At 40.6% G+C, this 129162-nt stretch overlaps 1 protein-coding gene across 5 annotated transcripts; it reads left to right on the forward strand.

Moving 5' to 3' along the window:
- The first annotated feature begins 3561 nt into the window (after positions 1–3561).
- On the forward strand, positions 3562–119958 carry mid2 (midline 2). 5 transcript variants are annotated; one of them, XM_026358317.1, is made up of 12 exons: positions 3562–3760; positions 30470–30530; positions 60327–61204; positions 80523–80588; positions 82282–82377; positions 92153–92260; positions 96401–96549; positions 97852–97979; positions 98102–98245; positions 103627–103788; positions 116313–116520; positions 116866–119958. In XM_026358317.1, exons 3-12 carry the CDS (start codon positions 60383–60385, stop codon positions 117287–117289), a joined length of 2307 nt encoding a protein of 768 aa, XP_026214102.1. In that variant the 5' UTR covers positions 3562–3760; positions 30470–30530; positions 60327–60382; the 3' UTR covers positions 117290–119958. The 5 variants fall into 5 exon arrangements, with proteins under 5 accessions (XP_026214102.1, XP_026214103.1, XP_026214099.1 ...); XM_026358318.1 differs by lacking the exon at positions 30470–30530; XM_026358314.1 differs by lacking the exons at positions 3562–3760; positions 30470–30530 and adding an exon at positions 42916–43174.
- Positions 119959–129162: the final 9204 nt, after the last annotated feature.

Consider the following 129162-nt stretch of genomic DNA (forward strand, 5'->3'; position numbering starts at 1 on the left):
TTCTCAAGGGAATGTGCTCCAGTTTTGCAGTCTTCACACGCCAGCACATAGATCCACCTGCCACTTTTAATATTCAGTCCTTTGGACACACCAAACCCCGGGTATCCAGTTTATCAGCTTCCTGCATAGGTGAGTCACAGTGCAGTCATCTGCTCCACCACAGCTAGTGGTCCCATTTGAAAACTCTAATTCACATGAACTAGTAGTTTCCTGGCAAGCAGTAAGGGAGCTTGCTGGGTTTCCCTTTAGCCCCTTTTCAAGGAACTCCAGTGGGGATTTTCTTCAGATACCACCTTCCTCCTAGGGTCAAATCAAAACTGATCTCTAAGTAGGCCAAAAATCAAAAAGGCAGGTTGGAGCATTCACAATCAAACAAAACAATAATAACGAGTGGCAATATGTGTAGGAGTAGAGGTAGATGTGACAGAGAGAGACAAAGAGCACCTATCAGTTTCTCCTCCATCATTTAGCTGTCCTTCTTATTCTCATTGTGTAAGCTGTTTGTCACAGAGGAACTAATTAACCAGCAACTTGTACGAACATTCAGCTCTGCAGCTTTTCAACATCTGTCCCATTTGTTTTTGCAGGCTGTTTGAAGGCAGTAATTCAGCAGACAAATTCTTGTTTCTCAGCAGCACACCCACGTTAGCTCACCTCCAGGCCTGGAAAAGACAGATCCTCTCATCTTCATCTTCACGCCCATAACCTCGTTTTTAAAGTGCTTTCACGGGAACTGAGTCAAGTGACAGAAAAAAATTAAATGCATACATTTTCCAGACTTCGTTTTTATTCCCCATGACACCTTGAGCATGATTTATGTCCCATCTGAAACTGATCACCCAAGCCATATGCAAATATCATGCTGTTCTGGAAAGAAATGCTAAAATGTTGTATTTATTCCTGATTATTCGTCTACCAACAAGATTTGTTTGGCCTTGCAATCTTATTAAACCACAAATCCAAGGTTTCCATTGCAACAGCAAGTTGTTTCCATTGTGCAGGCAGTACAGACAGACTGCAATGATATGACACTCTTCTGGCTGTATGTGCACAGCAGGCTAATGATTGCAGAAGCCATATTATTTCCATCCGCCCCCTCTTTAAACTATGACCACAGGGAGCTGTGAAGGTGGGATTTGTCTGACAGAGCTCAAGCTCCTGCTCTGCTTGGAATAACATAGGTTTTGTTCTATTTCTTAGTGTGAAAACCTGGTGTCTGTCACAGGGTCAAGCAAAGAAATAATCCAAAGCTGAGACTGAAATTACCAACACAAGTGAATATCCAGTAATCTGACAGAAACTTGTGTTTGATTGAGTCTGCTTTGTTTGTTAGTGAGATTAAACCAGTATGACAAAACCTTTTTTTATAGATCTATGGCTTTACCATCCTTGAAAACATTTTTGGGTCATTACATTTTACATGTACTTAATTTGCTTGTGTTGTTCCATGAATTAGATCTTATTTTTGTTTGGTTCTATGTTTATTGTGGTCAGTTTATAATAGCAGCAGATAATACATAGCGGTGATATCCTGCAGTTTAGCACGAATAAATACTAAAGCCTGGATAATCCTTCAGCATATGAGTTTGTGAATATGCTGTGCATATGGTGTATGCATATGGTGTTTATCCATTTGCAGCACAACTGGTGTCTTTTCCTGCTCACAAACAATCAGCTTTGGTTTATGCACAGGGCCTCGTGCATTTTGTGCATATTAGTTTACTGAGAAATCTAAACTGTATTTAGCTGCTTCTGAATGCCAACTAAGTGTTTCTCTAAAAATGTTACCTCAAATGCTAACATTATGTGGAACTAGTAAATGACCACAGCAGCTCCATGTGATAAAACCTTCATGTTGTGGTCCAGTGCTATGTTTAGAAACACAAATGGAAGAGAGAGAGAAATGTGTGTATCTCACTGGCGGCTGCAGCAGTTGGCATTTTGCTGTAAACTCTGTGTGAGATCAGAATGTGGACAATTAGAGTCAATCCCAACTGCAACAGACCCAGTATTTGTTCTCTTTACTATACAGCAGCTTCCAGGTTTAAAGCTAAACTGTTACTAAAAAAACAAAATAACACTAAATGAAGAGAATAACAACAACCATCCTGCTCCCTAGAGTATAGGGCAATTATAAAAATGTTCTTGAAATGCTGGAAAACTGTTGTTTAACATTTGACCTCTTATGTTAAGAGAGTATTGCATTATGGGCTGTTTGTTCCCTTAAGGTGGTAAGTTTCTGTATGCCCGGTGGCCTGCAATGTGTCTGTAAGAGTTAGTCAGCCACAAATACATACGTCTGGTAAGCCCAGTGTAATTTACAAAACTATTTGTTGGTTTGCTGTAAAAGGGGGAAAATAAGATGGAAACAGGGAATCAGAGCTCATGTTTTTACACTGAAAAAAACAACAGGTAACACTTAAATTAGTTAAAAATATTCAAGTTTATCTAACTAGTGAATTAGATAAACCTAACAATCATTCAATTCATTTTTTCTGTACTGCATCACCATTAACCACAAGATCCTCCTTTCTACACTTTTTTGATTTTGACAGGGGCAGATTTCTTACTCTCACTGCCTCTTCACTGGTGTGCCGCAGGGCTCAGTTCTCGGTCCTCTACTCTTTTCCATCTATACTACATCCCTAGATTCCATTATCCAGTTGCATGTTTTTTTCCTATCATTGCTATGCTGATAACACACAGCTCTTCCTGTCCTGTCCACATGATGACTCCACTGTCTCACTATGCATCCCTATATGCCTCGCCAACATCGCTGCCTGGATGAGAGAGAGGCATCTTCAACTCACTCTTTCCATGACAGAAGTTCTTGTCTTCCCAGTCGGGCCACCAATACAACACAGCAAAAATGCAGCAGCATGTCTCATTTTTACACTTTTCAGAACTCTGCACTGGCTTCCTGTAGCTGCCAGCATCAGGTTCAAAGCCCTGACTGTTGCCTACAAAGTGGTCAACTCAACAGCACCAACACTTTTCAGCTCAGTGGTTCCATGATGATGGAACGACCTACCCACCTCAGCACGCTCAGCAGCATCACTCCTAATTTTCCAAAAAAAAAATAAATAAAACAAAGATCCTGGACTCATTCCCCATAACACTCTGCCTAGATCACTTAACTTTAAAGTTCTTCTCCTTAGCTTAGATATTTTTGCTTACTTTGTACCTCACTTGTGTGTTGTCTTGAGTCTGCCGTCTGCCAAGTATCTAAACGTGAATGTAAATCATAAAGTATAGACAAATGACAGCGACACCGTATGGCCACAGGGGATGGGCGCACGGTAGTAAGGAGAGTGTGGATGCGCAAGGGGGTTCGTTGCATGGGTAGGCTACTCAAGCAGCGGTGTAACCGATCCCAGTTGCTTCCGTGGGGGCATGAGAGCTATTCCCGTCCCCTGTGGGTTGGTCACGTGCCCTTGAGGGAGCGTTTAGTACGGGGATAACGTCGGGAGGGAGCGGGAGCGCACCACCGCGCACAGCCGAGTACCGCCGAGTTGACCAGTAACATCTTCGTTTTGTTTTGGGGCGTTGTCATGTGCACTCCATAGTGGTGTGTGACACACTGATCCGTCAGGCGCCGACACTGTGTGTGTGTGTGTGTGTGTGTGTGTGTGTGTGTGATCCTTCAGCGGCGGACTCGTCCAAACTTCTTTGCCCACCAGCTGTGATCTCTCCACTGCGAGCGTCACATTGTTTCCAACCACTGCTACAAGTCGGCACGGAGCTGTCACGGCGAGTCGAGGTAGGCTGCTCTTCCTTTTATTATTAGTATTTTTTTTTTTAGAGGGGACACAGACAGAGAGCAACGTGCAAACTGATCCAGCAGGCACGCAGTTAGTTTTGTGCAATGTGCACAGCGAAGCGTGGCCGCAGTGCACGCGTTATTGGGAAGCAGTGGTACAATAATCCATACGAGCTGGAGAAGAGTGGAGTGAAAACGCTGAGTGTGATGGAGCTTTTTATTTATTTTTTGGATGGAAAACACGGCGGTAGTGTAAAGGTGCCCTCGCACATCTCTGATGTGGTGCGTCAACATGACATCATTGACCTAATGCGTGCGCTTTTATCACTGTTTCCTCTGTGAGACACTTTCACGTTACAATCGTGAACGATGATGTCTCAGAGGTTGACCTTACTGTATTTGGTTTGTGAGCGGTACTGGATGATTTTGAGGCTTGGTAAAAAAAAAAAAAAAAAGTATTTCTGGTTCCCTTGCCCTCATCATCACTGTGTACCACTGTGGGAACCTATGGATTCACCTGAGCCACGCCCCTGATACCGCTCAGAAATCCAATAGCTGATGGGAATGTTCTTCATCCTTGAAGGCTGGAAATGTGATATATCATTGTGAACAGTCATCGTACAGAGCTTTGTTTTATATGTGAGGTGAGAAATGAATAGAATAATGTTAGAATACTATTTCAGGAGACAGGAGAGCCTCTCTACCCCATAACAGTTATCAGTATGGCTACTATACAGTAAACTGTGTATTGGGCTTCAGAAAAGCAGGGTGTAAAATATCAGCTCCACATCAATAATGCAGAATGCCAAACCAACAGAGTGGGCTAGAAAGCGGGGTCCGGTGTTGGAAAGTTTTGTTTTCTTGCTCTCAATGTGTGTTTTGACACTATTAAGTCACAAATAGTTTGTTTTAAGTAACTTAGATTTTACAAACTACTAATTCTTATATAGCCCCTATAAGTGGACTGTGATGTCTGTGCTTTATGCGCTCAGGCAGCTGTTACACTTTCAAATTCACCATCTTATAGATGGAGTGATTTATTTTCTAACTCTCACTCCCTCTCTTGGTAATGTATGCTCGCTGTGGTTAATGAGACAGGTCTCACGCATGGGGCACAGCCCTCTCACAGACAGTGCTGCTATCTGGGAGAACACCACTGACACCCTCATTCATCATGCATCTACAGGGTGCTGCCTGCTCTCGTAGTCTAGCTGTGTCTCTCTCTCGCTCTCTCTCCCTAGTCGTACCCTTAGATGATAATTATTAAGACATTATAGTAGTGACAAGAGCAGTGTCTTGTTTTAAGGGAAAGACAAAGCGTCAGCCTCTACTGTACAGGTTGGGATGATTATAGCTGTAATAGTGGGTCTGTGTTCTTCGTTGATGATGCAGCTGCAACAATTTCCAAAAATAGATGCAAACACCTACAGTTGTGTACAGGGGTGTTTCTGATTGACTCCTGATTGACTCCGTAAGGCTTCATGTCTCTCACGGTATCACGATGTAAGGCTGCCTGCTCCAGCAATACAAAAACGGCCCAACCTAATGTTTTTCTAAAGGAGCAGAGGAGTTCACTGTGAAGCCATATGAAGAAAATTGAGCTGCTGGGATGCTATCGTTGTAGCAGAGCTGCCATGCAGTACTAAAATGTTTGAGATGTAAATGAGCCACATATAGTGCGACTTAACTGCCATGGTTAATTAGTGCTCTTCTGATTCAGATGCGGTGATGCTATTACACTATTTCCTCCTCTTAGATTTGCTCTGTTAAACACTGATGAGTAGACGGGATTCTGAACATTGCAGGAATCACTTAATGTTTGATGAAAACAGGAAACATCTTAATCACAGTTATGTCACAGTTAGTCTTTAACAGCTATTGGTCACGTTCTTTGTTTGTTCAGAGAGTTTCCCCACACATTTTAATCACTTTATCCTCACAGAACAGTTAACCGAAGGGACACACATCCAGAGGATGTTCTCATTCAAGCTGTCTGTCAACGGCTGATGCCAGTTTGAGTCTGAATGAGGCATTTCTCAAAGAGGCAGCCTCTTGGCTGTGCTTTCACAGGGAACCTCTTGAGACAACAGGGTGGCTGGCATGTTGTTTTGGTTAGAGTTGGCTGAAGTCAAGAACTCCATCTTACTGCGACGAGAAAAAAAGTTTGTTGTGAAACTAAAATATGATAGTTTCCATGGTTATGTTTACACTTTCCATCATTAAGAGCAATAGTGATGCACCGTACTGCGTCTTTAAAAATGGTTTAAAGATTTGGTCAATTATCAGGGATATTGTGCAATTATTGCTCAAACCTAGTTTTCTTCTCCAGAAAGGCGGTGGTTGCACTGCCGCTCTCACTCAAAGTGTTTTTAGTTTTGATGCCTCAACATTTATAATGAGACAAAAAGCATCATGTGAACTTCTCATAAGAACCTCTTCTCATCGAATTCCACTTCAACATCCTTTTCATACATCTGATTATGAAGGCAAGACACCAGAAAAATACAATTTCCTTGTGACTTAGCACCTTAAAGCTCTCCTCATCGTTTCGCTTTCAGACCTGTGTGAAATATAATCAGATTTGTACTGCGGAGTCACGGCCTGCTCCTTAATCTTTAGTGTGATCTGGTGCTGTCTACAGATTCCTCCCCCTCTGTTTTCCATCAGCATGTTGGATTATATGGAGACCAAAATAAAAACATCAAAAGCGAAATTCTTGACTTAACTGAACAAAAGGCGATTTCAGCATCCTTCTTCTAGTGGCACAATTCATTTAACGCCTGCTGTGTTTATGCATGTGGGTGCCAAGTGCATTCATGCCCGCGTGCTTCTGCGGACCCCACAGTGTGTGTGTGTGTGTGTCTGTAGATACATTTCATATCCAAAAGATTGAAATTATGACAGTGTGACAGAAAAACCTCGGGGTAGGCAGGGTGCGACTGACACTGGCATTGAACAGCACCACACGTATTTCTTTGCCAGCACAAAGGCAGCCACACATTACAGCCTCCACTCTGCATCACAGTAGTTCGCCTTGCCACTCATCAGGGGTTTAATATTCAATTATGAGGGTCCTCTAGTTCAAGCTGAGTTGGATGGCAATGTGGAAAAACCCTACTGACTGATGAGTGGATGTCTTAGCTAAATAGGCTTCCCTGAAGGAGGAACAAACGAGGCAGATGGCTTGTGGGGGTGTTAACTGATGTGGCAGGGCTTTCTTGTAGTTTTACCTTATCAGTGGTAACAGGACAACAGTGAATCAATGTTCAACCAGATCAAGCTTTAAGTAAAAGTGTGAACTTGCTTCCTCTTAAAACATATGTGTTGGTTTTCTTACTTGAAACGAAGCAACACATGAAGCGGAACACAGCAGGGATGCAAATGATATATGCATTTAAATATGTGTCAACAAAACGAAGCATGAACGGCTCACAGATACAGAAATACAGAAGGCTACTATGACTGTGTCATCCCACTGCCTATTAGGCTGTTACTGTGAAAGTCTGTCAAACTGTCACATCCAGCTGAGTCCGAAGAAGTGTACTGTGTACGTCCCACAGTGTTGTGCTGACAAACATCAAACGCACAGTTAAAGAGGCGGAGCGTGAGACGGGCAGTTCAGCATTTGCTTGGCCTCAGTGCGGGGTGGGCAACATCTCCTCTGTCAGCTCCGAGCAGATAATATTCATAGGCAGTCAGGTATTTGGACCTTGCTGGTGGGCTGATTCTTGGCTGAAAGCTGAACCAAGCTGTCAGTCAGACCAACGCTATGAGCCACTGGTGGGAGTGCAGTCCTGTCCTCGAGGGGACAGCGGTTAGAAAGATGTGCAAATCCCCAACACTGAGCTCAGACACACACACACACACACACACACACACATGCACCACCCCCACTGAAGGATTGAAGGGAAAAGATCAAGCCAGGTCATGGGAGGCTCTTTTCAAATAAATTCCTCCTTTGGGAGACTGTTGCCCCCTACATGCCCTTCATAGACAAGCAGAGATTTACCCTTGCACACACACACACACACACACACACACACACACACACACACACATGCACACACAAACATCCTGCCCTTCCCTTTGGGGAAGGATAGCAAAAACACTAACATGTGGTTGTCTATTTCATGTTTATGGGTCAGTTATCACACCTGCAGCTCCTGTGTACTGTACAGGCCTGTATGGTTTTGCCTCTGTATAAAGAAATACATCTAGTGTAAGTGTAATATGAGCCATTCAATATTTTGATATTCTTTTTATTAAAACAAAGTCTATTATCAAAATATGCTAAACACAGCACAGAGCCATACTTGGACTACAACAAGTTATTATTTTCATAACTTATGAATGAAGATAATTTTCTTATTTTGCCACAATATGAATTTAATTTATTCGAAAGTTAAAAGTGGAGGTGGAATCCATGGCAGAGCTGCTGTATTAGAGGTTGTAGCTAACATACCTACCTAACATAGTGGTCATTTAGTGTAAAGTCATTATTTTCAATATGTAATATGCCAGTATGTGAAATTTAATAAAGATACGTCTTGTACTGTCAGAACTAGTTCAGTGCCACTGGCTCAGGATCTTATCACCGGACTTCCCCGGTGTAATTATCTTAAGGCAGACTGCGTGGCTGAAGCAACATGTCCTGCATGTAGAACGGCTGAGTGATCCAACTCGGGGAGCAGAGATGCTCACGGGTACAGCGGGTACAAGTGGGGACCTACTTGAAATAATCCTAGACCTTGTCTATCCAAATTGTGTTTACTCACAGGAGGAAAACAGCTGCCACCCATTCGTACTATACGTAAATACTCAGCTATATGTAAGGAAATGAAAAGGGTTCACTCTCTAGTGCATCTGTAGCTGATGATTGCATGTCTTAATTCTAAATGAATGTGACTTACCACTTCATGAGACAAGTGTTCTTTCCTAGTTTTTGACTGAATTGCTCTATAATGAGTTTAGACTTTATTTTTGCACGAAGCACAGATTTGGAACAAACCTCCAATACTGCCAGGCTGGATTAAGCTTAATCCAATTTTTACACGCTTCCTTTTCTCAAACATGTCTCCAATTCAAGATGAAATAATCACCTATGTAGGATATGATGACAAGACACCTGAAAGTGTGTTAGATTTATTCTGCAGCCTGTATTGGTGCCACAGTGATGATCATTGTATATAAAAGCTGTTTACTTAAAACTGTCCTTGATGAGCGACGTCCTCTCCTCCCTTTGCTATGCAGCACTGTGCTAGCACTCAATGATTATTCTGTAGAGGGTGTAGAGGTTATAGTAATTTGAGTGGAACCTGAATTGAAGATGACATCCACCTCTGCTTGTCCTCTGTCACCACTTGTTCTACATACTGTCATGGCAGGGGAGGAGGCAGTGCAACAGTGACATCTTTACTTAATTCAGTGTGATAAATTGTCCTGACCTCTCTCTGTCTCGCTGACCTCTGCTGCCAAATTGCAATGTAAGGATTTCCACATACATGCATGCATGAGCGTGCTCACTTCCCCTCCTGCTCCTCTCTCTTTCTGCCTCTTCCCACACTCTGCTTTTCCTGCCATTGTTTTCAATTGAAATTATCTCAAGTCATACACACATACGTAGACCCTGCCTACTTACATGATCTAAATCTTTCCTTTGTAGTTTCTAATCATCTCCCTAGCAGTCCCTATCTGTTCTCCACGCATTGCTGCCAGTTTCCAGACAGATCTATTGATAGGAATGTTAATTATTAGGTTTAAAGAGGGACGAAACAGTTTGTCACAAGCATACGGTGCTAAATTAGAAGGTTATACGTGCGCTTTTTTCAGTGACCCCTGCTAATTGCTTAACTTCATATTTATCCAGTTCAGCTTCCAGCACGACAAACCAGCCAATCATCGTTATTTAACCAATACCTCTGTGTATCTCAGAACGCAAATGTCTTGTAAACTGACATTAATGAATAACAGTGTTTTGTAGTTGCACAGCCTACCGAGCCATAAGTATAGTGATAAATTGAACTATTACGTGCCATATAATTGTAATCTGCTATCTTAGTTCCCTTTATGGTTTGCATTCCATGTTGATTATACTTGCATAATTATAGCTGCATAAATGTACTGGCAGGGACTAATTTCACATTCCATGTTCACCACTTTGTAATTTTCCTCCTCAGTTTGAGATATAATCATGATTGGTTAGTGAATTTGGGTCATGAACATCATAAATCAGTGCAGTATATTCGAACATGTATTACACTGTATTCATGGACTTTAAGGACATTTTTTGTGCCTGTGTTAGTTGAGTATTACCTGACATAAACAGTGTGGGGAGTGATATGCCATGGCCTTGGCCTTTAAAATAAAGGCCAAGGTAGTCTCTTCCTGTGCTTAAGGAACATCTTTTCACAGCGGTTGCCAGGCTATATCTGAGAGTGCTGAAAGGTTTAAGCTGCAATATCACATGATCAAGCCAGATATGTTAATGCCATAAAACCCAATAGGATTCAAGGGCTGTACTACATTATCACTTTTATTTTAGGAAACCTTTGACCCTTAAACCTTTTCCTCAAACCTAAGTTACAACAAGGCAGGTATTAAAAAGTATTCATTCTCGTGTCTTGCAGGATATGAAACTTTGATACAGGTTTAAAACTTTAAAACGGCAATTGAATCTTATAAATCAAACATGACAGTGGTGGAGGCCCCGGAGGATCTAGTGCACTCGCCCTTCCATCCCCTATGACTGGTCAAATCTGCTCTGATCACACAAAGCAGGCTTGAACAGTGATCTTGAATGAGTCCTGCAGTTCTGACAAGCTGGGCATGTTCCAGCACTCTGGCCCTCATTCCTCTCCACCACCTCTGGGGTTTTACACCGAAAATAAAGAGTCTTCCTATTGCATCATGGCTTTTTTTTTTTTAGATTCCATGGTTAAATTCCTCAACCGACGAGAGAGGAAACTTATCCTTAGAAAACCCTAACAAAAGTAAACTCACATAACCCGCACAGCCTAAGCATCCTGGGAAAACGCTGGCAGCCCATTCTCCCCAAACCAGCACCAACACCCCCCCCCAGCAATTCTGCAGCTGTGTTGAGGATGTGATCTAAGACTTAAAAAAAGCTTTCATTCGAGCAGTACGTTTGTGTGTGAGGTTATCTGAAAAATGCCATAGAGCGCTCTGAATGTGGCTGGGTGTTGTCTTATTTTCATATGTGCTGAGATATGAAACTATGGTGATGATGACTGTGTTTGAACGGGCTGAGATAATGAAGTTATGTTGCTGCTGCCTGTGTGACTGCAAAATCTCAACCTTTGCACATTCACGTTAGAGTTGAAGGCCATTTTCCTTGTGATATCTTTTGATACCCGGTAGATTTTACACATACACGTTCATCTCATCTCCTGCCGTCAAAAGGATGAAAATGGTTCTTTTGTTTTTTTAACAACATCGCTCGACTAAATCTGAGCTATGTTTCATTCTGTTGACAAAGACAGGTGTTGACATATTTATTATTCTGATACTTGAAGTTGGCTTGTCCATATAATCCAGTTTGAGTAATAAAATCATTGTATAATTGTCTGTATACTGTATTGTATACTGCATTGTATATTGTCTCTAACAGTCACAAAAATTGTGTGGATCAGTCAGAGGCAACACTGCTAACCACTCAATTCACAAAATTGTTAGTCAATAAAAAAGTACAAAGTAATGTCATTTGACCATCACAATTCCACTGAAAAAAAGAAATTATGTATTGTTTGTGTTGGCCAACCAACAGTCAGTTTACAGTGATATAAATGCAGCATATTCTAACATTTGTGAGGGTGAAACTAGCATATGTTTGTCTTGATAAATATTTCAGCACAGGGGCGACAGGACTTATTATACTTTGCATAGTAGAATGACAGCGCTTGAACGAGGACAGCTCTCTTGTCATTCCCAGGGGGTCTGGACCCGCTCTGGCTTGTAATTAGATCCTTATTGCTTTGCATGTAAACGGTGATGCAGAGACAGTATCGTCCCTCTGCCCCTTAAATTTCTGATGGTGGTACATTTCTCAATAATGAGCCTTCACTTGTGAGCCTTTGGCTTCAAAGATGTGATCCAATCTTTTCCCACTGGACATTATGAGCACTCGCTCTCTGGTAGCCATTAAAAACTTCTTGATCCAATATGTCTTACAGTAATGCTGCTATCCCATCACCAAATAACGTGACTGTATTGTTACTTGAAGCTGCACTTTGCATTTTAGTGTCCATAAATGACAACTGTAACCTGATGTTAGTAAATTACACTTGCTGGAGGTGTAATTCTCCACTACAGCTCTTTGGATTGGAGGTGATAGAAAGAATATCTCAATGTTTTAGGAACTGTCTGTACAGTAAATATGAAGTTACAGCATGGTTTGTGTAGCTTGGCACAAAGGCTGGAAACAGGGAGCAACAGCTAACTTGTCCGTATCCAAAAGTAACACAATTATCTTAAATAGTATGCTGTTTGTTTAAATGGCACAAAAGCCTATGAGTAAATGAAAGGGGAGTCCATAATATCCAAAACAGTTGAATCTTATCCATATAGGATTGACCATTGTATTAAAGCAAGCTTTTTCTCAGCAGATGAGAATTTCTTTAAATTCAGGTCCTAACAGTGACTTTGTACCGCTGGTCCTTTCTGGCTCAGTTATTTGCCTAAATAAAATAATTATGTAAAAAGACACTAGACAGCAGGTTTATGGTGTGTTAATACCTTTTGCTAGGCAATTATCCAAAGTCTTCAGCTTGCCATTCTCACTGTAGGTACTGTAACTCAATTAACTCTGTGGTAAAACAGCTCATTCCAAGTGAGCAATATACTGTATGACCCACATTAAAATGGCTCTACATTTTCAGTGTGACTTTCTTGGGAACAAAATAGTGAAATGAATTTCTAGTTACTAGACTTATCAGAGTTTGAAACTTCAACACTTATCAGGGGGAGTCAATCGGAGTGGATCATAACAGACCTCTCCCCCAGCTTGGCCCTTTTGCTATAAGGAAGGTAGATTTTAGTATTGAGATAATGTTATTACACTTTTACATTACCTCATTGTCCTCATTTTGGAGCATTGTTTGCCTCAGTTACTTGCAGTAACAGTCTGAAATATCCCCCAGTGCACCGAGTTACTTTTATTGCTGAATTAGGATAGCAGTTTTATGTTTACCAGTCACTGCCAACCCACAGGAGATGCAGGCCTATTCTTTATCTCGCACGCTGAACTCTGCTGACAAGGGGGATGCTAATAATTAATGACATTTTTGAAATCTCTTTCAAGATGCTCTAGGAAACTGCACAAGGGGGAAAAAGGGAAAAACATAAAATGGTTTGGAGCTCGCAGCAAAAACAAAAATTCAGCCAGAGAATCAAATGGGATTTTTTTTAATTAGATTTATTTTTTCTTATTTAGGCCAGCCATCTTTATGTTCCACTTTATGTCCGGACTCATAATTAAAGAGACATCAGTTGAAGGATGAGTTTTGTCTGATGAAAATCTGTTTGAAAGGATTTCAACATCTTAATCAAAATCAAAACAGATTTACCCTGTACACTGAACAGCGTGAGGCTCATATTATAGATACCAGTAGTAATAATGTCTAAAAGCCTAATTTTTAGGCTAATCTGATATCTTTAGATGCCCATTGGTTATATACCCACTTCCTTTAAAATACAGTTCTTAATCAAGTCAAAGTTGCAACTTCATTGTGCACAGTATACTGTAATAAGAAGTACACGACTTTATACCAGAAAAGATCAGCAATGAGGTCAAACAGGTGCTCAGGTGTTCAGTATTTAATTTCACTGAAAGTATTCCAGCTATTACAATCATTTACATGCTGAAAGGACTGATGAAGTAGGGTGGAGTAGACACTGGAGAGTGATGCAGCCTGGAGGAACAGTGGAGAGATGAAACAGATGGAGAGAGAGAAGCAGACGAAGAGGGATGACACTGGTGGGAGACAGAGGGGGGAGGGCTGGGGACTAAGGGACAGTTTGGTGCTCAGTAGGTGCTCCCATAAGCCTCAGTGTCCTCAGCAGCAATTACAGTGTATACACACACACAGACATGCAAAGCTGTGGCCTTTGTACTTTTAAGAAGAGGCCTGTTTCATAATGGATTTTGCAGTACAAGGCTAGAGTATATTGAATTTCAGCAGCAACAGCAACTGAAGCTTCAGTAGCACTGTTATTCAATACTGTGCAGAGAGACAGCAGAGTGCGGCCCCTTTTTTTATTTTTATTTTTTCTGCTGTATTCACACTACATATTTCCTTTTACAGCCGTAGGTGACGTGTGTGTTAAGCTTCTGTTTAACGCATGCTATAGTTGGTAACATGCCCTCAAACCTGTCTGGGTCCCACGTATGCATGTTTATGTACGTACGAGTGAAGCATTAGAGGAAATGTTCTATTTTGATGCGTGGCTGTAAAATGTTAGTCGACGGGAACATTCCAGTCATGGTGAGAAAAATATTTAAAGGATTAGAAAGATCTGTGCCATGTTCAAATGTTTAAAGAGGTAGCGTGTTTAAATGTAACTGGAAATCTTCTGTGGGCTGTAGAACATAGTCAGAAACCTTCTTCACCATCGCTCGTATGTTTTAATTAATGTGAAACAGTGATGTGAAAAATCTTTCATCTGTGTTTCATGGAATATGATTTCTATTGATTGAAACAGAGACAACTGGACAAAATGTTTACACAATAATTAAATGATGATGAATGATCAGTGTAATGATCGTGTTCACACACAGATCAAATGACAAGATATAATTACAGATTTAATCAGTCTGTTTATAATTAATTTATTTAACATATTATATGAGTCATTGTACTAATGTTGTTGTTAATTATTCATGTTAATATGTAGTTAATCTCTTATGAGAACTGCCTATGGCTCTTCCTGTTGTAAATCATTATACTGTAGCCTCCATTCTTCCATTCTCCTGCCCCCTTTTACTTTGAAACTCAACCTTTTAATTTGTGTGTATACATTTTCAAGACAAGTTCTAGCATATTTACTGTGATCAGCTGTCATAAAGCCTTACGAGAAGTTTTGTGTAGGAATAGGGAAAAATAAAAAACAACCTCTGATGACTTTTAAAGCTAATAGATAACAAATTGATTTTGAGTAATCTTCTGTAATCACCTGTATGAGTTTTGCACAACACTTTGGGAGCAGTTTACTTGTGTATTTGTGTGTACTTTCAAGGAAACACTAGATGGCACTATGGGTACATAATCCCCTGAAATCTCATTGCTTTGCTTCCCTTACCTCCCTCACTCACTCAGACAGAATCTCAAACAGGATTTTGTTGTGTCATGTAAAGGGAATAATTAGGAAGCATTTTAACATGTTTTTATATTGGAAAAGCAGAATCTTAAAGCACCTGTCTGTGTTGTACATCTACTCAGATGTGTGCATGCCCATGCGCTTGTTTCCTATTCCTGTATTTGCTTTATTATTGTGTTGCTGGCTTCTATTAATAAATGCTATCATTTTGTAAATCCACGTTTTCCTGGATATGATGTTGCCAGTGGAAAGGTTGTGCGTCTGTGTGCATAGTAGGTGTTCATAACATCGCGGGGACACAAAGTCTGTGGGTATGTTTGTGTCTGCTCTTGATCTCTTTAAGCAGATTGTTCCTCAGCTAAGGGATCTGCCTCATAAACGTGTGTTTTGTGTCATGCACTTAATCTGCTCCATGTTTGGGATTAGCCTTTCTGTCCACAGAGTGGATGCTCTATATTCTGTCCTCCGCTCTCTTCTTCTCCTCTCCTCTCTTCTTTTGCATATAAATCGCACTTTCATCCCTAGTGCTCTCCTCCTCCATTGCCCCTCTCTTACTCTAGTTCCTCTTTTTCCCTCACACACTCCCATATGGACCTCCAAATAATTACCAATGCAATCTAGACTTTGCCTTGGTGCATCAATAAGCAATCTGATCATTGATTAAAAAAAAATCTGATTCTGCTGGAATATTTTTCAGATACTATTGAACATTAGTTTGTTTCTACTGTTGGGAATTAGCATACTTATACTGCAGCACATTTCAGTCAAACATCATTACATTAATATCACTGTAGAGTAATGAGGGTTTGGCTTCAGACGGCAAAAGCTAAAGTAAGCAAGTGAGAAACACTGATCAAGCCCAGGACAAGGAGGAAAGCACTGTATCCTTTTGCTAATGACCAAATAGCTTATCCTCTTGTATTGTGTGCAGGGGGTCATGGGTCTGTTGCTCACTGTACAGAAAAGCCCACAGCTTAGTGTAGTTGATCAGCTGTCTAGGTAGTGTAGTACAGCCTCAGACAACGGATTACAATATGTGTAGATACTGATGATGAGTAACTGCACAAATATGGACAGTCAAATATGCAAAATGAAAATTTGTAGAAATATTATTATGTTGATGATTCTGATTTGTTATGGGTCATGAACCCTTTTCCATCATTGATAATGTGTTGACTCATCACTGAAGAGAGGACATCTGTACATCCTACTCAGTGAATAACCTTTTCTTTTGGACAATGTTAAAGTAAGTAAGTACTTAAGTTAATTAAACGGATGCTGTTTGTGACAGCACAGTTTGTGACTGACCTCTTCCTGCTTCGTATAGATGATGCTGTTTGATACTTTTCTCAAAGCTGTTGGGTTTTTGCCTTTCAGTGACCTTTTCCTGAACAAAACTAACAGATCAATCATCGAACGAGCTGTATTAGTCTTTAACGAGCAGCATGTTATCAACTCCAATGTTTACGCATGCTAATTAAGGCACTCCAGAGTCAAGAGAGTTGCCTGGCAGTGTGTGTGTATGTGTGTGATGACGCTCAGAGAGCACACAACAAGGCCCCTAGACACAACAACACAAGGACAGCTTATCCACTCTACGCAGAAAGAAGAAAAATGTAATTGATTTTATTTCCGTCTATGATGACCCACAATGAGGAAGTTTACACTGAGATTAGTAAGAGAGAGAAAGTAGCTGGTTAAGTGATTTATAAATTCTCATACAGATGGCTGTTAGAGGAGTGCTCGAGGCAGCTGTGCTCTTCAAGGTGTCTTGGAGTAAAGTTGCCAGCCTAGCGATATTTTAAAGATGAGAGTATTGGGAACAGGCCTTGGAGAAAAACTATGACATGGCAATTTCTCCACTTCTAACAAGGAATGAAAATAGCAGCTAATGAAAGGCTGCGCCAGGCGTGATTTTTAATGCAAACACAGAATTCAATCCACCCCCAACGAAAAAGAGATGGATTAAGATGGGGTTAATGGAAACGTAAGAGTCAAATTTAGAAGCAGGGTGTCTTTAGCACTAACAGTGACTAAATCTAGTGTTAGGGGTCATGATGGAATTTTCTTGTGTTCATAATAGGAACTATTATTTTATTCATCATTTTAAGTAAAGATGTTTCTTACCTTTTTTTACCTCCAACTGAAAATACGTGTAGCCTAGTTAGTGCCTGTGGGATTCACTGAAGTAGCCTTGATTACAGTAGTTTAATCATAGTCTCAAGGCTTCACAAAAGGTTTCACAGACATTTCATCGTAAGATGAGTGTAACTTGAAGTAAGCCATTGTGTAATGTGGATGTCTGGTAGCACTCTATGAGGCAGAGACACATCATTATAACTGGGGAATTAATAATACTGATGTGCTAGTCAGTGGCACTGGCATATTAAGATTAACAGCCCACTTTTAGTCTCTACTGTCAGGAAAAAAAAAAGCAGGCCTTCTGGGATAATGAACGAGAACATGTTTCTTAAAGTCTTTGATACATTTTGTAGACTACACAAAACTCAGTCTTTCGCTTCAAGCATTTAACTCCGAGTTGGCAGATGGTTCTAGTGACATATTCATTTCCAGGCGTACAAGACAGCAGCGTCTAAAAAGGATCAGCCTTAGAATCAAATATTAATTTCCTGTTCCGAAAGACCCCTTTTCAGTATTTCACCATGGCCTGGGCCTTTGGTACTGTCCATTTGGTTTGCTGTAATTTGGATGGACGAAAGAGACTCTTTGTTGGATCTGACACATACAGGGATGGATCGCTCACTGTGTATGGTACGGTGCATTCACAAAACGCTTGTGGAAACACACATGGACTTAGACGTGCATGTATGCATGTAACTACCACTTCAAATGTGTCTTACTTGTAGCTGTAGTCTTTTCAAAAGGTCCTTTGATAGTGGCTGTAAGATCTCCTGCTTGGTGTGTTTGGCGGCGCTCCTCATGCTGCTATGAAAGACAGTCCATTTATTTATGCCCGTTCCCAGAGCCCCAGCAGCTTGGCTCCCCAACACTTCCTCAAAGAAAATGAACAAAGGGCATATTCTGTCACAAGTGTGTGGAGGGAAGAGAAAATGTGCATGTGCGAATGCATGTGAGTGAGAATATTAAACTTAAAGTGTAGAGAATCTACACTGTGTGCATCCAGTTGAAAGATCCTTGTGTGGTAGCATTTTTTTTTTTGTCCATTTGTGCATTTGTGTGGGTGTCGTGAGCCTTCTGTATGTGACAAGCACCGACTCGAGGGAAATACCCACCAGATGCACAAAGGGTCTGTTTCAAGCCCCGCTCTTTAGAAGGTCATACACCAAAAATGCAGCAGGGTGGGTAATGGGTTACACTGGGATAGATTAGCTTGAGGGTTTTCGGCTTTGATTTGAACCATGGGAACCAGGTATGACTTCTCGTGTTGCTGGTTTCATTCATATGATGGTGTTAATTCCCACAATATGAACAGACAGCGTATATGTGAGGCCATTTCAGGTCATTTTAGCATCGGTTTTTATTGTTGACTGTCCCAAAGGGCTGATTCCTTTTGCACCCTAGTGCTGACTCTAGTGAAACTCGAGTCAATCTCTCCCCTTTCATTGATACTCACATACTCCCAGGGCACTTTAATGCCTTTGTTCACTATGTTTTTTATTCAGTAATTGTCTGTTATATCTGTCTCTCTCTCGTTGAGCAGCTTCGTAGTTTTCTACAGTTTCATTTGAACAAAGACAAAAATGATTTTGCAATATATTAGATATAAGATATTCTCCTTGTGGCCATAACGCCGGGTGCAGTTTTCCATTCTGAAGCACGATTATTGTATTAAACCAAGACTGAAAAAGCTCAGATCAAATCATGTGCTGATTAATTATTGGTCAGTTGAGTAACTACTTACCGACTGAACCTTTCAGTTCTAACTGTGACTTTCAACTGTGATTGGCCGAGCTTCCATCTCTGCAAACCTGCAAACTTTAATTACATAGTGTAACAAAAGAATGTAGTTATAATTAGTTTGGGGTGTGATAATTTGATTAATTAAATCCTGTGCTGAACTACAGCTTAAACCAGTTCTGGAGGCTTCTTTAGTCAGACCTCTATATACCTTGATACAAAGGCATCAACCACAGCTCTGTCATTGTGTCCTTAGTTGCTCTCCATCTATTGTAAACTCTGAGATTCACCACTTGAGGATATCACAGAAAAAAAATCTAAGAATCAAGACTGCATGTGGCCTCTTGAAAAATGTATTCATGTTCTGAAATGTAGACTGAACTTCCAAGCTACAGTGAAAACATGACATGTGTTTAAAAGTGTGTGTGTGTCGGGGGGTTATCCCTATGCTTGTATCAAACTTTCTTCCACCCTGCTGGGATTCCAACTCTGCTGGGCCAATTTCAACTCGACGTCTGTTAACACATTTAAAGAAATGGGGCGCTAGTTAAAAATAGCTTGTCCCTACAATTTATGTCCATTTTGAAGGCAACATTACACAGTCCATTTACTGCCTCCTCCTTTTTTAAAAAATGTTTTTTTGTATATTTGGCAGAATCCTCTTTATCTGTACCATGGGAGAAGAGAAATTTAAGCTTGTTCTGAATTGATGTAATGAATCCTCAAACGGTGACTCATTACAGCTAATTTGAAAGTACGATACTTTTCAGTCTGGGAGAGAAAATGCAGGTTGCATTCACAATTTAGATCACCTTATTCAAAGCATTGTGACATTCATCACTTTCTGTGTATTGGTGCATGCTTCAGCAATCGCACTCTCTCTCTCTCTCTCTCTCTCTTTGTGCCAGGGATCGGCACTAGCCTTTCCAGGCCCCGGTCACGTCTCCTTTCTGCTTACATGTCCACACTGCTCGGCCTTCCTCTCTCTATCCACCACAAGGCTCCATGCCTCATTCTGACCCTTCACAGGCTGCGTGCCCATGGATAAAGGGAGAAAATTACACTGAAATGAGCCTGAAAACATGTTCAAGCAGCAGCCCTCCATAAAGCCAGCCATCTGTAATCTTCTTCTTGGCATTATCAGGCACTGTAGCGCCCTCTCTTATTCATCTCTCTTTTTTTGTTTCCCTTGTTCCCGTGTTTTCACACCACACCACCCCACACTTGGTAAAATTAAATGCGTGCCACTTGTGCCTCCCTTTCACACTAGTTGTGCTGGAGGTTGGAGTAAGTTGTTTGAATAGCTGTCATGTTCCAGAAGAGGTGCAGAAAATGTTCACATCAGTCTCTCTACCCCAGCGACTCACTGCAAGTTGGGGGATTTTTCAAGGACATGCAGAACTACATTCATATTCATGCATGGTGATCAAATGTAAACGATTACCCATAGGATTATAGCAGCAGCAACATTTCCTCTCACTCCCAGATTTTAGGGCCTCGTTTTTAGAACACTTTTATTCTTGGCAGTGCAAGACCACAGTTTGAACATCAAAGTCAGAGCGACAGTGGGTTTTGGCTCAGAAATGCAACAAGAGCTAATATGATTTTGTAGAATACAGCTCATCATCCTTAAGTCAGAAAATTGTCCTTCTATAATTACTGCTGCAGCTGCTTTTTAGCATTTCCAAAGAGCACGTTGACAAAGTACTGTATAAAAGCAAAAATGTGGTGTTTATATATTTTGCTTTACAGGAAATATGCATTAGTACCTTTCCTGCAAGAAGGGTTAGCAGTAAAGAAGCTATTTAGACCTTTGAGACTGGAACACTGGTTACAAAAGCATGTATGCATAAATTGGAGCAACATTTGTTTTACTAGTGCCAACAATATGTGATGATGGAACTGCACTGTATTGGGCCTTTAATGACTGATTAAACAGCTGAAGACGAGTAAATTGTGCATTTTTCATTGATTGTCTTTGTTCTGCGAGCCTGTCTTGATTGCTCCTTCCTCTGTGAAGACACAAGCCTTACTCTGCCTTATTCTGTTCCAGCAACAAATCAATGACAATGTCTCTGATCAAAGAGTGGGATACATCCCTAAAACAACATCAGGCTGCATATAAAATATTTAGGTGGCGCAGAGGAAGACAGTAGAGCAAGAACAGAGTTAAATGGAAGCTGCAGGAAGCACTGCAGGGAGAGGAACGAGATTACTCCCACTCAGCAACCTTCTTCTCTTGGTGGAGTGTTTGATGTGGGCTTGTATATGCTTTTTAAATAGGTTTCCTTTACTATCTGTAATGCTCTACATTTTCTTTCTCCACTGTTCCTTCTGAGCATTTCTGTCCTCTTTTGCTTTTCTCCATCTCTCTCACTAATGTTAGACATCTGTCCATCCCATAAGTCATCTTGGCCCAAATATGACTCTCACGCTCAGTGTCTGTTGTGATGGCTCACTAATCCAAGTTTTGTTTTTGTTTTTTTTGCCTTTTAAAATATTTTTCAGATTCTTGTCCTGTGCTGTTTTTAAATAGCACACTCAAATTAGAGTATTCATATGATGAGAAACTAGTAATTTATTTGGTTGCACATAGTCTGGTTTGCACATCAAAAAGGAAGACTATTAGATGTTCTTTACAAATAAGGAGCTTATTAATAATGTAGCAGAACTGAGCCACTGTTAGCATGTTGCATTTGGGCTATGCTTTCATCTGTGAGGAGGTTCTGTTCACCAGAGCTGTTTGCTCCCCTACTACATAACAATGAATCATTTCTAACTCACACCTACAGTCATTTACATGAAATACATATTACTTTTACATCAAAAAACACAATAATAATAATAATAATGATAATGATAATTTGCTGGCTTCCACACTAAATTAAACATCAGCTGACCCAGCAGGACTATCTGGCAGTTTAACTGTACTGGTCAGTGTCTCTCAGAACATGTGCCCAGAATACCACTGACCCAGTTAATAAAGTTTAGTTTGGTAAATGAATCTGAAGATTTTCTGAGTCTGTATTTTTTCAACATAGCAGTGCTGACATTATCCTGTTTATGTGGAGACCACATTTATTGCAACTTCCTCCTGCAATTTGAAACTGCAAAACAATACAAAAAAGTACAGGTTTGAAAAATGGACGGAGATGAGATGTTGAAATGACCAAACAAACCTTAGCCTATAGATCCACACAAACAGATACTGATAAATACTAAATACTGCTGACGATGTCTAATAATAGAACAAAGAAGCATCAATCGATTTAAACAATATATATGTACTAGAAGTAGTAGGCTGTATAAGTTGAAAAGCTGATTAAAGACAATGTGTTCTGCAATAACGATGCCCCGGTGTGAGTTTTAGAAGGGTGGTAGAGAGGAACAGCTGCTTGGTGGAAAGCTATTGTTGCTTTCTGTTTGGTTGAGCTGCAGAAATAGGCGAAATATGCTCATTCTGTACAGGGGGTAAACACAAGACTCTGTTTGTGCAGCCTGATTAGGCTTCAGTTTGTTCCAAATAAGACTGCTGCGCATGGCTGCCACATCAGATTCAAATAGGATCTGTCACATGTATATTTCAATGTCAAAAGGAGTGAAACAGGACAGAGGAATTCTGTGAAGTAGAACTTCTGACTTTACTCTCATTACTGTAACAAAGTAGACTTGTTGTGTACTGAATAAAACCAAGTTTAACAAATCCATTGTTAAAGTTTGTTTGTCACTTAGCATTCTTTGTTAAGCAGGTGCAAAAAAGGGACCATACACTTCAAAATAGGGACTTCCTCAAGAACTAAATAATTACTCAAAATAAATTTAAAATTACTTGCTTTTACTATATTTTAAGTAATTTCACTTTTATTTGAGTACAATTTCATCATAGTTATAATATTACACTCTTTACACCTCTAGATGTAGGTCAAGTGTGTCTGAGAGCCTGATGCTGTAATGATTTATTTGTAGAGCTAATTTAGCATTAAAGAAAACTCCCCACTGAATCCTCAAGGTCATACTGCTCTGAAAAAGTATGTTTGTGAGTTTGTTAGGTGATTTTCTCATTAGTATTAAACATGTGATCTGTATACCAAAACTAAACTGGGAATAACTCTCCACATATTAAGATCAAGGCTGTTATTACCTGTCTTCCTAGTCAGGTTTCATAGTCATTTGTCAGGACTCTCTCCTGTCCATTAAATCAATCAAACCAGCTCAGCAGCAGTGTGGGTTATAAGTGTAGCAGCCACGATAAAGATGACACTACCATTAAAGGGTTAATTTAGTTTTGCTGCTGCATGGCTGAATTCAGCAATGCTAACAGATTTTGAGCCTGACTTTGAGCCAACTCCGTAAAGTTGGAGGCTCTTAGTTAAAAGGCGAGCCCTGTCCTCTGAGTACAGATGCTACAGAGAGCCTTGAAGCTGATAATTAAAAGTGCACCCGACTGAGGAAAAAAGTCGACAGTCATTAAGGTGAGAAGTTTGGCCGCCCTGAACAGTCTACATAGTGACTGAGACCTGGCTATAACTAGCGATGCATTACAGAAAGGCTTGGTTATGAGCTACAAGTGCACACCACAGTCCAAGTTCATTAAAGTACGAAGTATATCTCATTATTTTTACAATGCCAAACTTGTAATGTAATTTAGCAGAAATTTGTGCCACGTGCAACTAAAGCTCATATGGTGACATTCAGACCACAAACGACATGGTTATGTTACTACTGCTCTAATTCTAATAGCTCTATTTCTCTTTCTTCTCTGTTCTATTTCCCATTTCCTTTATGTAATTTTGAGAATATCCTCATAAGCATGCTCATCTTTAAACTTTTTCAAACCCTCTCATGAATGTCTTTTCAGTTCCACTGAAAATGAGGCTTAATTTAATCTCTAAACACCGAGTCTCTAAAGGCCATTCATTTTGAGCAATTTCATTGCATTGCATCATGCAAATATAGGCCCTTAAATTTAGTCACAGTTGCTCATGTTAACATGATTTGGAGTGCATTGTTAGTGTCAAGACAGGACCAGAGAGGCTATCATACACAGTATCTGCACTTTGTTCTTCTTGGATTACAGCATTTTCTCACCTTAATAGAAGTTTGGACCGTTTTTGTTGTTTTGTTTTTGTTTTTTTGGTGATTTAATTGCGACCCACTTAATGTCAGTCTCCTGTCAAGCTACCTGAACAGCATGGGATGATTCTACCTGCTAATTGCATTCTGCTAGTATTAAATCCTAGACTTAATTTCAAACACAGATAAAATTGTTGTGAAGGGAAATGCAGAAAATTAGTATACAATCCAGTCAAGCTGAAATTCCCCTCCAACAATGAATGGAAACTTAATAATCCTCAAATATAGAGTAGTAGTAATTACCTTTAAAAACAATGCCAAGTTGTGTCATAGCCATGTTGAGCTGCACAAACAAACCTGGTGTTTTCGAAAAGAGCTGTTACTGCTTGCCCCATGCTGGGAAAAAAGGTTGATGGTTTGCGTACAGCGTTTGTATTCTGTCGTGAGTGAGGTCATTGCAGGAAGCCGAGTGAGGATGTGTGAAAGTTTCCCTGGTGATACAAAGTGGCCCCTGTGTGTTGTGGTGTAGCTGATAATAAGCATAGATGTGTGCGCCGAGCTAATTCTGGAAGAGGCAACCAACGCCCTTTCCCATAAAATGGTCGCCCCAAGACTTTTGAGTTTCCCTGAGAGGTTCCCACCAAAACAAATTTGAGCGCTGCTCTTTTGACATTGTGTCACCCGGAACAAAGATACAGCAAACTTGTGATTTGTGTAACTCCAGCATTTTTATCTGATATCAATATTGTATAGCGGTGAACTAAAGGAAATAATTCACTCCGCTCTCATCTTGAGTAATATTGATAATGTTTGTAGCTTTCAGTCTGTTCTGTTCCATCAAACCCTTGACGGTTAATTTACTCTCATGATTTGAAAAATGCAAGATGCCCAACCAGAGGTGGAGTGGTCCAAGCACGACGACAGTTTCTGTTCAGGCAGGATAATTGAATATAGGGAACTAGTCATCACTCTTGTCCTTTGTGTTTTATTCAAACTAACCAATGTCAGCGGAGTTCAAAACTCATTAGCCCATGTGCATTGCACCACTGACATTTATCTGTGCATGATACTCCATTTTTGCATATTAATAGTTGATTTGTGATGGCCTTGAAAAGGGAGACATGTTAATTTGATCAAGACAGATAGGGTGTTGGTGAAATATTAAATTGTTTTTGTCAGGTATTGAGTGGGTTTGTCACTAAAAAGTGGCCACCTCCAGTCCCTAGGCTGGCTAGAAGAATGTGGTCAGGCAAAGTGAAGGTTTGAACTGGTGTCAAGGTTCAATCTGCAATTTCTGCTCTGGCTCAGTACTGCACTGGGTGGATCTCAGTGGCTACGAGTTGGAAACTGTGGTTCTGAGTCTTGGAAAACAACAAACTACTCAGCCAATTTTTTTTCTTCAAGGAGTTAAGCCAAAAAAAAAAAAAAAAAGAGAAGAACTAACACGATCAGGGCTAAAAATGCTGACATGTCAGTAATCCACTAAGATATTAGTAAAATTTTATTTCACAAATTAATTTTATCTTTTTGCCAAACCAGTCAGTGGTCTGATAGGTTTATGATCTATCCCTGAAAGGTTTGTTACTGCCGAACACATGTGGCTCAAACAAGGTCAGCTCTGTTTTCTTACAGCCATCAACAGATAATGAGAAAAAACACACACTTTTTACTTTTGAATACTGCCACGCTGCGAGTGACATTGGAGAATATACACTTTGCCCTGTGGTCTAATGACAGAAGACAGCTCAGTCAGTTAATCAATCATCAGCTCAATTATTTTGTTCACCCTTTTTTTTCTTACTCTGCACTTCTAACCATAACAATTTGTGTCATTTGTGACAGAAGCCATAGGTCAGGAAGCTTAGCTGGGACGTTGATTCTAGTAGGTTGGTCTCATCAAAGCAATATCTCTTATATATTTAAAAGCGAACAGGGAGGGAATTCATGATAATTCAAGAGTTATTTTATGGGTTGGACGTTTTCCTCTGGGTATCTCCCTGATTGTCTCCCTTTTCTGGCTACAGGAAGAGAATGGTGGGCTGATACCATCATTGTTGTCAGCAGTAGTTGAGAACCAAAGTGAAAGGGGAAGAGAAAAGACACAGGAAAAGGGAGAGGTGAGCAAGCCATGTTGCTATTCTGTTCACAGGTTGATGACAAACCTGTTTCCAAGCGACACACAGTATTTTCCTATTACATTAAAGGGACGTGTTTGGCATCACCTACCCTATTAATGCATGAATGTGCTGACCTCTGCTTTTTACAGCCACACCTGTTTCTATTCAGAGGAACCAAATGTTCCACTCATACTAAATAGTTTCCTCTTGTGAGAGGTTGTGGGTGTTAAACAACTGCACCCAGCGTTTAAGATGTTACTTGGATGTAAGCAGTCCATACAGTGGGGGGGACAGTGTTATATAACTAAAGAGGGAGATGGAGTGTCTGTACTCTCAGCAGGACATCAAGAATGGTTTCAAAGGGTATAGGTCTTTGCCAGAGGAGCATGTCTTTCAAAAGGTTTTGGGGGCTCTGAATCACTTCTCTGCTCTCTGTAAATGATGTGGTTCTGTTGGCCTTTATCACACCTCTAACCTCTAGCAGGTCAGCTTTGCAGCCGAGTGTGAAGCAGTCGAAATGAGTCAGCTTTAAGCCTCACGGTCTGTTTGAAAACAATGGATTGAGTGACCCGAGTGAAAGAGCTCAAGCGTTTTGTTCACAAGTGACAGTAAAATTTAGTGTGCAGTTGTCGGGCAAATTGATGCAGCTTCAGCAGTAGGTGTATGGGTTGATATGTTTCAGTCCTCATGAGCAGAATGCAGGAAAACAAGCTGACAAAATGAGTTTACACTGTAGACTGTAAGGCTTCAGTTGATGTGGTTTGATAAGGTTGCCTCCTGCTTCCTGGCACATTCAAGTTGAAGCCGACAGTTGGATGTGCCAGAAATATCCTGGTGGGATTATAGATTTGATCTGGCTTGGTATGCCTCAGAATTCCCAGGAGAAGCTGGAAGACTTTGCTGGAGAGAGTTGTGTCTGGACTACATCGCCTAGCCTGCTGCCACCACCAACCAGCCATGAATAAGTGCCAAAAAATAGATGGATGGATGGATTTAGTTGATGAGTAATAAATTACAGGATTTTAGAAATAGGTTTTTTATCCTGTCACTGAGCCATACCATTTACCTGAGTCTAACTATGTAGAGTATCTGTATTAAAACCAGTATGTGTAGATGTAAACATGCTTATATCCTTTTTCAACTTACTTTTAATAAGCATAAATGCCTCTCTACAGCTTCCTAGAGGATGTCTAACAACCTCTTCACGCCCAGAGACTATGGTTTGTTTTCCCCCTTGTTATGGTTTGTTTTGTCTAGAATTAATTTTGTCATTTGGTCTCGTAATCGCACTTGGGTGTGGACCAAAACAACCGCACTGAAACCCCTAAAAAGAGGTGGTCTTGATCCAAATCATCTAACGAACTCTGGTGTGGTCCTCGTGGTAAGAGAGTATAGCGAACCGAAACAGGACCAAAAGCTTTGACTCGCATAATTTGAAGGCACTGGATTATATTTAGATGTTACTTTAATATACTGCAGGATGACTCACGCACAAATGCCTCACAGACGTCTGGTTTGATGATTGTGCCAATGATGTAACTTCATAAACAGTCACCTGGTGTATGACCAACATGCAATAACTTTACTTCAATAACTTAATTTTACTATTTCCATAGAAAAATGCAGTAGTGCTCAGCACAGGACCTTCTTCCTGTATTTACGTTTTTGTTACCAAGGCAGACACATCTGAAGCCACACATATTATAAAACTGCAAATATTCAGCTGTGTGTTATAATTGAATGTTAATCCGGTGTTAGTTTAAAGCTCTGAAGTCCACTCTGCACAGGCCCTGAAACTGTTTTACTGTTGAGATTTAGCTGCTAATTATTCTACTAACAAATATGTTGTAGGAAAGCATCATCACATTTTCTGTGAAAAGTGAAACATATATATATACATGTACTTTTTCCTTTTTTACAGTGTAATATGTATTATTTATTGCGCATTACAGAGTGGCCACATTTTCTGTTAATTCTTGTAATTGTTACAGCAGCTTAAATACTATATTCTCTCTTGTCATAATAAAACAGTAGCAGATGGTTAATATGTGCTGCACAGACACAAATCTCATGTTTCCATTTAGAAATTAGAAGATTACTGACAAACATTCGGGGTGAGATGTGAAACCTATATCTCTACAGACAAGCTAAAGTGAATAATTAAAAAAAAAAACATCAACTGTGTATATATACTTACAGTTGCAAGAAAAAGTTATGGCACTGTTTGCAGTTTCCTGGTTTTCTGCATAAATTGGTCATGCAATGTGATCTGATATTCATCATTCTGCTTTTTGCAAAGCAAGGCTCACGTCAGCTGAAGCTGCTCGTGAATAGCGCACTTCAGTGTTTTTTCATTGATTAAAATGAGAATGGAGGTGTGGTCACTAACTGAATGTTAGTGGGTGTGTCTGATAAAGAAATAAAAGATAATCACTGTGTTCAACCAGCCTAGAAATATTGTATTTGTTTATATTTGTAGCCTTAGTGAAGATCAAATCACATTACGTGACTGATTTATGCAGTGCCATAAATACAGGGCCATTGCGTTTTCTTGCTACTGTTTCTATTTTTATAGTTTTCGGTGCCCTGAAAGAGCTTAAATAGATTTGAATTAATAGGATGCATTCTCTTTCTGTTTCTCTCTTTTGTATGTAAAAAGGTGCTTGCTTATTCGGCATTCAGAGGAGATGAAAACATGTTGTACTTCACTGATGAGCCTGCTCTACTCTGTCTTTTCTTAGTCAATCATTATGCTGCATGGCATATTGATGTGCATCTGTGATTAGGAGACAATGATGGTGGACGACTGAGAGAAGAGAGATTGGCAGCAAGTAGCCACTTTGTTCATAATTAGCCATGCTTTTGTTAGCCCACCTCATGTTAATTAGTTAATATATTAAATAATGAGATGTATTGAAAATAATAAATGCTTTCAAAATGATTTATAGCCAACATCATTATTCAGTTTTTTAGCAAATAAACCTAAATAAAAAAGGTGCATCAAGTGATCATACCAGTGTACGCAGTTTATTGTCTGAAAAGCCTGTAACTCTGCATTATGTTAGTGCCACACAGACCGTGAAATCAGTTCAACTCGGCATAAAATTCAAATCATGTAGTCACAATAAATCATTTATTTTACCAAACCTGACTTTGATATACTTTAAAAGACATGAGCATCAAAAAGCTCAAGCATACCAAGCATTTTGGTTTTAGTGAATACTATAAAACCCCACTATCCCGGTATTATGCTTTGAAATCAGGAGGTATTTCCAATACAGCTGCTCAGCACAGTCTTTCTCGCCAAGTCTTTCTCTATCTGTTGGTCATGGGTGATTCACTGGAATCCCTCCTGAACCAGATGGGAACAATAGCTTATTAGCAACCAAATGCTTGGCCATGCGTTGTGTTTTCTCAGATTATTTCACACTGACAAAAAAGTAACACTGCACCTGGCTGGCCCTCAAATTACCAAAACACTAATTGTCCATGATGAGACTTCTGCTGTTGACGGCCTCCTGCTGCCTCTCTTTGGCTGCTCATTGCTGTCAGTGTTTACCTGTAGCCTCACTGTTGTTGCTCGTTGCTTAACATCCATCTGATTAGTGAAATAAATGATAGCTGAACTATTAGATTGATGCTGAATGAATTTTTTTTCTAACAGGCAGTTGAATCCAGAGTTATAAACTACTACTATCATGCCTAAAGATACTTAAACAGGGTTTACTAATTTAAAGAATCTAAATATCAGTCAGATAGATAACAGGATTTACTAACTAACTAACTAATAACTTTGACTAAAAATCCTGAAAACATAAAATATAAAAAGACAGGGCCAATGAGCGAAGTATTAAACACTTTCAAATAGTCATAGAATGGAATAGGCAGTGCACAACATCAAATGGTTTAACATGGTACTATCTCTATGTACAGTTGGCTTACCTGTTGGAATACCTACCTCTAGCACCTATTGGGTATACCCAGTGTGTGTGTGTGTCTGTGTGTGTGTGTGTGTGTGTGTGTGTGAGCATCATTTGTATGTTCAGCATGTGCATCTGTCATGGACTATTACTAGTCATTGCTGCAATCTGCAGCCTACTGTGAAATTATTGCCTGTTTTGACTCAAATATAGAGTTTCATGCTAATCTGACTTGTTTTCTCATTATCCCCCCCCCCTCCCCCCACCCCAACCCCTCCCTGCACTCTCATCTTTTTGCTCATTATCTCTCGTCTGGTTTTCACCTTACTTCAACCTCATCTTTCTTGGTCTCCTCCTCTCCCTGTCTCTCTCTATGTCCTCTTCTCCAGCCCATCGTGGTCCACACAGTAGTGCTGCTCATTGCTAACTAGGCTCCCTCCAAGCCCACAGGTAAGTCCCCTCCCCCCACTTCACGCTCTATTTTTAACTCTGTGCCGGATCCTTCTCCTAGATTCTCTCTCTCCATCCCCAACTCTCATCTCTATGCCATTCTTGTCAAGTGGCAGTTACTGTAAACCAATGCTGGTATAAATTTATATAATTTATATTTTTGGGGGGGAAAATCTCTCCCTTACATTTGATTTGTCCATCTGTGAGAAGTTTCACTTTTTGTTACAGCAACAACACTAGACAGTCTTTTCAGATCTTTATAAACTTGAAAAAAGTATATTAGACAAGATGTATGTTATGTGGGAAGAGGATGAGGAGACCAACATTATGATTAAGACTGAATTCTCAATGGAATCATAATGTACTTGTTGGCTTGTAAAGCTAAAGTGCCTCCCTCAGCCTCTTGTCTTTTAAGACAAGCTCGGCTGGCTTTTTCCAGTGCATATCCTCCTGTCAAGAGTTTACAGCACATACCATCCTCCAGGGGATGAGTACCACACTCTCAAAGCTGTCTGTGTTTGTGTGGAAGAAGCGTGCAGACTTTATTATATACAGGATGAGCGGGTGCACAGTTTTCTAATGTAAACAGTTGTAGGGGTTATTTATGCTGCTATGCTGGTAAAGAATAGTTTTAATGGAATTAAATGTTACTATTACCCTGCTAGCTAGGCTTTCCATAGCTACTGTTCTGTAGTACCTTCATGTAATTTCCTATTAATGAGATTTTTGCCCAGTATTTTTATTATAGCCATAGTGAACCCTCTTGTTTCCATTATTAACAGACAAGCTATTTATTAGTTGCCAACCAAATCCTACAGACAAAATATTTAGAATTTGTGTTCCCTGGTTACACCGTTTCTTTGATATGAATTAAGGTACATTTGAATTTAATAAGCTCTTTGTCCAGGTTTTCTTTGATTCAAAATGGAGTACAGACAGAAAAGGAAAAGGTGTATAAAAAGGCAACACTTATTTTCATTTAAATGTCTATTGGCAAGCAATATTTGCCTTTAATAGTGGCCTTTCAAGAACTGATTACACCCTAAATACCTGCTGACTTAAAAGATGAATTTCCATTTTCTGTTGTGTTGGACAGACAATTGAGAGGGCTGACCATGTCTGAGGTAAATAACATTATGTCAGCCTTAACCACACGGTCTGACTCGGTAATGATCCTTGTCTGTGTTCCTAGACGTGGCATTTAGGATGAAGGACAGACCAGCCTTGCAGCATTCCTGGGTGATTTTTCCCAAGCAGAACTTACATAGGTAGACAGGTGTGTAAGAATCCATTTGTCAAACTCACAGTCCTTCACAGCTATAGACAGCCGCTGTCAATGGGAGGCTTTTGAGTCATTATGTTCCTTACTAAAAGAAGCACACAACCTGTTTTAGAGAGGTTCCAGAGGGATTTAGCATGCATAAGCACTCAAAAATACACACATACACATTAACATCTCCTTCTCCCTGCCTGTTTTCCTGTCGAAGCACATCACACACACACACTCTCCCAGTGCTCAGTCTTTGCCTGTCGAGGAGGCACACTCCGCTGCGGATGCAATAGGCCAAGCAGTGGCATGTTGAGATAATGAAGAAGCCTTTTAAACCTTTCAAAAGGGAAAAGACTGATCTTTATGTAAGGAGCATATGACTGTTCCCTTTATCTATTGCTCTAATGTACAATGTCTGTAGTGTGTTGGCTCCGCTTTCTCCCCTACGCTGCTTCTCTAAATTTATTTATCAATAGGACAAAAATGCCACTCCTAAGTAGTAGTATTAGCAAGAGTATTGTAAATTGGCTCTCATCTATGAACAAGGGTCTCTCTGTGTCTCATCGTGCTGCTCCACTTTTGCTTTCCCCTTCCCTGTTCTCCCTCCTTTTCCTCTGAGGTCTGTGTCTAACTCATCTTTATTGACTCCCTCTTTTTTTGGCAAAAGCATAAATAGATTATTAATACTAAAAAGGCAACTTCCCCCCCTCCTTTTTTTCCCTCTCTTTCACGCTCATTAAATTTCACATAACCTCTTCCCCTCTTGTCTCATCCCCCAGCCCCTAACCCCCTCCAGTGTGTGCCTTCTGACAGCCAAGGTACCCTGCAGCCTGTCTTGGCCAGGTATAGCACTACATGAAAGATTTGCAGTCAGAGTTCTCTCTCAAAGATTCCTTCTGCTCCATTCCTGCTCTCCATGGGCATTCAGTTGTCCCTGCCAGGCAGATGGAGAAAAGAGGGCAGAGGATGGAGAGGAAATAAGGGGAAAGACTGAGGGAAGGATTTTCCAGAGAACAGCAACAGAAAGTAGGGCTCTTCAGACTCGCCCTTTCTCCAGATGCGTGAGTTGCACCTGGAGTCTGTAGATGATCAGAGAAACTTGTCGCCCAGGTCAGTGCAACTGCAACTGCCTCTTCCTTCACTTTGCCTCCAGTTTTGAAGCACCTCTTGCATATCCTTTCTCAATCTGGAGGTTGCCACGGGACACGAAGGAGCTTTTCAAAGTGTTCCTGACAGGTTTTCATCATTCGACGTGCTGGAGTCACATCAAGGCCTGAGTGCGGATGCAGAAATAACATCTTGTGCCTTTCACAAACTCTATTGAAATGTATCCTTCAAGGTGAAATTTAAATGTCATGTTTAGCCTCAGTGCGCAATCAAGTCGGGATTGATGTGCTGGCATGTTTAGTCAGGATTTGTTTTATCCATTTCCCATGTAACCAAGTCCCCTCTTTCACATCGCAACATGTGGATCAAAGAAGAGAACAAGGACCATTTTTGGCTCCTTAAAAGAAGTTTGATCTTGAGAAAAACGTGTCTTTTACTAAATAACTTGGTAATGACATTCACTTGTTATAGCACCTTGCTTTGGCACCTATTCTGCATTTCCTTTCAAACTAATCAATACAGGCATGCTGAGTCTCCAGTTTAAAAGAGATTGGCTTGCTAAATGGGGATATCTCTTGTCAGTACTTCACTAGGTGGCAGAGCTCCTCAGATGCCATTTCATTCTACTCAAGATCAGGCCTCAGCTTCCAAACTGTTTTACAAGCCATTACTATACCAAATCAAAGCACAGCATATTGCCTGCAAGTCCAAACAGACATTTATTAGTTCGTGTCAGAAAACTCATTGCTTTGGAATAATTGAAAAGCATAAAAGAAATACTGTCTTTGCTTTAAATGCAAATTATTTGCTTCTTTAAAATAACCATCCTTGAAAACATTCTTCTTCCTGATTGGCGAGAGGGCAGGCTATATGGTGTACCTACATAAATCTTATCTGAAGACAAGCGAGATAATGCACTGTATGTCTGAGGGGAGAGATTTACCCTCTGGATGCTGTAGTGACAGAGGGGAGGCAGTACGGGCAGTAAAACAACTGACAGTTGGTCATTACGAACGACACAGGTGGGCCAAAAATCAATCACGCCAAGACTTGATGTTGGCTTGATGAAGAGCTCTGCTGTTCTTGAGTGAAAAGGAGAAGGAGGGGGATGAAAGGGAGAAAGAGGAGCTGGGGGAATGAGGGTGAGTTGGATGATTAGAGGTGTGGAGGAAGACCTGCAGGTGAAGAGAGAAGAGGTTAAGAAAACCCGAGCAAACTATAAAAAACTTGTCACCAATTTGACGCATGCACAGCACTTAGGAAAAAGATGGTGCAAACTTAGAGCAGCGCAGATGCAAAAAGGTTGACGTAATGTATACGTTAATGTATATATCGTGGGAGGGGGAGAGTTGAGAAGGTTAGTTCTACAGAAAGTAGAAGAAGCAAAGAGATCAAGACAGAAAAAAAAAATAATGAAGGCAAAGCTTGAGACATGTTTGCCAACACCTAAACTCAAGCTGTCATTCAATGTGGCTACAGTTAGTGGAACAGCACTTTAACAACACTGCGTACAGATTTCAGAGCAGGCCGGGGTCCCTGTTTTGACAACACCTATATAGGCTATTTCATGGTGTCTGCTTTAACAGTATGAGAAAATATTTCAAGTGTGAAATGCTTCTGCATTATTGGCCCACACTCACTAACTGGCAGTATTTGATTTAATTTTCTCCTCATTTAAAAATAATGTATATATGAAGGGATATTTTCTTCTCTAGCATATCATCGGGTTTGCAAATGCAGTTTAAAGGTCAGTCAGAGTCCAATGAGATTCATTTCAAACAAGCTCTTCTCCTGTTACAGTTTCCAGTGGGATTTCCTGAGAAAGAACAGGAATTATAAAGCATTTCTTTTATCATACAGCTTTGTCTGCTCCCATTTATGTGTGAAGTGAAGGGTCAGCAATTGGCAGTGTACACCTGCATTTGTGGGCTTTTTGTCATTTTAACTAGCACGTCTGTGAGTCTAGGTAGCACAATGCAACCATGTCCGCGGCCGTGCTAATATCCTGCTGTAGTCTATCTCAGCAGATTCCGAATCTTTGTAATCTATGCGAATGCATTGTTGAGTCCGTGTCTGTGTGGAACTTTATTCTTTTCTGCAGTACAATGAAATAAAATTGCATCCAGAGACAGGGACGGAGGATAGTGAATGTCACCTCAAGCAACAATCCTGAGGGAAATAGGTAAACATGTTTGCAGAGCATTAACAGTACTTATCAACTGCGGCAATGTCAGCCTAAAGATTGCACAGCGAGGCCGCCAGACAACATGTGAGCAAACAGGTTTTAGATTAGTGTTTGGACTGTCAGCGTAGACCAGAATAGGACTTACCTAAGTCTTGTTACTCCTGCATGGCGATGTTGCTGGTAGCCTGAAAAAGCAACGCAAACATGCCCAACAGCTTCTGCTTCGGAGTTTTCAAAGTTGTACAGTGCTTGCTCAGCCACTCTGAATACACACAGCGTCCCTTCAAACATTCGAAAGCTCATGTGATTAGGTAAGAACACCACAAATACAGTGTGATTTGCAGTGCTGAAGAGAGAATGTGTCAAACTCAAGTCTCCAGTCTTTAGAAGATGGTTACAATGATCATCTTTTACTGGACAGTCTAGTTGAAAGAAAGTCAGGAAAGGCAGAAATGAGGGGGATGGATGAAGTGTTCTGTAGGCTCCACTCTGGACAAGCAATAACTACTCCTGGCAGATATTGTGCTGTGCCAATACAGTTGGATATGGGTTATTTGAAAGTAAAATATATTTTTGTAAAGGACTAATAATTACAATAAAGCATATTTTACTAAAATATCACTTTTGCATGTTCACATTCACACATTGCAAATTTGCGGTAGTCTGCTTTAAACAGTTTCATGTGATGGAACTGTTGAATGTAGGCTCCTACATGAAAATACATTTTTTACAGTTCTAAGCAAAAATAAGCATTACACCAACCTCCATCGTAATGCCAACGTAAGTGGCACCTGCTAATACCTGTATGTGTATGAAGGCATGATTTTATCTACAATACTTCATTACTTGCTGAAGTGACGGTTTTCAAGCTGCTTGGGTTTTTTTACAAATGCCAGAAATGTATTTATGATACAGAATAATTGGTTAAATTAAAAAAAGGTGGATTCTTTGTATCAAAACCTTTTGTAGTCTTAGACATGAATATACTGTAATCGCTCAATCTCTGTTTCTTTTCTATAGGACACTCAGTCTATCTTCTGGGGCATCCTGTATCTCCTACGCCCCTCTTCTGCCTCCATCTCTGTCCTCCACCTCTCTTCTTTCATCTACTGCTTTAATCAAGCATCTCATCACAGGACCATAGAGGACGAGGGATAATGAGATTAGGCCTGTACATGTTTACACACTCTGATTTACATTGAACCTTCCCTGTCTTTCTCTGTCTGACCCATATTTCACCACATCCCTCCTCCGTGTTTTTGCTTTTTATGGTTCCTGTCTCCTTCGCAGGCTCTCTACCTTCCTGCTGCCTGCTTTCTGCTGCAGTAGCAGCGCGGAGGCACAAGCTTTGAATAATCAGTAATGTTATCCACTCTACACCAGTGAGATTTTAATTCCAACACTGCAGTGTCAGATCTGATTATTTCTGTGCAGCTGATGGTCTCACATGTGATCTGTCATTGTCCTTGCTTGTTTTGCTAGTGTTGCTGTGGTGTTTTGGGTTAGGTAATAAAGCTTCATTGTTGGACTTATAGTGAAACCAGCACTGTGAGTGTGTATGTGTGTACGTGCAAATACACGATATACATCAAACTATTATCATTTTGAGCCAGTAATTTGTCATGGAAGCAACTTTGAGAATCAGAGAACCAGTCATTTTAACATACACAAAAAAACTGAGTCTGCAACCAATGCAATGTGCAGAATACCTGGTTTTAACAGCCAACCCCTGTGGGGAATAAGGCTGTTTTTGCCATGGGGTAAATGAAATTATAGGTGCTTAGCAGGAGGGCCATATTGATCCACTTTGTCAGAGATAAGCTGAGTGAGCCACTAAATGTCTCAAATCCCAAATTACATCCGTGTTACCCAAGGGATTCCAGATACTCATTTTACATAATTGACCAAATCAGTGTAATTGACCAATACTAAACACCACTATAATTTAGAATATATTTTAAAATCCATAATCTAAATGTAATCAGAATTGTAGCGTCAACACTACCAATCAAAACACTGAAACCTGCTGTCTGTATCAAATTGACTGCATTTTAATACAATTTCATAAATACAGTTTTCTATTTAGTTTTATATTTGTGAGCATACTGTAGAGGTGAAGCTAAGACTATAGCATGTTAAAAAACAAAAAATACAGAAAAAAGAAAGAAAAAAATCAGATCACAAATCAGTCTTGTGATTTTTTATCAACAAACAATAACAAATAATGAAGTACAATGTGAATAAAAGTCCACATCTTATCCTGTCTGCTAGTCAGTCTGATTCAGACACACAAATAGATTGCTTTTTGTACACATCATGCATCACACTACTTCACAAACTTCAGTAATTTTAAATCCACATTTGCAGTTCACTTGGTAACTATAAATTAAAAACACAATGTTAATGGCTTTGTGACAAACATCCGCACTGGAGTAATATGGCAGCAGCATGGGACCCACTAACTGTTAAGAACTAATATATATCTGCGTCCCAGTCGGGCTGTAATTGAAACTCACTCACAAGGCAACCTGGAGCTTGCGGAAGGCTGCTCTGCTAACTGTGAAACAGTCTGGTGCCGCCAGGCCACCAGTGTTATGGTAAATCAAACCTCAACTTGTTGCTGCATTACATGAAAACAGCTGCTCGGGTGATCCTACAGATTGTGACAGCTGACAACGAGCTGTGCCTTCCCAAGCCGGGCGGCTACTCGAGCAGAAAACATAAACGTGACATTATGGGGAGAAGTTTTTCAAGCTGGATTTGACTCCAGATTCCTTTTAAAGGCTTCGGATGGCTACGTGGGTAGGAAAGCTTGACAGATGAAATTACATAAGTGTTAACAGTGCCGTCATGAAACATTGGGTCGAGGATGCTTTTTGTATAAGGCTCTCTGTCTGCTCTTCACGTTGTTGCATCTGTAATATATTAGAGCATGGTTGCAGTCTAGTTTGTAGTCCAGTGAAGTGATGCTGCAAAGGTCAAATGCAGTGAGGATGATGATTTTGTTTTTGTCATTACAGTTGAAATTCTTCTCATGCTGTACAGTATGTGGTGTATCTAGCTCCTACGTGGGTTTTGTGATGTATGGCAATTTTGTACTAGATTACTGCTTTGTCCATCCAAATCACCTAAGAATTGTGTGATCGCAATGAAAGGGAACATTTGTTTCTATTGTGTTTGTCATATTTTGGTTATTTTCTCTCTCTCTCTCTCTTTTCGGGCACAAGCAAATACAGTTGTAGTCACTCCTAGTCTCCTAGGATTTGGCTCTGTGTCCATGGACAGCCTGTGTTCGGCTCCAGCATGTCTTGGTGCAGAGCCAGAGGGTGAAGAAGGCAAATGTGACTATGATAAGAAAGTCTGGGCTTTCCCTCTGCTGAACACATATACACACATACACGCAAAGCCCCTGCCATTCAAAGGACACAGCGTTATTTCATCAGACAGGGGTCAGCATGTCCTCAGTTCGGTTTACACTGCCAAATCCGATCAAATTTTCTCACACCGACCATAAATCGGATCCTGTCAGTAAAATTACACTGATCTGACCTGTTCACTGTCTAAATATGAGCACCACTACACAGTTCCACATCCCTATCTATGTCTAACAAAGATAGGGATGTGGAACATTCAACAGCCCACAGTGGCTGCAATACTCCAGAGTTTTTCTTAATCCTAAATGAATGAGTGAATGAATGAATTATAAATACAAAGATTAGAATTATTCATAAAAGAAAATAAAAACTGAATCTACAGCCCGACGCTATTGGCAAAACATATCAGATTTAAGCTGGTGAGACTAATAGAAAGCCATTGGAGCGATACCACACCCATCAAGTCGATTGTTAATTCCCTGTCAGTGTTTTATTGATGCGTTGATAGGGGTTATCAACTTTAAACTGGAAAAAAAAAAGGGGTTGGCCAGGGGTTGCCACCTTTAACTGAAGTAAAGTGTTTGTCATACATAACTTACAGAGCTATTATTGTTCTGCTCTGTGAAGCGTTGTTATTTGTACATTTGTTGCCAAATGAAAGTGAGTCGGCTCAAAACGTTCGCAGCACCGCATTACATCTCCCAGCTATCTCGCTAGGCTAACAATGGCTGATTGTAATCACATAAATAATGATTACAGTTCAGTGAAATTGCAGTGAAATAAAATGGCCACGGCTACTGAGCAGTGTATTTATTAGCGCACTACAATAGAAAAGAGTGCATGCAGACAAAGAATACTAAAGAAGACCTGATCGCTCTCATGAGATTTTGTACACTTAGTCAGAAATTCCTGTGTTCTGAAGGGAACACATTTTTTTTATGTGTCTGCAGCCTTTTTCTTTTTTTTTTTTTTTCCCCAATCACTCAATGTTACTGCAGAACATAGATAGACTGTGCTGTACAATAAGTCCTTGATGAGCTGTGGGCTGAAGGGTGGGAGAGGAAAGAGGAAAAGAGGAGCTGATGCATTTCCTCTGGACACACACTGTTTGGTGGTGTCGGTGATTTGCCCTGCGACTGTGCACTTCTACGCGCCTGAGTATGTCTGTGTGTGTGTGTGTGTGTGTGTGTGTTTGTTAGCAGCGCACACACTCACATGCACATACCAAAGTTGTTAAGTACTGGAGCTGATGGTAATTTGATATAGAATATGCCCCATGCCTGGGCCTCGGTAGCACAATAGAGAGGCCAAGTCTCCAGTGGTCAGCGTGTTTACTGTCTTCAGCAGCCTCAGTACTCCAGCCTGTCCTCATTCTGTCACTTGCCCCATGGTCTTTCATAAGTATTCATCACACTTTTCACTGTGAGTTATTTTCTAAGGCAACCCTTTATATTTAATACATTATGTTGTAGTACCGTTTACAGGTACAGTAATATCAGTGACAGTTATTTCAGATGATAATTGAAGCTGTTGCGTGAGGATACTAACGTCCACCACTGAGTTAATTCAAATAGTAAGAGTAGATCTTTACCTCGTCACTCCCCACAAAAGAACCATCAAACTCAGGCAATGGAAAGTGTCAATTACCACTTTCCCCAAAGGGGACATGGATTCAAAGCCTTCTTTTGCTGTGAAGCCTGTGGGGCTTCAAAATGCTACAGTATAAGAGAAGGAACAGAGGCAGTGGCAGCATGTGACAGAAAGTACCATAGCGTTCAGCCTTAAGCAGCCTTAAGCACACATCCATCTGTGATCAAATGGATCTGTTGAATATAGTCATGTGAGTATAATGACAGACGCCAGTTTATATCTCGAGACTTTGCTTTATCAGAGAAATTCAGGGACTATAATCCATTTTATCAGCTGGATATTTGCTGTTGTCGTTGCTTTAATCACATGTGAGGTGCAATATACAGTGACACTTGAGTCTCAGTGGCTCAAGCAAGACTGAGATTAGAGTATCTGAAGAAAACAAAATGGGCTTGTATGAAAATGTCAATTACTATCCCCTGACCACAGCACAGCAGCAAAGAGCTGCTTTGCACACACTCTGAGTAAATACTGTATACATTAGTACTGTTGAGTCCACAAATGGCTGAGCTTGCTTCAAGCTCTGGACACTGAAACTGACTTCAGAGGAAACTACTGCCAGTCACAAAATTCAGATGTCCACGTGGTCAGTTAGGGTATCTGAGTGAAGACAGCACTGATGGATGCCTGGGGCTGGATCCAGGCTAAGTCTGTGCAGTCAATCATTCAACCGTTCCGTCAGGCTCAATGGGTAAAAGACCTATTAAAATCCAAAATACCCCCGCTGGGAATTAAAGTTTAATATTCGCTTTCTCTAACCATGCAGCAAAGAAAAAGCGTTCTATAATGAATTCTAATCACATACAGAAAATATGTAGACAATCACCGTAGAGAGTTTGGATAAGATCAGCATGTGCAATGCTGTATATATGTGCTGTGTTTATCCCAATAATCCAAATCTCAGTAATAATTTAGACTGATAGTCTTCTGAGAGCTTCAATTAAAAAGCACGGCGTTAGAGTTGGGATACAGTTTGGATTGTGGGTGATTCCACTCACTTTGTCTGGTAACTCCACCTTGACTTCACAGCGATGAGATTTTCCAGTGTCTTGGTGGAAAAAGAAGCACAGCAGATAGGCATTGATGACAGATAGACTCGACTGTACAGCACAGAACAGATCAGCAGAACAATCTGCACGCTGGGAGGCCGACACTGCTGCCGGCAGGAAGACAGGGTTTGGTGGTGGGGAGGGGGCCGTTATCAAGACAAGAAAAGGCATGACATCCGTGTATGTAGACAGATTCAATATAGACAAACAGGTAAATATAGTAAGCGGTAAGCTTGAAGAATCAGACAGGCTCTCAGACGATTTGTGGTGGCTCTTGTTGACAGTTGTCGAGCACACCTGCTCTTCAGGCCACACCTTGTCTGCCACTGTTTACCCACTGCAGCTTACTGTGATACACCTTCATGCGACTGATTCCTTCTAAGCGCTAGCTTCATTTTGGCTAAGTGGTAAACCATTATATACATGCTTTTCATTTTTTAGAAGTCTGACTGCAGGACCTTGTTGTTAGCCAATAATCCTGTCTACTTTTGATCGCTTGATCTTAAAACTATCAATGGTGCCAAGGTTGGTTTATTGGATTTATGTACAGTATACTGTCACACCACTGTCTTTCATAACAGAGGAAAGGTTTTTTACATTTGGTAGGTAGAAATAACATTTCAGACCGTCTGAACTTGGCATTCAAACACTTACTTATTAAGGCAGTTTGTTAAAATGTCTAATGCACTCTGTAGCAGCCTAATATGTAATCAATGCTGAGTGACATTTACATCAATATAACATTATTCTGTGTTTTTCATGTCTGAGATACCATGCAGTGCAGAGCATGGTGCACTGGGGAAAAAAAAAAACATTACAAGCTGTGTTTTTGTCAAACAGGTGCAGGACAGGCTGGCAGAGAGCGGCATGCCAGAGCAGTCTACTGGAAATGTCTGCAAAACCTCTTAACCTGTGCTGTTTTCCTGCACACACAGTCGGCACACCCACCTCCTCAGAACTGAGTCATGTTAATTCTCGGACATGTTTTTTTGCAGTACACGTCTCCGTCTATGTGTCATTTGTGCAACATGTTAACTACCAATAAATAACAATAGGAATCCCTTTACATAGACAGTGAAGACACGGGCACAATCTTGTAATTAATCCAGAAGATTAAAGCCTGATATCGCTATTATAATAAACCACTTCTCCCCATGTTTAAATCTATTAATATTCTAACTGCTGCCTTTGGGCCTTTATGCAGTTGAACATGATATTACCTCCCTGTTTTACTTATTGATAGTAGGACTTTTAATATCAACTGCTTTATTACCCAGAGTTGCATCAGTTCCCAAAATAAGAAAATGAAGAGCTATTGTGGTCATTAATTCACTCATCATCCCGGCTGAAAAGCTGCCATCATCTCTGTTAATGGGAATTAAACAGTTTTGTGACCTGAGCGGACAGTAGCGCCGGTTGCCACGGCAACCAATTAACCTCATTATATTTAAAGTCGATGGTTGCTGCGCCCCAGTTTGCCCTCAGATTGAAATCTGATTATCCAATAAACCCTATGAATTAGTGTGACGTCTGAACACTGTTGGGAGTTATTCAGCTCCAGTGGCCGTTCGGCGTAACGTGTCCAGCTCTCTTCAGTCCAACGTGTTGAAGCCTCTTTGCTTTTTGTATGGTAGGAGGAGCCGCTTTCCTGTCATTGTCTGGCTCTTCTCTCCCCACCACCACCACCACCACCTCTCTCTCTCTCTCTCTCTCTCTCAGTGTGTCTCTTTCCCTCCCTCATTTTCCTAAAGTTGAATATTCCTCTTGCCTGGGAGCTGTCGCCGGCGGAGCAGCGCAGCGCAGCGCACTCACTCAGCGCACCTCGGCTGGTCTTTTTGCGCCGCGCCGCGCCGTGTGGAACACACTTGGGGAGTCCCAACTCGGTTCAGCCTCCTCTCCCTCTCTCTCTCTCTCTCTCTGTCTCTCCACCCCTCTTGTGTTTCTCTCAACTTCATTCCTGGCTACTTTTCAAGATGACTGAAGAAAAGAGCGTTCGGCATTTAAAGCTGGTAGGTGTCTGAAACCCCTCCCCTGCGCACTGAGAGGTGTCTGCCTCGGTCTGGCTGTGCGCGGTTCAGGTTTGTGGCGGCCGCGCAGAGCGCAGACACGCCGGGGGTGAGGGAAGCGGCGGTTCTCTTCCTCCACCATCCATCTGGGATTTTCTTGATGCGTTTGCTTTAAGCTGCTTTCTTTTGAATGGACCCGAGTCAAACGCGAGCGAACATGTTTGAGGTAGGCTGCTGGTATAATGTTCAAACTTAGACACTTTGTGCTTTGTGGACAGTGTGTTGTCATGTGTGTGAGAAAAATAATGAAGACGCACGGAAACCATCAGATGTTCTGCCATATATGGATAGATTTCTGTTGCTGATGGACAGCCTCTTATGGAAACCCTGGTTTGGAGGGAAAACATTACATTTTTTTTTATCCAGGATCGTGTCCAGCGAATAAATAAAACCTTCCCTGGGAGTCCCGTGAGACCATAGAATGGCCACGGACCATAGTTTGGGTATCCCTGCTGCGCACAGGATCGCAGATTGTTATTATAGTGACTGAGCACAGAGACTCATGTGTTGCTCATGTGGAATATTTTTTCACGAACTCGTGTAACCCTCTGCTTATTTTAAGTTTTACAGGCTTAGATGGGGACCTGAAGGCTTCCTGGGCTTTTTGCTTATTTGCATTTTATGAGGAATACTTCAGGCTCCTTATGTCTTTTTCAGACTGTCCAGTTTCTTCAAAGTATTGCAGTACTACTACTATGACTGGTATTATACTGTTATACTATATATTGTTGTTGTTGTTTAACATTTATTGTTAAACTATTTGTTTTAAGGGTTCCTTAAGATATGAAACTGATGAATGATTAGACTTTGACACAAATACAAATGTCATTTCTATGTAGATGAATCCACAGTCCATCTATTTACGATTTAAGCTGATCCGCAGCAGTGAACACAGACTTCAAAATCAAACACAAATCTGCCACTGGGTGATGCTGGAGTAAGCCACTGCCCCGGAATTAATACCCTGTCAAACTGTGATGAAGTGCATAAAGTTGTCACGAGCGTGCTGAAGTGTCACCACGCATAATTCATGTCATGCAGTGCTGAATGCCAAACATTGAACTCATCCGAGTTCTGATGACCACGCTGAGCTCAGCTGACAGGAAGAGGAGACGTGCTTGTTGGTAGGCTGCTGTGCATACCTCTGAATTGGAGTGTTGGAGAGTTTAACAGGAAAGGTGACCACTGTTGTTGTGAGATGAACGTCTGCCAGGCTTAAGTACATCTTAAGTGCTTCGCTGCTGTTATTTGGTTTTTACTGAATGTTAAGACCTGCTTCCAGATTGATACACTCTACCTGCCTCTTTCACCGTAAGACCCTGCCAGCTGTTCGAGTGATGTAAAACCACGACGAGGTGAAGTAAAAGCACCAAGCCAATCAGCCCTGTGCGTGTCCTGTAAGTGCACTGTAGCAGTAGTTTACCCGGAGCTGCCCTGTCTTGTACCATTACCCAACATGGTTCATCAGGCCGATTACACATCAGCACACTCATGTACGCTTCCATCTCAAATAGACAAGAACAGATTCAGTGCTTTAGGCTGCCACTTATACTGTACCTTGAAAAAAACACATTCTCATTCCTGACTGCCTGTCTTTAGGGCTGTTTTCCCGGGCTCTCTCTCTTTCTCTGTCCTCCCTCTCATTTTCAGTAACTCAGATTTTGTCTTGTCCTCTCCTTCGATCCAACACAGAGTCCCTCTTCCTGCTGGCAAATGGTGGGCGCTATTCTCTGTTAGTACTTCAGGGTACATTGCAAAACTCACTTTTTTGTGTTTACTGTACCTGCCATTCACCTATTTTGGGGCTTTTTGTTAATAGTTGTCTTATAAAGTCGCATCAGAGAGGATTAAGAGAAAGTACTAGCTTGAAAGAAACATCGTTTACCAGTGATATATGAGGTCAGGTCATACTCAAGGTACAATGATGTGTGATGTTTTGACAGTTTGGTTTGAATTGCTAAAGGCTTGACATTGATGTTGTCACACAATTGAGTTTAGGTCAAAAGTTTGTAAAAAGAAAAAAGAAAAAGAATATTGCAAATATCAGTTTGAATGGTTTCTTTTGTGCAGTAAGTGCAACAGTCTGACCGTAAGAGGGTGTTAATAATACAGCGCATTAGTTCTCGGAGTAGAAGAAAACAGCAGCAGACATGTAATTGACCTCGTTTTGTCCTTAACTTCCCGCAGTCAGTCTAAAAAATATGTCTGATTGGCCCCCTGGCCATTTTTTTGACTAAGTGACGAGTGGCATTCAGCTGATTTATCAAGGTGCAGGTACTTAACATATCATAAATTATATTGCTTTTCTCACCTTTATTATGCTCCTGAAAAGTCCTTGAAGACATTTAAATAAAGTCTAGAGTTCAGCAGCTTAGAAATAAGCCTAGTTAAGCAGAAAACTCTTTTTTATCTTTATTTCATAGGTGACATAAGTCATATATTTAATTCCGAGGGGAACTGAAAGGTCTTATAAGTCTTCCATTTGCCTTGATGAAACTTTAAAACAGACAACTTGATCTAAAGTTGGTACTGACATGATGGCGGAACCACCACAGAACATAGAGTAGGTGTTACGTGTATACTAAGGTGGTCTGTTTCATGCAACTGAGGCACATACCAACAGAAGCCATGAATGCACCCCTGATGTTTTTAAATCCCTGCCCTGTACTCCACCGCTTTCCATTCGTCACAGTGTTCCAGCTTTCTGCAAAAAATCCCGACTGCATTAAGTCCACTAATTCTTCTCAACGGTTCAAATAAATCATTTCAGCTGGCAGAAATGGTCCCTTTAATAAACCTCCTGAGGTTTTACCCTCGACCTTGTTGTTTGTGCACATACGGGTAGTAAATGAGCTGAGAAGATCCTTCAGTATTAACAAATGCTGGGCCTAAATAAATAGAAGCCAGATTAGTTTGGATATGCTATTAGGCAATTAGGCTTCAGTGTTTGTGTTATTGTGGAAGGATGAAATGCCATTCTTTTTGTTGGAATAAGAATGTTGTTGTTTGTTGTTTAAGAATAATAATACCTAAGAGGGGATGGTTTATGGTGGGTACAAAGGTGTTGGTAACTTTAAGGTGTAATCACAACACTAAATCCTGTTAAGGTGACTTGTGTGGAGCAGTTTTTAGTACATCTTTTAATGTATGTCTGTAGATTGTATGCTGCAACAAAACCACAGGGGTCTGTAACAAGCCTCATATTAACCACAAGAGTTGGCACAACAAAGAAGAAAGCATGACTTTCTATATATAAAAGAAAACAGGTGGAACTGCTGTTACGTCCCTTGGCTCTAACCAGCTATTGTTCAAAATGAGAATAATCCTGTTGACAGCCATGTATTAAGAATAAAATGACTTTCTGTGGAGTATTTGTTAATAGAGGCTTTCTGTAGGTGATATAGAATTCATCAAAGGGTTCAATAGGGAGTTGAGGCAGACATAGCATAGACGGATGTGTGGTTGACAGATGGCCTCCTCTGTTTTTGTCTCCAGACTCCTTTGATCTTCTCATTTCGCTGAGTGCAATGGAGGTTTCTGCCAAGAGAGGCATAGCCTGTGCTTCTGCATTGCACGTACATCAGTAAAGAGTAGTGTTGCCTGGCACCAACTTACAGTTTCATCTATCTGGTCAAATGACGCGCATCATTTTTCGATCAGAAATGAGGCACAGACAATTCAAATTAGGGAAACTGAAGGAAAAACATATATTATGAGATCTTAAACCTGAGATTAATGTATGTTTTTATAATTGTTAAACTTTTATAGAAGCTCAACACTGTACAGGCTTGCATACTCAGCTATCAGTCTGCTGAAGCCGCCAAGGAAGAACATGCAGCACTTTTTATTACATGACAAAGTGTAATGAGCCTACTCAGCCTACTGCCTGTGCAGTGCATCAGTGGCTTTGCCTTCAGGTAACGTTGAGTGCACTGTGCCTGCAGAATATCAGCAGTTAATAAATTTAATTGCTATTCACTGAATGAGCTTTCACTTAGTTGATATCACTTGAGCTTGTACGGTTTCTGCAGCTGCAACACAGCCGAAAGGACTCCTACTTGGATGTGCAGCTAGATTCAGGCCTTTGCCTGTGCTATTGCTCTGAACTGTGCAAAAAAACATTTGGGTCTAAATCCTACGAATCCAACCAGACGGTAGGTAGACCGAGCTTCTCCACTTCAGCCTCACAGCAGCAGCTGAGCTGAGGAGGGAGGCAGATCTCCCACCACGCTAGTTAACAGCCAGCTGCCTGTGTATAAAGCTCCTACAGCGACACACGTGTTTCCCATGATCTCACCTGCTGGCACTGGGAGCTTGGATCAGGCCCAGCTCTGCAGTCATGCTGCCCATCCCTGAAGCCTCCCTGTTGGGAGGAGTCATGGAGACATTTAGAGTTCTACCCAGGTAGTGATGTGACCCAGGGATAAATATTGTGCCTTTGTATTTAAATATCATGGTGTGCGATCTAAAAATGTCATGGAAGATTCTGCAAAGTGCACAATGTTCCTTGGCACAGTGCACCAAAATGAACTTTCCAGTGTGCCTCAATTGTCACTGAATTAGAAGATTTCCAACCATAGTAAAAACCTGTTACCAACTAGTACGATCTTTATTTCCAATCCATTCAACAGAGCCATGTAGCTTGCTATGATAGACACCTCCACTCAACAAACTAATGCCAGCACAGGCCAGGAAGCAGTTACGATAAAAAAAAAATACAGGGATCAGGCACAGAAACACGGGCAGAGAGAAAGATGTGAGTATAAAGACACAGGTCGAGAGGTAGGTGTGAACAGAAGGAGGCGTGAAAAAAAGATTCTCGAGCTACAAGGATGTTTGTAGGATTCTGTGGAGGGTTAATAGCTACACGGCGTAGAAAGCAAAGACAAAAAGAGGAAAGGGTAGAGGAGGAAAAAAGACAGTTGATTCCTCAACTGACTCTCTCACACACACACACACAAATACAGACACATAACATACTGTCATCCGCCCACCAGGCTTTTTAAAGATACACCTTTTATCTAAAAGCAGCTGTTTTCCTCTTGTGCTGGTTTATAGCTTAGATGCAGTGGTCTCTAGGAACACCGGATTTTCACACATCGTATCGTAACGCTCTCAGTTCCTTAAAATATGAAATTGCTCCACTGAAGTTGACCACTTTCTTCAGACTGGTCATTAACATGAGTAGGAGTTCTTATAATCCTGCCTCCAGACAAATTGCTCTTTTTTTTTTTTTTAGTCTCCGGGCCATCGGTTCAGCTCAATACTCATACAGCAGTAGGCATTGTTAACCTTCACAATTATTCTCTTTACTTTTGCAGCGCCCCGGGGATTGGCTATTTTTAAAATGCTGGCAATGTTGGGCAGCTATTGTTTAACTAACAACCTATTGATTTGTGTCGGCTTCAGCGTCAGGGCTACAGTAAGAGGAGGAGGGGGGGGTTGTTTTTGTTTCTCTGTCCACAAACGCATAATTCAGAATGTGGTAAATATGTGAAAGCTTTCTCTATGCATTAGAATTTTTCCATCCGCGTATTAACATATTTGATTTATATACTTGCATTATACATTTGTTAATAAGACCATTTCATTTATTGCTGTTGCTTCATGCACCATCATGAACAACACTTGTGTGTGTCTGGCATTACCATCACTGTGGAGTAACAGCACTACAAAGTCATTTACGGGAAGACTAAAAATAAGATAAGTGTGGCTGTTAAGAAGCCTCAGACTGGCTGAAATCATAGCCCATTGAGTGATTTTAGGAATCCCATTGTTACATTGCATTGCCTGTGTTTACTGCTTTGTCGGTGAAGTTATCTACTCCTGAGAATTAGAGTGACTGTTTGGCCCCCGAAAATGACTGTTCTCAATGATTATGTGTTGCATATCATTGCAACATCATTGTTGTTGCTGCAGCTGCAATCAGCAAGCTCAGATCTGCTTTTGGACAAATCGTTTTGTGAAGCAGTTAAATCTCCCAGGTTATACACACTGGCACTACTACTAAAGGTCTCATAGTAATAATAATAATAAAAAAAAAACATCAATCCATCAAACAACTGTCTGAGCATGTCGACTATGTAATGAAACAATATGTCTTTTCATCACTGGCAATATTAAGATTCTTGATCTCAAGAAGGAACAAGTGAATGTTTATCAGTAATAAATAAAGCTTATTGAGCAAACTGCTGACATTTCAGTGCGTTGAGCCTGCTGAGCCAATCGAACAGCGGCCAAGAAAAACAAAGGCTCATACTCTCCCCCCTCGAAGGAAATGCCAAACATTACAGTGCTGTATAAATAGAAAGGTCTGACTTTGAGCGAGAAGGAGGACAGGAACCCCCTCCCTGGGGTCACACTGATGGCAAGGTCTCCTGTCTCTCATCCACTCTCTGCTCTCTTGCTCTCCGACTTTATTGCTCTTTGTGTTTGTCTCCCGGGGTGTGTGATCTATTTTAGAGTTGATTTCTCTTGACCTTGTTGTGTTTTTTCATCTCTTTTGGTTTATTTTTTACCTCTCCGTCTCTCGCTCTGACACCAGGTTATCACGAATAACTGAACAACCTAGTAGCACATCACAAACACCTCCTGCTTTATTAATGGCACCATCTACTACAGCTGAAGTGGTAAATGGCCTTCCTGGATGTATTATGTTGGGAGGGAGTGTGCAGACTTTGACCCAAGGTGAATGCTGTACTTGTAGAGTAAGAAAGCCTGCGTGTGGCCGCTGGCAGCTCAGTGCATTTTATTTTAATTTAATGCCTATAATAAATTTCTCTTTGCTTCTGGACAAATGCAGCTGATGTAGAGATAAATTCTGGGCGCACAGGGTCCTACAGTGTGCAGCTTAAGGTGTGGCAGTCAGGCACTGAGGGCGCCAATCGCTGGGATTGAAAATTCATCAAGGTTTTAAAATATTAAATCGTCAATTTCATTTTGTCATTTCACACATTTTTTTCCCCTCTTTCCACGTCTATTGAGAATCAGAATTGTCCCAAAACTAGGTTAGTCGCTCCAACTGTGTGTAATGGGGTTATGGATGATTCAGCCGAGACAACTCCAACAAGGTTTTCATCTGTGCCATGTTTTGTATCAGAATGAATGTATTTACCTTGTATGACTGCACAGACATGATGTACAGACACCAATACACATAGGCACGTGTTCGCTACCAAGTCATTTTTACTCTTTGACTCTTTGTCTTGCGTTATGTCAGGTTTATCACCACAGAGCTGCAGAATTTTTAAATGTAGCTGTACAGCTGTCGTACAAGACGTCATACAAGTAGCCTTTAGTATTGACCAGGGTGTGTGCCTCCCATTCGAATCAGTAACACCAGCTTGGACAAGATCATTTGCTAATTGATATTTTCAAGATACTGATTAATAGGATGGCATCTCACAGAGCAGTTAGCCTGCTCATTTAGAGTACAAATACGATGCATTTTGACGTGTCAGCTATTGTCAATCTTTACACAGAGTGCTATTGTTTTCTTGCAGGTCCTTCCAGGCTATTATAAGTATACAGGGGCCAGGAATGCAATTTCTTGCTGAAAAAATCCTCTATTTGGAAGCTGAAAGTGCCATTTACGTGATGCATAGATTGCTTTTTCCCACGATGTAGGGAGAATTTGCATATTTATAGAAAATTCCAGTAAAAGGTAAGCCATTAACTTGGTGCGTTGCTCTTGTACACATACATGCACACACGCACATTCAGACAAAACTATAGAAACACTGAATGCAGATTGTTGTCAATAGTCAATAAAAGCATGTTGGTTTTCTACAGGGCAAGACAATAGATTTCTTAAGTTCTGCAATGTTAGCTTTTTACATTATTTTAGTTTCTGCAGCGCATGTGGGTGAATTGGTTTATCACAGTTCTGTGAGGCTTAGTCATAGAAAATAAAACCATGTTTTGGGCACTGTTCAAGGTGAGCTGGCTTTGAAATGTCAATAATCTTTTTGTGTGAAAGCAAACTTAGTCTTAATGCACTGAACAGCCAATTTAAGGCTTAGAAAGCATTTCCTACAATTTTAAACTGCTGTCAGTAAAGTAAGTGGGACAGAGCAAGCTGTGCGGATTGAGGGAGATATATATATATTTACTTTAGTCAGTTTTAAACTAGCAGGAAGTCCTGTATGAATGCTACAGAAAAAGAAAATATAAGAACAGAGGAATTTTATGGTACTGTCCACTTTACTGCAGTCTGTCGGCAGTCTACCCTCTGGGTTTGAAGCCTATTTACTAATTTATATTTTTGCCTTTGTTGACGGTTAGAGGTACCTCAGTTCTTCCCTTCTATGCTCATCCCTTCCTCCCCCTCAGCATGCTCAGCTGCGTCTAAATATCTAATAAGCTGTTCTGCCAACTTCTGATCCTGCGTTTGTTCTCACCTGGGCAAATGCACATGAATAATGGAAGCAGTTTGAAGTGAGGCAGGGGCATGGATGCTACACAGTGTTGTGCTGAGGCCTGATAAGGCTCTTCACCACAGCAAAAGAGCCTCAGAGAGTTGATGAGACAACGTCTAACAGTATTAACTTTATTACCCACAGGCTGCCAAGCTGTAACAGGCAGAAGTATTAAGTGGAGGGTAAAGGAGAGGGTGTGTTTTCTAATCACTGTCACAACCCTGTGAAAATCTAATTTCATTTTGCTTTCAAGTATAAATGTATAAAACCAATTAGCAAGCCGGGCTTGGCCTCGCACTTGACAAGCATTGATTGTTTATTTCATTTTCACTGTCTTGCATCAGCAAATGTCCATCACACAATAGAGTCCGCAGTACTACTGCAAACAGGCAGATAAAACAATATAGGAAACAAATATAGCCGTGGGAATAACAGTGGGTGTGTGCAACTGCACACACTGCTGCACACCACAGTGAAGTCTTTGAAGTCGGGAACACTGTGAGACACACCTGCATGTGAACATATGTATAGACAAAACAAACACTGGTCAGAAATCAGAGACGCTTGCAGCTCTGTACACATGTACATATGCAGCTCTACATACAGACAATGCACGTGCACGCCCACACCTGACACATAAGCCACGATTAGAAAACAACAGCTACAGAAGCGATTAATTTTGTGATTGCATTTGTCCATTTGTATATTTACTAAACAGTGTCTGTGACAGGCCTTAGTTTGGATGGCACCCACTATGCAGATAAACACATTATGGTGCCAATATCATTCATGCAGAATGTCTTCTGCTGTTATTTGTTCTATAATATGGGAGTGTCTGTGACATCCGCTGAGGCATAGTGAGATGAAGTAGGAGAACTTGTCTCCAGAGTTTCAGTCCATGTTTTTTTCCCATCAAGAGCTACAGTGACACTGATAACCAGGGCATTGGGGGAACTAAGTGGTGCTGTGAGTCACAGCTCTGCCTGATGCCTTTATACTTTACTGATTTGGTGGCAGAGAACAGACTGACCTTGAATCTGTTCAGATGCTTGCTGGGCCTTTGAAAAGTGGATTTTGTTAAAAACTGTTAAATGCTTCCCTACTAAGGGGGGATACATCTGTTTCAGAGAACATGTGGCTAAATACAAACACACATAAATACTGAAATTGTTGAATCACTTGTGTTGTAGTGTTGCACACTGGAATTGAAATTGAAAAACTGTCGTGTAGCAGTGAGGGGGTTAAGCTTAAGCCGGCCTGCTCAACTGTGCCGAACGTGAAATGGAAACACCGGCTTGGCTGTATTACTGTTTACATTCTATGAATAGGAATCACATGTTTGACGAAACCAGTCCATCCTGAGGTCTGCTGCAGAGCAAAGGGGGAGAGAGAGAGAGAGAGAGAGAGAGAGAAAGGCTGGAAAAGAAATGCTGCGAGAGGAAGAGAAAGGAAGCACTAAGTGGGTGTAGGTGGGAAAAAGAGTGAGAGTAAAAGGAGAAGCGGGGAAAAGATGAAGGGGAACAATGAGAATAGAGGGAGTGACTGGAGAAACCCAAGCTAGTTTCACATATGCTCAGAAAGTCTTTTTCATCTCGTGAAACAGCTGCTTTGAGACACATGGCTCCTGTCAAAGAGTGCGCTGAAATGTAATACAACAAGTTAATGTGCTGCTTAATCCCATGTTTATAGTCACATGTATGGTTTTGGTGTGTCTCTGCAACTGCAGGGCTCTCATTATGGGGGCAGCCTAATTTCCTATTTCCAAAACCACACTGTAGCGGTCTCCTGATGATGTCTGGCAAAACTCTGCAGTGATTGGTCCTGACATGTATCATATGCACGTGGGTACTTTTAACCCCAGTAGCTCAAATGAATTGCTGTCTATACAATGTCAGCGTTTCAGTCCACGAACTTAGCTGAATTCTTTAGAATGAGGTCCCTTTTCTGTTTTGGTTTAGGTAACTGCTCAGCTGAGATGATTAGGATAGATGCCACCTTTCAGGAAGGAACTTTAGAGTCAAACGCGCTCACTAAAGAAAGCATTCATACAGCAGTGCTGCCTTAAGGTCGTTTTATTAGTTTAGTGCTTTATTTACTTATACGTGTGCACCCTTAATTAGTACCTGTGCCACGCCAAAATGTGTGAAGCCGTTCTTTGTGGAAAGACTTGTTGACTCCACGTGTACTATTTGGTTAAAATGTAACGTATGACGTAACGAATGAAAGCTTCTTGTTTAAGTGAGAAATACCCTATGAAATGAAACCACCATCTTACTGTGCCACTGTTTTTCTATTTTCTTTAAGGCAGTTTTAAGGCAGAGAAATTATTTTACTTGTTATGAGTATCTCTAACATTTTTCCGGTTTGGACATGATTTAAAACATTAATAGCAACTGTTTTATCAACAGGTTTTATGCTATTGCCAGGTGACACACCAGTGACGTTTAGCTGGCGATGTTGTTTTCAGCTGATGTGATTTTTTCTGGTCAAAAAGGAAAATAAGTTGTCAGCATGAAATCAATGTGTTGTCTTTACACTTTGTTTTTGTTTAGGGTTCAATAAATGGAATATATTGTTTTAATAACTGAGACGTGCTGGTAGGTAGGTTTTTATTGCTTTTCGAAAGAAAAAACTTTCTTTTTTAAGCTAAGATAATTGGGCTTCACTTTTAAAATACAAACAGGAGAGAGATCAGTGTTCTTATTTATCTGTCAGCAAGAAAGCAAGTAAACTTATTCACCAAATTGTCCAACCTTAATTTCCTGTAGGTGTGAGCTGAAACAGTTGGCTTAGTTAGCTGGCACTGCTTTATTTCAGCTTTCCTCATAACAAGTGGTTGTCAGATGGATTGTAGAGTTTTGAGTTTTTACATTCCCTCTCAAATCTCCATCACTTGCAGTATTAAGGGACAGGAATTGTAAACTAACTCGCTGCCTAAGGCTTCAGCTAACTGTTCTTTATACTGTCTGTTTGATGGAAAATGTCTCAATTATTTTTAACCTACTGCCTTATACCAAAAAGCAAAACAAAGAGGCATTTCGGTCATGATGAATGAAAGCTTTTTTCCTGTTTGTTTGTTTCTTTTTTTTTTTTTCATAATGAGAATTCAAGCTTTAATGTCCCACAGGGGAAAAACATGTCTAGGGTGAGTTTTCCTAAGTCGCTGCAAAAGGAAGAACACACACCTCCTGCTGCTGTTGTTTACTGTTGCTTTGCTCTGTGGAGCCTTTAAAGCTCAACTGTGTGATTTTATGTAACTCTACCTTTATTGTGATAAGCTTGTGTTTGACAGACTCCAGTAGACACTGCTGAGATGTTGTGGTTGAAGGCGTGGGGTGTGGTGCTGAGGGTGAAGGTTGGCAGACACACTATCCATCAAACAATAAAAATAAAAACTGGTGATTCACTGTAATTGGTCACAGTGTTGAATCAGTTACCAGTGATGAAGGCTTCTGGTATGTTTGTGTGTGTTTAAGTGCATCTGTCATTAGCTGGCGCTGTGTCAGCGTGCTTGTTTGGGTTCAACAACTACATATACACATCGATGCAAGCATGCTCCCTGTTAAGATCTGTATAATCTATTATCCTGCTCTTCTGCTCTGCAGAGTGATGAATTCTAACATAGCGCCTAGATAAGGTAGTGCTTGCGTCTATTCAGTATTATCAGGATATCTTTTGTATTTTCAACTTGTCTGCTATAGGGGCAACAAATTGGCATTGTAAATACGGAGTGAACATAAAATTCATCTTTACAAACCCTATAACCTGCAAATATAGAAAAAGGCATCTTGATTAAATATAATTCAAGGTAAAAGGCAAATAAAACTGCTGCAGTGGAAATGTAGCTGTGTTCTCGATTCGGCAGTCTAGGTGTGGTGATTTGTTTTGACTGGTGACCCGTCATCCCAGCATCATCAGGCGTCCCTTAAGCTTCCGTCTTGGTTGTGCAGCTGTGCGACTACAATCCAGTGGGGAGCAGTTTGGTTTTTACAAGTAGATTGTTTATACAAGCATAATCACTTTTGTTCCACAAATACCTTTTCTCTATGCGTGTGTCAACAATGTGAGGTCATTCTCATGCATCTGTACGTCCACATGGGTTTGATTTTGAATGACGGATTTTTACAGTGTGGCTGTAAATTGACAGAGCTACAATGTCACTGCTGTGTTTTCTATTTTGAGGGTATTCCTCCAGAGTCGTGTTTCTTACACTGGTAGGGGAATTCATAACTATAGCGCTGCCACATTTACATGAAGTCAGTCACACACAAACACTGTTTGTCACTGAGTCTTTGCATTGACACTGAATAAGCTAATAAAACGTTTTTATAATCTTTAATAAGCAGTCATTTTCAACTGTCTTCGTGACCTTTATAATTTTGACCTTAACAGTAGCAACCTAGCTGTTAGATTGTCCATAAACATTTTTTTTTTTTTTTTTTTTATTTTTCCCAAAGAACAGACCCAACATATCTCTTTAAGCATGTGACCTTGTGTGGGTTTATAAGGATGTCGGAAGCAAAAATATGAAGCATAAGCAAATTAGAATTCATAGTCTTGTGTGTATTTGTGTACCAAAGAAAATAATTTATCTAGTCCTTCCTCTTCAGACAGACTAATGAATCATCATCAAGAACTCTCAGACAAAAAAATCCTGCTACGATAATCAACACAATAGATTAAAGTGGGTGCCTTGCAATGTGTGTGTGTGTGTGTGCATCTGCTTGAATTTGTGTTTGTCTGTGATGTGTGTGTGTGTGTGTGTGTGTGTGTGTGTGTTTTTTTTTTTCTCAAGCACCAGCTCAAGCTGTTCCCCTTCCAGATGGGGCACTTCACCTTAGCAAGAATGGCAGATGAGGAAAGACAAGGAGACAGAAAGAGTTGGTTAATGTGCAGGTCTGGTGTGTGTGTGTGTGTGTGTGTGTGTGTGTGTGTGTGTGTGTGTGTGTGTGTGTGTGTGTGTGTGTGTGTGAATGGTTTTATGAACTTCTGTGTGTTCTCTTCCTGTCTGCAGAACAAATGCCTTTACCATAAAGCCAGCGGTTTGGTCTCTGATAGCCGACACAGTTTCCCCAGAGTGACATCGCTAAAGCTTAATGAGCCTGCTGATGTTGTGTTATAGCTCGGTGTTAATTATAACACCATGCACCGTTAAACACAGTCACATTAGCATCAGCATAAGCAGCACTGTTGAGCCCTGTCCTACAGGGAATCGAGTGAGACTGCTGATTCAGTCAAGACATGAATTGGACAATTGGAAAAATGTAGGAAAACAGTCAACATCCGCTGTCTATTGATTTGAGTGGTTTAATAACTGAGAGTTATTTATTTATTTTGGTATGATACTGCTTTCTTAACAGATCACCATAACACCATATTTGTAAGGATAACACATGGTTTATGTCTCCAAGTGGAACTGGAAACAGTTGGATAAGCATGATTTGTTTCTGATTAACTGAGAGAGAGAGATTCGAAGCGAATCATTGCATCAGTTTAGTTAAAGTTTGCATTGTTGTACTGTACAGTAGCCTAATGATCTTTAGTCAGTTCATATCCTGAGAAGCTTAATGAATATGTCTTTTGTTTCCTGTTGTTGACATATTTTAGCACTGCAATGATATGGTGCCTAAAGCTGTTTCATTCACTGTAGATGCCAGGCTGTGGAGAATTACCTCATATTTGTACCTTGACTTTTCAGACCATGGGACCTGCAACTTTGCTTGTCATTGAAAGGTATTGAAAGTTGTCCTTGCCTCCCCTCTCCACCTTCCCCTACATCCTGTTTCTCAGTTTCTTTGCCCTCGTTTGCCCCCAGTTATCAACACTCTGAAACAGTGGAGACCTACTTAGATCCACTGTTGGTTTGATGAAGCAGAACTGTTGTTAGCTGGCTTCTGAACTCCCCCTCTCTCGTTATCCCTAACACAGCCAGACTGTGTGATAACAACCATATAAAGCAGCTGATAAATAGCAGCCAAGGTGAATATTGGAGGACATTATTTGCTTGTGCAAACGCACACACTGTTTTCTCACAGAGAAATGACTAAAATGTATACTCTTATGCCTCTCCCCCTCTCACACACACACTTATTTGCACAAAGCCCATCACCTTTTATCATTGCAATATCTGCATGATTGGGTGTGAGCAGTTATTTATTTCATTTCCACATAATGAAGCTGCTGCATGCATATAACTACTTCCTTCAGTTCAGCGCCTATCCCAAGCACTTAGCCGCTGCTCAAATCATGTTTGCTTTGAACACAGCTCACAGTCGAGACACAGTTTCTGGTGCAACAGAAGGGAGGAGACTTGTGTTAGTGCAAATGAGTTTGAGCCTCTGAACTGTGTTTCTGTCTTTATATAGCGCTGTCTTTAGCTGGTCTTTTGTTGGTTCCAGAGATTATGGGTGGATCTGTACTGCTTAGTTCTCAGAGCGACTGACTGCACACCACCAAGTTAGGATGGTGTCACAGCATAATAAAGTTTTTACAAATGGGCTGTGAATGGCACAGCTAATTTGATATTCTCCATTATGGGCAATTAAATAGATAAGGAGGAGAAAGTTTTGCCTTGTCCAACCGGTTATTTTTCCCACAACAGGAATTTTGTTATTCATCTGGTGTCAGGCTTCTGTAATTAAGGTCTTAGCACAGACATATTTTAGCTGCACTATACATACTACGTGTTGTTGGATTCGTATAGTTGCATTGACAGATATGTTCTTGGGGAAGACACTAACACGACACACGACCCACAGCCTGTTCAGACAGACCGTATTTACAGTGGCTTAGTATAATGCTTAATTTAAGGTTTAGATTTTATTCTGGGGCTCCGCTGATATGATTTCCAAGTTAATAAAGTGCAAATGCCTCCTTATTCAGCAGCTGCATTGGCCTTGAGACAAAAAAATGGTTCATTTGCGCTCCTCTGTCTTTTAGGCATCCATTCCCCTCAGCCCACTCTGTTCTGCTCTGCTGGCTCGCAGTAGGCTTCCTATCAGCCAAACATTGCCCAAAAGAGTGGTTGTCAGCACCACCCCTATGTTTTGCTGGCTCTGGATGCTTTCTCAATAAACTGTATCAGTGTAACATCACACAGATATATGGGTTTTAATTTGAAATGTAGCTTGTTAATTCGAGCTATTTATGTTTGGGTCAGAATATGTGGTAAAGATGAACAATGTAGAACAATGTGATGTACTAAAATGTTAACCTGTGGTGCTTTTGTGGTACATCTTACATACAAAAAGCTCTCCTTCACAAAAATGTGTCACCTGTAGGAATATAGTTTATTCTCTCATTCATTCAGTCATCGTCATTTTTATAGCATTAACTTAATACATTTTGGACCAACTGTGGGCATTAAACTTAATAGATGAGCCATGTAATAAATACAGTAATCAATACAAAACAATATCTCATATTTTACCGTAATGTTCCTGTGCCTAATTCCTCCGTCCAGCAGGTACAGACATATACACACATGCAAACACACATTCACCTCACACACAGATTCACCTCATCCTTTGAGTCTGTTACTTTGCAGAGGTATCATCAGAACACAAAAAACATAATATGACCCCTCTAAAGCTTCATGTCAAGTAACGTGTTCAAATAGAAAAACAGTTGGATCCCTCAGTTGGAAATATGTTTTTTTAGTCTGAATAATGTATGTGCTCAGCTCATGTTACATGCATGTATGAGCATGATTTATGACATCATAATTGTTTTGGAAACTAACCCCAGTCTAATAAGCAACCCACACCCTACGCGGATGAGAAGAGGAGTTTTGTCTTTTTGCTGCTTTTTTTGTGAGACGATCACATATGATACACAGGTTATTATTAAAAGCAGACTAGGTTTAAAAGTCTTTATGCATGACTAGAGGGGACCTTGACTGTTGTCCCTTATATAATATGTTTTAGTTGAGTTTCATGTTTTTTTAATCTGTGAACTTGGTCATCTTTATGTACACAATATTCTAAGCTTCAGAGAAGTCACTCATACAAGTTTAAACCCATTCTCAAAGGTGAAAAGTACCTTTTCATTGGTCATAACCACTAAAAACTAGTCATCAGTAAATTCTGCATGACTGTCACAAAGGGAGACCAAGGCAGTCTTTCAGGAATGACCTTGCCTAGTGAAATTGTCACTGTCAGCTATGTGGGGTCGCCCAGTTTAATAATGTAGTTTCACGGTGCTTGCTTTGTTTCTCTAAAAGGATTTAGAGCCACTGTGAGCTGTACTCTTATACCAGTGGATCAGCTCAGGTGAGGCGGTTATTGGTGATTTCTCATGTCAGTGGTTTTAAGGCCACCCAGGGAAGACAGCGTAATATGCAGGTTGCCAGGCGCTGAGATTTGGAGGACTTGGCATGATCTAAAATAAATTTCCCTGTTCAGACCAGATTGTTACTGTTGGTATTTAAACTGTTGATGGGACAGTGTTGTAAGTCCTGAATATGCTGAATTTTGCACAGACTAGTCTGTCTCCGAGCTAATACCGGACTCCTGATTCAGTTAAAATCAGAAATAGGTGAATGTGTAGTTGGTTTCAATTTCTCCTGCTCTGTTCAAAACATTTTTACTAAGAACAAAAGCACGGTCAAGTTGACATTCCTGATTAGTTAAATTTGGAACTGCAATAGTCATAAATACGTTTTTTTCTTTTTTGTGCAGGTAACTGGCCAGCTTCTGTGGGATTTGATGTCACCTTTAGATTGGTTCAACTGAAGATGGAAACACTGGAGTCTGAGCTGACCTGCCCGATCTGCCTGGAGTTGTTTGAAGATCCCCTTCTCTTGCCCTGTGCCCACAGCTTGTGCTTTAATTGTGCCCACCGCATCCTGGTGTCTCACTGCTCCACTAGCAAGCCCCTTGAGTCCATATCAGCCTTTCAGTGCCCCACCTGCCGTTACGTCATAACGCTGAATCACCACGGCCTGGAGGGCCTTAAGCGCAATGTGACGCTGCAGAACATCATTGACCGCTTCCAAAAGGCCTCCCTTAGCGACCCCAACTCCCCCACTGAGAGCCGGCGTCTGCAGCCGCAGCGGCCCTACACCGCCACCATTAGCGGTACAATAGCTGGAACAATTGGCGGCGGGGGTGGCACAAGTGGAAGTAGCGCGCGCGGCAGCCCGGCCACTTCCAGCCACTCCCACTCGCACGCCAACCACACCAACCACATCAACCACACCAACGCTAACCACAGCCCCGGTGTCGTCGCCAAAATGGATCCACGCATCAGCTGCCAGTTCTGTGAGCAGGATCCGCCACGTGAGGCTGTCAAGACGTGTGTCACATGCGAGGTATCATACTGTGACCGCTGTCTTCGCGCAACGCACCCTAATAAGAAGCCATTCACCAGCCACCGCCTGGTGGAACCGGTGCCAGACACGCACATCCGCGGTCTGACCTGCCTGGAGCACGAGAATGAGAAGGTCAACATGTACTGCCTGGTGGATGACCAGCTCATTTGTGCTCTGTGCAAGCTGGTGGGGCGCCACCGAGAGCACCAGGTGTCTTCCCTCAGTGAACGCTTTGACAAGCTCAAGGTAAATCCCTCATGTCCTTTCCAATTTGCAAAGCATGACGTATAAACATATAAAAGGTAACTTATGTGTGCCACTTTGACTTCACAACCTGAAACAGGATTTCACTGAAAAAGATTGATGATTTACTGCTGAGTGTTGAAGCTGTTCCCGCCCTAACAAAGCTGTTCTTACACAGAAGCTGATATGTGATATCTTTTTTTTGCAGTTTGCCAAACAGCAAAATCTTTAATCCATTCATTTTACCTTGGGGATGTTCATTCTGTTCATTTCTGTTGACTATGAACTTTCAGTACCTCCACAATTGCATCACACACTCACACCAGCCTTTGTTCAGCAAGAAGGACAGAAAGACACATGGCAAACAGAGAGCGAGAGAGAGAGAGACAATTGGGAGGGTGTGCTGGTGAGAAGGGCAGAGAGAGACGGAGAGCAATAGAGAGGCAATCATTATAATAGTCGATGAGCTGGCATTCCCTGTGGCCACTGAGCTTTCAGTGGCTATGCGTAAAGACTGGGACTGCTGAATCAGGCTGAAAAACAACAGAGGGTGGAACTAGTTGGAGCCAATTTCACCACCAAAGACCTAAAGCAACCAGCCCCATCAGCTGACCTGAAATTTGAACCTAAGTGTGTGTTAAATATACTGTATTTGCATCTAAAACATTTTTATGCCCTTTTTATACCTCTTTACCCATTAATTTTCCCAAAATGAAACTGAAACTGTACCTAACTAACTATATTACTAACTGAATACTAGTACGTTTAAAATCGATTATCATTTTAGGATTGCTTCTGTGAGTTGAAAACATTCACCTCTAATAGCATCATAGATAAATCTAATAGAAGAACCCGGTGATTACTGCACTCTGGTTATTATGTTGAAATTGTTTCATGTACCCTTGATACCATGTGAATGAGCATCCTTACTGCTAACATAAACCAATTAACAGAATAATAGTGTGTATTAGAGGTGGTCCCTCCACTGACACAATGCTTGGGAGATAATAATAATAATAATAATAATATATAGATAAAATGAGAACAGCGATTATGACTTTTTGTTCTCTGGAACGCTGTGTAAATATGTCTGCACAGAAGGCAAAACCATATGTGAAAGTGTTAATGTAGAGTTGGTAATGAAAGTCCTATGATAATGAAATCTGCATACTCATGTATACTTTACTGTGTAGAAGCAATTAAGTACCTCATAGGCTACTTCAAATACTGTATTTTTAAGTAGATGAAATACTTTTTTGGTTAAAATCCTACTTAAACAGTTGAAGTCACACGGATTAGGGAAGTTTCGCCTGAGAAAGTGCTATATTGGCAGTTTTGGAGCCTTATTTGTAAAGAGGTGTACGATGTGTGTAGCTTTGTAGGTTGATGATGTATGTTTCACAAAGAAATCTAGAGATGCGCTTTTGTCACTCCACAGTACAAAAGCGTGGGTGTAAGATTATGTCGGCACTGTTTTAAGAGGCATTCCATGGGCAACGAAAATCCATCTTGTTGGTCTCCAAAGTGAGCACAACAGCAGCAGCGATGCGTTCAGCGGCATAGAACACCAGTTGTATTTCAGCTAAATGTAATCCCACATGCTGTATTATTGATGATTTGTGCTTCTAAAGCTTTGGCTCTCACTTTCAGTTTTGCACCAGCATGTCAGCAAATTTCCACCTGCTCACAGACACAACCCATCTCATCGAATTAACCCATACAACCATGGAGTTTATTTGCACTAGTGTTTCTCCCTCATCACCAACCCCTCTTTCTTTCTGCCACCTCATTCTCTACAGACTGCAGAGGAGTTTACTCTAAATAACTGGCTTTCCCTCTCTCTTTTACTCACCACTTCATGGCTGGCTGTGGTTCTTCTGTGGTTCCCCAGCCAAGGCTTTGAACTTTTTTGACTTTGAAATTCCCAATCTACCCCAAATCTGGGAGGAGACTAGCCCCAGTTCAAGCTCCAGCTCAGCTTGCCAGTGGCAGTAACTTATAATCTTCTTCTCACTCATGGCAGGGCAGAGTAGAGGAAGTCCTATTTGTGCATAGCTAATCATGGAAGATGTAGGTCAAACAGGGGTTTGTGTTCTCCACTGCATTCTGTTTTCCCTCTGTTTCTTTGCCTAAGACCAACATTCATCAACACACTCTCGGTCGACTATTCAGCCATTCGTAACTAATGTCAAAGACTGGGCTTCCACAATGACCCGATCAGCTTTTTCTTATTGGCCACTAGTCAACACGACTAAATAAATGAGCTCACTTGACTCAGTTTGACCTCTGGAACACCTGCCACATTTCTTCTCTGCACTGTCACTAAATGATTAAAGGAAAGCTGGCTTCCCTCTGGGCTTGAAAGATGGATTTTTGAAAGTTGGATATTTCAGGAGAGAAAAGTGTAATTTAGGTAAACATCCTCCTTTCATAGAAAGGTTAGACAAAATTAGTCCATATTATGTGCTCTCAGCACAGCACGGTGCACAGGAGTCTACAAGAGGTGAGAACTGTGTACATTAAAAAAGACATGTGAGTGTTGCAAGGAAGGTTCACTTACCAATAGCAGCAGCACTACTGTAAACACACTAATATTCGTTCTTTGCCGTTTTAGAAGACATTCGATGTTTCCATTTATGGTGGCGCCTGTGTGTTGAAATTTTAGGAAATCTGCTTTTTCTAGATTAGACCACCATCACGTCTCACAAGGTAAATATATGACTGGAGCCATGAGCTGGTTAACTTGATTTAATACCATGGTAGTTACAGTATATGTTATAAAAATCAACCTTAGAGGTGCTGACAGGTGGATTTTCTCAGCACTGGACAGAGTCAAGTTTGTTGTCTCATGTTTCTCATGCTGCAGCAGCTCCAGCTTCATGTTCACCACGCAGGATGGAGTGTGGCCTCAGTCTATAGTCAAGTGCATCTTCCTACTAGTGACCGTGAGGATGGTTTCTGCACTACACAGAATTCAGATACTTTGTTTTCATCCATATAATCCAGATAATTATGCTGTTTCCTACAGTATACATCTGGCAGTGGTTTTGTTTGATCTGCTCTGTCACGACACATTGTCTGTATACTGCCCGCATGATTGTATGCCAGTGCATGTCTTAATGTTGAACTCACCCTCCAGCACCTCAAGAGCAAACAGTACTGTGTTTATTTAAAGAAAAATACTTAAGCTGAATGTACAAGAAATAGACAGTAAGAAGTAAATCAAAAAGAAATAGGCCAAAGAAAGAAGGAAATGGAGAAATGGTGATAAATGGATCACATCACACCAATAAGACGTCTTCTTTTTCTTCTCTTCTGCTTTACTGGCAGTTAATTTATTGACTCTTAGGCTCTTGAGGGTTTGAAGTGAGTGCGCCTTAGCATCGAGTGCTAATGAACTGACACGCCAGCAAAGCCCGTAGCAGAGCTGACGTTGGTGACACTCAGCGACACTCAGCGTAGGCGGCGGATAAACTTAAAGACTGCATCTTCAGCTCCGCGTGGCGTGGCGCGTGCACCAACCCTACGACAGTGGGATTTGCCGCTGTGCGCGCGTCTCTGTGTGTGTGAGCGTGATTCTCCAAAGTCTTGACAGGTCTCGCGCACGCTTTGGTAGACTGTTGTGTACATGGGGGGAAAAAAAAGGAAGAAATATGCAAAACATTTCCCAGCGATTACTGGATTAATTTCTGTTTTGGAAGAGGGCAAGTCATAGCATACCGACACCCCCCACCCCACCCCAACCTACCCCACCCTGTTCTTTGCTCTCAAACTCTCCCCTCTTTTCATTTCCTTCGGTCCCTCCAGCCCTGCTACTTTCCCTTTATCCCCATCGCGTAGCTTATACTTTCCCTCCATCTAAGCTCCTTAGGGCACTGTCTAACTCTTTTCTGCGCAATATATGCAATATGTCTGCTTCTGCTGCTGACTCCACTTCTGCTGTATTTACACCCATTTTGCTTTGCTAAATCCAGAGGCGAGTTTGTGCACGTTTGCTTGAGTGGATGCAAATTCATGTGGATTTAATCACATCCACACCCACGGAACTTACTTGTACTTTTTGACTCTCTATTCACACAGACAGATATGGGCCAGAACACAGAAAAGGAGTTCAGCTGACTTAATCTGATTTTACGCCAAACACTGGCAGTAATGATTTTAAGGAGGAAATTGAAAGTCTGCAATGTCACATTTCACTTTTTTTTTTTTTCTCATACACAGACTCCCACTCTCTCTGGCACCATCCTCTCACACTGTCACTATACTTCTCCCACATTTGCTGTTTTGCATGCAGGCACACAAACATTAGCTTTCCCACCTGCTTCCTGTCACTCTGTTACTCTCTCTCCTCCCTCTCCCTCATTTGGCTCCTGGCCAGTCTGTCTTGTTTTAGGTAACACCTATCCTCTCCATCCTCAGTTGCCCACAAACTCACATACACAGCAGCATATTGCTGACAATAGGCAGACTCACAGCCCTCCAGAGTGTTTGTGTGTAGGAGGGTATATGATCACCCTCAAATATGTGTGCTGCCTTTACAGGTGTGTGTGCCTGCGAGCACATGTGGGTGTGTGTGTGTGGTGAAGCAGATGCCATTAGGTCTGACATGTGTGGAGAAACCATGGCTCTATCTGGAAAACAGTGTGAGATGGAGCTCACTTAGTCATGCTGACGGAGCCGCCAGTGATGTTGTAGAAAGCTTTTAGTGTCTCCATGTGCCAGTTCTCTGCTTATGTGTGCCATCGTGCTCATCAGCAAGTGTGCATGAATGTGTGCGTTTGTGCATGGCCCAGAACATATACTGCACTAGGCACACACACACACGCGCACACTCCCTGTCAATGCATCATGCATGTGTTGGGAAAATATGTCACGCCAGCCCATTATAAAACTTAGTGGGTCATGAAAAAACCTTAAATCAAATCACTCCCAGCCACAGTATCTTGCATATGCACAATTAATGCAGAGAGGAAGTGGAATGCTTTTATGAGCTGTGATCTCAGCAACGATACTGTACAATGCAATGCAGAAGGATGGAGATAACTGATGGTATTCATCTGCGAGTTTAGCGACTGTGTTTGAGAATGCGGTACAAATATATCAATTTGATTTATCTATTATTTATTGACATCACTGTAGTACACTATAAGGGCACTCCTACGGCGTAAAATTGGTGTCGTTCATCATGCTTAGAATTGAGGGTCACAACTCTGCCTCAAGTCTGAGGCAACTGTTTTTTCTCTGTAACTACAATTTACAGTAGTTATTCAAAAACAGTTATTTAAAATAAATTGTTTTGAAAGGTCCAGTTTATCCCACGGTATTTCCTGCTGTTAAACGCGCCCGCTAAGCCTGGAAACCTTAATTACATTCCTCATATTGGTTGTTTTAGTGTCATATTGACTAAATAGGACAAAATACTGTTTTAGGTGATATTTCATGATCACAGTGATCCAATTTCTGGGTACAAAAAAAAAACCCTGGCTCAACTTCAGAAACACCAGCTATCATCACAATACATTTAGGCCCATCAACCTCAGTTTATATCCCAGAGTCTACTTTCTAAATCCATGCTAGTCAAACCCTGCCTGATTTGCCTGTCATTTTTTTTTCTTATGCCTTTTACAAGGCTTAAAACTGGAATTCAGGCAGTTGAAGGCTTGCGCTGGGTGTATTTTTGCATAAAGCTGTAAGAAGCTGACAGCATAGCAGAGCTTAGCTGAGCCTCTCGCACGTTTGACACTCAGGGGAAAGTCATTTTAACTAAGCAGTTGCAGAATACAGCTTTTTTTCCACCGCTAAGTTTTCTGCCATGCAAACATACAGCGTACATACTGGCTTCACAGAGTGTTCACATCCCTTTAATTCTGCTGTGTAGATGTTTAAACGTACGAAAAATATACGTATGTATTACTGGTTCTATGTGTTTTTTTTGTGTATCTTGTATCTGTTTCATGACTGTAGTTATATTTCTATATCTGTAACTATATGTTCTAATACATGGCCCCGATCATAAACTCATTCCTATTTATGTATTTCAGTCAGACAGCTGACAGCAACACACAACAATATAAGAGGATTTACACATTAATCATCCGGAGGGAAACTCATCTTGCTGTGCTGATGTTTTTTGGGTTTTTTTTTTTTTTACTAGTTTCGAAGCATTTTGATTTCAACCTCTGAGATATTGCCACTTTTTTCTGCAATATCTCATGAGTAAGCACTTCCTGCTATTAATCTGCAACAATCCTAGGAACCAATCACACTTATATGAGGGAAAGGGAGGGGCTCTTGCTGAGGAAACTGATGACACACGCAGTCTGTGAACATGACTATGAGGCTTGATTTAGAAATTATATTCCAGTGTCTTCGGGGGATTTGTATGATTCTGAAGGCTTGATTAAATTGACTGATTCTAGTCACACAGGATCCTCCTCAGTCAGATAGAGAAATCGAGGGTGCTTGGATCTTCCAGAAGCATTTTTTTTTTTACTTCTAGCTGTATCTTGTTTTTTATTGCCTGTGCACTTGTTGCATGTGCTGTGTGTGTGTGTGTGCACTGTACACATGTCCGCTGCTCGTCTTCATCACTGTGCACAATGATTACCATCAGTGGATTTGGTTTGTTCTTACTACTAAATGTCAAACATTAATGTTGGTGGGAGAGGGTTAATAGTGGAGCGTTTAGCAGCTGAAGCTCTTAACAGATCTAAAAGAATCTGGAAGCATCATTCAAAATGAATGCTACTGTAATGTAGCTCCGTCTAATGCAAAAATCTGCAACATTGATGAATGTCGGGCTCAGCATTCAAACTTAAATACAGCAGTTTTGCTCTTTTGCCTTGGTGATGGGAAATGTATATTGATTATGAAATCAATATATGCATAGCACTGGAACATCATGACTGATGTTCAGTAGCAAATCGAGCCTCATTTGCATTATTCCTTCTGATCTTTCAAAGACCTTTTTGCAGCGTGATAGTCACTTCTCATCATACATTTCCTTGTGCTTTCAGTGCTTTTTATTTTTGGAATCAAGTGGCCCTGTCCACTTCACTGCTGGCTCCAAGACAGCTGTTTAACAGCTTCACTGCTGCAGCAACTTGAAATGTAAAACACATCATTCCCCTTTCGGCAAGGAGCTGACGAGCTACTAAATGACACTCTGTGTTTAGAGCAGCGAACAGCCAAACTGGATGTAGTCCATAATACTTAGTGAGAAACCAATCTCCTCTATGTGCTTTACAGTCACACTTGTTTGAACATCATCTCATAAGATTCTTGCTTTTATGTCACTTTAGCAGCATTTCTTTCATAAGGATACAGTGACAGAGAAAAGCTGCTATTCTGTGAATGTCAGTCAGTTTTATTTTGAAATCACAGTGGTTAGGAGGAAGAAGAAGAAGCAAAATAAGACCAGTTGATCAAATAGGTATATTGACAGGTAACTCATTATTTTCTTTGAGCAACCCCCACCTGTATTTATTAGTACTGAGCTCTCTATGGGTCGTCAGTATTTCAAAGTGTGACATTCTTCCGGTTGGATTAATAGAAAACTAAAACACATGGCGAAAGTGTCCAGTTTCACAATAGCTCGTTTTGAAAATATGTTTTAAATTTTTATATCTGTTAGAAATAAGCACTCATTTCTATTTGTCCCAACTAGGACAAAATGACCTCTGATCTCTCTAACTTAATGTTATTTTAAGATAATAATTTTCTCCCTGTACTCCTGGCAGGAAATGCTCCTCCGGGCATCTTGAGAGAAAAGTGAAGGCCAAGAAATTCAAATTGCTTTGGCAAGATCAGGAGAACTTCAGTCCTCGCGCTGTTGTCGACCACCTCGCTCAGTGTCAGGCACAGCTGCCTTGGACAGAAATGTTCAGAGAGTTCCTTTCACATCAAGCTTTCGCTTCCTGAAACGTACATTCACAAAACATTTGCTCACGCACAGCATTAATTAGCATCATTAGCCAACTCTGACTGAGAAACACATGTTGCCTGTAAGACCAACACCAAAACACCAGTTGCAAAAACTTTTGAATGTTCAGTGTGTGTATTTTTCTGTAAATGAAAGTTTTAAATATGATGCAGACAGTTTGTTTTTTTTTTAACAGTCCCGTTGCTGCTTATCATTAAAGTTTAAAGGTTTATTTTTTGACTTTCTTGCCAATTCCGACTACATATTTACAGTTACTATTGTGCTCCAAAAATGTCAATACTGAATATAAAGCAGAAAAGTAATGTCAATCAGTCTTGAAAATGCAACTATTGTTTTTGGCACAGAATACAAAATGTGTGTGTTTTTAAAAAGAAGCCTCCGCTCAACTGTACTCAGCACCTCAGGCTTGTGATTTTGTTCTGCACAAACTCTAGACCACAAAAAAACCTACTCTGGCTCTCCTGTGTGAGAAGGCTTCGTCCAAGAGGGACAGGTCATTTAAGTTCCCGAGACTCTGGACAGGACTTAGCTACACACTGAAAAGAGACAAGCAGCAGGACAGTATAGCTGAAAATTGATGTAGCAAACTTGAGTTATTTGGGATCTTGTTCATTTCATGTGACGGAGAGATTGAGAACACAGGTTAACGTCGCTGTGCTCCAGTGTCCTACTCCTAAAGCCGGTGAGGAAGAGGAGCACTGATGCATGCTTTATAGCATGTAATGCTTCTTTTATGGTTTCTAAAAGCGAAGGCATCACCTATCCTCCCTGGCCAGCATGGTGGTGACAGCAGCAGCCAACACGCTGTCAACTAAAGCTCCACAGAGATATACAACAGCCATGTGGACATGAGGTTTTCCATACATGGAGACACCATTCATACAAAGCTTTCTTTTAAATGCATAAAATACACACATGCATACAAACAGTAAAAGTAAAAGGGATTTCCCTTTGGAATACTTCTGCCCTGAGCACTTGGAAAAGCCTTCAAGCTGATGCAATTACTGTTTTGAATTACTGAGGCCTGTGTTGTCTTTAAACATCATCACAATGAAAACATATTAGATATTAGAAGACATTATTATTGTATGGTTCTGTTCTGATAGGAAGGTGTAAATACATAAAAGTTTAATTTTCAGTGTGGAAATATAAAGTTCTAATCGACTAGTTTGTATACTGAACTTCAGACTTGTAATTCCGACGTCACCGATTTGCAAAACCATCCCTGGAAGTTTCTGTTTAGCTGGGATTATACAGAGGAAGTTCAGCTCCCCGTGGTAATCGTGCTGAGAGGAATGTCTGTTCCAGATATTGACGCCAGAAAGTCAACCACACACGGCTGCAGGAATGCAGGGAATGTGTCTTTCCTATATTCAGACGCTACCCAGAGTGGTTCCCCACACTATAACACTGGTGTCACTCCAAATCGGGAATGCATAGCAGTGAACCAGAGCCACAGCTGGGTTATCTATGTTTTTCTCTTGCTGTGTTGTCCATCTCATTTTTTGGACATCCTGCCAGCAGCTGTCATGGTAACAGGTGTCATATATAAATGTTATGTAGTGCCGTCAGCACTTGAGTTACATGACCTCATCTATAAATACATCATTGTGATATGATTTACTGGCTCGCTTCCTGGGCATGGTCCCTCCAATTAGATGAGGCCCTGTACAGTAGAGTAAATCACTTTGCCCACCTTGGAGAAGGCAAAACCATCTGTTAGGGTGGATATGGCCACTTTGATACTAATAGAGACACTCTGTCATGTCATTGACCACTGCCACAGAGTGCGAAAGGGAGGAGGAGAGTGTGTGTTTTCTTTATGTTCTGCTTTTTGAGTACAAGTGTGCATTTTGTTCTGATTTGTTCAGTCGGGGTCTTTTTCTATTTTCTGTTCTGCATCTAAATGCCTGCAGGAACTAGTAGGGGGTCACACTGTGTTGGGCAAGATGAAATACTCCAGGTTGAAAATCTCACCATTTCTTTCACACAGTTTTCTGGATGACATTATGTGCCGTTTTCCTTTATGACTCCAATTCTTGTAGTTATTTTTTTCCATTTGCCCTTTTTCACTAAAAATAAAGTTCAAACTTCTTTCCCTTGGAAGTACATTGCTATGAAAATACACTTATCACTGCTGGAAAAAACACGTATGGAAGCCAGAATTAGTGAAACAACATGGAGATCAGTCACAATATGCAGCATTTTATCTTTTTTTGGAAGCTGGAATAAAAATCATCAATGCTTTATGTCAGAACGACAGGAGTCCAAAATTGTACTTGCATTATAAGATGAGTTTACATTGTAAGATGTCCTTCAGGAAGTTACATTTAGATATGTTTGTATACATGTTTACATATGAGTGTGTTCCAATCTCATATGCTTGCTGAAATGAGGTGTTTACAGCCTGTCACCCAAAAAAAAAAAAGAAGTCAGCTAACTGTGTTGCTCATAACCTTATCGCCGTCTAACAGTGCAGGCCTCCTTTTTTTGTGGTCCATGAGCTCAGATGAACTTCTCTGGAGGTTTTAGTTGAAGCCGACATGTGTAAAGCTTTCAGCTCCGCAAGTGTCAATCACACCAGATTATTGTTCCTGTTATGTGGCTGAAGATTTTAAAAAGATGACATGTACGGCAGCATCAGGCTCTGAGGTGACAGGCTCCAAAGAGAGAGTAGATTAACTTGTAGAACTTCAATTTATTAATATCAGATCAAACATGTCATTTAGAGTTAGGGGGATTTCTGTTATGTCTGCTCTGTAAATCCTGTCTCCAACAAAGCATATTATAATTTAACCAAGGAGTGGACATTGCAAGTTTTGCAAGAGATCAGATTTTTCATGTCAGAGTTGTTTAGTTTTTACAGTTTTAAAGACAGAATGAAAAAGTGTTCAACAAGAAGATAAAGGTCGGTGTTGAGAAAGAAATTAGAAGAGGATGACTACTGACATTGTACAAGATCCAAAGTGAAAGGGAAGAAAAAGCTAAATGAGATGCTGCAGGTTCCATGATGTCGACATTCAGGGTGATTCATGCATCATCACTCAAGATTTAAATGACAAGGCCTCACTCCGAGCTAACCTGCCTCCAGCAAACCCACAGGTGAGGCTTTAGCTGTCAACACAATCCATTTAACAGCAAATACTAAATAGATCAAAATTGTTTTTTTTTTTGGTAATAGTCAGAATTGAGAAAAACATAATGCACTTTCTACATTTTAGGCATTTATTAGATAGATACCAGAAAAAAAAACAATGAGGAAACAAAGAGGAACTGTCAGGGGACAGAAACAAACAAAGGACTGGAAGGAGTGATTTTACTGCCTGTAGGTTATATACTGTAACTGTACACTGTAACTCTTGTTTTCTTTCCTTAAAGGAATACATTAGTACACCGTCTCTATTTGTAACTCTCTTTCCTGAGTCAGAATTCGAGATTATCAGGAGAGGATTGGATATCATTGTATTACTGGTTCGCATAGCTTAGCATAAAGACTGGAAACAGAAATGGATGAAAGACGTTCTTCTCTAAAGCTCGATATTAACATGTTATATTATGTAGATGCCACTAAATCATACAATACAATACGTCATTTCTTTGAGATGTTTCGCTGGCAGGTTGTTGATTCTACTTTGAGATGCAACTGACCTACAGTCAAAGAACAAAATGAACAGCATGTTGATTATGATGATGACAGCAATATAATTCTTAGAAAATCGCTTCTTCCTCTTGCGTAAATCAGTTTCCTCTTCCTAGCAGCCTTGTCTCAGAAGGGGGTTGGATGTGCATGTACCAGCTCAACCACAAAGCCCTGCATACCCAGTGTTTTTGAAGCACACATGGATTTTTTTCGCATGAAAGTGCAAATGTGCTGTGGTCCACGTGTTAGAAGTGAGATTATCTGGTGTGTCACTTTGCCACGAGTGATATGGTAAAACACCGTCAAGGACTCTTGAAGCTGTGGGGCCAAGATGAAAACCTCACAACTGTCATTTCAGTTATTCATTGCGTTTGCACAAGCAAAGTCTGCACAGCTCTGAATGTCTGTATCTTAAGGGAATGAAACACCAGCTGCCAACACCAACTCTATCAGTGTTTCCCAGTGGCTTTCAATAACTCTTTGTTTTCCGTAAAGATAAAATCTAATGAGGAACAGCAAGCATAATGCGGTGGTGACAAGTCAGAGAGGGGCCAAGCAAAATGTGTGCAGTAATTGAAAAATGTCTCACCGGTTTATACCGTGAACACTGTATGTGCAGCTTTAATGGACAGCAGGTTCTGATTTCCCAAAATGTAGCAGGCTCATGTATTGTTTGCGGCATCATTTTAAAGTCAATTGAATGTGAAATTGTCAACTAGAAGAGGGTGATAGCGAGCTTATCTTTAGTAATAACAAAACCCAATAGAATTCATTTGAACCTGAGAGCGTGAAGATCAGCAGTTTCTTCACCGCTGCCAAAAATTCACATCAGTTTTATAAAGAGAAAAAAAACAAATGTGACCTTTTTGTCATCGGAAAGACTCTTTCTCTCTTCCTCACTTTGGGTGGATGCCTCGATGCTTAAAGGCTTTAGGGAAGGTTTAGTGAGAACAACACCTTGGTTTTAGCACAGTGTTCTTTTTGGATCAGCTAACTAGGCGCTGCTGACAGCTGTGCTTATCGCACTTCGATGGGAACTTTTTACACAATGCTGGGTGCAGCTGAAATCAAATAGGATTATAGCACTTAATCCGAGGCACATAGTGATTCCAGTTGTTAAAGTAAAAGCTGTCAATATGAGATTCACGCAGTCATATTGTAAAGCTGATATTGAAATCACTGGCTTCACTGAGCACAAAATAACATGAGGTAGTTTTATGTTTATGCATTTATGCATGAATTATTTAGGAATACAAATCATATAAAACGTCTATACTTTGGATTTTAAGGACTCTGCACCCAGATAAGCAATCCGATTCCTTTTCTTCTTGCCAAACATCTTCTGCAGTCACTCATTATGCTGCAATATTTGTGGGTGTGTATGCGGCACATCTTTGTGACCACCTGTGGGTGCTGTGGACCTGGCTTTGCGTCATTGTGTTCAAAACTTTCAACTAACAAATCCAAATTAGTGACACTAATAAAATAGCTTAATCTTTTTTTGTCTATCACGCACCTCCGTTTTAGTTTCAGTTAGTAATGTGCTTGCACAGTAAAGTGTCTACGAAACACTCAACTCTGGAATAGTTGTGTACAAAAACCTTGGACTGAATTTAATGAAAGTATGAACCTTCTTTTTTTTTTTTTACGTCCACTCTTTGGGCGACAAAATAGGTGGAAAATTAGAGCTGTAATTTTCTGAAAAGATGGTATTCTGTTGAACATTTTTCACTCCAGAAATGACTCAGAGAGTTTTAGAAACACAGAGCCGAGCAACGGCCTCTGGGTTCCCATCAGTCAGAATGACTCAGACCCAACACACTGCTCTCTCTGTTATTACATTTTTAAAAAATAAGATAAATTGAATAACTGTGTCATATGAATATACCAACAAGCCAGCAGCTAGATAATTGTATTAGAGCCAGTGAAACATGACTGTGTGCTGCCTGTCTATCTGTGTGTCTCTCTCTTGCTGTAAGGCATCGTTTCTTTCTTTCTGTCATTGTCTCTTTCTCTGCCTCATCGTCTGTTTTTTTGTGCAGGAGCTAAGCAGGTATTTTGGCTAAATTAATTTGGGTATCTAAAATCCATTTGCAATGGAAACCAATCAAGAGAGGAAGAAGTGACGAGAGGAACTTATCATGCTACAGGCTGCACTTTGCGTTAGGAGGTGAACACAAGGACAAGTCCCAGAAATCCTCCTTAACCAGCTGTGTTGTGTTCTTACTCATGGCGTCTTTTCCAAATACTGTATTTCCAAAATGTTTACAGTACACAAAGTATGTATTTATTGGTTATTAATGTGCAAAGGATTGAGATGTAGTCCCGGGTCGATGTACATACATAGACCAGGGTCCATACACACTCTCAAATGTAAACACCAAAATACTAGTTGACCTTTCTGATTTTAAGGAAGTCAGAGAAAAGTGAACTACAAGATTGTATCTTGTCAGGCAGGGATTCACTGTATTGCTGTCTACCCTACCTACCATAGGTCAATATCAACTTCATATCTATGCATTGATTGTATTGTGACTAGTTTAGTATGTGACTGTGGGACTGGGGACATTTGCTTCCTACATTATATCTTCTTGTGATATAGGTTATGTGTATAGTTAGTATCTTGTTATGCAGACAGATATGTGTGTTCAACGTTGTCATTGTATGGACCGTTATCTGTGGGCAAAGCATGCCGAGCAATACAACGAACCCATAGATGCACAGTGCACCCTCCACAGTTGTTTACGGTCATGTCCATTCATGTGTATCTTGCAGTCTAGCTCCCTTTCAGTGCTACAACCTGAAAAGATCAGACACATTTCAAAACCTTATCACAGCTGATTTAGTTGACGATAGGTGTCAAGCTGCACTTCTTCTTTCTCTGGACTTATCATAGTGTGAAGCATCTTGAAAGTTAATATTTTATTCAAAACCCTGTTGCTACTCTTTAAAGCTTTGGATGGAGGTACAGTTCAAGTCTTCAGGTCAGAATTAGCCCTTATCTAGTCCTCAGCCAGAAGCCCATACCTAACGATATCACCCGCTCTAGGTAAGGCTGGACGTGGATAACAAAGTTTGGATATGAACTGTGTTTGTGTCAGATGATGAAACTATCAACACCTGCTGATTTAAAATCTACTGTAGGCTCTGGTGTCTGTGGGATGGAAGAGGTTCACAAATCAATAAACACACGAGAGCTGCACACACACACACACACACACACACACACACACACACACACACATAACCTAGATAAGAGCTGAAATAGCTTCAAACACATAAGAAAGATACAGTATCTGTTGCATCAGTGGGATTTGAGTTCAGGCTTTGACATCTTCTGTGTAAATTCCATTTTTATCAGAAATACAGTACAAGTCAAGTCATGACATGTGACAAGCCAGATGTACGAATTAAATATACATTTCATTTTTATTCATAGTCCATAAAAATACCGCACACCACGGGATCTGTAGCTGATCGTTTACCTCCATGTCTCGAGTGTAAAAGAAAGATATTTATAATCAGTTCTTTGTGAATTTCAAGCTCAAACCTAGGGTCTCGTTTGTTTGATGGTTAACATATCAAACGTGTGTTTATTGGTCTGCTGCTACACTACGCTCATTTTAAAGATACAGACAGTTAAGACAACACAATTAGTGTAAAAAAAAAAAAAAAAGCAGCCGTTCTCTCTCTCTCTCAGAGATATCGATCGCATTGAACACCAGCCAAGCCACTTGTATATGTGTTATTTTCCTTTCTCTGTATTAATCCATGAAGCCGAATTGCTCTATTTCAAAAGAAAAAGGAAAAAAAAAAAATCCAATGCAGGCCCACAGGAATGAAACAGGAATATCCTTTAAGCCCATTCAACCATATCACTGTTTTCTGCTAACCCCACTTCATCTCAGCCCAGGCCTCTCTAATCCACAGTATTACATTTCCATCACTTGACATTCAAATATCACAGTATCCTGCGCCTGTAATCTGATATGAAATTGTCAAATAAAGACGTAGAAGGCTGGGAAATCATCAGGGCTGCGTGTTTTATGTAGCATCTGTTTCTGTGTTTACTTTTACTTTTTTTTTTTCTTTGTTTTTTAGTAGTCTTGGGTCTTTCTGTCCCTGACCCGAACAAATAATTGGGAAGCTAAAAGCACACATAGGCTCACGGGACATAAACAACATCAGATGCCAGCTTGTGTCTGGCCGTCTCTCTGCTGTTCAGTAGCCATGACGATTCATTATTCCCTTTTAAACCTATGGAGAAATGTCCCGATCCTTGTCCTCTCACGTGGCTAAAACCTCAAATTACTGTAGGATTTATGTTCATTTTCAGATGGCTTATTTTCATACAGTGAGCCTGAAGGGAAAAAACTATTGGGGTTTATGAAGCAGAATCCTGAGATTCACAGTTGCACTAGACGTGTCCTTCCTTACCCTTCCCTGGTTCCTTTCTTCTGCTTTTTTTTTTTTATTATTTTATTTAAACTCCCCCAGAAGACTTATAAATGAAAGTGAGCATCATCTCGCTACCCAGCTGCTTCTTTCTATGGCTGCGCCTCACTTTTAGTTTGAAGGTCACAAGAAGACACTCAAACATCTGGCGCATGTTAATACCATACTTTTAAATGTTGTTTTGGTTTTTTGTATATTTATTTTCCATGTTGAATTGTGGGTAGTTGCTCAGTCCACCACGAGCACAGTCAAAATGCACAAATCAACAGCTCCTGCTGGTGAGATTTAAACGTGTTTAAAAGTGTTCACATTTGAGTTAGCTTTAAGCATCCCTACTGGTCTCATCAATTGTGGCCCAGCCAGCGGGTTATAAGACAAGTGTGACTCCCCCTTTATTATACTTTCCTACAGTTCATAAGTCTCAAGAGTTCTGCCCTATGGAATATTATCCTCAGACAAAAACCCAGTTTCCCAGAAGGCTCGTGTTACTGACACGTCCAGAGTCTGAAAAGCCTCTTGTTAACAACAGCTGTAAAGTGAGCTTGGTCTGTTCTGTTTCTCATTGTCAGGTTTAATCTTCCCCTCTTTCTTTCACTTTCATTTCAGTCTTGTTGTTTCTCTTGTGCACGAGGGAGGATCCCAAATTAATTAAAAGAAAACCCACTTTGAAGTTGGATACTTAGCTTCGGGGCATTTTGTTCTGTTTTCGTCGTGATGGCGGTTGCGTTTCTGTTGTCACCTCGTTGTAATGACTCACAGATTCAGCTGCTGGACAGAGCCATCTTGTTAAGTAAGATATACAGGGCTTCCTAATATTGAGAATACAACCTTCTTCTTTGTGGAATTTCATTACACGTGGCCTCTCCTACTGTCTCTCTTGCTGTCTCCTCCATTCTTGAACCTGAATTTAACCTCAGTTGAAAGTCTTTGAATGTTCCTGTAGCAAAGTAGCAATGAGCTCAACCCATGCCCCGGGTTGGGGAGTAACACATTACAGTGTAATTGGATTACCGTAATATGATTTCTGAAATTGCCTATTGTTAATTTGCCACAGTTACTGTCACATGTTACGACAGAGGAGAAATGCAGACACTTGTGAAGAAATTAGTTAATGACTTGTTGGATCCTCATAGAACTTTCTACTGTATTTATTTTTTGAACTTGAGTTGCATGTACTGTATGTTCAGTAAACTCTTCATCATATAAAAAACTTTTGTGACAAGGACGTATGATTTCTTTCACCCACAATCCCTCTCTCCAGTCCTTGCTGTAATATAAATAGGGATCTGTTGTTTTTGTTTCAAAGAGAAACCATCTATAAAGAAATGAGACCCTGCAGTCCCTCAACACTCTATGTCGTATGAGGGGGTGGTGATCTAACCTAAGATGATGGACTGTCAGCAGCTGCAGTTGTAACTGTGCCGAGACGGACAGAATAAGGACTGAAGTAGCAAGGCACAAAGTGAGGCAGGAGACAGAAAGTCAGGTTAGAGGGAAAGGAGAGACACAGTAGAAAGGAGAGAGTGGTACAGAGTGACAGAAAGACAGATAACGAGGGAAAAGAGACCCGCAGAGGAGACAGAAGCCTGAATTAGAGGGCCGGCCAGACTGGAGCTGCTCTGCCAAGCTGCCCCGCTCAGCACAGGCCTCATGCCTATTTCCATCTCATCAGCTCTCTCCGTTCTCTCTGTTGCACCCTTACAGTACGACATCCAAAGCTGAATCGGCGAATGAATGTTATTACCCTATGTTAATAACCCCGTCTACCCCGGCAGACCCTATCACGTACTTAAAGCAACTAAAATGCAATTCATCGCTCATTTCTGTTTGACGTTCTGCTTGATTTCCTCCTCGCTCATCCTCGTTCTTCGGCTTCACCTCTGCTCCCTCTGCTTCACCTTACTCCACCTTTCTTTCACTAGTCCATTTAGCCCCGTTTCCCTTCGTGTCCACTCTCCATCTGTCACTGTAATTTTTGTTTAATCTGACTGACAAAGCTAAAGTTGACTAAACTTGTTAATACACTGCCTATTTAGACTGCAGAGTGAATTATGTGATATGTATAACCTATTTGCATATTACTATTACTACAGTCAACATATCCAACACAGTTCACACCAATACCCCAACTTGCATCAAATTATGTAATATAATGGTTGGTTAGGTTGGCAAAATCAAACGCTGTACTGCTGCTCGTACTGTGAAGCTCGCTTCACTCACAACTTGAGTTATTTTTATGAATAGCTGCTGCAACCCAGTGTCTTTACAAGCTCCAAACAGTTGCACTAGCTTTTCTGATAATAATTTGGATTGCATAAGCCATCATATCATATTATAAAAATGTTATCCTGTGTTGGGTTGACATTTAATTTTGCCACCTTCTGCGTGTCACTACCCATCCAACACTTGCTGGCACCCAAGGCACTCTTTTCTCCCTCCACTGCGCCCTTTATCCATGTTTTTTCCCTCCACTCCTCCTTCATTCTATCTCTGAGTGGTTCTGGCTGTCTTTGATGTCTGTTTTGTGTTTTAATGACTTTCTTGTTGACGGTTGCTCTGCTTGCCCCTCTCTCACTCTCTCTTGCTCTCTCTCTCTGTCTCTCTCTCGCTCTCTGCTACTCGTCCTGCCTGCTGGGCTGAAGTCACAGGAGTGCCGACACAATTCAGGCAGACCTCAACACATATAACTTATAGGGGGATACACTCTTCTTCTCGCACTTTGTTTACCTGCAAATACAATTATTAGCAGACATGATTCACCTACACAGAGACATACACGTCTCTGATGACATGATGTCCCCTAAATGGACAATGTGACTCAGACATGAGCATAAACAAACACACGCACATGCGTGTATGTATGTCGAGGACAGAGAAGTTTGTTTCCCTGCAGTCTCATGGGAGGCAACTGTGTTCTGATGTATTAATCATCTTTGTCTCAAGCTTGCTAATTAATGACCCATCTGTCCCCTCTCATTGATGTTCCACTTCAAACTCCCTCACACACACTCAAGGCTGCAACCCAACAACCAAATGCTCATTCCAGCGGAGCTGAACTCCAGTAACGGCTTCAAGAGAACTAATATTTAAAGCCACACCGTCTCATCTGCATTCATGACCATGCTTGAAACCATAAGATGAGTGTTTGTGGCACATTTATCAAGGAGAGGTTCTCCTCTCGGTTGCTGGTGGCAGACGTCGGGCGTTCAGGCTTGTCTGCGTGTGTGTTTATGTGTGAACTTATGTGGGTGTATGTGTGTGTGTGTGTGTGTGTGTGTTCGTAGGCTTATCAGGTGAGCCCGGGCAGAGTGTCAGATGCGGTAATGGAGGCTTCAAAGACAAGCGCTGCGGTGAGTTCCCTGGCTGCCTTTTAACAACCCACCACCCCTCCTCCTCCCCATCCCCACTGTTGGGACGTAGAGAGTCAGACAGGCACACAGGTAGACACCTGGATGGAAGGAAGGGATGCAGGGAGGGAGATAAGCAGGCAGATAAATTATTAAATGGGTGCCAAGTCAAAAACAGACAAACAAGCGGGGTAAATAAGAGTGAGCGACAGGCAGAGGAGATATTGAAAAGCAGGGAGGCTGCGTGACAGACAGACAGACACACACACACACACAGCACAGGGAGACATCCAGAGTCGTGGCCAGGTGCTTTTCCAGCCCACCTCCCATTCACTTGCATGAGCAGAGCTTCTTCAAACACTCGCCGCTTGTCTGCTGCTTTGTTTTGCTGTTCTTTTTGCAGCTGTGGTTGTTGTTGTTGTTAATGTTGATGTTGTTTTGATGCCCATCGATGTCACCGCCATCGTTGATTTGCTCCCTTTGAACGACCGTTCTCTTTTTGGCTCATTTGCTTGTTGCCATTTTCATCTTTTGTACTGTATGTGTTGGAGTGAGTTTGTTTGTGTGTGCCTTTTGTTTTGCATTTGGCAAACAGTCACAGTTTAAGGATAATAATTAAGTGTTTGATCATTAATATACTCAGTGGAGGTTGGTTGGTGTCTTTTTTGAGGGATCATATTGGTGTTTTTTGTGTGTTTTGTTTTGGTTTTTGATTTGAAGTAAATCATCATATTACTGACAGTGCATTATAAAACAATTTGACCAACATTGTTTTCTTCGTTAATGTATATTTAGTTTCAAAAACTGATTGCAAGGACTAGTCTAGTCAGTCTAGGCTCATTTGCCTGAACTCAGCTATAGATATTCTTTTACTATTCTAAGTACACAATTAATTTTATTTTTTATTAAAATATGTAAGCCTTAGACATTTGAAGAATAAGTGCTTTTGTACAAATAGTCAGTTCGTACTCTTTCTTGTACCTTTTATTATTGATAAATTCATACATATGTAATTTCACATTGCACAGAAGTGTTGTTTGTTTTTGTTTTTCAACATAATCTTTTCAGGCAAAATAGTACAATTATTGCATTGTTTCAGAACCACTAGGATAGAAACTCACCATCCTTCAACCATCCTGCATTATTTTTAACAGAAAACTATCCTATGGGCCCATTTAATGAACTATGTTTTTTTTTATGGTGAGATTTTTTTTGCATGGTTTTCATATGCTATTATCCAAACCTCAGGCCATAAACAGGAGAACAACAAGCAGATTAGAGCATCAATATAGAAAACAGTAGGCACGAGATATACTCGAGCTAGTGCTTATTGGCATTAGGTTGCTGACAGGCACTGATACAGCAGACACGATGATGCATCATGTACATCTGAATTTAAAGCACAGATACATGCAAAATAATCTGTGTTTTTATGTCTAGGTTGTCAGATTTATGAAAACAATTGTATGTTCAGGCATTATAATCATAAATCAATGTGGCCTTTTTCCAAAGCTGAATATTTAAAATCTCAGTTCACACTGGCAGACATGTTGTTGATGTATCCACACTCTCACCTGTCCTGCCCATGCAGACTCTGACATCTCTGCTAATGTTTTGTCTTGTCCCCTTGTTTCTTGTTTTCCTCCTCCTGTTCTTCTTTCTCCTCTTCCTCCTTTTTGTTTCTTTCTCCAAACAGCAAACTCTGGAGAACAACCTGACAAACCTGGTGAAGAGGAACAGTGAACTGGAGAACCAAATGGCAAAGCTCATCCAGATCTGTCAACAGGTCGAGGTATGCCATCTATCAAACCTTTGTGTCTTTAGTAGTTTACCGGAAGCATGGTTCTAGTAGACATAAGTAAAAAATGTTGGGGCTTTCAGATAATACTTGTGATAAATTGATCTAATCTTTCTGTTTAAAACTAAATAAATATGAAGCCAAAGTTTCAGTTTTTGTTTCCTGGCTCATAATTGACTCTGATAAGATACAATAAATAAAGGTTTTGAGGCCTTATCTTGCATATTTCATTTCTTTATCCGTCTCTGTCTGAGACACATTGGTCAATTCTGTCACCCTTATTGATTGTTTACAATACAGCTTACTGCCTCTACCCAATGCTCTGTGCATTTCATCTAATACAGTGCAAAAACTTTTGATTAAGGAAGTGCAGTGGCTTCTTTCTCTTGCTTTCCTTTTATTAAAAACCTCAGTCCCCTTCTAGATCATGGTTGTGGTTATGTCAGCAATAAAATAAAAAACCCAATTCTATCAGTACCCTTCACCTGCTGCTGATGAAATATTAATCACTAAAGTCTCAACATTGAAAGTGAATTTTAGTTCTAGAAAGTGGGTTGAAAAAAGGTCAGCACGACACCAATTTTTCACACTTCATACTGAAGAAATATTACTTGGAATCCAAAGACAAGAACAAACTATTCCTAAGACACAGAGCAGACAGCAGACTGTTTACTGCATTGTTGGTACTTTGGATTTATACAGCATAAAATTACAATCAGTGAAATGACTGATGCAGAGCAGTGCAGGTCAGGGTCTCAGTGACCTCTTGTACTGAGTCAATAGAAGAACTTCGGGCAATTTGATTCAAACTATGACTCAATAACAAAGGGTGAGCTGGTGTAGCCCCAAGCAAACATCCATTCCCAAACTGTTGTTATGTAATTCGGACAACTCCAGACATCGGAATGATCACTTCACTGTTGGCAAAGCTACATCCGAAAGCTCTCATGCGGTACTCCCTACTTTCAAGGTGCTAAGAGCTGCATGTAATGCTTTAACTGTGTCAAACAGGTTTTGTGGCACTTCAAGGTCAATGTCTGAGCTGTAGCTAGTAATACATTGAGGCTGGGTCTTCATGCATCTCCCACCTTGAGGATGAATAACCGTTGTAACGCTCAACAGTGTAATTCCCACTGACACCACCCACACAAGGAATTTATGCTCCCCAGTCAAAGCAGATGAGATTATCTGTCAAACGGCATATATCTTTGAAGAGAAAACTTTATTTGACTTGTCACAAGCCAGAGATGTTTCACAGCTCACCAGGCAGGATTTAGTGACAACCTCGAGGGAGTGTTTGCACTCCGGTGTCCTAACTTAAACCCGTACCTGTCTGCAGCAAAATTATAGCCCAGCCAATCATGTCACAGTTGACCTCTTTCATTTGGGCTCCTGCTGTGATTTAATGCGCGTGCAAAGTCAGCCATGTAAAGCAAGAGAGTGCTAATGCTCATCTAACAAGTTGTCTGAGCTACACCGACGACACGTGCATGCATAAACACACAAACTTTATGTCTTAACATGCTCCTTCTTAATTAATTTCCCTGTGAGATTTGACATTAATGGACAAATGCACTTCAGTGCCACCATCACTCGGTGTGCAGTTCATTTCTTATTAGCCGGGCCTGCCTCCATTTTCTCCAAGTACTCAGAGGCCCACGGAACGCAATTCATGCGGTCGCTCACCCAATCAAAATTAAATGATGGCAGCGTGACTCATTAACTACGGGCAAACTGTTCATGAACAGTGCACAGACAGAAAAAGAAGTCTTTCTTCTTTTGTCACCGTCTGCATACAAATGGTCTGCCACTGATAGCGACAACAGCAGAATCTCATCACTTATTCATCAAAATGAAATGAGGAGCAATAGCATGGAGGAAACACGCTCCATTGACTTTTATGCAAATTATCAAAAGAAACTGTACGTTTCCTCGTCCTGTTTGTACCCTTTCGGTGTCAAAAGGCTAGTCTAATTATTGACTGGAGGAATGGGGCAGCATTTTTTTCCGGTGAGTTCACTTCACTGTGCAGTGACTCTTCATAGATGGCAAGAGGAGAGACGAGAGGAGAGGAGGACAAATGAGGAGAAGAGGATGGAGAAAGATGGAGCACTGCTAGGAAACTGGAGGAAAGGCAGTCAGGCAAAAAATAAGAAAACAAAAGCCAAAGATAAAATGATAGGAAAGAGCAGGGTTCAGAGGGCAGGCAGACAGAGACATAAAGAAGACGTGTTAGCGTGACTGCCAATGACCAAAACAGATACAGGCACTGTGTGGAAGAGAGCTCTCAGCTGTAATGCAATACAATACAGACTGGGATTTTTTTTTTTTTTTTTTTTTTTTTTTAAAGAGAGAGATTTGATGGAGTGAGAGAAGTGTGTGCAAAGTAAGAAAGTCTCTGAAAGGCTTTGAACGTGACCTGGATTCTTCTCCTTCGTGTTTGCATCATCCTGTATTGGTGCCGAAAATATGATCAAACACAGTGTATCAGCTTCCAGAGTGTCAGCACACACACTGCAGCGATGCAGCGCCGCTCTCCCGGGGTTCTCTTCGGGGAGTTATCTTTTCTCCAGTCTTACAAGAGATGCACTGTTTTAATGAAAAGTAGGATGTTTTTTTTCATGGGAGACCTCTTTTGTTATCATAATATTTGGTGTAGCAGCGCTAAATCTGCTGTGGTTAATGCAATCAGACTCGTGTTCAGTGTTCTTGAAAACGTCAAGCGGGCGACGTGATTCTTGGGCATTTGATTGTTGTTCGGCTAGCGTCTCTAATATCACCATTACCCATTCAACGGCAGAGACTTTAACTGGATATTAATAGGCAGCACAGAAGAGACTCTCACAAAGGCTGTTTAGCAAAGAGCCTTTCCCCCTAAAACCACTTTGATATTGAATAGACAACAGTATAGTGGTGAATGATACTATACTAAGATTCAGAACCAAAGATAAAGCTGCGATAATAACATATGCTACCTGTTGCCAGAGTTTGTTTAAATTTCAATAAATATTGAGCTAATTTAACATGTCAGAATATAAAATATAATAATTAATATGCTAAAATGATATTATATATTAGCACATTTGAAGTAGCATGCAGTATAACAGTCCCTTTCCTTCCAGACTTAAGCAAACGTGTGCATGTTACTTAATGTCTTTACTTAACTTACTGCTCATATACCTTTAGAAACCAAAGTCCTGCCATATTTTCAAAGTTTCTTAGTGAGTCTTATTTTCATTTCTCGCCACCATTTTGTAGCAGCAGTTTTTTTTTTTTTTTTCAAATGGGCATCTCAAAGGATCCACGCTGTCTTTTTTCTCGTCATTGTACGAGGTTCGAGCAGATTTCTGTTTAATTCCCAGGGAGACCCCTCTTTCATACTTACATAATACCTCCTTAAAAGCTTGTGCACTTGAGACTCGGAACGTTGTCAGCGTAGTGAAGCTCTTGATTTGCGTTTAACATCCCTCTCCTCAGGATTCCTCCTGCAGCTTGACAGATTAGACAGATTTTGTCTTTCTGTCTCACTGTTTCTCATTACTTGACTTTCTATATTTGTGCTCGCTCAGGTGGTAGATCAGCTAAGTCTCCTGTAGCAGACATTGTGTTGTGACAAGACGTATTCACTGGCGGCTTTTTTAATGAGGACACTCCCTAAAAAGGCGTAGGTCGCATATCTCACCGTAGGGAACGTATCATCCAGACACCGCTTATGTGGAGTAAAGATTGTTTGAGGAAGCAGTGAAAAAAGCTTCTTTCCAGCTTCTGATTGGAGCTACTGGGAGGAAATTAGCTCGCTTCTAAGGTTGTAAGTGTGTGTGTGTGTGCGTGTGTATTTGTTAGGGCCAATGGAAAAAGGAAAGAATCAGACAGAAGCCTTGGGGGATTTAATCATCACACATGTATGTCTAATGATTAAACAACGAGCTGTAAGTCATTAGCCAAGACCTGTCTAGGTATGTGTACACTGAGGCTGATCCCACTGTGTGCAGAATATGAATCAGCTGTGTGGAGATGGCTTTAATGCTGCCTAATCTTTTGTCTCAGGTCTCATCTCGTCTCTCTTTACCTTACTACTGGAGCATCGGTGCGACTGTGCAACAGTTTGCTGATGCTGTTTGTCTTTGAGATGTTTCTAAAGCCATGTGTTATTCCAGTGGCAGCAATAAATGGGTCCATAACTCAGATGGCATAAAGAAATAAAATGATGGCCTAAAATTGAACTCAAACTAATACACGGTACATTTTCAAATCAAGTCATACAACACCAGTCCAATGTCACACTGGTTCGTTATGACTCCGCATTGTGTTATTTAAGGGGGATATGTCAGAATATAGTGTCCCTTCTTGTGCGTCATGCCTGAAAGGACTACAGGAAAAGTCAGTCATCGCCAAAGATTCATCCTCTGGGCATGAATATCTGGACATGCCATGTCACGCATCCGCAATTTGTTGAGATATTTTAGTTTTAGACATCACTAGAGACATCTAACATGGCGTAAAACTCGACTCCAACAAAATGAATTAATTCCTTCATATCAGCACAGACTATCTATGACTAATCTATGATGATTAATGTTATCATCTCTATATCCATGATGGGTAATCAGTGATTAATGTGCCTGGCAGATGTGTTGAAAAGTAAAGGACACTAAGTGCCCTGAAATAAATAAAGTCAATGTGATATTCGTCCTTGTTGTGATTTGTATCAGTTTATAAGGTCTTTTATGAATATTCTCAGTCATCCAGGTTATGTTTATCCCAAAAGGTGCTGTTCAGTGGACAGTCTTCTGTTACTCTATTGCATCCATTGCATCTTTGCCGTTTTAAAGCCGGGCACCACTCGGGTCTGATAAATCTCCACGAACTCTGCCAGAATCTGTGGGCAGCTTCGCTGAGAATCTGTCGACAGCTTCGCTGATAAAGCTGTCACAGAGAATCTCATACGTACCACCATGTCAGGGGGGAGGTAAAGGAGGAGAGGGGGGCAGTGCGAGAGAGAGAGAGAGATTGAGCTGGTCAGTGAGAAGCAGACAGAGCCGGGGTCCAGTCAGACAAACGTAGAATAGAAATAAGAGTGGAACAATGTCAGACGGGACAGGCTGATGGGAGTGGAATGAGCAGAGAATCAATTCAATATGTGAGGGTTCTGGTGTCAGCAAGAGGTTAAGAGCTGTTCTGAACCTGGACCGCTCCTCCCAGAGTGTGGAATGGGAGCCGCATTAGTATAGAGTAGTTCAGTTCGGTAACCGTAAAGGCCACTGTTAAATGTCTGTGCTTGTTGTGCACAGATGTAGCTCCAGATGTTTATATTTTGATGTACACAAATAGATGTTATCGATGAAATGAAGGGTCTCCGTGTGCATTTTACTTGTATATCATTCTGACACAGTTCTGCTGGAAATCAGTGACCGGACTTTGAAAAATCTTTGGTTCAGATACATCCAGGACTTGATTTGTGTGCCATTGCCATCAAAGGCTCTCGTCTACTTTCAATCTAATAAAAGCATCAGATGCCTTATAAAGACTATTAAAATGATCATCTTTGGTTGTTTATGACTGTTCTGGTTTAAACTACATTTTGGAACCTATACTTAGACTACAGCTGCTGAGGTTATCCAAGTGCAGAGCTGCTGGCATAAAATTAACATTGCCAGGCTTCAACAGTTTTTTTGATTGAACTCTGTGCAACCTTTCTGATATAGAGTAGTTCTAGTATAGAGTAGTAGTTGGTATAGAGTAGGTTTGAAGTGAAAAGAATAAGATCTTCTTTTTACTTCAAAACTTAAAAAACTTTTTTACACTGTATGTGACTGCAAATGATTTCATACATTCTGTTTCAGTCAACACTTCCAGGGACCCATACAATGCAAACACGGACTGAAATATTCCTCTTGGCACATCGTTATATCACATTTATTCTACAAGCTGTCGTTGTAAATCATTTTTTATACATACCATAGTTGTGGTAAAACTCCAGGAAAGTAAAAAGTAGTGTGAGTTTGAACAATGCTTGTTGACACACCATCAGTTTGTAAAGATTTTTGAGTTTAAAAAAATAAATTAGGATTTGCTATGTCAGGGTGGGCGGATAATTTAGCAGCGTTTTCCAGGCTCTGTGATATTATTATTGAGTTGCAGCAGTGAGGGTTTTTTGAATGAGAATTGCAAACATCATTAAAACTCACAGTTCTGTTTATTTATCTGGAGACAACAGATTTTTTTCCCAAATCACGACTTACTGATCGGCTACAGTGTTGAATCACAATATCACAATATCGAGGCCGCTTAAGAGGCAAAGACTTGCCTCAATTTGGGTTTAGCTCACCTCTAGTGTGATTGACAGTACTTGAGTGACTTGCTTGTCCTCATACATCAGTCATTTCATTATTTGCTGAAACAGCACAGAGTGGGTGTTGATTGGTGACTGTGAGTCAGCTACAGCCTGAAGAAATGTAGCGGCATTGCCTATTTTATTTCATTTTAAGTCATCGGTAATACACATTAGTATTATTATACACTATATACAAGAACAGGCGAAGGCATTTAATCTGCCACGAGTCTAATCTTCAGTCTGATGCTGTATGGGAGTATATGCATGTTCTCAGTGCAACCTCAGACCCAGAGGTGGTGGATGGAGACTTCTTCCTGATTACTCTTACTGATGCTTCCTGGGCAGCTGTTTTGATCTAACATTTATCAGATCACACTATGTGGCACCCAATTTGATCATAATCATCAGCTTCATTATGGCAGAATGAATGAGTAGATGCACATGACCAGTGTGATTAGGCGGTAAGTCTTCACACATTTTCAAAATAAAAGCCCTTTATTACGCCTTCTTAAATCTGTACTCGTCAACTCTTTCCAGCCTTTTTTCCCTCAGTCCTTTTGTCTTTTCACATATTTTCACAGGCTTTGCAAGCATGATTTAAGGAAAGAAAAGTCTCTAGGCCTCAGGCAGAGCAAGGAGTGATGTTTCAAAACCTTTATTTAACCGGGCATATTAGTTAAAACAGCAGCAGGTTTCGACCCCACCAGTAAAACACCTGTTGACACCGGGGGTTCTTGATTTGCAGGCTTGCTGTGACTATTCTTCACATATTCCAACAATAGTTCTGTACTTTAACGTGGTCTTGGCTCTGTGATTTCAGTGCACCTGCAGAGGGGCCTGATGAATAGGGAGATGCACAGTTGGAGAGAGTGTTTTTCTAAGGGAGTGGGAGTGGATAACATTGTCAGGAGCTGGCAGAAAATGAAGAGGATAATATTGTGAGCGAGGAGAAATAGAAGGAGGATTACATTGCAAGTCTCAGAGCATATATGTACTGTATTTATGATTATGTGTGTGTATGTATGTGTGTTTCTCATATTATAACTAGTTTTTGCACCAAGTCAACACGGACAAATTCCCTGCATGTGAAAACCAACTTGGCAATAAAACTATTTGTGTGTAGATTGTTTCCTTAACCCAAACCTACCAAGTAGCTCAGTTCTAATTCACAGTTTATCCTGGTTAATTACTAACCTGCAGTCATTAGATGGCTCTTAGCGTGCCTCTGTGTGTGTGTGTGTGTGTGTGAGAATAATGAGGCTTAAGTGCATCTGCGTGTTGTAATGAGCTTTGTGGGGCGATTAATGGAACTTGGTTGTTGCGGTAAGCAGTTCGATAGCATGCAGCATGGCAGTCACATGAAAGTCACAACCATATAAAATTTCAGGAGGAACTAATCAATCAAGACATGAGAGGAATTACCCCATAGGCAGTGCCAAACAGTAGCTAACCTGAGAATACTGCACATATAGGTACGATTCTAAAAGTTAAAAGATATAGAATACATGCATTATTTAGGTCTATAAAAATACAGACAGAATCCACAGGTGGTTATTTTATTTAAATAACCCCGGTCCAAGGAGGTAATTTAACAACCAGGGAGTAGCACTAGAGTAACAGTTTTTTTCCTTTTTGTTTTCTTACTGTACAGTAAGTTTTTAAGTAGCTCTTTCAAATCCAAAAGTCCCCTGCCTCGGTTCAACCCTGTACCCTGCAGCTGAGGGTGTTTAAAGTGATTCAATGTTAAATTGACACACAAGGCATAACTTTAAGATTGCCACACCCCGTCACAGTAGTTAGAGGGTCTCCCTTCATAAAGCACTCTCTGCTATTTTACTATATGAGGACTGTCAGCACAGCAGCACTTTATAGAATACATCATAAAATCTACTGAAGCAGTTGAAACAGCTTGTTGTTTGTGAATTTTTGTGGTGTTTAAGGACATGTTTGATGGGTACCCTCTAGTTGAAGTGTTTGTGAAATTGCTCCTCTCCAGCTTGGCTTTTGTGCACAGTTCTCAAGTCTCTTTGAATGAAAGTGTCCCACAGTCAGTGCGCTGGGTTGTTTTTCTTTCTGGGTGTACTGCGGAGTAAATCTAAAATGTCTTTTGTGGTCTGAATTGACAAATACAGTGGTGACTCCTGTCATCACTGTGGATGATTTGCAGCCACAGTACAAGCTTTATCTTAGATTCTACATCCAGACATGAGTGCACAGTAATATAGTGTGCATGTGGATATCCTGACAGAGCGCCACTATTGGAGCAGAACAGCAATACGGTGTCTCTCTGTGCACACATTTGCATTTGCAGATGTTTAAATTAAATGTGCTGGTCTAAACCACGATACCTTGAATGGAACCTTATTGTGACCGATCAAAGTTTTTCTGCTGTCTTCAGTTTCTCAGCAGTGGACATGTATTTGTATGAACATGTGCTCTGGCTGTTTTGAAGCTTGTGGCGTAAAATATTATTGTATTTTTACAATTGGCATGCCTGGCAGCGGTCCAGCATTACAATTCAGAAAGCACCCACAGCTTTTGAGTAACGCCCACTCTCCCACAGAAGTGCGAAGTTGGCTGTTCATTTAGTGTTGGCCTGAGATGGTGAACTGATTATGAGTTGCCTTGGCAACTTTAGTCCCAAAATAATCACAGAATCTATTAAATTGGCATGGTGTAAGCCTGGTGTAAGCAAACTCACTTAGTGAATTAATAAGGGTCCACACAGGCCCTTTATGTTGCTTTTTATAAATGAAAAACAAACCAACAACCCTCAATCTATTTCTTGTTCATAATGAATGAAATAAATATGAGTGAAATAACTCCATGCAGCATTTTCTTAGCATATTATGGTCTTTTCTGTAGTATTAGTATTAGTATTACATATAAAAACATGTGATGGTTTAAAGCATTTCTCTTTCTTTGAATCATTCATTCATCACACACTAAACTCACTAAATACCAATCAGTGTATCAGCTGAATGTGATTTCAGTTTTTTTCCCCAGTGGAACAATGCTTTTTAATATAAAATGATTTATGGTCTTTCTAGTGACCTAATTAGAGTGTTGGAAATTACTTATCTCTCTTTTGATCATAACAAGTTCATTGTGATCCAGGTGCACATCTTGCTGCTTGACGAACGCTTAATGAAACTCAAAAGCAAATGACGTGATCTGCTTGTAAGTGATGATATAAATCATAGCTGTCAATCTCGAAATCTTACAAACCTACTTACAAACTGAAAGAGGATGAAAAACACATGGGAGACTTTTTTTTGTGTTTTCACAAATAAAATGTAAAATACAGTGGTTTTTTAAGGGGGGGGTGATTTTCAAATGTAAATTTCTGGGCGAGTCTGCACGCACTTGTATTTGAGAGCGAGCCTGAGTGTCTCTTAATTTGTTTGCTCACATTTACTTACATTTCCTCTCCAGGTGAACACAGCCATGCATGAAGCTAAGCTGGTGGAGGAGTGCGACGAGCTAGTGGAGATCATCCGCCAGAGAAAACAGGTCATCGCTGTTAAGATCAAAGAATCCAAGGTAAAGTAGTCTCGAGACAAATTTCACCATATCGAGCGTGACAGCGCTTGACCACAACGAAATGTGTGGCATCCCTGTAATCTACTCGGCTGCTTCAGCTGAGTTTTGGGGCAGAAGTACAAACCATATAGCAATGTGGCTGAGCAGGCAGTGTTTATGTATCCACACAACAAACTAATGAGCTAAGAGTGATTATACAGGTCATACTCTTAATAGGTGGCACTACACCTATTTGATCAAGTATTCATATAGAAGAATATGGATTAATTTGGTTAAAATAGATGGATATGGAGTTTATTAAATTGACATTTAATTTAAAAATCAATACAGTTATAATATTTCTTATAATAAATTGGAGGAGGCAAATTACTGAATATTTCCTTGGGAAAGTCAGCTCGGGGTCACAGTCCACTGGCTGAGAAAGGAGTGCTTTTGCACAGGAGAGTAAATAAAAGAGCATCAGACTTGTGGACAGAATACTTAATATTCATCCAGGTCCGTCAGTGTTGTTTTTTTTTTAGGTTGCCTCTGTAGTTGCCTGCTTGTTTACCCAAACACACATGCCACGGATACTTCGGGAGAAATGAAAAAGGCAAGCGAGGAAACAGAAAAAGAGAGCAGCAGTGGTCTCTCCCACATACAAGCAGAAAGCATTAATATGTGTAGAAAGAGCCTGGGGTGGCGAAAACTGTTCTGAACCTCTTATTTCTGTTTCAAAGACAGTCCAGGATTTACTGTAAAGACGTCTGTGTGTTTGGGTGTGTCTGTACACGTGCTCGCGTGTAAATGGGTGGTTTGCCCCGTGAGCACGAAGGATTTCAGGACACAAGCAAATTCGAGATCTCACCCTCCCAGAGGTGAAGTTTTAAGTACTTGTGGAGGATCCTCTGAGGCAGTAAAAGAGCTTTGTGTAGTGATGAAAGATTTCCAAACACGGAACACAAGGACTGAAGCAGGTGTGCGTGAGAGAAAGAGAGAGAGACAAGAGATAGTGGAGAGAGAGGAAGTGTGTCGGAGTGTGTCCGCAGTGATTGCAGACAAAGAGCGCGGCTTGTTCTCCTGAGAGTCTGGGTGTGTAAAAGGCTGTCTTGCAGAGGGTAGAGGAGTGAAATCCAGGCAACTGGAGTGTGAGAGCAGAACACATAAAACACCAGAGGAGGGCTAGACTCATCGCAGCCTGCAGGTGACGTGTCAATGTACTGTATGAGGCTCTTTAAGGTATCAAAAGATAATAATTAAATACACACTGAGTAATTCAAACAATCACAGGTAGGTTAAAATAGATGTTTGCAAGAGAGGAGAGGAGACGGAGAGGAAAGCAGAGATCACTTCATGTATTTGGACAAAATGCTGTTGTTTTGTGCTGCAGGACAGTGGCAGGAAGGAAAGTGTTCTGCGCCAACTCTGCAACAGAATAACAGGATTATGCAGGCTTGATCATGGTGAACAGAGCTGTGAAAGGTGCTCCCGTTCCCTCTTTCACCTCTTCTTAACAAGCTCTCTCTCTCTCTCTCTCTAAGGAGACTCAGCAGTCGTGCATAATCTGGCCCTTGCCATAGCTAAGCACACAAAACACACTATTCCCCTGGCCTGACGTGTCAATGTGTTTTTATCAGGCTGCCTGTGTTGCAAGCGTCTTCTCTGCCTCTCTGTTTTTTATTTGTATTGTTAAAACTTTAGAGTCTCCTTCAAAGTGTTGAGGATCAACAACTTCAGATCCTTTTAATCAATCTGTTTAGTGAGGAGCACTGCAGTGTGCAACCTTTTTCTGTTTTTCATTTTATTGTGGATGGTGTGGGACAGTTTACAGACTCTATTTATTTATACAGTTATAATACAAAGGCTGAATTTAAAGCTACATAAATAGGTTTCTGCGTTTTATAACACCTTATAAAAAGAAACAAACTAGACTGACTTGATGATACTGAAGGGCTGGAATATTTAAACTAAGAGTAACAAAGCTGTTACCAGCTTCAGATGAGATGAACTCTTTCAGATAGAAGACGTAATCATTTCTGAAATAGTTGTTTCAAACATATGGTTTGAAAATAATAAACTATCCATTAAACCTATCTCGCCTCTCGTCTGTGTGGTCATCACCCGGCTCTAATGTCATTGCATGACAACAGATTGCAGTGTTGTCATTACAGTTAGGGGAAGATGACCCCAGATGTCAATTGAAAACTCCATTAAATCACCAGCTTGGTCAGACTTGGAGCAGCTTCTTCAACAGTAGAAAGGTGGTGCACATTATTGATTCTTCGAGAGCTTTAGATGACAAGCACTTAACCAACTGCCACCCAGTGTGTTTTTCAGAGTTTTTATTAACATAATTCAGACCTTGAGAGCAAATGTGCTGCTGAACATTTGCAGTAAATGACTAATCCTTTGAGGGCATTCATAAATATACATGTTATTTTATTTATCTTTTACATTTGAATTAGTTTAAGAGTTGCTACCTGTTACTGGATGGATGCTCTTTTCAGACAGTAAAGCAGCTTTACTGGTTGCCATTTAAAAGTTCTCCAGTGCTACGCTTCCTACCAAAGCTGCTTTATTATTTAACAGCTCACCTGCTGTTGACAGTCTCTGATAATAAACAAGTGTTATTACCAGCGGGGAGTTTCATAAAGTGGGGTGCATTTTGAAATATCAGGATATGAGCCGTAATGATCATACATGTATCACTTTAATATTGAATGAGCATAAAATTGCTTCCTCATGCTCAGTTGGAAAATTGTATTACTGTACACTAATTAATGTTACAGACAAAAGGGGCCACATTAGAAAACCTTGTGAATGTATTTCTGTGCAAAGAGTCTGAACCATGAACTTACTGACCTGCATCTTAACACAACACATAGCATGGCTGTAATGAGGATGAAGCAGATTAATATGAGGATTTTCTGGATTCTTCAGGACATTTTAATCCCCCCATTGGTTTGTGGTGAAACGTAAATATAAAATATAAGGAGACAGATAAATGTGTACAAGACTTCAGCTGTTTAACTACTGTGTAGTATATTTAATAGATGAAAATGGACACAAACCCATATGAAAGAGCTGCTCTTTCTTACTGTTATATGTCATATAATGCAATGCATTATGCCAGTTGCTGCTGTCACTCCGCTATGCAAAACGGTCACAAGGTCAGTGTGAGAATAAAGAGCCAGTGTGCTTGCTTCAGCTCTGACCCCAAAACCAGAGCTCTGTCCTATCTGCTGCATTCTTTGTGTCTTCCTGTCTCTGTGTTTTCCTGTCTGTGTCCGTGTGAGTGTCTTTATTGCTGAATGTGCCTCTACATGGAGGACATACAGGGTTTTTTTGTCCATTTTGTGGGGGGGGGGTTTCAGCAGTGAGACAAGGTTGAGAGAAAAGCTGTATGTGTGAGAGTCCTCTAATCACTGTTTATGCAAGTAAAATTAATTGCACATACTTCAAAGACTTTTCTAACAACATTTGATCAGTGTCCAATACATTCAATATCTGTCCAAGATTCCCACAGAGGGTTTGTGTTTGTTGTAGTGTTGTTCTCTCACAGAAACAAAACTTTCTGCTATTGTTAGTCTGCCCAGTGGTAACACCTAGCACGAATCATCTCAGGGGGTGTTACTTACTGGTTGACTTTCTTTCAGTATTTTAGAGCATTTGGGAGGAATGCCTAATTATACATTCTGGAAATGTTAAACATATCTGTGGATTAACGCCTGTCACAATGATGAATACCTTGCACACTGAAACCACCGCACTATAGATTGGATGCACTTGGAGGCATAAGGAGCTCTGGGGCACTTTCCATGAATTTGTGCAGTGGAGGGAACGAGAGATGCCCAGAGCAAATAGAAAGTTATTTTGAGCCACAGGAGACGAGCATAAAAGATCAATAACAGCAGAGAACGACTTTTGTCTGAGTTTTGCAAGTAGTGATGAAACACAGTTTTTGGCTAAAAATTCCTGCATAGTAAAGAGATTCAGAGGCTAAAGCAGGTAATATAAAGTTGGTGTTGTTCTCATCGCTAAGATAAAAAGTCCAGTCGCTAGAACAGTGATGGATTCCTTCAAAGCTCAGGTGCAACAACGGAATATAAAGCATTTCGCTGCAATATAGCAACATGTACTGTGTTTGTGTGTGTGTTCCAGGTGATGAAACTCCGCAAGTTGGCTCAGCAGATTGCAAACTGTCGCCAGTGTCTGGAGCGCTCCAGCGCCCTCATCACACAAGCCGAACAGAGTCTGAAGGAAAACGACCACGCCCGCTTCCTCCAGACTGCCCGAAATGTAGCAGAAAGGTGGGTAATGTAGTGCGTAGACGCGCATGTGGAAGCTGAAAAAGCGAGGAAGTAAATTTGTTTTGCGTAAGTGGCAGTCTAGGGTCACAGTAAATGATACTACATCATAACATCCATACTATTTTAATACCCTGGCTATTCATTATATAACATATATCCATAAACATCAAAGACCTGTTGAAAAAAAGCAAGACAGACTTGTCTCTTTACAGTGGCTCTGCAGTTTCTCTCTCCACCTGCACATTTATGTAATTCCTGGATTCCCCCCTCTCCTCCTCCAGGTCAACAGAATTCTTGCTCAGTCTTGCACAGGCAAAGAGACCTGTGCAGAGTCTGCAGCTAACGTTTGCATCTTTTATTTGGCCCTGTCGCTGCTTTTTTTTTTTCCCCCAGCACCTGGCTGGGTGCTTTATTGACTGACTGGTTTCTGTTCACTGTGGAACAAAAATCTCAAGGACTAGCACTGGCCTGTAACCCTGCCAGCGCTGTGGTTCAGTCTGGCTGCTGCCACAGACAGCTCACTGATGCTCAAAGCAGAAGTAGGCACACGTTTTCCCAAAGCTGCACAGACTATGGAGTCAGTGTGTCAATGCCTGGTTTGTCTGCATTTTGTTTTGTCATGTCTCAGACAACACTGAGGTAGTGACACTTCAGTTTTCAATTCAGTTCTTTTGAATTAAAAAAAGCTTTATTAATCCCAGAGGGAAATAGTTTTGCCTTGTTACAGTTGCTCTCAACTCAGACAGAAAAAGATCTGCACCAACCGAAATGCAGAATAACTCAATATAAATACAGAATATGTAAGATGGATGAAAAGCGGTCAATAATTATAGTCCAAGATTGAGGTCTTCTCCCCCCATTGGGACAGCTTACAAACAGGGTAAGTGTCTTAGTGAGAGTGGCGTGATTTAAGTCTCCAAGGATCATAAAGAAGGCGTCTGGTGTCGTGTCACACCAGCAGCAGTGTTAGCGGATGGAGGAATGTAAACAACAATTAATATGGTGTGTGATACTGTACTTTCCTGGATTTTTTTATTGTCTACTCTGTAATATGTCCTTTTTTTCTCACCTTTTCTTGCGCTTCTGACTCTGTCTGCCACTTCCCCCTCTTGTCGTCTCACTTTCTTCACTCCTCTCCTCCCATTTTCCCACCTCTTCATCACCTTTTGTCTTTTCATGCTCCTATCCTCTTTTCCTTTCATCACTTCATCTGACCTCATGCCCCCCCCCTCCGGTTTCCTTACCTTCCTACTCTTCTCCTGACATTCCTTTTCTCACCTGCATCTCCCGACCACGCTGCAGGGTTGCCATGGCGACAGCCTCTTCCCAGGTGCTCATCCCTGACGTCAACCTGAATGAGGCTTTCGACAATTTTGCCCTGGACTTCTCCCGAGAGAAGAAGATTTTGGAAGCACTAGATTACCTAACAGGTGTGAATTGTGTCTGCATAGCACAGTAGATACTGCTTTGCCTGACTGACTTTACCTCTGTGGTTTTGACTCTATTTATGTTTTACCGTCATTTTGAGTCATGGTGTTTCTTCTGCGTGTAGCTCCCAATCCCCCTTCCATAAGAGACGAGCTGTGCACCGCTTCCCATGACACCATCACCGTTCACTGGACATCAGAGGATGAGTTCAGCGTCACCTCCTACGAGCTGCAGTACACCATCTACACTGGCCAGACAAATTTCATCAGTGAGTCATGAGCACACACACACACACTGGCTGAAATTTGTTTTTGATGTTATTTAACATAAAGTGTAACCTGTCCTTTTAGGTGAGTAGTTCTTTTGACACACACATGCATATACGCAGCTGTACATATTAATAGTAGGTTTGATAAGACTGCCCCAGCACGAGGATACATACAATAACTTTGTGCTGGAGAGTGTGCGGGCTTGTGCACCTACACACTGGATCACAAGACATCATACGGTTTTGTCTGACCCCTCTGCAGTTACACAGAGAAATAAACTGGAGCACCACAGTATTTTCTGTACTTCTTGTTATTTCCATATATTCTACTTTATACTAATAGTGTTGCATAACCTGATTTCTCTGTCTAGCTTAGTTTTGGCTCTCTTTCCTTGTATTTATAGAGTTATCGAGACTACTTGTTATAAAAATAGGACATACAGCACATAACATGTGGGGATACTTTAAATAGATTCACTAATCTTTATCTGTTTTTTGTTAAAGCACTGTGAAAACTCGTGAAAAAACGAAAAAAGACATGAGACTGTAAACTAACTGACCTCTTTCACCCTCCCGATCCCTCCCTACACCAATCTGCACTGTAACTGTTTCATAGCTTTAATAGAGCTGCACCATGTAGAACTGGCGTCATGTTGCATGTGGCTTTTTATGCAGCTTTTGAAGTTTTCACTCATAAATGAAGTTATTTAAAATTTTCATTATATCATATCCAATCGCCCCCGTATTTTGTACGTTACGCCAGAATGACCCATTTTTATTTTTATATATTTTTCATAAATGGTTGACGCTGTTCATTTTGAACCAGATTTAAATCACACATCCTATCATCGAACAATCCTGCACAAGATGATGAATTTCTAATTATTTCTCTTGAAGTTAGGGAGAAAACATAATAGTACACATGTGAATTAGTCATGAGTCCTACTTTTATGAAAGTTTACAAAAGTCATCCTTATTACTGGATAGGATTTACACATTTACCAAAATATCTGGCCCCGTTTAGCCCATCAGCCACATACTAATCACTGGATAGATGAAGGGAAAGAAAGCTCCATGGTGGTGCAAGACTGAGGGTGAATAGGTGAAAATCAGAGTGGATAATGGTTACATAGAGGAGTTGAAAGTTGCCACTTGGTGATATGTGGAGGATATGATTAATACACACAATCATGCACATTCAAGCATGTATAGACACACACACACACACACCTGTGCCTGTCTGCACCTTTCCTCCCCTCTTTGATCCTTTCATCATCTCCTCTCCTCTGTGTAGCCTGACTTTTCTCCATCTAACCATGCAACTCAAGTGCCCCAGCCATTTGAAACATCAGGATATATTTCAGCTGTGATAGACTGAGTGACTCAGATATTCAGCAGTGTGCTGCTACAGAGTCCTCAGAGAGTCACAGGAGAAACTGAGAAAGAGAGAACTCCATTTAGCCTTCCATGCCACTTGAGTTTTTACCATAGCATTTTTCTCAAAACTTTCCAAGTGGCTAAATACTCCCACTTGAGCGCCAGCATGCCTCTCCCTTTTCTCTTGCCTGGCTTCATTCTCAGCCTTGGCATTCCCAGGAGGAGGCAAGGGCAGCTTTAGGGTCTTGTGAACCCTGCCTCTGCAGGATCAGCGAAGCATAGCAGCAGAAAATAGAAACGGCAGATAAAACCAAACGCCGCACAGAAATGTAAGCAGTGTCAAAAAGCCAAAAATGACTGCAGGTAAGGATGTCTGCACTGTAATTGTGTTCCTGCCACCTGTTGTCCTTTGCCCTTTGCAAGTGGTCTGTAGTGTCTGTTTATTTGCCAACTGACATAGTCAACTATCCTTCTCTGATGTACACCCACACCTCTGTAAATATTTGTCTCCCTGTTTTGAATTTAAGTTGATTTCTTTATTTTCTTATTGCTACTGAACACAAATTACCATCATATAACGATATATTTAAATTTATTTTCATCCACCTTTGCTCAATTTCCAGGAGGTCTGCATGTTAACTGCACTTGTACCTACCTGCTGTTTCTCACTGCCACCTATATTTCTCACTGTGCACAACACATGCGGGCTCATGCACACACTGTCACTGTTAACTCTACATTGCATCATCAAAGACAAACACTTTTCTATTCCCAGGACACTTAGTGTTTCTGTTCCTTTTGCATCTGTCTGCTTCTCGATTTGAGCAAGACTCACAGAGACACAAATACACACACACATACTGTAAATATACAAAAACACTAGTCCTGTCTTGATGCAAGACATCAGCTTATCTACAGTATTTCCTATTTGTCTTATTGCAATTAATCTGGAATCACTGTGCCATCTAAAGGAGCACAGCTAGTGTCAGGAAGCCCATTTGTTGTGGCAAAAGTACTCTAAGGGTATAGCTGTGTACTGACCTAATTTGATTTAGCAAAAATTGAGAGGTGCTATGGAGATCAAAAGCTTTAAAAATGGAAAGCAGCATGAGGCCCCTCTCCCTAGTCATGTCTTTGAAAGCCCACAGAACATTGTAGCCTCCCCAGTTTCTGTAGAGTGCAGCTAAAACTACAGGTGAAAGGAATAATTTTTATAACAACGAGCTGTCACGGTAGAAAAACTGTTTTGTCTTTTGTCAGGAAAATGACAATAATATTTCATTTGTGACAGTGGATGTATTTTTGTAAGAAACAACATGCTTCTGGTCGTCTCTGCAATATGAATTGGGCAAGGTGTGAATAATGAACTCCCTCACCTTTTCTTTCTTTTGCATTGTACAAGAAAGATAAAAGTCCTCGACAGTGTTTTCTTCGTCTGAGACGAGCTGGTGGAAGTTGGTAGATATGTAAAGATGCAGCCTTCACTGTAACTTTAAGAGTCTCCTCCCCTCATTCATTCTTAAAGCCACCTCACTTTTAACGGCCTTATTTGCGTCCCGTGAAGTATTTATATTTACAAGCAGACTCTTGGCTATTACTTATGCATGCAGTTGCCCTGCTGCTCAATAATTCACAACGCATCTTCACCAGAAGGGACGAGGAAGGCATTGGCCCCAAGATCTCTCTCTCTCTCCCTCTTTCAGGAGCTTTATTTCTCTGCAGCTCTGCATTCTTTCAAATGCAAACATTAACCTCAGCTGTATCGCTACTAAACCAGGTGCTTTGTCTTAGCAAGACTTTCTTTGCATGTGTTCAGAATATTTTAGGTGGGCTAAAGTCATTTTAAATCTGGCAGTCTGTGTCTGTTTGTGATTGCTGCCTTAGACACATTTCTGTCTTGTCTGGTGCTGGCACATAATGGTGGTGTTACTCATATTGGGGGAAGTTCAACAAGTCTTTAATATTCATCAGTCGCTGCACAAACTAGCAGGGTTAGAGATGCCAGCACTCCACTGTAAAGGAATCTGTTCTCTTCACCTGTCCTACAGGACAATACACATCAAGTCTGTGCAAAACACAGCCAGTGCACTAACATTGGCAAATTTCACACCCATGTTTGTTTTTCACACATCAACTAGAAGCATAAGTGGACTAGCATCACACTTGGCTGTCACATTTTCCAAGTTTAGCGATATCTGATTCAAATAAACAGCAAGCCCCCAACACGGCTCACCGCAACTACTCTGCTGTCACAAACGTAGTGGTAATGTGGTGGGTCAGTTAAGGTGAAAATAGCAGTAATTTTGCTGCGTAAATTCATCCATGTTATTTCACACATGACTAGAGGCCAAAAGAGCACCCTGTTGTAGACGATCCTGTCTTTGGCTCTCAGCTGAGATTTCCTTTTCCTCCTTCACAGTCGGCTGCAACCGAGAGACTGAAAACACTGTGTTTAGAAGCAGGTGACTGCAGAGCTAACCCAGCCATTACTAACCCTCTGCTGCAGGTCACTTTGAATCAAAGCACCCACTAACACGGATCGTATTGGTATTGGCTGCGTTTGCATACATTTAAATGTTAATGGATATTATATAATTATACCCTTAGGCATTTACTACAGAAATGTGCTTATCAAAGCTTTTGAAATACGAGTCCTGGAGAAGCCAATGTGTTACAGCTATGAATCCAATAGCAGCCACAGTAATCATGACACAAGCAAAAAAGGAAGTTAAGCGATGTAGTAGAAGTGGTCGGACAACCCAGGACCTTCCCAGGGTGTGATGCATCACTGTTAACCACATGCTTATTATTGTAACTGTGAGAACAATAGTCCTGTAACATAAGGAAGGAGATTTTTTAGGCCAAACCAGTGTTTGTACTGCACATACTTAAGTTGTCTTTGTGCCCTAAGATAACTACAACGACATTGTAACCAATTGTTTAGGATTTTATCTTTGTTCTAGCAGCATTAGCACATTATTTCAACAGATGCCTACTAACACTGGACAGGGACAAGTAACCTACAGTGCCTTGCAATAGTGTTCATGCCCTTGAACTAGACCAACACAAAGTGGCACATAATTGTGCAGCGGAAGGAAGATGATGGTTTTTCAACATTTTTAACAAACAAATTAGTAAACATTTTCCACCCGTGTGTAATTTAATCTCTATAAAAATACAGCAGTTCTGTGAAGCCCACAGAGGTTTGTTTCCATCATGAAGTCCAAGAAACACAACAAACAGGTCACGGATAAAGCTGTGGAGAAATTGAAAGTATGGGTATGACACAACTGCAAACCTACCAAGACATGGCCACCCACCTAAACTGACAGAACAGGCAAGGAGAACATTAATGAGAGAAGCAGCCAAGAGGTCCATAGTAACTCTGGAGGAGCTGCAGAGATCCACAGCTCAGGTGGGAGAATCTGTCCACAGGACAACTATTAGTTGTGCACTGCACAAATCTGGACTTTATGGAAGAGTGGAAATTGTTGAAGGAAAACTATAAGAAATCCTGTTTGTATTTCGTGGTTGTAATGTGACAAGATGTTGAAGTTCAGGGGGTATGAACACTTGCAGAGCACTGTATGAGGTTGTTTAGGTCGGAGGTCTTAATGGCTCATAGGTTCAGGTTAGTGAACTTACAATTTTCCCTCAGGACAGTAATAGTTGTCATAGTAAACCTCATGCAAAGGTCATGGGATGGCTCAGGTTGTACACGTATAAATGTTGCATAACGTCAGGGCCATATGCTCTCTGTGCTCTTATTGTGTGACACCTCACTTGTTTTAAAAAAAAATTAAAAAAAACACTGCTCAGGGTGAATTTTGGGGAGAAATATTTTAGTTATTCTAAACATCACTGAAATGATTCTCAGCAGGCCTCACTTTAGCTCTGCTTAGCCAGAGAGCTTTAACTAAACTGTGATACTCATGCAGTGTGTGTCTGTCTTTGGGTGTGTGCTTGCCTGTGTCTGTGTGTGTCTGTGTGTGTGGATGAGCTAGGTTTGTACAACTCTGCAGACAGCTGGATGATCGTACCCAACATCAAGCAGAACCACTACACGGTGCACGGCTTGCAGAGTGGCACCCGTTATATCTTCTTTGTCAAGGCTATCAACCAGGCAGGAAGCCGCAACAGTGAGCCTGCCCGCCTCAAAACCAACAGTAAGTGAAAGCTCCTGTGACACCTCCGCTTGTTTTTCTGTGAATATTTACAGGCCTTGTTAATTTTGTTTTTGATTTTTAATTTATTTAAGTTTTTTTTTTTTTCCTGTGTGGATTATTTATGCAACATAACTTAGGAACTGCCACTGCTCAAAGCTTTTCCCAGGGGGTTACTTTGATTTATAAAACAGTGGAGGATAAGCAGCAGATTTAGAAGTAATTTAGATTACATTCTGATTAGAGGCAGCATATTCATTGCTTTTGGTTTCCAGCGTGATTGTTGAATTTCTGTCCAGAAGGCAACAAAGCATACATACGAGAGGAAGAACCTGAAACAGCCCCTGTAGTTCAAACATTCATCACCATTACATTTTTAGTGAGTTTCCTACATGATTGTTGTCTGATTAAACCGAACTGTCCACATATGAATATCTTTTTAAGAACAATGTAATTGAACAATTTCTTTTTTTAGTCTTGTTTGTAGAAGGTGGATTCTAGTCATCTTATCACTGATCATGTATCCTCATCTAGAATGAAACAAAGAATACAACAAAAAACAGGTTCTTCTGTTATATGTGTTGTCAGTAACAAAAGTTTGCTCCTAATTTCTAGCTACAGGTAGCAGAGTACGATACGAACATGAAAAAAGGAGATTTTCTTCTGTGTTTATTTTCCTCTCCTGCACAGCTTTCAGCTTTCACTCACTTCTGCAAACACCTCACTTACTGTAGCTACTCACTTAAACCACCACTTATGTTGAAGGGATTAAACCTGCACCTCTGTGCCAAGCTGTTTTCGTGGTCCTGCACGTTGCACAAGCAAGTGAAGAATGTTAATAGGTAGCATTGCACTCTCTTCTTTTCGCTGACTTATTCAGCTGGGTTACTCTGTGCCTTGTTTAAGTCTTGAGTTTCCACACAATGAAGACGGCGTCTCTTTGACATATTCCCTTGTTCAGTAGTCATACTTTACTTTTTCCTTGCACAGATCGTCTACAGTAGTTTCTTTAGGTACGCAAATGCAGTTTTTTGCACTCAGAAAAGATTTCACACTATTTCTACCTGTTTAAGTCTCTCGTTTTCTTTTTCTCCCTCAAGTCTTCTGCAGAATCTTTTCATGGCCTTGAGCTCTGTTTGTTTTGTGCAGTTCACATTCTCTGTAACAGTACACAGTGAATAAAATGAAGGAATAAACTAAGCAAAGCAACAGTGAAAAAATGCAAGCAAATAAACTGGAAATGAAGAAACACAGACTGCTGAGGCATGTTAGGATAGAGCCGACCTCATATAGCAAGAAAACTACAGAACTACGTAAATATTCCTCAGGCTCAACTGTGGCACGCGAAGAGTTAAAACCTCAGCAATATACAGTAGCTAATTTAAGATGGGTCTCAGGGGTTCTCAATAAAATTTTAAAATCAATCTTAAATTGCACCAGTCGTGCAGCGAAGCTAAAATGGAGCTGATATGCCAGCCGCTCTTAGCTGCTGTCAAGAGTCTGACTGTGGCATTTAGGATTAACTGTAATCTGGATACACTCTGCTGCGTAAAATAGGTGTTTGAGAAACTGCAGTAGTCAACGGATGATCTCTGTCTCACACACATAAACACACACACTCTCTCTCGCTCTTCCTTCTTTTAGTGTAAGAGAGCAGCAAAACAACACTTTGATGATGTCTCAGCCGCTTGCGTTTGTAAAGCCTGTTGTTACAGCTGTGATGTACTTTAAATGTGATAAGACCTGAGTATCTCCTGGCATTATGGAGTTGATGTTCAACTGTTTGAAGATCAGTTTGCTCAAGTGAGGAGATCACTTCAACAGCAGTGTGTGTGTGTGTGTGTGTGTGTGTGTGTGGGGGTAGTCTTGTTATTCTCAGTGCAACTTTGATCAAATGTGACGTTATATTTTTAATATCAGTAATAGTAATTAAAAGTGATGTTACTGGTGGGAATGTTCTCTACTTGAATCACTCTAAACTAAGAGGACACAGTGGCATACTTAGCTTTTTTTATGGAGAGCATTTAGAAGTGAATTTCATAAGCATCTGGAGCTATCCCTGATGCTCAGGACACACTGTCTGCCTGGATAAAATCTAAATATTAAAATACTCAGCAGTAGTTCAGCAGCGGCTCAGGTGATGAGTTTGAATAGTGATTTCTCACTTTTGTTAATACAATTGTAAGTGAAGTTTTGTATGTGTAGTTGTGTGTGAACAGCAAGCATCAAGTAAAATCATATGGCTGTACATCCAGTTAATTCAGAAGATAAAGATGGTGTTTCAAACTAATTACTGGATCTACCACAGTCAGCGTCTGAACTCTGTGTCATTTTTTTAGAGCTTTAAATCATTAATTACTGATTCCACTCCAAAATAATCTTTCACCCTCAGAGAAAATCACCTGTCTGATATTCATTACCATCGGTGCTTTCACATTAAGCATAGTACACTTACACTGCTTTATTCATTACATAGTGGATTGTGTCAAGAACAAAATAACTGCTGGAGGTCATTTTGTAGGGCTCCAGCAGTGCTCCTCTTGTTCTTCCTTGCACAAAGGAGCAGATAGCAGTCCTGCTGCTGGGTTGTTGCCCCCTCCACGTCTCCTGGTGTACAGGTCTGTATCTTGGTATCTCCTCCATGTTCTCGACACTGAGCTGGGAGACGCAGCAAACCTTACTGCCACAGTTCACATTGATGTGTCAACAAGGATGAGCTGCACTACCTGAGCAACTGAGCAACCTCTGTGGGTTGCAGACACCGCCTAAAGCTACCTCTAGTGGTGAGGACACTGGCAAAGTACAAAAGTGACCTAAAATCACCCAGAAAGGATGAGGACAAGGAAACAATCTGTGTCCACCACGTGCAGAACCACTCACTTATAGAGGTTGTCTTGCTAATTACTCTAACATAGTATAGTGTACAGTGAAACATTTAGTACTATTATAGTATAATGTTGAAAGACAGCCCACCCACTCCTCGTTCTCCCCCCGCCTCTCCTACTCTCTGGCAGCCAGTGTTTTCAGGGGGAAAAGCTTGTCCACCAACAGCCAAGTTTGGTAGATAGTTTGAGCCTGTGATTGGCAAGCAGCATTTCTCTCTCTTGTAATGAGTGCGACAAGCCATCAAGGCAACAAAAGCATTCAATATTTTCTCCATGATTGAGTATTGTTGGCTTTCTTTAAGGCACTCGCACCATGTGTGCTAGTTACTGTCAGCCTGTTTATGTGTTTTTGTTCCTCTTTCTTTCTGTTATCTCCCACTCTCTCCTCCCTCTCTTTCTCTCAGGGATTGGTTTTCAGATTAAAGTGCCTCACTTATCTGTTCTGTTGTATCTGAGCGGTGTTTTGGGGTCACAACAAAACTGATCAGCGCTACCTCACTTTAACAAGCTTGTTAGGTTTCTTTATAGACCATCCTGCTGGATCAGTTCTATAAGCACAAGCTCTTTCCTTGAACTTTGGAAGGTTTTCTTTCTTTCTGTGTCTAGATCGAAAAGTTTAGCTATCGCATTTTTAAAATGCTCTGACTGCTTTTAGCCTAAGCTCATCGTGATTCAGACAGAGGCTTGCAAAGAAAAGAATGCAGTGACAAGTCACACAGATACTGAAAAGTCATATATCTTGCAGCTCTGCTCAACTGAGTAACTCCTAAATACGCCCATAATGCAGCATCCTAAATGTGTAAAACAATTGAAAATGCAGTAAACTGTGTCAATATGGCTCCATAAAAGTAAACACGGGGGTCATTGACAACCATTTTCCAAATGTATAATGGAAACTGCTGCACTGACACTGAACATATAGAAAATTAATAGACTGGCAAAGCAAACAATATAAATCCGACCATTTTCTCTGTAACCACAGATGGTGCCAAAATAGCGAGTGAATAAAATGCTCTTGTTTGACCTCAGAGGATTTTCACTTGATAGCACGCCGTTCACTGTGGAGGTTCAGGAAAAGTTCATTGAAACAAGTTTTACATCACAAGACACACACACCCCGCTCTGCTTAACAAACACAGAAAGGAAGTTTATGGAAGCTGCTAAAGCTGGAACAAAATTAAAAATTTTGATGCAGGCCTCTTCTGTTTTTTTTTTTTTTTTCCTGGACTTCAAGAAGCATTGTTAAAATCTGTTCTCTTATGTAATGTCTTGTCTTGGCCTCGAACTCCCCATGTTCCGTCTTTATGTCCTTCTACAACCACTCTCTTGGAACAGTGTCCTCTTTTACCCCCTGGCTATAGCATATGATCTCTTCTTCTGGTGCCTTTTCTTCAATCTTTATGCCATCTGTCAGTTCATCCCAGAGGTAAAGCTTTTCATCCCGAGAAGCGGCAACGTCAGGCCCCATGGTGAGGACAGGTCACACATGCCTAGTGTAATCTCATGCAGATGTACACAAGCTTGCTTTATGCATACACATTTGTGGGCACACTAAGTGTGTGCGTGTTTGTCTGATGGGGACCAAACAACATATCGTTGTTACTTAAGAAACTTAAGAAAGTGGCACGTGATGAAGATGTGTAGTGGGGTCTAAAATTCTGATCTGCTTATCTCTCAGTAAACAAAGCTTGATGTATTGATTTCTGGTGGTGTGGACTCTTCTGGTCTACCATTATCATGTTTTGGATACAGCTTATCCAGCTACTACAAAGTGTGCAAAAGTGTTATAAAGGGTCTGCACTGACACCATAGAAACCTTTAGTCCAGTTTTATGCTGAGTAAGCTCCTCCTTGCTTAGAATAACAATTTGACTTCTGATGCTTTCACTTAGTTCTGATGCCATGTTTCCTGCTATTACAATGCTACAGTACTTAGTCAGCAGTGCTCTGCGGCACAGCCATATTTATACAGGTGAACAATGGCTGCAGGTTCATTTACTTGAACAAGCCTCTGGTGGCTAGATCAGATTTACTTAAGTGTCAGGCTTTAGTTTCAGACTCTCTTTCTTAGGGAATACTGTGTGTGGAAAAAAAAAAACTTTTGTGGCTCCAGCTGCAGCTGCAGCTGCACAAATCGGATAAGTTGCATCAAGTGATATGATTTGAGTTAGTATAAATGAGGTAAGAAGAGCAAAGAAAAAAGATCTGGAGGTGTGTTAGAAGTCTAAGTTAGCTGTGAGCCCATGCCAGGTTCTGCTTGCTTTTAACTATGCTCCTGCTTATGCAACATGGCGCCCTTGCTCAGCCTTCGTGGATTTGGAGCATTGGTTGTGCATGTCGTCAGAAATGAAGGCTACATGTAGACCTCTGTATCTGGCTCCTCTCTACTTGAAGTTAGCAGCTGGAGGCTACAGTAGTGACTAGCAGCATAACACACCCAAATCTTTGACTGAACTATTGCACTGTGGTTAATGTTGGAACCAGGTTTTGAGAGGGAAGAAGAATTTGTGGAATAAAATAGTGAGGTCTTAAAGCTTTCATCAGCTTTTTTTAGGTCACTCTACTGAAGCCACTCATTTAACCCTTAGAGGCTCCAAGTGCACAGTGGCACTAATGCTACTGTACAGTATATAGAGAAATGACTGTGGCATTAGATGCCCACAGCTAACATGTGAAGTAACTTACAGCTTCTTGAAACACATATGAATTAGTTATGATGAAGAACAGAGTGTGTATGCATGCACGTGTGTGCTTGTATGGGACCTTTTATTGCCATGACCATACTTCTCCATTTACCTCTGAGCGAACTGTGTCCAGGTTCCTGACTTGATTGTCTTCTATGGTGAAAGGAGGAACCTACAAGGAGACACAGGAGGAGTATGAAAGTGGATGGAAAGTGACAGATTGAGAGTGAGGAGGAGAGAGTGTTGACCGAATAGAAGACACCAAATAGCTCTTTGCAGGCATGAGTGTCTGCAGACACGAGAGCCCTCAAACTGCTGCTTTTTTACCCATTAGAAGAGTCCAGGGCTCAGCTATGAACGCAAAATCACATTTAGTATCAGAAAACATTAGTTTTTTGTCATTTTGCAGGTTTAACAGAGCTTTTTCTCTCACTCACTTGATATTTGAAACCCTTTTAAGTAGTAGTAAGTATAAATCTATTTCTAGATATTCTTATAAAAAACAACAAAATAATGAAAACCATCTCATTAATTCAACTCCATGCATGTATTTTATCATTTTATCATAAAAAAGTCAGAGCCGCATATTCAGGCTGACAACATAATCATCATTATATTTTTTTTATTTATAATTCATGAGCATGAAATTGAATTAATGTTGCATCTGAGTTTGGTCACAAGTTAATAGAGTGGCGGCTGACAGAACAAGAACCCGCATTTATCTCAACAGCTTTTATTAGACTGTGCCCTGTTTATGCTTTTTAATTGGCTGTCTGTCTCGGTAATGAATTCATACAAACAAGAAACTAAGTTGCAGTAGAAGAGGAAAGAACTTGGTATATTTAGGACAGAGGAAATGTTTCTGCTGTAGAAGGAACAGCGTCATGACCTTGTAGGCTGTAGATTACATTATCATTCAGTGTGTCTCTGTTGTCTTTTGTCTAATCCTAGTATTTCATATTACTACTAACACATCCAGTCAGTGCAAGAGAGTCATAGTGTCTGATTTGACTATACATGTAGATGGAAGTTTTAAATGATTGTGAAGTCTGTTGATGTGATATGTTCTTGTGTGCACTGATATTAGGTTTGTTGAACATGATTAATCTACAACATTTTCTTAACATAAAGGCTACGTTTAAAAAACGTCCAACCAGTAATTCCCCAATGTTTTCCTCACACCATTTAAGTTCTTTAATTCATATTCCAGCCACCTAGTTTGACATTTGCTCCTGCACCTTAATGCAAAGCCTCCAAACATCAGCATCCGCCTTTGTCATTTTTTAGTACAAAGCTGTAGGATGGGATGACGTAGGAGTACCAACAGCATAAATCCATAACTTAAGAATAGGCTCTATTTTGTGAGCTTATTGTTTGTCTCAAAGAAAAGCTAATGTGACCGCATACTCCCTTTGGCAATTACTGTGCTCACACTTAAACACTGGACTGTTGACTTTGTATTGTTCTTCAGTCCATTGGTAAACTATTCTGGGTGCTCATATTGTGTGCACAAAGCAAGCAGTCGGCAAACATCCCAGAGTGTGTGTGTGTTGTTCTGATCCCAGTCCTTGTGTTGAGCAAGCAGGATGGAAATATCACATCAACATGCCTTAGGGATAAACATACATCTGTACTTCCAGTTAAAGAAGCCTGCGATAATATTTACCCAGCATGCATTTGATGACAGCGGGAGGTAGAGAAGAGACAAGGGAACCATCATGGTTGACCATTAACTACATGAATGATCACCACTGTTACACTGGATGGCATGCTCCTTAATTAAGATGAAGATGGGTACTGTAATCTATTTAGAGTTAACCCCACATACGGTACCTCAACCTGGTTTGTGTAAATAATCACGAGATGTGTGTTTATGTGCAGCTGAAAGCAGTCGCCAATAAACACACTGTTTGCTTGAGTGTCACAGGGAGTTTAGGGAAGTAGGAACAGGATGGACTAACACAGGGTTTGCTTTCTATGTTTAATTACAATAATAATACAACAGAAAAACACTGTTAATTGTAATAGTTATAATAGTGTAGTTCTATATTTCAACATGGTGTAATGTAATAATAATTTAATAGTAAAGTAGTCAAAGTATTGATATTTTTCTTTGTATTTAGCTATCCTATATAGATAATGACATTGACATCATGATCAACTGTCAACATGCAATCTGACAAACAATATACATGAACTATAAAAAAGCTATATACGTTTCAATTCAGGTTATATTCTCACAATATAGTGCAGTTAAAAAGCCAGTTAGAGTTGAGATTTCACATTACGAGCTATTAATGGCAGTATACCATTGTGGTTTGCCTTTTTAGACTTGGCAGCCAAATAGTTTTGTGCTCAAAGCTCTGTCCTTCATCCCCGGATCATGTGAAAATGCCAGCAGGTGGAGTTTGGGAATGTGTTAAAATGTCAATTGGCTGGGGAGTTTGGTTTGGATTTGTTTTCTGCAAGATAGCTAACACACTGCATGTGAGCTCTGGAAGCCTGAGAGCTCAGCACTTCACCAGGGAAATCTTAATATTGATCAACAAAACTTTCAAGGCCCTTGTTAAGGCCTTGTGTGTGTGTGTGATTACATTTTACACTCACGACTAATGGTCCTGACAGTGCTTCAGTCAGCACCCCTGGTTGTCTTTCTTTCTTTCTTCTACCAAACTATCACTGAAACTTTATTTCCAAAATCCTAATCACAGTGAAATTCTAAGCAGACCCAGAAGCGTTCTTTTTCCAGCACCGGTCTCAGAAGACTCTGTTGAGTTCATTAAAGGGTGAAGTTAGAGATAATCAAGGACTGCCGTTTGTCTTTGCTCCTTAATACACAAAGACATTTTCCGTTTTTGTAGTAGTTCAGACGAAAGATGAAAAAATAAACTATTAAGAGGCAGAAAGGCGAAGACAGAGATGAAGATGTGGAACTTGTGATCTCACATTGCCATGAATTCATACCCTGCAGCTCATACTCCTGCATGTTAATAGTTAGTTGATGCTTTTTTAATCTCACTAGTGTAAATCTGGGTTCTAGTCGGTCCATGAACTAGTCAGCACCATTGGTTTAGACACCACATTACATATGAATCAGTCAATTAGACGCCAAGCAGCACACATGCTTGCATTTTAAAGACAATGATTTGCAATCGCAATAGAAATGTAGCTGTACCTGTGAAGTTGTGTTAGACCACTGATGTGTGTAGAGAGTGCTCTGTGTTCCTGATGCTGCTGTTTCTGCTGCAGTAATTGTTTAGTTATGCAGCAAAATGGATCTTTTTTTTTTTCTGTCTGCCTCATTACAGAGGCAGCTCAATCTATTCTTCAGCAAAAAATGTAAGCAAGGAAAAGAAAAGGCTTGAGTGAAATTGAAAAAAAATTGATTACCCAGATGCCATACCAACAAAGAGCCAACAAAATGAGCACCTGTTATTTCTGTCCTCTGTTTCCTATTGATTATGTTTTATTGATATTATGTGGCAGTATATATGTAGGTGTAACAAAATCATTCTCTCTGTCAGCACCGCGTATTGAACCCAAATGCAAATGAGTGTCTTGTTTCCACAAGCAGCAAATGTCTTTCTTACATTTAAACAGTAAAACACGATACAGTGGTTCTTCACACCTTCAGGCCCATGGAACACTCTAGCTGTAAGAAATTACATTTGCCATGTTCTTAGATTGCTTCTAGCAAATATCTGTACTGTGACTTTAGGTCTACTGTATTCATTTAATGGAAACTGTGCAACATGAAAGAGCTTCTGTAGTAAGAAAGAGTCTTTACTTAAACAGAAGTAGATATTATATGTAAAATACATTTAAGTAAAAGTACAAGTCCTGTATTTAGACTAAGCAAAATGTAGTATAGTATTAACTTTAACTAGAATTAAGTATTAAAAGTGATGTATATATTCTTTTTTTCTGTTTGTTATTAATTAAACCTGAATATATAAGCAGCATTTAAATATATATGTATGTTTTCAAATTATAGCATCTTTTGTTTAAAAATCTTAAAGTGCAAAATACCTTATAACCATAGCTGTCAGATGAATGAAGTGATGTAAACAGTGCAATGTTTCATGAATGTGTATTGATGTAAAAGTATAAACTAGCATAAAAAAAATATTGAAAATACAAGCAGCTGAGTTCTTGAGTACCTGTTGCTTAGTCGTTTAGCTTGTTAGACTGCCCACACTATGGTAATCGTGTGCAGTGCTCTGCCAGTCTTATGTATATACACATTTATTTAAACATATAAAAAGAAATCCCCATTTAAACCAAAGCTTTGTATGCAGGGTTTTTTTTCCCATTTACAAGAATTCTCCTGACATTGGTCCAAAATATTTTCACTTGGCCACTTACTGTATGTCTGCTTGTGGCCAGAATTGATGCTTTGTCTGTGTGGCTGCTTGTCCTCTAATATCACGTGTGCCTCCCCTTCCCAACCTCAGGCCCTGCCTGGCCTCTCAGGAGTCATTCCCTGGAAAGGCATGACAGAGCCCCAGTGTTTGGAAATGGCTGTGCTGGCAGCGATAAGCAGTTCAAAGAAGAGAGCGCATTAATGTAATTGGCTGCCAGCAGCACAGTGGTCTCGACGTCTCATATCCACATGCGGTAACACACACTCACCACATGGATTATTGGAGGAGAGTGTGTGAGAGTGGAGAGAGGATAGAGAGGATGAGAACGAGAGAATAGGGGGAGAGAGATGAAGGAAGGACAGATCAAGAGAAGGGAAGAGGAGGAGACGGGGGTCCTCATTGTGTCGCTCATTAAGCCGTGGGAGGCTCAGAGAGGCTGAGAGATGAGATGAGAGGTGTCAGAGTTAAATGTCAGGTCTGGTAGGGACGTGGCTGACCTCCATGAAGCCAATACACACACACACACACACACGCAGACAGGAAAAGGTACAGAGGGGATCCTCCACGAAGTCTTCTGCCTCAGATTAGCCCCTCAACTTCTCCTCTCCTCCTCACTCTTTAACTCCTCTCTCTCTCTCTCTCTCTCTCCCTCTCTCTACCACTCACCTAGTTTTACCCTCTTTTTCCACCCATTACACCCAAATTACTGGTGTCATTGCAAATTGAATTGTTGCAAGCAGATAGCAGCATTTCCACTAAATAGCCCTGACTGCTATCTAGTGCAGTGGAAGTGAAGGCTATTTCCTTCAGCTAATTTTAAAGTCTGTGTGATGGGAGGCACAGAGGAGAATGCCGGTTGGCTTCTTCCACTGTTATGAAATGTTTTCACCAAAGGCTGTGAGCAGCTTTGAAGTTTAGACTCTCGCCCTTGTATTTCAAACATTCTCCTCTTCTGTCTCTCCCTGTGAGTTCTCTGCAAGCACTTCTCACCCCACTTTCTATTTATTTCTTTTTTTTCCTTTTTTCTTTTGCTGCTTCTCTGAGTTAAAATTGTGTTCTCATTTTTATTCTTACTCTCAGCATCCTACATCCTTATCTTGTGGCATCTTCCGCCTTTTCCTGTTACACACTATTAACTGATCATCAACTCCAAATAGCAAGAAAATATATTCAAATCAATTAGAATTGGTAATTGTTTAACAAATTAAAACACGAGTGAGTGTGTGAGTGACAAAATAATTGTATCACGGTGGTATTGTTACAGTGAACAAAAAGGCTGCATGATGATTATGTCTAATGTGAAAGCAGTTATTCATAGTGTCAAACCCACAGAGCATAAATCACCCAACTTTGCAATTCCCATCAGCTCAGAGCATTTTAGCATCTTGAATTTGACAGTTTTGGATCTCTACCTTTACTGTTCACTTTATTATGATTATTTTGAAACACAGAAGGTAGCTGACTGCAGTATACCTGCCCAGCAGTTGACCACAGACAGACACAGTTGGCATTAGCTGTTGGTAAAGACTGTGGAGCATTTAGCAGTTAATGAACCACATATTTCCTTCTGGGGTAGGTGGAGACAAAAACTGAGCTAAAACTGTGTTAATGCTTAGCTTAAATCATCAGATGTCTAGAAAGGCTACTTAATGAATGTTTCTGCATAACTACTGAATTTGTAATGTAGAAATTTTAATTTTAATAGCAAATTGTGAAGAGTTTGTTATTAAAATTACTCCTCCTGTTACTGCTCTTAAAATTAGCATTACATTTCCCGTCATTGGCTTCACATGACTACTTTTTGTAGATCTAGATCTAGATTTATTTCAGGTTTCCCAAAGTTCCTATGGAATCTATGGTGACGCTGATGTTGTGTTTTATTGAGGGTTTGACTGGAAAGACAAGAACTTCTGGCATGCAGAGATGTGTAATGAGACAGTGGCGTCATCTGGTGGAAATGACAGGAAGAGTTGTGTGCCGTCAGCATAGCAATGATAGGAAAACCTATCCAACTGGATGATGGGTCTTAGGGATGTAGTATAGATGGAAAAGAGTAGAGGACCAAGAACTGAGCCCTGTGGCGGGGTCAAGAGTGAGGTGATCTGGGCCTATTTAAATGAGGTGTGAATGGTGCCTGTTGTGAGAGATATGTTAATAAATGAAGTTGTTTGAAGGAGAATGGAGGGGATAGAATCAAGATAACAGGTGGTAGGATGGTTTGAGAGCAGGAGGGTGGATGCATTGTCCTCAGTCAGAGTTGCAAATGAGGCGAGTGAAATGCTCTTGATGAGGTTGGCAGTATGTCTTTGAAAAAGAGAACTGGGAGCTGATGACTGCCACCTTCTTGGTAAAGAAGATGCCAAAGTCAACAGTAATGAGTTGTGTAGTCTAGTTGTTTTGTTTGTTTTTTTTACTTTTACTTAACTGTTTTTTCTCTTTCATGTATGTTGTGTTATGTTCCATTTTGTATGGCTTTCATGAAGACACTTTGCAACCTGTGATGCTATATAGATCGCATTATCATATCATTGGCAACATTGGCTGCCAACTCATAGTAACAGATGATGTGAAGCACAAAATTCTGTGTATTTCTAGGTCAGCCCTTCAAGCTGGATCCAAAAACGGCTCACAAGAAGCTTCGTCTGTCTAATGACTGCTTGACCATGGAGAAGGACGAGAGTTCACTGAAGAAGAGCCACACCCCAGAGCGTTTCAGCGGCACAGGCTCCTATGGAGCAGCAGGAAATGTCTTCATTGACAGTGGGTGCCACTACTGGGAGGTGCTGCTAGGAGCATCCACATGGTAAGAAAGACACACACACACACACGGGTGCATTATGTAAGCCTGCAGGAAAGCGTGGTAAACTGAAATCTCTTGCTTTAGGGAGTTTAAATCTAGGCTTTTATGCAAACCAGCATGCACGCATACAGACACACACTCCCCACACACAGTGTATACTCTTATCCTAATTATATTCTTTTCACTAATTGGCTCTGAAGTAGCCTTCATCATGAAGGAAAGACCCGAAGGGCCCATGCCTATCTTGTGTGTCCTCAGCATGAGGTAGTTTGACTGTGCAAGCAAAGTCATTAAGGAGGACACTAGTTTCTGATAACTAATGCATTCCAAAACATTCCTTCCCTGCAGGTATGCTATTGGCGTGGCTTACAAATCAGCCCCGAAAAACGAATGGAGCGGCAAGAACTCATCCTCATGGGTGTTCTCACGCTGCAACAACAACTTTATGGTGCGACACGACGGGAAGGAGATGCTGGTGGAGGCGAGCCTGCAGCTGAGGCGGCTGGGTGTCCTGTTGGACTACGACAACAATTCACTGTCCTTCTATGATGCCATGAACTCCCAGCACATTCATACCTTTGAAATTTCTTTCCTCCTCCCTGTTGTACCCACTTTTATGATCTGGAACAAGTCAGTCATGATACTCTCAGGGCTACCCGTCCCCGACTTTGTCGATGGTGTGGCCACTGATCTTCAAGAGCAGCAACAGCAGCAGCTGGGGCTGTGCCGACAAGAGTCACCATACTTGACTGGAATGAAGGGCTGCCACTGAGAAAGGCCTATGGATGACCCAGCAGAGTCCACTCAGGCCTGGTGACTGAAAGGTTCATAGGGAGCTGAAAGACAGTGTGACTGAGTTCTGCTCTAATCCTCATTACGAGTGGACTAGTTACTTTCTCATGGATTTAGAAAGTGATTAAAATATGCACACCAGTCTAAAATAAATGTCAATCCTGTTAGTTTGTAGCCATCTGATGCTTTGCAAATCACCATTTAATGGGAACAAGGTCTCTTGACTGTGCACATGGGCAGACCTAGGAAGAGGGCTTAGGTCTATCATTGGATAGGCCAGCCCTCCAGCTCAAGATCTTCCTTTTTTATTCATGTTTCTCTTGATTTTGACAATAGACAGAAGACCTGGGAGGAAATGTTCTTGTCATCCATGCTCATCTAATCAGGAAAAGTGGGATTACTTACTGTCTCACCTGTGGTCGATTAGAACAAGCCACAGCAAAAGGAAAAGCATAAAAAAAAAAAAGACTAGAATCAAGGAACTACATTTTACCTTTGCTTTAAATGTCCATAGTCCCATTACATCTAGGTTAGATGATGTTTGAACTAAATGGTACAGCTTAGATTTAATCCGGATTAGTCATTAAAGACATAGTTTGACTGTCTCTGTGAGAGTCAGAAGATTTATACTATTCAAGTCTGTATGCTACATGGAAAGCTAGAGCCAGCAGCCAGGTTAGAGTAGTGTAGCATTAAGGACGCCAGTCATGTAGTTCCAGCAGTGCTCGTTTTACACTTCTGTTTTTCATGGGATGTCCCTTTGTTTTCACTCTGACAGCTCTAAACTAAGCTACTTTAACCACCTGCTGGCTCTATTTATTTTAGTGAATAGACATGAGTAGTATCAATGTTTTCATCTATCTCTTTGATAGAAAGCCACTAAGTGTATGTCAAAATATTTATTCCATTAAATGTCTCTGTTGCATGACAACAGGGTGCATTGCAAATCTTATGGGATCACTGCTCATGAGTTGTAACCTCTGTAGCTGTAAGTGGTAAGGTGTAAAGCCTTTTCCTTGGTCTTCCTCCTAGACATGGCCCAACAGTCCTGTTTGGATTAGCAGGTCACCGCTTCCACATTTCCGAGTGGTAACGTTACTCCCAGATATGAATTAGAAAACAGAGCGAAGATTTGCATCATGTGACTACTCGACTTGTATAATAAGAGGTTTATTGAATTCTAGAGGAAAATGTGTTATTTATGACAAAAAGATGGTTTACTTTTATTATTAATCTCAACATATTCATGTTGCACTTTTTAATTAACACTATTCCCCCCCCTGAGATTAAAGCAGATGAGCTGAGTGACAGGTTTGTAATGGGGAGTGAAAGTTAAAACTAGCACTACTGCTGCTTGTGTTCACTCCTCTAGAAATTATTTTATTTTCCCCACTCACATCTCCAAAAATAACTGTACCTTTTTTGGTTTGATAAGTCATAATCTGGTCGCTCATTACTTTGCAATAAAACAGATGACACTGCTGTAAAATTAAAGTGTTTTCACTGTGGTTTGAACACAACCAGCAATCTTCTCCACTGGACTTTTCAATAGCCTACCCACAGTAATAGCTGTTCACTCTGTTTTAGGGAAGAAGGGGGTTAACACTTTAACTTGCTGTCTGTCACAGTGTCATGGCATGATTGTGTTTTCCTCTGTAATTCGTTAACACACATGCACATACACACATTTTTGTTTACATTGGCTTCGTCGTGGTAAATGCATGATACATAGTAGGATCACTGGGTAATTTCAGTAATTCTTTCACCTGGCTCACTTGACCATCCGCCTACAAGCTTAGAAAGACTTGACCACTTTCTTTCATCCCACAGTTTTAAAATAACAGCTCCACCTAGATCCATTGTTTGCTATATTTTAAAAGCCTAGTATGAGTGACAGTTTCTCTGGTTTGATATTCAGGTAGTGATGCTGATTCAGACAATCAAATATGTATCAAAGTGTATGGTGATTTAAGAGGTTATACAGGAAGACATTGTAATAAAGTGACAGTCCAGGTTGAAGATACCAGATTTGACGTGTAAAATATGGCACCTTGTGGCCATCACCCCTTTATTTACACATCACCAGGTATGTACTAATGTTGAATGTCATGTTACATTTGTATTAGCAGGCTATGATTTGCCTGATCCTTCAAAAACACACAGAGATTGCAGTTGTTTGCTAGTTACCTTTGTTACTTATTGATCAGTTAAAGTAAGGATAACGTGCACAACCTGCAGTGTTCATTTACAGCAACTGTCACAATACATCCGTCACGATTTGATATTGATTACTATTGAGTACTACTGGCAATAGAGCTAATCCACTGGTCAAAGGTAACTGGAGTAGGCATTCCAGTTTGAGAGGTGGGTTTTTTTATCCATCAGGGATTTTAGTGAATGTTACACAATGTCCACATATTTATCCATCTTGTTGAATAATGTTGGTCACATACCCGGAACAGCCATGTGTTGATTTGTGATCCGGACTGACAAGCTCAACTCATCTGTGCAAGTGTGCTTGGCTGGGTCACTGCATGATTATTTGACCTTGCTGCAGGTTCATAATTCTTTCCTTATCTTTATGATGAGGTTTCTTATCTTACGTGACGCATATTCTGTCTTTTTTTTCCAAAAGAAAAAAAAAAAAAACACTGAACACAAAATGTTCATTGCCATGCATATCAGGTCGTTTGCAGTGATCTTTCTTTCTTTGTGTCACAAGTCAATACAGTTAAATATATACAGTGAATGATTTTCAATAGCTACCCATTCCTTGTAGTGCTGTGTAATACCTTAGAGACAATGCAATAGATTCTCCTTTTTGCTTTTCTGTTTGTGTAACTTGGGAAATTATTTTTTACAACTCCAGAGAAACATGATCCTCTCTTTTTTGGCATTTGGACCTTGATAAACAGCACAAAAAGATGTAACAGAGATCATTTTAGCCAGAGAGGAATGTAAATCATGGGGGAAATATATATTATATAAAGTTGTATAATATACAAAATATATATGAACTAATGTTATTTATGTGAATTTAAGTCCAATTAAAAGTCTGATCCCAAATGTGTTGAGTCAAGATTTTTTTTCTTCTCAGTTGTGTTGCCTGCAAAGCACCATAATTCAAATTAGCTTGGACTTGGCCTACATTGACTCTAATAGACACAGTTCTTAAAGGAAGAGTCCTAGTATGGAAATATGCTTATTCGCTTTCTCGCTGGGAGTTAAATGGGAACATCTTTACCAGTACTTGGGAGTTAGATTTAAAAAAAAAAAAAAAAAGCCATACATTACATGATTAGCTTAGCTTAACACAAATACTAAAAATACATATACTACATTAATTTATGGAACTGGCTGATGGCTGTGGAATAATTACATGCAGCCATATACACTGAACTCTCAGCGAGAAAGCTAAGCAACACAGTTATCCCTTTAAAATGTTGATGTCTAAACGTAAAATGCCTCTCAACGTGTACCTTGGTTCATGAAAGTATAAGGATTTGTAATACATCTTCTTTCGTGGGGCATGTTATACAGTGCAGAAACCTTGGGTCGCACCATGCACAGCACATCTCTACTGTGTAGTTTGGGCAACAATTTTAAATGCAAGCCTCCAAAAGGGTCTTGGAATGGTTAAAGGCAGAGTCAGGCTGCCAGGCTGGCAGGTCATCCAGAGCTCAGGGGTTAGTAGGGCTATACCCTCTTAGCCCTCATCTGTCATCACTGGTGCAAGCGCCTCATTACAGCAGCATGGGTCCTAACTTTGCCCGTGAGCATGGCGTACATACTGTACACCCTGACCCTGGAAGCATGAACAATATGCTCACTTATTTTGTTGCCCGTTTCATGTGATGCAGGACTCTTTTCAAAGTGTCACAGATCAGCATATAAAATTTTAAAGGTGAGGGGTGAAAGGTGAGAATAGACAAAGGGCAGTATCATGCATACTGTTTGGCCTTGTGAGCCTGTGTCTCTGCCCTGTTATACCCTGAAGCAAGGCGCTGAAACTACATCACCTCGATGGTCACAGTGCACCTGACCCAGCACTGCTTCCCAGCTGGTCAGATGAATTATATCCCTCAGGGATAAATAATGATTCACAAATATACGTCATATCTGTGACCTTGGATAGTTTCGGCCAAGCAGTGTCTCACCTAAAGCTAGGAAATGTGATAATGAAAAAGGCCAAGAGTTACTGATTTCAGGTATTTAATGACTGTGCTAACAAAGATCTTCATAGTAGCTGCAACTACACCATTTGACATTTTTTCAACAAGCAGTCTGGTAACCTGGATGCTGCCTTCATCATGTAACATCACAGCTGAAAAAACATGACTTCAGATAGTGCTGCCATCCAGCTGAACATGCAACATGGGAGAAAGTGTCTACAAGCAAACTATATGACAAAATGTACAAAAAGTATAAATCCCTGCTTTAAAATCAATTAAATTAAAACTGAATTAAACAATTATAAATAATTCTGTTATATATATAATTATAGTTTTTGATAAATATAATATAATATTATATTATATTATATATATATATATATATGATCATTAGCCTGAATAAACTACCTCTGTCTTCTAGATCATGTCTTTACATCTCTAGCTCTACAGAATAGAATAGCACTAGTTATATTATTTAGTATATGCTTGTTTTAACTATCTGTAGTTTGTGTTTTTTTCTTTCCATTTTGGTTTTGCAATGATTGATTACAGGCCCCAGTGCCCAAGTTTAAATAAAAGGGTTGCGATTGTAGGCCTAGTATAGTATCTACCTTTCCATGTGTGACAGATTAGTTTGTGGTTAAATATGATACTCATTTTGCCTCTGCTCTCACACACTGCTAGCCATCTAGCAAGCAACCAAGGAGCACCCCATAATTACATTTCTAATTGCAGAATAATTAGGACTCCCTGTGTAGCTCGTTAAGTCATTTGTCACTGAAGTCTCTAATGTGGCATACAACAACTGTAATTATACAGAATGACAAGTCTACATGTTGGGGAGCATTTCACCACTACCTAAACTGAGATTCAACTGATAAAGCAGATTTCATCATCAATTCACCAGATGACTGTTGTGATTATTAGCTACTACCGCAATAGGTCATTATGTTTTTATTCTAATCGTGATACACGGCACAATAGTGTGGTTCCAGTTTTCATTTTTAACATGCCATTAGAGACAAGGCCGCATCTAAACTACTTCCTCTTCCTTTGGAGTCAACAGTGTCCGATAACTTCTCTCTCCCCTGTCTCCTTAAAAAGACAGTAGCTTTTAAAATGTTTCAAAATCTCCTCATTGCATTAAATATGTTAAAAATATGTTTCATAGGCGCATTCTAGACAGAACAAGCCTTCAGGTCCAATACTGAACAGTCCAACAATAAATAAATAAAAAACAACTAAGAAAGTATTTTGCTCTTTAATTTCATGTTCATCATGTCAGCTTTCTGTTCTGTTTTGAATTTCACTTGAGCTTCTTCACACCTACATCGAAACCAGCAACACTTCAGGCTCAGTCATTTCATTTCAGTTTCATAATTAGCTCATCTGTTTGAAGAAGTAAACAAAAAGCTTTGCACAGAGCTCAGCTGCCCTCGTGTGAATTCAACATGTTCACATGTTCTGAACCATCTTCACCACTGACTGTCACAATTCCTCTCTCCCAGTCTGTTTTGACTGTCTCTCTCTGTCCTCCCCAACACTCTCCACCCAGCTCACTCAGACTTTCTCCTTGTTCCAGTCGTCAGATCACCTGCTCACCTGTCTCCTATTCCCAATCACCTGCCAAAGACTTGCCACACCCACCTACAAACCTGTTCCCATTTACCTCGCTAGGCCTTGTATATTTAGATTTCCTGTTCAGTTTGCATGGCTGCAGACTTGTGCAGTGATGATACTCGTGGAAATAGTAACAACAACAAATACTTTTTAGCAGAAAAGCAAAAGCAGCAGACAATAGTCTGAGAAGACAGGAGGTTTTTGTTTGTTTGTTTTTTGTTGAAGGTTTTCTGACAGGTTTCCAAAATGATGTTCTTTTTGGTTAATTAAAAGCAGTGAATTTGACCTATCAATGGTGTAGATGTGCATGAACCAGTAAACGTATGCAGACTGCCACCCACTAAACAGTAGTTTTCCATTTCCATATTAAGCTTAATTGTATCTTTGCTGTGAAACAAGCCAGGGCTTTCTGTCCACCATTTTAAAGTGTCATTACCATTCTTTTCACTGTAATAATACCCCTTTACTAAATCCAGCCAGATGGCCATCTGTGTGTGTCAGCGAGGTGCCGTTGCAGTTAAGGTCTGTCAGAGCTACAAATGCACAGCTGGATATAATGAGCTGCAAATCTGCATCAACCCTCTGGACCTGTTTGACTAACACACACCTGCTCCAGCTGCACCTACCTGCCCAGAGTGTGGCAAAACCCAGAAAAAGCCTAATTTATTACCATCTGCTCAAAAGAAAGAGAGACATTTTATTTAAATGCGTCTGAACTGGACACCGATCTGCTTTCAAATGGGCAAGTTTGACGGTGTGTGTAGGAGTGCAAGTGTGCTCAACCCTGTGAGTGTTTTGTGCGCATTCATGTCTGCTTGCATGTGGGTGGCTGCACATGTTTTCTAATAAGGTTGTTTTCTTCCCTCTGCTTCACGTTTGCCAATTTAACCTTTGCTTAAGAAACTTCTTCAGTGTGAGGCCTTTTTTTCCTTTTCCATTAAGTACTTGAATCATATTAACAAAAAGGCAGCATCGCACAATCCACACAATAAATCAAAGATGAGAAAAGCAGAAAACACAGATTAAAGTGAAGTCATAAAAATGAGCTGCCGTCAGAACTGTTGAGACAGACGAAGGCATCATTTACCTTTCCTAAGTGAGGATGAATTAAACCACCGTGGAGAAGAAAGCCCAAAAGGCTTGGCTCCCTGCCTGCAGGTTGATGGAAGAGAGCAATGAACTCTGGGAAATGAGGATCTAAACAGACAGTAGATCACCAAACCCGCAGGCTCTGTCTCTATCAGACGCTGTCTCCCTCTCTATCTATCTATCTCTGAAACACCCAGACACACACTAACTCTCACATGCTACACAGTCAATATCTAGATTAATCTCTGAGGGTGGAATCAATCAACCAAGCCGGTGGCATCTCAGAGAGCCCTGGACACTTGATGGACTGCCAAAAGAGAGTGATGGATCCCGGTGCCTTAGCAAGATCTCAGCCAACATCTCTACCTTTCCATCATCCCCTATGGAGATGACAGGTTGGCAGTTCCTTGGAGACAATTTTTACCATTACTGATATGGTGCTGAACAGCTTTAAGAGAAACCCTTATAGTGTAGAATAGTGTAGGCAGGATGGATGCATTAAAGAGAACTTGGTACCAGATAACAAGGTGGTGCTCTGGTCAAATTTCTCATTGGTGTACAAGAGCACAGAACACGCACACTGTTGTCTCTCTCTAGTCAAGCCTTTTGGGATAAAATTTAAATAATGTTGCAGCTCTTACAGACTTACAGAGTTTGTGCCACATGTCTTTATTGATTGACTCTTTTTCTAGCAAAGAGCTTAACAATGAAGAAATTACAGGACAAGCTTTAACATATATAAACATATATATTCACATACATAAACTCTTTTTTATTTTCATGTCCTTAACAACAATCAGACATTTTGCCCGGAACATACAGCTTCAACATTAGGCCTCAACTCAACAACTATTAAGTCAAGTGTCAACTAAGTTAACATCACTGTTTTTCTCGGCTATCCAATTCTCTTTTCATCTTCGTCCTTTCTCTCTCCATTTCTGTTACTCTTTCTCTGAAAACAACTTCTACAGATGTTATATACTATATATCACTCCTATCTTTGTAATTGCTTAATATAAGATGTCTGCAGAGGATAATACAATGCGGGCATCAGTTTCACATCATTTTGACAGCTCAGTTCAGTAAAAGCACTTATTGGTGACCCATTCTTGTAGTCGGGGTGCTGGCTCGCTTTTGACCAAGCACTCATCAAGATTGAGTGCTTTTATTTGGCTGAAACTATCGCGTAGTGGTGGCTAGAGGGAAGAGTTTTTTATTATTCCTCATAGCCGCTTTCACAGGTTAATGGATTAAGTAAAGACACTCAGGACTCTCTTTTTGGAGAGTTGGTTAGAGTTTACAGTGCTTCTACATTCAGATGTACAGAGAACAGGATAAGTTTTGCAACAATCTCCTTCTACAGAATAAATTCCAGTTGCGGTATTACGAAGAATAAACGTGAACTGATGTTAGATATTTAGAGGATCTTCATTTTTTAAAACAGCTTTTTCAAAAGTTTAACTTGAAGCCACAAATACTCTAAGGTCTGTGAGGACTGTGAAGTCATAAACAGAGCACATGACAGTATGACTGATTATCTAAACTCTCAATATGACTTGTTCTCTCTGTGGAGAGATCATTATCAAAAATAAACATGGCTTGATAATTTCGCTAAGTGAACCATGTTGCCTCTTTGATCCACACATATCTGCACCAAAACAGTTATCACCATCTAAATGATCTTCTCTATTATCATTAATATCAAGCTGTCTTCTCTCTTGTCTGTCCTCGCCTTTGATATTTATCAAGCCATCTTTCATGCTGATGGAGCCCATTAGCTGCTGTCGGGTCTCAGGTTGACATGTTGACTTAATTGCATACAGCTCATGATATAAATAATTGTCCTTGACCCCTGTCTCTGCCTTGTCTGGGCATTTAGAGATGTGCTGTGAGAGAGGGATAATAAAACACTGGGCGTTGACATACAGTGATGCTACCAGAATAAAATCATTCATGGTGACATTTACTTTTGAATATTGGAGGTGTGATATTGCCTCCAAATGATTATTTCTTACACACATATGAGACAAACTCTTTGATAAACCCATGTTTTGCTACCTGCTTAAGACCAAATGGCCGACAGATCCAGTCAGTGACTAGCATTCAGAGACCAGCCAGGCTAAAAGTTAATGAACATTGGACTATTGGACAAAATCCAAATTACCGTATTGATATGTTGTTCCATATCTGTTCAATGTGTTAAAGCATCAGCTAGCTAACCCATCACACGTATTGTTACACGAACAGAGTAACGTTCAATTCAATTCAATTCAATTCAATTTTATTTGTATAGCGCCAATTTACAACAGAAGTTATCTCAAGGCACTTTACAGTGTAAGGTTTAAGACCTTACAGAAAATATTTATACAAAAAATTATAGAGAAAACCCAACAATCCCATTTGAGCAAGCTTTAGGCAACAGTGGAGAGGAAAAACTCCCTTTAGAGGAAGAAACCTCCAGCAGAACCAGGCTCATAGTGGGCGGCCATCTGCCTCGACCGGTTGGGGTGAGTGGAAAGAGAAGAGAGAAAAGAACAGCAGGCAATAAAGACAACAACACGCATCAAGAACATTGGGCAGATGAACTGGATTCTGGAGATGTACAGCTCCAGGCCGAGGATACCTGCAGAAAAGTACAGAGAGAGGGAGACAGAGAGGAGGAAACACAACTAAAAGAGAGAGAAGACACAAAGTTAATGACATGCAATGGTGGCATTTGCATTGATACAGGAGAAAGGAGAGAGGAGAGGAGCTCAGTTTATCAGTAGAGGTCCCCCAGCAGAATAACCTATATCAGCATAACTAAGAGATGGTTCAGAGTCACCTGATCCATCTCTAACTATAAGCTTTATAAAAAAGGAAAGTTTTAAGTCTAGTCTTAAATGTAGAGAGGGTGTCTGCCTCCCGAACCTGAACTGGGAGCTGGTTCCACAGGAGAGGGGCTTGGTAGCTAAAGGCTCTGCCTCCCATTCTACATTTGGAAACTCTAGGAACCATAAGTAAACCTGCAGTCTGAGAACGGAGAGTTCTGCTTGGAAGATAAGGAACTATGAGGTCTTTAAGATAAGATGGAGCACGTTGTGATGAGACATTTGTTTTTTGTTTGAAGACGCCCTCATTAAAATAGAAAAGCCTCTCCGTCTAATCATGGACATGGTCTTAAAGATTTTTCCTGCCTGCTGCATTTAGGGACACAGTTAAACAGTGCTGAATAAAGATTTCTCTGCAGTGCAGTGCACAGTAGCCTGTGCGCTGCCTCTGTTGCCTTTTCAGCACCAATCAAAGAACAACTACGATGATATAATATCACAGTGTAATAGACACTAGATGTGGAGAAAATGCCAGCAGGTCCCATGTGGTTCAGTTGGCTTTGAACCAGTTGTAAATCTGGTGGCCTCTTTAATCAGTAAGCTGACATTTCACTACAGCCAACATTAAAATGCTGCCATATGAAGTATGTGAGTGTGTCGTGTACACGCACGCACATGTTTTCTTGGACGGAACGGTCTCCTGGTAAAAACAAAGCAATGTGGATAAACTGACACTTGATGGGAGAAGTGGTTCAGCAGAAAACTGAACAAAGGGAAGAGGAGGCTGTGTAATCTGTAGTCCAACCACTCTGATGTATGAATGATATTTTCAGGTTCTAATCTTCAGAGTGACTGAATCTGTCCAATATCAACAAGAACCTGACTGTATAAAAGAGTGCACGAAGTGACTCAGTGAGTGAATCAGTGCAGATGCAATTATTTTAAAAAATGGGACACAAACTGAACTAGAAACTAGAAACTTGTCACACAGTGCAGATGTTGTGTTTTTCTAAATAAATACAGTTGAAAAGGATTCTTTCTTTCGTTCTTTCTCTACTTGAAGAAAACCAGTCACCCCACAGCACAGCTTCTTCACAAGTCAAAATTCGAATAAAACACTGTCTCAGCACAGTTTGCAGTGTTTTGTGACATTTTCCACTCACTGCATGCACGTATGTTTGGTTTTCACTACCCATTTACAAAGAGTTGCCTCATGTAAATATTGTTTGGTTTAACTGGGTGAGAATTTTGTCTTTCAGCAAGTTACAGTAAGTAAACTTGAATCTATAACATTTTTTCAGTCTCTATTACTTTAGAATGGCACATAGCATTAACTTTCTGTACCACATGCATCCCTTAAGGGTAAATAACAGTAATATAATGCAGGGGATATTTCTTTGTTACAATAGCCTTCAGCATCTGTATGTATAATGCAAAATGTATATTTTTACATATACTTTCCACGCAGCTTGTTGGACGACATGTTTTTCAGTCTGTTTCCACAGGAAACAAAGGCTATTTGAAGAGAGAGGTCAGGTTAGCGTCGAGTCCCAGAGGACACAAATTTCATGGAGACATATATGCAGATCATGCACACGTGAAGATACAAGATCAGAAATATCTACTGCTGATTTTGGAAAGGAAATAATGTTTCCAGTGATGCCTCCATGTGCAAAACACTGTTATCACTGTGTATTTTTCATCTTCTGTTCTGTTTTTGAGAGACTAAGGCATCCACCAGTTCATAGGAAGGAAAGCAAAGAAAAGAGAAGTGATGCTAAAACCACAGCGTTCAAACTTGTGGTAGAAGGAAAATAATTCTTCACGCTAAGTTAACAGCAGTGTCACTAAAAAAAATAAGAAACATCTGACGAATAACCAAAATGTTGATGTACATTTCTGCACACATTAATTCACATTATGTAGTGTAATTCCCGTCCAGTTGAGCAACATTAGCTCTATTATTACATTCATAAGGATAACATGTGCTGATAGCACTGCAGAGAAAATAACTCGGGGTGAGGTCATTTTAGAATCACTGACCTCGAGGGCCTAACAGAGGTCAGGTTTGTTTAATGCTGTTATTGTGTGTACTTACATATTCATGTGCCCACGTGAGTCTGTACATTGGCCTGAGGGAAATGCCTCATCAGACAATGCAC

Source organism: Anabas testudineus, chromosome 10, assembly GCF_900324465.2.
Source record: "Anabas testudineus chromosome 10, fAnaTes1.2, whole genome shotgun sequence".
In the NCBI taxonomy this organism is placed as follows: Eukaryota; Metazoa; Chordata; class Actinopteri; order Anabantiformes; family Anabantidae; genus Anabas; species Anabas testudineus.

Excerpts from the sequence above, each read along its gene's own strand:
- mid2 (XM_026358317.1), top strand. The coding sequence starts at position 60,383 with ATGGAAACACTGGAGTCTGAGCTGACCTGCCCGATCTGCCTGGAGTTG. Across the intron at positions 82,378-92,152 it reads AGATCTGTCAACAGGTCGAG|GTGAACACAGCCATGCATGA; the intron begins GTATGCCATCTA and ends TTTCCTCTCCAG. Across the intron at positions 96,550-97,851 it reads GCCCGAAATGTAGCAGAAAG|GGTTGCCATGGCGACAGCCT; the intron begins GTGGGTAATGTA and ends ACCACGCTGCAG.